This window comes from Anastrepha ludens, chromosome 5 (genome assembly GCF_028408465.1).
Source record: "Anastrepha ludens isolate Willacy chromosome 5, idAnaLude1.1, whole genome shotgun sequence".
Taxonomy (NCBI): Eukaryota; Metazoa; Arthropoda; class Insecta; order Diptera; family Tephritidae; genus Anastrepha; species Anastrepha ludens.
In genome coordinates, this window is record NC_071501.1 from 24,258,435 (window position 1) to 24,402,613 (window position 144,179).

Here is a 144,179-nt window from a genome sequence, read left to right on the forward strand (position 1 = left end):
TGACAATAATTTCCTAAAAAAATTGTATTCTATTCAAAATCAATACCGGCCCTTGAAACTTAACCACCCTTTATTTTAAATGAAACAAAAATCCTACATCGTTTAACTTCGGAACGGTACCGGGATGTATTAAAAATTAGATCCCGAAACAAAAGTTTTCGCTTATATATTTTAAGGGGTAACACCACCGTACACGCGTAAAATAAACACGATTTTTAAAGAATTTTTTTGTACAGAAGGAAAGGGAAAGGAATCACTCTGATTTGGGAAGTTATTACTTATATACTAAAATACAAAACTACAAAGTTTGATCGAAAAATTTTACAAAATGGCGGCATTGGAGACATTTTTGTAATGTGGTTTCTCTTGAAGGAGCTCCGCGGCACGCAGCACAGAGGGTGCAAATTTTAATCTGGAACAAAGAAACATTTTTTTTCTTAATCTAGATAAAAATAGCTAGAGAAACACGTAGGGGATTTAAAAAATATTTATTTTTGTGGAATTAGCAAGCATTTGAAGGAAAAAACTCTATTTTGGTCTAAAAAAACGGGACTTAAATAATTATAACAATCGTTTAAATAAATCTATCGAAAATCCCCTACGCTCTTCTCTTAAGAAGGTTATTCTACAGACGTAGTGAAAAACCTGATTAAAAATATTTAAAATTGTTTGAATTATGCTGCGTGCCAATTTCAGAAAACGTGTTTTGAGAAAAACGCATTTAAAGTATGGAAATTTGGAGAAGTCGTTAGGTAGCAGTCACTAACGCTTGGTTAAAAGCTTAAAATATTTATGAAATAAACTTCGGTAACGTATAAGACTTTTTGTTCTGTATTTTAAAAGGTTCAAAGAATTTTTTAAGCTTATAAAAAAAAAATCAATTTTTTGAAATTTCTACAGTGGTGTTACCCCTTAATTAAAAAAAATCCATACCTGGTTTAATTTCGGGACAGTACCGGGATCCCTGAATTAAAAAATAAAATCGCAAAAAAAAGTATTCGCTAATATATTATTTTTTAAATAAAGAAAATCCATACTTCGTTTCGATAAAAATATAAAAATAAAAGTAAAAATAGGATCCCGAAAATCGCGGAATCAGTAAAAGCCTGAAAATAAACTTGCTGACTTTTCCTTATGCTTTTGCACAAAGTCAAGCATAAACGATATCGTCGCAGTATTCATAGCCTTCGCTTTGGCCAACTATTCCCCACGCAGCTTACAGAGTATGCATGTCTTAATTGGCAATATATTCAAGAGGGAATAACCAAAAAGGCATTTAGTAACTAATTTACATAAAAAAGCACTAAGCTCATTGAGGGTACATTTTATGCTCATGCAAAGTATTTAATATAATAAAGAGGGGAAAATTCTATTAAAATCAGTTTAATGCGATTTGAGAAATGTGAAGAGGATAGTATTGTAGAAGAAGATAGATAAAGAGAAACAGAGAAGTAGAGAGAGAGAGAGAGTGCAATGCATATTCAACAAAAGTAAATAGTAAAGGAAGGTCGAAAAAGTAGAAATTACTATGAATATTTAAAAAGCGACCCTTTTGCGGTCCAACATCACCAACCAACTGCTACAACTACACTTACAGCTTATGACCGCTGGCCCGCCGCTGGTCAGCATTAGCGATGTCTGCGTGGTTGCCGCCGTTGAGCCAGACGGATGGTTGAGTAGCGGTGAGGGCATCCTCGCAGCACCGCAGGAGGCGCCGGCCGTGGCGGCGGTCAAAGGCACTTGTTGCCCCGGCATGTTGAGGCCTATCACATTAACGCCATTCATGCTGCCTGCGTGATCCAAGCATACAATACAAATACGGCCACACACACACGCGCACACACATATAAAAACGTTATAAATAAGTATGTATGTAGTAGTATACAACAACACGCAACAACAACAATTATACAATATTTTTTATAAGCATATGGCAAAAGAAAAAGAAACAAGAAAACGGAAAAATAAAAGTGGCAATTTTGAAATTACACGTACAAACATAGAACTAGAATACATAAGTACATATTTATACACAAATACATAAGGGAGTAAGTATGTATATTTGTGTAGTGACCAAAAAATATTCGACTTTTAATGATCTGTTTTGAATTTATTGAAATTTGAATTATCTGACTTTTATGAACTGAGAACGAAATTACTTTTTTTTAGTTGTGAGATATTTTGGCGAAAGCAAGCCAGGGGCTCAATTTAGCGCTCAAAATATTCTGGGAAGGATGTAGACATAAAGAATATGATATAAAATATCTGCTATTAATAGGCATAAGATTTGTTGTAGCCTTTCTCTACTCTTCACTGAACTTAATTTTTCCTATATAATCTAATCTGTTAAAGCTCAAAGAATTCGAAGGTACGTCACACTCTGCGTATAGGTAATGATAGAACTGTAAAAGAGATCTACGAAACAAATCCACAAGGCGATAGAAGAAGAGGTAGGCTGAAAAAAATATGACTGATGTCAAAAGAAAAGCTAAAGACGGAGTGGCGTAAAGGCGAATTGTAACGAAAGCAATGGTTCATACCAAACTGTGATGCTATGATGATGATTGGCAACTGTAGCAGGGTGTTCGGCAATGGCGAGTGTAGCTTTTTTAGCTTCATACCTGGTGAGCTAAACAGCTTCTTCCGCCTACTTAATACGAGTATAGTGGAGTAGGCGGTTAGATATAATGCCCGGCATCAGACCCAAGAAAGCCGTATTAGCTTCCAAATTACAGCTGTGTATCACAGGCTGAGGTTTGCGCAGTTGGAAAGGCATCAGACCTATCTTGTGTTACTACTATGACCAACTCCAAGCTTCAAGGATCAAATCAGAAGACATACTAAAGGAAAACACGCAAGGTTCTACTATCTGTGGAATGCTCGAAAACAGACTATCTGGTTCCCAAGATAGATCTGCAAAAGTACTATAAAATACGAATACTCGACAGAAAGGATTGGCAAACTAGAGCGCCATATCAGATGATATTTATACTGACGGCTAAAAGATGAACAAGGGCACTGGGTGCAAATTATCTTTAAACTGTTCCTTTAGACTTCCAGACCGGTGTAGCGTCTTCCAAGCTAAGATCTACGCTATAGACAAAGCAGCAAAGACGATAAGACTAATGTCGTTCCCACGACAGTCGGTTCTACGTTAACGGAACGACACGGACTCATATCCGGCCAAGGACTGTCACTTTAGCAGCATTCCCCATATATGTATGGGGAATGTTTTATGCTGCTACACCAACAACAATACTGACATAAGACTAATGGACTTACCTCCGGCAAACCATACCATTTTTGTTGATAGTCAAGCAGCGATGAAGACCTCAGCGCTGATTAATTCAAAATGTGTTAAAGAATGCAGCAGGTCGCTATCGCTTATTCCTCAAAACCACACCACTTTTGTTGGGTCCCCGGCCACTCTGGAGTGAGAGAAAAGGCTCTGAGCTTGACTTGCGGCGAGTGGTAGAGGACTTTAGCATTCCTCTAAACGAACTGTACATTGTGATTGACTTGAGCGTATTCAATGAAACCAATATAAGGTGGTCTCTAACTACTAACTGCAGCGCTATGGCGTGAAGATGAAGAAGAATTTCAGTCGGTACAGCACCTCCTCTGTGAATGTCCGGCACTTCAAAGAAGCCGTACCAAATATCTTGGCGATTATTTCTTTGAAGGGAAATTTACAAAGTGTCTCACTAGTCAGTTACCTTCTTAAAAAGGTATAAGTGGTTTAAGGAACTAATTAGGGGATGGAAATCAAATGCAGGTGTCGTAATGGACCTTAGGCCTACCGTGTACCTTATCTTAGACTCTAAGGTTAACTTTTATATCGATAGTCAGGCAGCCGTTAAAGCAATTACATCGTTTAGTAAAGGGTTTTCCAATAAGAGGTGTTATTCCCGTAAAAGATCAATGGTTTCGTTTCTTGTGTGGCACGTAGCGTCGTCTTGTTGAAAATAAACGTTGTCCAGATCAATACCATCCAATTACGGCCATAAAAAATCATTGGACATCTTTCGATAGCGCAATCTATTCACCGTAACTGTTGCTCCAGCTTCATTTTCGAAAAAGTAAGGACCAATGACTCCGCCGGACCATAAACCGCACCAAACAGTCACACCTTGGGGATAGAGAGGCTTTTCAACAATAACTCTTGGATTTTCTGAGCCCCAGATCCGACAATTTTGCTTGTTGACGAAGCCACCGAAGTGGAAATGGCCCACATCACTCAAGATGATTTTTCGATGGAATTCCGACGAGATTATATGATAGAACTCTTATAGTCGAGCTGACGGGACATAGCCCAGTAACGGCATATGCTTACAAGATAGAAATCTCGGACAGCAATGAATGGAGTTCTCAGACAAGAGGTTCAATTTTAGATTATGAGTAAAATATATTCCTTTAACTAATTTAAGGCTAAACCTTGAATATTTTATCAGTTATAGGGTGTTGCAACAAGGGAGTTTTTTTATGATATTAGTAAAAAATATTCCTCTAACTAATTTAAGGCTAAAACTTGAACATATTATCAGTTAAAGGGTGTTCCAACAAGGGGGTAAATTATATGATATGATTAAAAAATATTCCTCTAACTAATTTGACGATAACACTTGAATATATTATCAATATAGGGTGTTCCGATAAGAAGGTTAATTTTGTGATATGCGTAAAACATATTCCTTTAACTAATTTGTGCTAACACTTGAATATATCATATTATCAGATATAGGGTGTTCCAATAAGAGGGTTAAAAATTATTTATGAGTGAAAAATATTCCTCTAACTAATTTGAGGCTAGCACTTGAATGTATTATTAGATATAGGGTGTTCCAATAAGAGGGTTAATTTTTGATTATTGATAAAAAATATTCTTCTAACTAATTTGAGGCTAGCACTTGAATGTATTATTAGATATAGGGTGTTCCAATAAGAGGGCTAATTTTTGATTATTGATAAAAAATATTCCTCTAACTAATTTGAGGCTGACACTTGAGTAGATATAGGGTGTTCCAATAAGAGGGTTAATTTATATGATGAGTAAAAAATATTCCTCTAATTAATTTAAGGCTAACACTTGAATATATTACCAGTTATAGGGTGTCCCAACAAAAGGGCTAATTTTATATTATAAGTAAAAAAATTCTTCGTTACAATTATACTTAAATTCTTATTTTATCAAAGGGTTTATTAGTTCTCTAATTACTTTTCTTTTTCTGTAAAACTTACTAGATTAAGGCTTGCGCTCGAGTATGCCAATTAGAGGGTGTTTCAATAAGAGGTATTGTTTTAGATGATCAAATACTAAAAATGCTCTGATACCCGGATATTCCAAGATTTATAATAAATAAATACTAATGTATAGGATGCTTAAAAAGGGTTTGATATATTTACTAATTTTTATTTTTATTTTAACCTAATAAAAATATTTCAAGTGCTTCAACAAAAGGTTTCATTTTATGTAATTGCAAAAAAAAATGATGTTCTATACTCTGGCGGGGTAAATATTCAAATAAGTTACCATTGCACAGGGTGACTCAAAAAGTAGTCTTATTTTTTATTTTTTTTTTAACTAAGCTGGGTTAAGGCTGCGCTGGAATATAATATATTACCAATCAGAGGGTGTTTCGAGAGGTTTCATTTTAAATTATTTTAAACACTTGCACTTCAGTAGTCCGGATATTTTTATTAGCAATGCATATGATTTCTCAAAACAATATTTTATGTTTTCAATTACAAAGTAGTGAATATTTTAAAATAAAATATCTTGTTGAAACACCCTCTATTAGAAATTACAGCAATATCGAATATTTTATTTGGTCACTACGTTACGGCGATGATATTGGCACAACATTTTTCTGAGAAAATTAAAATTAAAAAATATAAGTCCACGTGTAGGTGCGTGGGCAGGTGTGGGAAAGGATGAGCGCGTATGTAAAGCATGTGAAGAAATTTGTATCTTAGTAAGTTTGTGTGTGACTATGCACGTGGCCGCATACGAGTAACTGTAAGCTTATAAGTAAATTTGTAATGTATACCTGTAGGCATGTATGTGTATTAGTGTGTAATGTGAATGCGAGTGGGATGGGTGTATGTGTGAATTTGACAAGATTAGCTGCTTTTTTGTGAACATTTCTTTTTTACACTCTCTACAGCTTCTAATGGGCTAAACGGCACATAAGCATGAACATCTTAAGCCGCCGCTCACTAATGTCGCACACGTGTCGTGTTACGGCAGCTTTGCAGTTACAAATTGGCAGGGCATAATGCCCACTAAGTAACGGTATCAAAATAAAAAGCGAAAAGGGTAGGTGGAACAACTGGCAATTGATACCCAAATTTCATTTAATTAAACTTACCGATTTTGGCACCACCGAAGGGATCCTTGAACATCGTTGTCGGCGCCGTAGGTGGGCCATGTAGGCTGGAGGCGCTCATCAAGTGCCCACTGTGTCCGCCATGGTGGCCATGTGGCAGTGAAGTTGTCTGTTTGATGGCATTCGCACGGCCACGTGTGGGCGGACCCTGTTCACGTTTGCGACGCGGCTGTTCCACGGGCAATACACGCCGACGCTTCTTTGGCAGTTTCGAACGTGCCTGGAAGGAAGAAGAGAGAGAGAGAGAGGGAGAGAACGAGAAGAGGAAATAAGCAGAAAATTTTAAATTACAAGCAAACATCTACACGTAAAACTAATCAATGAAAGGGTAATGTTTGCATAAAAAGCATTTTTAATGCGCTGCCAAATGCTGTGAGTGCGCACAGGAAAGTTGGGTAGTGCAAGTAATTTGAGAAAAAGTTGATATTGCCCTATATTCATCCGTTGCTTGCGAACTTATTAAAATCAAGCAAACTGGAAGTTGAAGCTAACGCGAAAATATATGAAAGTGATAAATTTGCGGCGAAAGTGGAACGCGAGACGAGATTGCTGAAGGTAAAGGTCAAAAACCTCAAATTAATTTGATAAATATTAAAAAAAAAGTTATAATCGAAGGTGAGTGAAAACAGAGAAAAACTTTGTTTTCAAACTTTGTACGCTTGTCTTCATTATTTTATAATTGATGCCTAGAATTCTATGTGAGAATGTTCGGGGGCAAATCAGATGGCGCAAGTAGCGTTTTTTATTGGTATTTGCCCTGGTATTCACTTTTTTCAACAGCTTAGTTTACGCTTTTAGAGCCTACATTTGATTTGGAGTATATGGGCGACGAGAAGAGCTCAAATGCAGATCAATCTGAAAGTTCAATTTCATCGACTTTAGCGAGTAGTAGGACACATTCATCGCAAAAAGCCGATAAAGCACATCAAAAAGTGGGCTACATTGGGTTTGATTGGCTGTACTTCAGCCTCAGAGTTCATCCGGTGATCAAGAGCACCTTTATCATTATCACCATCATCAGCTACACAGTCTTTGGCAGACCATAACTTCCGTAGCAGCATTCCTTCATTTAAATCGACCATTTTCTTGTGCAAGTACAGCATTCAGACAACATTAACTCCAGTATACTGCCCTCGGGTTCCCTTTTTAAATTTCTTTAAATCTCTCTTCCGACCTCCGAAGAAATCTGAGTAGATCTCGTTGAGCCAAGGAACCAAGATGGTCGCATCTTAACACATCAGTACTAAAGATCTCAAGCCTGATTAGAGTGAAGGCCGGGCAGGCGAACAAAAAATAGCCCGCCGTCTTATCCTCCTCTCTACATATTGGCAGAGTGCACTGTCTGAGATACGTGCCTTTTCCGATGCTTCGCCTATAGAAAGTGGCCCGTAATCGACCAACCAGCTACCTACAGTCCATTCTACTTAATGACAAGAGGATATGCGACAGTCGACACTTGATCAATAGTCTGCTCCTTCCAATGAGCAACGCTCATTGTACTTAGCTCAGATCACAGGTAGACTATCTTTCCTATCTCTATTCTTTCTATCCGGGTATAGTACAATGGTCTACTGACTGAGTGCTTGGACTTATCCAACCCCCCACAAATCTAATCTAATCTAATCTGTACTTAGATCATTTACGACAGATTCCGGTCATCTTTTCCGCGGTCTTCCTTTGCTTCTTTTTCCCACCGGGGTTCTGTTTTTTTTCTCTATTTTTTGGCGTTATGTTAATATGTCCCAGTCATCTTACTACTTATTTACCGCAGTTTATTTTTTGACAAGTATATCGAGCTCTTCGTTATATCTTCTCATAATCTGAGTCTCCACATCCAAATTCGTCTATTACCTCATGTAGTAGTCTGCTTGTTTGACTCCACAAGATATCTTGAACTCCCTGGCTGCTTCGCCATTGATAACTTCCTTTGAATTTGTATTGACTAATGTCACGATAATCAAATTTATGATTTTGTTTGGGATTCCAAAACATCTTTCCTTCGGTGTCTGCATAAACTAACGAAGGCTTCTTACGCTCAATAAAGATGCAGCTCAGCACCACTATAGCGCCCATAAACCATACCCATTCTTTGGCAAATATAAGGAGACCCTCCAGCAAACCTGAACCCAAACCGTCCAGCTTTTCAAAGAATTTATTCCCAAAATGTACTCCCCGAAGCGCGAGTCATTCACACAGGCTGAATTATTTGTAATTATTTTTCCTCTCTACAGATCTTACAAAATACGTCAATTGGAACTCTGAACCTTGTGACAATATACCGAATAGTGCTCCGCATCGTTAGTGTTTCCGTGAAAGGATATTTTACCTATACATTTACGGAAACAGCCACGATCAGTGCTCTCTTCTAACTTTATCGAATCTTGATAAAATAAGACGCGATACTTTGCCAGTACTCAAATAATTGTGTCTGCCGTTATTGCCTGTTCTACCATTTTCCACAATTTTTTAATACAGGAAACATAGAGAGGTTTGTGAAATAGTTCAAGTACCACTCTTGCCCTCCTCAAGTAGCACTAAAGCGCCGTTTTGATACCATTTTAAGATCTCCAACAGGCAGATATGTTGATGTTATGACGAAGACTGATAATGTTATGGACTTAGATTAACGCACCGCTCCAGGCTATCGAAGAAAAGAGCACCCAATGACCTTAACTATCGAGCTGCTACACCCGGACATTTACAGATAAAGTACTCAATAGTCTCTTTCTCTGAAAGGTTCCCAAATCTTATGCAAGGTGGGTTAAAAGGTAAACCTACCTCTTTCGAAATTGAATGACGTGGAGTCCTCGGAACTTTCTGAGTCCTCCATCTATTGTACTGTGACCAAAGGGTTTTCAAAATAGCACATGAGGAAATGAAGCTCCATCTTTATTGTGCTTTCCTGAGAAATAAGTGGGATCTTGAATGGTTGTACCTCCCGAACTCTTATCTCAAATACAGTCCTTACGCAGCGATCTGCTTCCTTGTTTCGCTAAACTCTACTATGACCTGAGATTGAGCACAGATTGGCGCTGTGCTGTCGAAAATATTGTAGATTAAGACTAAATTTTTGTGTAAGTAATGGCGTCTTAACAATGGCTGGACTTTATCCACCTTAAATTCAGCAACTTTGCTTGTGAGTTGCGTCAAACATAAGCCTCGTCGCAAATTTTTTTTTCTTGAGAGAGAAGGTTCCGAAGCAATATTGGTTTCGGCCAGTTCAAGATTTCATAAGACTTAAAGTCTTGGGCGAGCTGGATTTTATAAGCTGATAAACTAAGGTCTTGTTTGTAAAATCAGACCTACAAATTCGGACCTACCATCTATCTCATTCCATTTCGGAACTTTGCTACCCTATAAACCCAAGATTCGTGCGACGAAACATCGTCACGAACCCTCTGGTATTGAGTGCATTGGACTCCACTGTTGGAATTTTTAAACCTTACAAATACAATTTTAACCTTAAAAGTAATTTATTACAACTCCCCCTTTGCTTACCTGGGTGTGTGAGTAAAACATCGAAAAATTGCTAACGATAACCGGCACCGGAAGTGCTATCGTCAATACGCCGGCGAGTGCACAGAGTGCGCCCACAAACATGCCCGGATATGTTTTAGGTGCCACATCGCCGTAACCAACAGTAGTCATAGTGACAATTGCCCACCACAAGCCAAGTGGAATGCTTTTGAATTGATTCTCCGGGTTGTCCTGAAAGAGAAAGAGGATAACCAAAAATAATCTTGTATTAATCACTCCACTTCCTTTACGAGTTAAAGAATGCAATGCAAGTCTTTCAAAAGCGCTTCTCCTTACCTGCAATTTTTCCGCGTAATAAGCCAAACTGGCGAAAAATACTATGCCGAGCACCAGAAAGAAGACCAGCAATGTTAGCTCTTTAGCCGAGGCCTTAAAGGTGTGTATAAGTATACGCAACCCAGGCGAGTGCCGCGTCAGCTTGAAGAGACGCATAATGCGTACTATCGAGAATGCCTCCAACAGCCCCGTGTATTCGCCCATGCGTTGCATGACGTCCGTATAGAAGCTGAGTGTGGCGGTGAAGTCGATTATATTTACTGGTGATTTGATAAACTGCCAAATATTCGGTGAAACCTACGGGAGAATGGAGATACTTAGCAGAGCCGCAAAGAGACAAAGCTCATCTGCTCATAATAAACAGAGATCACTTACAATGAGCCTGATGAGCACTTCAATGAAGAACCACACATTGCACACCAACTCCACGTAGAAAAATGCCTCATGCGGTTGCCCATAGGATTCATGCCAGCCATGCGCATGATGATCAACGCCACCGAGCAACTTGCGTTCGATCAAATCTTTCACATTACCGCTGAGTATCGAACGTTTCAGCCGATTGCGATTCGAAGTGCCGCCCTTTAGCGAAAATGTGGCTATCGGTTGACTGCTGCTCGAATTCCCCGGTACCGTATAGTTGGTAACTTTGAAGGTGTGTGCGAGCGTGTGATTGATACCCATTACATTGGAAATGCCAATACCAGCACCGACACTGTTCCCATGCAACGGCTGCGTGACGCCGCCCACAGCGCCGCTGCGTGTACCCGGCGTCGCCGTCACTGTGGTGGCTATATGGGCGCTCGGCGGCACCTGTGGCATGTTGTGTTGATGAGGTATACTTGGTATATTCACTGGTGGTGTATGCGGTGCAGCCGACGGACTTGGTCCGTGATCGGTGTGAGTGGCGGGAAAGTCCACACGAAAACCCGGATGGGTTTTCAGGCAGAACGATATCACAGAAACGAATATAAAGAAAACTGACATACTAGCTACGATCTGCGGTGAAGGGGTGAAAGCAAAAACAATGAAAAGAAGTAAATTTACCAACGCACAAAAATTTAACTCACTTTAGCACCCGTCGAGCTGGAGGGTTCATCAAAGAGTGCCCACACTTTCGGTTTGATGCGCTGCCAACAACTGAGACGTCCATTGATGAGCGCATCCTCGAAACCGAATAGGCGTGCAATTTGTTCTTCCGAGGGTTTCTCATTTTCAATATCTAATTTATCTAAAATGGCTAAAGTATTCTAAAAAAACAAAAATAGAAGTGCGACTAAAATGATTGCATTCAGTGGGAACATCGTTGTTTTTGCTCTTACCTGCGTGTCACGGTGTATGCTGTAGGTGGACCAACAGCAAGGCTCTACTTGATTTGAATCTAGCCCCCAAAATTCAAGTTCCTCTTCGAACAGTGGTCCACACACATCCGTGGGGTAGTGTAGTTTGCCGGTTCTGTGAATAGAGAAATGTCGAAGGGAGATAAAATAATAGAATTTCATTGAAAGATTTAATTTTAATTTAATTTAAGGTTGTCAATTTTTCGGGGTACTTAAGCAGGTTCGTAGAACTTGAGATGTGAGTAGCCTTCGTTCTGTAGAAAGTGGCGAAAAAAGTATATAAAACTGAGGCGCATAACTATAGAGTAGTTAAGCAAGTAAAGCGCTTATGTGATACTCGCTTAAATGAGCCTCAATTCAAAGAAAAGTTTTATAAGTTTTTGCGAATTTAGCAGAGTTTTACTAAGAATTCATACTGAACTGGGATATGCATAATAATCATTAAGTGATTAGGCGGTTGAACAGGTTATTTAGGCGGTTAGGTTTATAAAACGTAAAAAAGTTTTTTTTTTTTGAAATTACAAAAAAATTATTTTTAACAATTTATTTATTTTTTAATATTTTTTCAATTATTTGTTATGAATTCGGTAGCCTGATATATTAAATATTTTTTTTTTATTAAATTTATTTTTAAAAATTAATTTTTTTAATTATTTGTTACGAATTCAAAAATCTGAAATATTAATATAAATTATTTTTTTCATATTAAAAAAAATAAATAAAAAAAGTTTTAAATAATAAATAAATTATTAAAAGTTTTTTTTAAAAATTTATTTATTATTTAAATTTTTTTTTTAATTATTTGTTATGAATTCAATAGCCTGAAATATTAAATTGTTTTTTTTTTTTTTTAAACTAAAAAAAATGAAAAAGTTGTTTTTATTAATTTATTTATTCTTATCATTCTTTTTAATTCTTTGTTATGATTTCAATAGCCCGGAATATTAAATATATTACTTTTTTTGAAATTAAAAAAATATAAAGGAAAGTTATTTTTAATAATTTATTTATTCTTTATTATTTTTTTTTAATTATTTGTTATGAATTCAATAACCAGAAATATTAAATTTTTCTCTTTAATTAAACAAAATAAAAAATGTTTTTTAAAATAATTTCTTTATTGTTTAATATTTCTTAATTATTTTTTATGAATTCAATAGCCTTATTATAATAATATAATATTAAATAATAATAATAATAATAACAATAATATAATAATAAATTATTTTTTTGATATTAAAAAAAAAATTTATAAAAAAAGTTTTTTTTTATTAATTTATTTATTATTTAAAATTTTTTTTTTTTGATTATTTGTTATGAATTCAATAGCTTGAAATAATAGATAATTTTTTTTGAAATAAAAAAAAAAATTTAAGTTATTTATAATAATTCTTTTATCATTTTTTTAATTATTTTTATGAATTCAATAACCAGAAATATTAAATTTTTCTTTTTAATTAAAAAAAAATAAAAAATGTTTTTTACAATAATTTCTTTATTGTTTAATATTTTTTAAATTATTTTTTATGAATTCAATAGCCCTAAATAATAAATGATTTATTTTGATATTAAAAAAAATAAATAAAACAAGTTCGTTTTTATTAATTTATTTATTATTTAAATTTTTTTTTTAATTATTTGTTATGAATTCAATAGCTTGAAATATTAAATAATTTTTTTGAAATAAAAAAAAATTTTTTAAGTTATTTATAACAATTTATTTATCATTTTTTTAATTATTTGTTATGAATTCAATAACCAGAAATATTAAATTTTTCTTTTTAATTAAAAAAGAGCTTGTCTGTAAAGTCGGTTTACTGACGATAGTTTAACGTGACAACGTCATAAGAAAATACTGATGTAAGGGTTGCAATTTTCAAAACAAAATTTTAATTGTATTTGTTTGATAGATATTTTGTATGGATATAGAGGAGGAGGTAAATGGAATCGCAATGGAATAGGTCAAGTTATATTTACAAAAACGTGAAAAATGACGAAACATTTATCAAATTCATGAAAGACATCATCAATTTCGATTGTGCGTCAGACGTTAATAAGTCAACAACACTAAGAGGCAACATCATCGATCCTTTTTCAAGTCACTTTACACTCGAAACACCTGCTTTCATTTCCTACTTTTTCTATCATCGTCCTATTCTCAACAGAGAAATGGTTCATTACCATGCACACAGGAAGAAGGCATATGCAAATACAAGTATGTGAATTTATATACAAATTCGCATATACATACATATACATACATATATATGCTCACTCAAGTAGGACAGAGCCAGATGTCGAACGTTGCCGAACGCGGGGGCCGATTGTGCTTTTTGTCGTTCGTTCCGCGCTTTGCAGTTCATTCAAGGCAACAACAATGAGCAAGGTAACGACGAATGAGCAACGTAACGGCAAATGAGCAAGGTAACGACGAATGAGCACGGTAACGACACATTTTTTCGTGCGTGCAGCCGGCTAAATCGAATTATAAGACGTTATCACGTCAAAAAAAAGTAAGAAATGTTTTTTAATTATTAATTATTTAATTATTTTTTATGAATTCAAATAATTTGTTATTTAGGGCTAATAAATAATTATTTTTTTTATAATAAAAAAAATAAAAAAAAGGTTTTTATTTTAATAATTTATTTATTATTTAAAAGTTTTAATTATTTGTTATGAATTCAATAGCTTGAAACATTAAATAATTTTTTTGAAATAAAAAAAAATTTAAGTTATATATAATAGGTCTATTTATAAGTTCGTGCGGTTTTACAACAGATGGCGTAACTTGATTATTATTCCATCGATCCACATTTCCAAACATTCATTGGAGAGCTACTGTCGTAAGGCACAAACGTCAGTATAAGTTTTTTATTTGAAGCGTAAACAACAATATTTTTACCACACTTGAAAATGTCGAATTTCGTGCCAAATAATGTGTTTTTGCGGGGAATTCTTCTTCATTATTTTAATATGAAGAAAAAAGCAGCCGAAAGTCATCGTATCTTGGTGGAAGTTTATGGTGAGCATGCTCTATCTGAGCGAACGTGCCAGAAGTGGTTTGCACGCTTTAAAAGTGGTGATTTTGGCTTGGAAGACGAAGAACGCGAGGGTGCGCCGCCAAAGTTCATGGATACCGAATTGGAGGAATTGCTCGATCAAGATCCGGCTCAAACGCAAGAAGAGGTTGCAAAAACTTTGGGAGTTGATCAATCAACCATTTCCAAACGTTTAAAAGCCATGGGAATGATCCGAAAGGTAGGCCATTGGGTGCCGTATGAATTGAAGCCAAGAGACGTTGAACGCCGTTTTATGGCATGCGAACAACTGCTTCAACGGCACAAAAGAAAGGGTTTTTTGCATCGAATTGTGACTGGCGATGAAAAGTGGGTCCATTACGACAATCCAAAACGTCGGGCAACGTATGGATACCCTGGCCATGCTTCAACATCGACGTCGGCGCAGAATATTCATGGCCTGAAGGTTATGCTGTGTATCTGGTGGGACCAGCTGGGTGTTGTGTATTATGAGCTACTGAAACCGAATGAAACGATTACGGGGGATGTCTACCGACGACAATTGATGCGTTTGAGCCGAGCACTGCGAGAAAAACGGCCGCAATACGCCGATAGACACGACAAAGTTATTTTGCAACATGACAATGCTCGGCCACATGTTGCACAAGTGGTCAAAACATACTTAGAAACGCTCAAATGGGATGTCCTACCCCACCCGCCGTACAGTCCAGACCTTGCGCCATCCGATTACTATCTCTTCCGATCGATGCAACATGGCCTGGCTGACCAGCACTTCCGTAATTACGATGAAGTCAAAAAATGGATCGATTCGTGGATTGCGGCAAAACCGACCGAATTTTTCACAAAGGGAATCCGTGAATTGCCAGAAAGATGGGAAAAAGTAGTAGTAAGCGATGGACAATATTTTGAATATTAAATTTGTAACCATTTTACGTCAATAAAGTTTCAAATTTCGAAAAAAAACCGCACGAACTTATTCATAGTCCATTAATAATTTATTTATCATTTTTTTAATTATTTGTTATGAATTCAATAGCCTGAAATATTAAATTGTTGTTTTTTTTTAAACTAAAAAAAATATAAAAAATTGTTTTTAATAATTTATTTATTCTTTATATTTTTTTTAAATAAAACAAAAAAACTAAAAAAACAAAAAAAAAATTGTTTACTTTAAAAAATTTTTAAAAAAGTTATTTTTAATAACTTATTTATTATTTTTTTAATTATTTGTTACGAATTCAATAATCCGAAATATTAAATTATTTTTTTGATATTAAAAAAAAGAAAAAAAAAAGAAAAAATGGTTTTTATGATAATTTATTTATTATTTTTTAATTATTTGTTATGAATTCAATAGCCTAAAACAGGTTTTGAACTTCCAGTTTTGTTAACAGGGAAAATGGTGATGAAATGGCAGTTCCATTCTGTTCGAGTCGAGCAGCTAAACTCCTGGGTGTTTTCCCAGCTAGCGCGACACTGTAAGGAAATCGACGTCGATATTCGCGCTGCGCCAACACCACCGACCGATTGTTGGTAGGGCTCCATTACATGTCTGCAGCTATCCAATTCACAACTGCGAAATATGTCTGAAGTATGACGCCAATTTAATTAAATTGTATGCCATCCTGTATATATTCGCCATACTGCACACTAAGTTTCTAGTTTTCTTATCAACTTAATTGTTTTCAGAGACTAAATTTTTAATAAATATTTTTAAATACTTATCCTCACCCCATTAGCCATTAATATGGCTATGCGCCGAAAGAAGATACATTCAATTACTCAAAAATTATTATTGATTTTTGTCGAACGATACTATCGAATTGAAGCACAAATTCATTGACGTTATGCGGTACCTCCGCTGCGCATTATCTGTATCGGACCATAAAATACACTTAAACGTGTACCCGTGTACAGGAATCAGACTTCAGCTAAGAAAAAAATTAAGTGCTTAGAAACGTAAACGACATAAACTGGGTAAAGGTAAGAGTAAACAAAAAATTAAGTCAACTCACCTGAATACCGAAATGAAATTTAGTTCAGCGCAACAAAGCTGTATCATCCCTGTAGTAAGTTGAAGAGTCGCCAGAGTGGAACGAAACTTGACGTTTTTGATATGGAACCAATATGCGCTCACGAGCAAATAAATGATTCAAATTGTAAACCTTACTTGTTACGGTAATTCTCAAACACCGAAGGAATTTTGGACCAGTTTGAGACCATACCTCAGTAAGCACGTAGGGAACAGACTCTGTCAACAAGCACATCAGAACTTTTGGAGCTATGATATAGGAATCGGAAACATGCAGAGGCTCGGTATATTGTGGTCTACAGGTACGGCAACTCATGAAAAAATAATTTTCATTTAAGCTGCGAACGAAACAGAAGCCATAGAGCTTTAGGATAAATGTATTCAACTTGTGAAGCGCAGATGACTAGGAACACAGGTCGAAGTTGAGTGAAATTGAAAGATCAGTGGTGACTGGATCAAAGCTGGCAGCATTTGATGAATAGTGAATGGAAACAGTTTTTACCCTACGAGCCATTAAATTGAAGGATTGCCATATAAGCTGTGGATACAGATCGATCTAAATGGAAGCAGTAGGAGTTTAATGGAATCAAATCTAATAGTTCGAATTACGTCAGTCTGGAGCATTTGGTCAAGGATTTCTATGCAGTAACAGAGTAGGGCCGCTTCAGTTAAGATCCTGGCAAAGTACAGTAATAGAAATATGAAGTATTCCAATGTATTGGCGCGCACACCCATTTGGGCGTTTGGACGAGCTTCTCCTCTTATTGGTGGCGTGCGTCTTGATGTTGTTCCACAAATGGATAGACCTACAGTTTCAAGCCGACTCCGAATGGCAGATAGTTTTTATGAGGGCTTTTTTCATGCCAGAAATACAGTCGGAGATATGCCATTGCTTGCCGAGGTGTTTCACCTAGATTCGAACCTACGTTCTCTCTGAATTCTGAGTGGTAGTCACGCACCAACCAATTCGGCTACGACGCGCCTAATACCCGATTTAAAAAAGTAGGTAGAAAGAAAGCACGGTAAAGTTAACTATGACCTCACGCAGTTATTGTCCGGACACAGGACCTTTCGCAAGTATTTGTGACGTATATGGGAAAGTTAACCTCCACAGGGTGAGTAAGTGAAAGTGTCTTTCTAAGGACGCGAAGCAATGCGGAAGCAGTCCCGAGGTGGGGAGAAAAATCCAAGAGGAGGGATGTTTTTAGTGGAAGCAGCCCACTCGTTGTAACGATGGTTGCTATATGGCGCGAAGGCATTTTTAACCCAACCTCACCGCCACAAAAAAATGTCTCGACGATGACGAATGGATTCAGAGACGGTCTTGGCTCCATGAGCAATTAAACTAAAGAAAAACGACATATGAAAAACTAGCCAACTATGAAGATCTATGCACGTTAGTCGAGTTGATCAGGGACTTCTATGCAAAAAAATTCGTATGCAGTATCCGGCCAGAAAGAAACGATACACGGAACCAATAACGGATTGCAAATGAGATAAAGAAGAGAAATGAAACAGAACCAGTTTTTACTTTTGGGCTCGGCAGACATTAGACAAGCATAGCTTCGGCAAGGAAACTGTAGAGCGCTCGAAATGGTGGTTTTTCCTAGCAGACTTTCCTTAAATAAAACTTTTAGAGATTAGTTTAGATAACTGATGTTAACATTAAAGGCTGGGTAATGAAAATAAAGGTTACAAAGCAATGCCCTTCTTCATCTATGTTAACGGAGGGTAGTTTCGAAACTGATATTAGTGACATAGAAGAGAAGAAAGTAAATAATAAGGGAGCAACTAACATCATTCATTTCGATTCCTGAATTAACTGTTAGCGATATTGAAGAGACCGAAGTGGCTAATAAGGTAACAATCACAATCTTTGAATTCGATTTCTGGACTTACGAGTATCAATACTGAAAATAATTATATAGAAAATGCGATAACCATTGAGGATTTGAGGCTGAGCACCAATCAATTTCTACAAAACTACTGATGAAAACGGGTGAAGCGGTAGGAAAAGACCTTTAGGTCAAGCGAAGTGAAAGCTCAGTACCCATATTTAATAGGAAGAGCTCAAAATATGATCCTAGAGTCCGAAAATCTGTAGCAGAAATAGCCTCTGATAAGTTACTAGTACCCCTCCGCCGATGGATGAGTACCTCCCTATGCTGTCTGCGCAAACAAGTCTGCCGAGATGAACAAGAGAAGTTGTCGGTGCAACAATTTTTCTGTTCGAGAAGTAATCTTAATTCTACTCGGTTGGGAATCTACTTAATTTTTCGGTATGACAACTGCGTTAATCTGCATTAAATCATCTCACTTTATAAAGGCTAATGGCTTGGAATCGGAGACGCGTGGAATAGTTCATAAGATTAAGAAAGCAACAACTTTCGTTAGTAGTGGAGTCTTAACTTAGCACAATCAAAGAGAAACCCAAGCGTTAAGTTGTATTAGTCAGGTCGCTTGTCTAAGACAAGACACTTGGTGGGCCTAAGGCCCGTGGTGATACCTGCATTTGATTTCGATCCCTATTCTCTCAGCTGAAGCGTTGAAACTCAACATAATTTCAATGCTCTGCTGAAGTAACTCTTTGGAAGGCAATGGGATGGATCGAAGGTAGGTCATTTCACCTTAGTTATTTCACCCAGAGGTAACATGGGTTCTTGGTCATTGTGAGATTTAAGGTAACTGCAGGACCGATGAACTAGCGAGGCTTGGCACTAAACTCTCATCAGTCAGTACACAGACAATGGTATAGGTGTACCCTTACGGTTATGTAAGCTGCAGCTGCATGCAGGAGCAGCGAGTAAAAGTTGACGTAATAAAACCAGCTGTAAAATCGCCCGACAATTGTGGCCGACTGTCAATGCTAAATGCACAGAATCTCTGGTAAGGCAAAATAAGCATAGCCTTAGCACACTGATTTCAGTTATAACAGGACACTGCCTAATAGGCAGAGGCGCCCAGAGGATGGGTGCGCAAGCACATGACTTCTGCAGATGAGGAAGACAAAAACACGATCTCGCACCTTCTGCGCCATTTTTCTGCTCTAACCAGATCTATTATTTTAGGTAAGGAATTTTTTAATGAATTGGAAGATCTCGTTACTGTGTAAATCAGGGGCCTTCTAAACATTTTTGAAAACCTCACTTGGATTTTAGTAGATTACTATTCGAGGGAAACATTTTGAGGCTAATCTGCGGTGCAGTCAAAGACTCCGGTGAGTGGCGTATAAGATGGAATCATGAACTGAACCAACTTATAAGTGGAGAAAATGTTGTGCGGTTTATCAAAACTCAAGCCATACCATCAGAATGGGCCCCACAAGAGCTCCACGAAATAAAATTGACGCAAAAACATTTGCAACGGAAGCAAGAGGCAGACCACGATCAAGATGGATTGACGAACTAGAGGACGTCATGGGGAAACTCATGGTCAACAAATGGAAGGAATAAGCCAAAGATCGGGGCAAATGGAGACATTGTGTGCAGCAGGCCAAAGCTCACACAAAACTATAACGCCAAATGATGATAATGAAGGACAAGCTCCCCACGCGGCATCACAATGGGATATGAGTCTGAGTATGTCCCACAGTGAACAACCACTTCAACCTAACCTAACCTCGCTGCCTATGTCCTCTACTGTTCTGGGTTAGCCAATTAACATACATAAATGAGACCTAAAATGGGTAGCTCCTATCGCCGAAACCATGCACCAACTGTACCGTTCAGCTCTTATTTGGAACCACTCTGAAAACTGAGATGCAATGAATTACTATTGCAGATATGTACCTATATCATACTCATCCTTCCATTTTTATAAATATACCTTTAAAGATTCGGGATATACCCATACACACAAGCATACATACATATGGTATGTGAATATGCCGTCAAAGAGGATGTAAGTAATATAAATAATTCGTCTCTCATACGCGACAGGCATGATAAAGACATTAATGCACAGCAGGTGGTTGAAGCTTAGCAAACTAATTTAGCGAACACAAAAAAAAAAGGAAAAAATCATGAAAAAACAGAACGCATGTGTATGTGAAAATACATATGTGCAAATGTATATGTTGGAAAAGTATAATTGAGAAGAATGAGACGAGCGGCGGGGCCCACCGGCGTTTTAAGAAAATCCGTAAAATGCGGTAATCCGCTTTCACTAAAGCGTGATAAAATGAAATTATTAATGCTATAAAAGAAATTGTTTTCCGTCAGTTGGCAGTCGACAACCGACAGCGAGGAAAAGTGTGGCTTACTACCACATACGTAAGCACATGCCCACATACAAACGAGTACGCGTATGCATCTATCGAAGGACGCACAGTCATGAGCTTTGTGTCTATGCATTTACTGGTAGGTAACAACAATAAGAACAACAGTGAAAACAGAATATGTGTGGAACTAAAATCGCAACCTGCAGGAAAGTCGACTTGCAAGCTGTTGGACTTTCACTAACTTTAAACCCGTTACTAACCAGTTCTAGCTCATTTGCAAGGAAATTTGACAACATTGCGTAAGTAATGGAGTAATCAAGAGGGCCCTCAAAGAAATTTGACGAATATTTTTCTGACCGATGAGTCCAAAAATGAAATAAGTTCTGGAGTCGGAAATTCTGAAAGTAGCAGAATGAATAATTGAGACAAGATGGAGCAGGAAACAGACTGGAGTGTTTTGAGACAGTCAGGCACACACGCGGTAAAGATTGGGTTACCATTTAACCCCCATTGGCAGAAGCTGTGGGGACCTTTCAGAGAAGCAGACTGTTGAGCACTTTCTCTGTAAATGCCCGGTTTTGGTAGCTAGACGATTAAGGCCACTGAATGCTTCTTTCTTCGACAGCCTGGGACAGTGCGCAAACCAAATCCCCTCAATCTTCTCCATTATATCAACAGCTCTGGCTGATTGTAGATATCTGCCTGTTGGAGGTCTCATAACCCTATAAAAACGGCGCTTTAATGCTACTTGTGGAGTGTCAGATTGGCACTTCAACCTTTTCACCTACCTACCTACCAGGCTGCACTAAAGGCTCTGGAGAACGCAAAGCAAACCTCAAAGATTGTTCAATAGTTGCACTTAAACGGGGCAGTGCTATGTTTATGGGAATGAAATTGCCAATGAATTGGCCAACTGTGGATGGATCAGCTGTTACCCCACAGGGACCAGATCCAATAATCGAAATTATTTCTGCAGGAATCGTGAATTGGATAAGCTATTACGTATGCAATATACATAAAGCGGGACGGTCTAATCTAGAACGCTGCGGAACTGTAAATTTTTTTGTGAAAAGCCCAAACAGGAAACTGTCGAGCTTTCTTCTAAAACTTGGAAAAAAGACGTTCGCCGAACATCAAGGTATTATTACAGGACACAACCCAATCAATGAGGAACCGATTTACCTGCCTTGCCAAGAGGAGACGGATAGCACTGAACATTTTCTCTGTGAGTGTGCTGTCTTCGCCTGAGCAAGGCTACGAATTTCGGGTTCTAATGTCATGACAATGAGTAATATTCGTTCTCCCAAACTGAAGGATCTTTTCAGATTTGCCAAAGAATCTGGAAAGTTCTCACAGGACTAGCTATCTCTATCTCTGTCTCTCTGTCTCTCTGTCTCTCTGTCTCTGTCTCTGTCTCTGTTTCCGTCTCTGTCTCTGTCTCTGTCTGCATGCACTGATGTTTAGCTTTTCAGAGGAAACTACTCCGCAAACCTGTTCAATGAGCTTAGACTCGTCAGTAAATATATTGACTCTGTTTTCATCATCTTCCGTAGCACTGCCCCAGTCCTCTTTAGAAGGGAATATTGTGATAAAGAGTTTATTGAAATTAAGCTCTACACTATTGCAAAAATCTCAGTGGCTGAAATAGTGGAAATCTTTTTTAATATAGTCGAATGATACCAACTCTCGTAAAGAACTGATAAATTTTACACGGCGGTATCCTAGGAAGTATCAATCGCATTCCTCTATAGATCTCTTCGATAGTTCGGAATTAGTAGTAAATTTGGCAAGTGGTAATTGGTACGCTCTGCATCCCTTTTTCAGTTTCAGACCAGTTTTAAATTCAATGAATTATATCTATAAGAAGAAGTAGAGGAAAAACAAAGAAGATCGTACTGGGATAATAAATGATAGGAAATTTTATTCTAAGCTGATTTAAGGATTGCAGGAAATTGAATAAGAGTAATGCATGGAAATATTATCCAATGGAATTTTAAGGTTATGTATGAAGAAGATGAAGCGCTTGAGTAAACATATTTTACCAGAGGAGGAAGTAAACTCAAAAAAGAAGGACAAATACCAAAATTTATTGAGAAAGTTGGGCTCAGATAAATACTCTGAATCCATAAAGCGGTCATAATGTAGGGATTTCCAATAACAGGTGTTATTGGTGAATGGATTGCGCTATCGAGAGATGATAACGGATTTTTTATGGCCGGAATTGGATGGTATTGATCTGGACAACGTTTATTTTTTAACAAGACGACGCTACGTGCCACACAAGTAACGAAACCATTGATCTTTTACGGGAAAAGTTTCCGGACCGTGTCATCTCTCGAAGAGGTGATCACAATTGGCCACCTAGATCTTGTGATTTAACACATTGTGACTTTTTTCTTTGGGGCCACGTGAAAGAGAAGGTCTACGCCAACAGCCCAGGATCGATTCAAGACCGACCTCAAAGAAGGACTTCGTGAAGCTATCGAGGACATAGGGTAGCCACTTTGCAATTCGGTTATGGAAAATTTCATGACAACGATATTGTCCTGTAAGTGTGGTCGTGGTGGTCATTTGGCTGATGTTATTTTCCACTATTAAAGGCATACCTTCCTCTTTATAATGAAATACACATCCGATCATTTATATTAAAAAATAGCATTTTTTTTGTTTTTTTTTTTTTGGAAATCAAAATAACACCTCTGTTTGGAAAACCCTATAGATCTTCAAGGTCATAGTGCTAAATTTCCTCCTAATAATAACCAGCATCTATGGCAAATAAGGCTTTGTGATAAGATAGAACACTGACGCACCATTCAGGTTTCAGAAAAAGAATTTTTTGCATTACATATTTAAGTTATTTGACCTCAGTTTACTAATCTGTGGAATAATATTTATAGATTTAATAGCTTAAATCCTTCTGGCGATCTTCTGAGGTTAAGAAAATCTCGAACTTCGTGGGTGTTCTCACAGGGCACCATCCGCGAGGTGTGCATACGGTGAGACTTGGAAATATTTCGAGTCCCCTTTTCTTCAGCTGTATAGAGGATGAGTGCGAATCGTCTCAGCACCACCTTTTCCTTAGCTGCCCTGCCTTCGCGGGGCTAATATTTAAGTATCTCGGCTCTTACTTCTTTGTTACGCCTGCTGATATACAGTTTCGGGCAAAACTCTCCGTACAACCCCGTTTTTTCTTAATTTCTCCCAATCTAAAGCATTTAAAAGAAATGTAATGATGCTGTTTTGTTTTAAGTCTAATTATTTAACAAATGTAAAACAAAAAAATTATTTTCAGTATTCACTCTAAAAATTATTCACGAAAAACCAAAAACAGGCACTTCCAAAAGTGTACATACGAACTTAGAAAATAACAATTATCTAGGAAAACTGATTAAATTTGTGGAAATTAATATTTTGTTGGGCTACCACCAGCATCGATGGCTGCTTGCAAACGTTTGGGCATTGAAGCTGCTAAGTTTTCAAGCTCCTTCACCGAGATATTCTGCCACCGAGATATTTATCCGCAACTGTAGCTGGCCTTGACATTTAAAATCTAATGAACTTCATTAGCATCATAAGGCGGTCAACGCAACCATAGTGCCTCGAAATTACCGAAAATGTGCTACTTCGAAAATGTGCAATTTCTTTAACTAGTTCAGGTCTTCAGTATCCCTGCAGGGATCCGATATATAAGCACACAATTGCTTGCGTAGGTGCATTCGCGCACGTTGCACTAACACAGAGATCAAAAATGTTTGAAAACACAAACAAATAAATTGAGGGAGACTCAATTTTCTGCAAGAATTGATATCGTACGTAAAATGAGCTCACAGCTGGGAGGAAAGACGCATGAAATTGCATTGCATTTTCGCCGCCAGACTATGACACCGAAGCATGAGTGACATAGCACGTGCTTAATCGCGTCAATGCCAACATAAAAAAGAAGAAAAAAAAAACACCAACAACAATAAAGTATTGCTCACAGCGCACTTTGTTGTGATGTGGTTTGATGACGAAAACAATACAGTAAATCTTACTTCTGCCGCATTTTTGCGAAAATTTATGAAATATAACTTTAACCCAGTGGCGACTTTTATTTCTTTTGCGGATATTGCCATTTCCGCGGTGTCTTCGTTGTGGGAGATACTTATACATAGAAATCGACTGAACCTGAGATATTGAAGTTAAACAAAAAAAAAAAAAACAAAATAACTAATTCTAAAAGGAGAGATGAGACAAATTTTCGGTAGCTTCTGGATTGGTGCTTCTCAACATGCGAATATTTGCTGGTGCGGCAAGAAGGGAATGGATTTTGGTGTCAGAGAACGGAACGCGGAAGCACTACTTTAATCGAAAGATAAAAAAACAGTACTACGCTAAACCTAGTCCATTTGTCTCAGCTATGTGTACAATAGGCCGGGTAGATTTGTGGGGAGGCAAAAAAATCGCCCATTGCTCTGTGAAAATCATATTCTAGGGATCAAAATAAGAAACTTTGCCGAAGGAACCATACCTCTAAAACGAATTCTGATGTCCCCCAATTTGGGTCGAACTTTTTAGTTTCTTTTCTCATGTAAAGGCCAAAAATGGTGATATTTTGAAATGATTGTATGTGTGTCATTGGCGTGGGTGGATCGGCCGTCCGCAGTTAGTGGGGGTCGGTCATACATTTGGACTCGATTGGAGCACTCTAAATGGGTCAAAGTGGAATTTTTCGTTCGACCCAAATAGGGGTCAGAATTCGTTTTAGAGGTATGGTTCCTTCGGCAACGTTTCTTATTTTGATCCCTAGAATACGATTTTTACCGGGCAATGAGCGATTTTTAAATCGACCCGCCCTAGTGTACATTAACGACGAAGCCATATATCGACGGTTCGAACACTAAGCTCTGCATTTGGTGGAATGAATGGAGTTTTATCTGGAAATCAGGTAAACCATTACCAGGCATACCAAGAGTGACTCGTTCTTGAAAAAAGTGAAAACTAAATTAAAATAAAAAGAGGCAAGAGCTGCGATTTTCACTACGGACGAAAATATCGGACAAAGAATTTGTCATAAATTTTGTGCTTTGAACGAGATTTCGTGTGCCGAATCATTGAAAATGTTGCGGAAAGCCTATGGCGAGTGTGCTTTAACAAAAGCACGGGTCTATGAGTGGCATAAGACTTTTGCAGAGCGCCGGGAAATCGTGAAAGAGTAGCCCCGATCTGGTCGCTCATCAACGTCTTCAACGGATGAAAACGTCGACAAAGTCAAGGAAATGGTGCTGGAAAACCATCATTTAAGTTTATGGGAGGTAGCTCGTGATCTTAGCGTGCCTCAGGAATCAGGTCGCAACATTTTACACCATCAATTGGGCATGAGACGCGTGGCTGCTCGACTCGTTCCAAGACAGTTGAATTTCTTGCAAAAAATTCATCGGAATAAGGTGGCTGAAGGCATGCTTGAGAAAATGAAGCGCATCATAAAAGGTGATAAGAAGTGGGTATATGAGTTTGACATGCAAACCAGTCAACAGATGGCTCATGTGGCTAAATGAGGCTATCCACATGACCCGAAACCCAAAAAATCACGTCATAGTTGGTCAAAAGTGAAAGTCATGCTACTTATTTTCTTTGATTGTCGTGGTGTTGTGTACCTCAAATTCCTTCCAAATGGTTCTACGGTAAACGGCCCAGTTTGTGGAAAGAAAGCCCATGGATCTTGCACCATCTTAACGCACCGTCTCACAAGGCTCATATTGTGAAGACTCTTTTGACCAAAAACTCGACAAATATCAACGAACAACCACCGTATTCACTGGACTTAGCCCCCTATGACTTTTTGGTTTTCCCAAAACTTAAATTGGCACGCCGCGAACGCCGCTTTGAGTCGATAGAGGGCATTAAGGAGAATTCACTGAAGGAGCTGAACAAGATCCCTTCAAACGAGTTTAAAAGGTGATTCGATGACTGGACTAATCGTTAGCATATGTGTTGTGCTTGGAATGGAACCTATTTTGAAGGCGACAAAATAAATTTTGATGATTAAACAATTATTTTGCGTTTTATTGAACAATTTCCGGTAATTTTTTGACAGAAAGTGCTACTGGTCGCATTGAACCGTACAGCAGAAATTAGAGGGTCAACTCACGCATTCTTTTGAAGAAGGAGCAACCGCACGGCCTATTTAAGAAATGCCGATTTTCTGTACCTGGTTTTGGGAAACTTGAAATTATGCTAAATATTTGGTTAAGATGACCCAAATTTATGTACGAAAATTTGCAGATGGGCCCGGTAGACAAATAGTGAAAATGATAGTTAGTGTATTTCAAGGAACTTATTTCATTAAAATTTCATGACTCGTTATTGCAAATCCAAAAGTCTTATAAATCGAATAAAATGTTTAAAATTTAGATGGAAATTTGATGAATTTTTATAAGTTTCGTATGCGAAGCCCTTATCAGGGAGGTATAATCGAAGGAGGTTAAGGCAACTCATAGCCCTCGCTACGGATAAACTGAGAATACTCACGGGCATTTTCACACGCCACTATAGATTTCGAGGTCAACTGCCTTGAATTGGGATATGGTTCACTATCTCCTGACATTTGTACGACCAGTCTCCGGCATCTCCAGTACGCCTTCTTCTCGAGTGTGACGCTATATCGCTACGGAAGTTGATACATCTCGGCCAATTGCAGCCAAAAGAAACGCAAGTTCGCCCCATCCAACTCTATTTTGGGTTTATAAGTATTAGGGGAACTGAATTTGGATAAGGTACTGTGATGAGTGGAGGGCGCAAAAGACCATGAAGTTGAAGTGCAAATCTCATTTTCCTTCATTCATTCATCCAAGTTTGGTATGAAGTTCGAAAGCTGGATTCATATTGCTTTATTTAAAGTATGAACAATAATTTTTTAAAGAGGTAAAAAAAATATTAACCAAAGTTACCATTGACTCAGATGTTCATCAAAATCCCAAAAAGTTCGATATTCTTGTTGAGCTCAGTTCTGAGATCTCAATGCCGTGGGACATGATTTTACCGGTGATCAGTTTTACGAAACGTTTCAAGACTAAAGCCATCAAGATAAAACGGAATATGATAGCAAGGTATACTGGCGGATCTCTCACTGAGAAAGATGTAGAGGCAGGGGTCTACGAACCGAGGAAAAGACACTTGGAAGCATTAGATAAAGTAGAACAAGATAGCATTGCACTGGGATGGTTTTCTCACCAAGGAAGGTGCAGGGGTGCATGCGGACCGAGGAAAATATGGAACAAGATAATATGGGACATAGACAGATCTCTCACCGAGCAAGGTGCCGTGGCAAGAGAAGATACCCGGAAAGGCGCTAGGCAAGAATAAAAATACTTTTCAAAAATTGAAGTACTTACTTTCAATCGAAAGTTGCTCTAACTCTAACGCTGCAAGCAAGGCTCTCAATTCTTGTTACAACAAAACTGACTCTAGAATGTCTCTATAAGCCGAATATCTTAAGCCCATCTTAAGCCCACCGCGGTTCCATCGCATATAGGAGTTACTGAGAAAAAATACACTGCTGATCATAACTGAGAGCTACCCGAGCCTTTCCTTGCTATGGAATAACACACGATTTAGGAGAAGCTTAAGAGTGAAGAGTTAGCGCCAAGGAAGATTTGCTGACACTAAACTATGAGGCTACGCCAGACGGAATATTTACTGGGGAGTACAACCAAAAAAGGTTTAAAAAACCCATGAACCTCCCCAAGGAAGAATGTTCACGTTCATTCTCACAGGCCACTGCAGACTGCATAGTCATCTGCACATAATCGGGATATGGTCTACTGACTACTCCCGTTCCTGAAACCAATCCCAGAAGACTCTAATGCACCTTCTTGTGGAATGCAGCGCTATAGTGTGGAGGAGGTTGCGACATCTCGGCCATTTGCAGCCAGAAGAAAGGCACATACGCTCAATCCCACCCACCTCTACCCCGAGTTTAATAAGGGAACTGGGTCTAGATGTGGTATTGTGATTAGTAAAGGGTACAAAATACCCAGAGGTCGAAGTGCAAACCTCTTAAAAAAATCATAAAAATGCATAATACTCGTATTTTTCCGAGCCCAACTTTCTCAATAAATTTTAGTATTTGCCCTATTTGATTGAGTTCATCCACCAATCAACTTTATACTGCACAAATTTTAGACCGCAATCTTTTAGTGAAAAAGCTGACGAGTGGTAAAAATCAATTTTCTTATAAATTTCACGTGATACAGATCTGTGGATACCAATCAGTGCCGTAAGTTTGCACCTAACCCAGGGAATTTACTAGAACGTTGATACATTTTTCGACTACATTAGCGTTGCCAGACTTATTAATGATATCAACTGACTGCATCACAGCACCAGTTTGAGCCTGTTTCGTAATTTCCTTGCGTTGTTTGGCGAGTTCGCTTTATACGGACAATTATTAAAAAGAATAGTGCCCAGCCCAAGCGATTCGAGAGATAGAGCCAGCTAACATCAACAAGTTATTGGATATAAATTTAAAGGGATACTCTACTGATATTCCTCGCGAACAGACATATTAATGAAATTGTAATATAGTTCATAAATAAAACCAATGTCTGCTCTTTCTCATGAAGCCATATTGTACGAAAAAACAAAAAATATTTAAAAAGAGCAAAACGAAATGGGGAATAACCAGCGAAAATTTACCAATCATTTATGTGATTTACTTTTGTAATAAAGTGTTATAATTTCACAAAAACAATTTCAACTGCGCAATGAATAAGCACCTAATGACTTTGCGTTTGGAAACGAGCAATAAAATTTTGAGACGCCTACGAAGAGATGCTTCAACTCTAGGTAATACAAAAAAAAAAGGTAACTGATCACAACTACTTATAAAACCAACAATCACACCTACATACTCGTACACACACACATGCACGCGGATATTGAATCTCATTACATTTGCTGACAGCAAAATTAATTGATTAATCATAGGTTAATTTGTTGCTGAGAGCAAAGTATTCACACGCTTTGAACAGGTAATCAATCAGCAGGCCAACAAAGTGTTACACTGATGAATGACACCAAAGGGGAAATACCTGAAATCAGCCAAATAAAAATTGTAACTGCAGAAAGTTGCAAAGCGGATTCCACAGCTGGTCAACGACGAGTGATGGCTTTTCTCCCATAAACTGAGGGAGTTTCACAATTTCATAATGGTTTAATAGTAAGTAGTGGGACGCCGAACATACTCGTACTTACATATACATGTAGCCAAATACTAGAGTGGGTCAAATGGTATGTAAAACCTAAGGATAACTTCTAGTAAAATCGTTGAAGGGTCGGTAGTTCAAAAATTGTTGAAATTTCACTCTGGCAGTCTCTAAGTGACACTAAAGCGGACCGTAGTTCAAAGTCAGATTTATTTATTTATTCAATCTTTCATCAATTAAAGTACAATTCAAATAAATTACTAATACTAAAGCTTAAATATGATATATGGTAAACAATACTGTGAGATACATTAGTCACAATTCAAAAAGTGTATCTTCAGATTAAGTTTTGATTTGAAAGTCTCTCGTGAGTTAGAGAATAAATCTAAATTTTTTGCATAATTGGTTAGACTGTCTTATACAACGTGCAAGCGGATCATTTCGACTAAAATTGGTCTTGTGATAAGGTAAAGCTGAGTCTTAGGTTATGAGTGGGGCAATTAAAAAGTATTAGCTCCAGCAAGAAGTGACATTTGATGTGGCTCGTAACTATGTCCTTTATAAACATTACCGATGAAATTTTTCTGGCATTTCTAAAGTTGGCAATGCTAACAAAAGACATCTACTTTTATATGCAGGCAAACTGCAAGGCCAACGAAGTGAATGAATAGCAAATCAAGTGAAACGTTTTTGAACCTTCTCAATTATTAAAGATGAATCCATATAGAATGGATCCTAAATAATACTGCAATACTCGAGGTTTGATCTCACAAGAGAAAAATACAAATTCCTCAGCGTAAAAATATCCGGTAACTCCTTTGAATTCCTTATTACAAAGCCAAGCATAGATCTAGACTTGGCAATCATGAAGTCTATATGTTTAGAAATCGGCATTTTCGATGTAAATATGACCCCCAAGTCTTTTTTTTCATAAATTTTTTTGAAGGCGGTAGTGCCCAACTTGTAATCGAAATCAATCGTAACTTTGCGTCTACTGAATGGCATGTGCTGGCATTTACCAGCATTAAGAGGTAAGGAGTTATCATCACACCAAGCTTCCAATCTTGTTAAGTCTCTTTGACATCAGACAACGTGATGTCTCGAAAACGACTGGAATGTCATTAACAAACATTAAGAACAATAGTGCCCCAAGATGGCCACCTTGAAGTATGCCTGAGGCAACTTTGAGGGCATCAGATTTTATGTTATTTATACGAACGAATTGAGTTCTATCTGTTAGATAAGATGCAAGCCACTTGAGTAAGCTAGCATGAAGACCAATTGAACCCAGCTTTTTAAGTAGGATACTATGGCTGACGCGATCGAACGCTTTCGAAAAATCGGTGAATATGTCATCGCAATGTCGGCCTGTTTCCAATTGGTTTAAGACATAATTTGCAAATAACCCTAAATTCGTAACAGTAGATCTATCCTTAACAAAGCCGTGCTGATAAGGCGATATGAGATCTGAAATGTGAAAGAAAATCAAATCATTCACTAGCTTTTCAAAGAATTTAGGTATGCAAGAGATTTTGCAGATAGGGCGATAATTTTGGACTTCCGACTTGTTTCCAGACTTATATATCGGCATGCTAAACGATTTTTTCCAATTATGCAAAAACTCACCATAAGCTAGTGATTTATTCAGAGATAATTGTTAATGGTTTAGCTAACGATGTAGCACAGTTTTTTTAATAACATAGGAGGGAAGCCATCTTCTCCAGGAGTTGGGTCATTTGCCAAGGCTGAATGGCTCCTGAGCACATCAGTAGATGAGAGCTGGAAACCTTTATTTGTTCGTGAGCTGTTAAAAGAGGTTTCTTCTATTCCGTTATCGGATTGGCAAACATAAGCAGATCAAAAAAAATCTGCAAAAGGTTACTAATTTTTTGAATGTCCGACAACGCTTCCCCCAAATAATGCATTTTATCCGGAATTCCAGTGGTTTTTTTTTACAGTTAATGAACTGCCAAAAAGATTTACAATTTTCTTTGATACCACTCTCTACTTTAGAAATGTAGTTCTGATATAAAAATTTGTTCAGAACATCGAATTCTTTTTGCAACCGATTGTACGCTTCATAAAGTTTTGCGTTATTTTTAGATTTGCGGTATAGTTTGATTTGCTTTGGTTTTTTTTTTTTTTGCTAAGATTAATGAGCCTAGAATTGTACCAGGCCGGTTTGGACTGATTTTTTGCAGACACTATAGGAACGGCGGCCGCCGTAGCCGACTGGATTGGTGCGTGATTACCATTCAGAATTCACAGAGAAAAAGTTGGTTCGAATCTCGGTGAAACAACAAAATTAAGAAAAACATTTTTCTAATAGCGGTCGCCCCTCGGCAGAGAATGGCAAACCTCCGAGAGTATTTCTGCCATGAAAAAGCTCCTCATAAAATATCTGCCGTTCGGAGTCGGCTTGAAACTCCATTTGTGGAACAACATCAAGACGCACACCACAAAAAGGAGGAGGAGCTCGGCCAAACACTCAAAAAGAGTGTATGCACCAATTATATATATATATTATATAACCAAATAGCGTCTTGAACGAAAGTTCCAACACACGGGCAACGCACATAAACTTAGACACTGCTTTACTTGTTTGCTATAGTTTTATAGACGGGCACACCCTAATAAGCAGTTACACATATATATATACGATACTTATGTACATCCGTTCAAATGTCGACACAATTTATCATCTTAAAAATAATTCTTACCTGTAGTAGTTAAGTATTTGTGTAAACACACCCGGATGGCGATCGAAGAAATATTCATTCAATACCGGATCATAGTTGGCCAGCGCTTCGGTTAGGCGGGACAGGCGTGTGGCGGGTATCTTTTTCAAAGTCGCCTTATAAGTTTCATATCTGTAAGCAATCACAAGCAGAAATGGAAAGCAATGCATGAAAAGAAGTGTCAACACAAAAGTAATAAATACGAAGCAACATAACAAAATTCAGATATGCAGAGAGTCCCTTTGAATAATTAATAATTACAAAAAGTAAGTAAGCAAAAGTATGCAGGCCTGTAAATTCTATAAACAAACATACAAGCAAGTATATGTTTATGTTTTTGTATATGAGCAAAATGCATGACTGTGGGTATGGAAAGCCACATGAGCAGTTCTCTGTGCCCGCAGTACCCGTCTTTGCCTTTGAAAAAGCCTTGACACATAATTTCATTAAAAGCAAAGTGTTTGAGTATCGCTCCACTTTGGCTAACAGCAAGTCGACACATTGAGCAGCTGTGGCCTTGTGGCATGTGGCATGTGGCACTAATGTACGAATATTTAGAGCGTGAACACTGATGGGCTATAAGGTATATATGTATGTAAGTGCAAAACATATGCATATAAAAGTATTTGTTTATAGGACTAACGGCTTACATATTTACATATGTAAGAAAGCATGCATACAGTAGTCGAAGAAAAAGTTCGTAAATCAAAAAGCTGTCTGGTTTTTTTTAAAGCGAGTGTTTTGATTATTTTGTTTCTTTTCAGTTATTACCTACACATGTGAGTGAAATAGTTTGAAAAACAGATATTTTGGAAGAAATATTCTACATCTCGATCAAGGGAACGTTTCACTCGTCTGCCGTCCTGATCTAAAATGTGGGTATGAGTTCTCGAAGTCTAACCGGGAAAATAAACTAAAAATGTTGCTAGGCCAAGTACAGATTATGCTTTTTAAGTAAATGAAAAGAATTTTTTTTTTAGTTCAATTCTGATTCCTTCTTTTTATTTATAGTATGTAAAAAATGTTAGATTTTTAGTTTGTTTGTATGCGCAGCAGTAGATATGTAGGAATTTCTCAAGAACGAAAAATTCGCGTGAAATCGTAGTCAAAACCCATATTTTTTGCCAATTTTTTTTTTTTTTTAATTCAACAAGTTTAAAAAAATTTCCTCTGACTTTCGAACTTTTAGTCAGATTTTTTTTAATTCAACAAATTTCTATTCAATTTTCGAACTTTTTATATTAGTATTTTTTTCCTTTTTAATTCAACAAATTTTCATCTAATTTTCAAACTTTTTAGTCAGATTTTTTTTTTTATGCAACGAACTTAAGAAAATTCAAAAAAATTTCATCTAAATTTCAGATTTTTCAGTCACAAGTTTTTTTTTTGGTAAATTTAACAAATTTTATTTTCAAAATTTTCACACAATTTTCTAATTTTTTAGTTCGACTTTTTTTAATAAGAAATTTAAAAAATTCAACAAATTTTCATCTAAGTTTTGAACTTTTTAGTCAGACTTTTTTTTGTAAATGCAACAAATTTTACAAAATTCAAAAAAAAATTCATCTAAATTTCGAACTTTTTAGTCAGACTTTTTTTGTAAATTCAACAAATTTTAAAATATTAAAAAAAATTTTAATATAATTTTCGAATTTTTTGTTAAATTTTTTTTAAACACAAATTTAAAAAACTTCAACAAATTTTCATCTAAGTTTTGAACTTTTTAATCAGATTTTGTTTTAAATGCAACAAATTTTAAAAAATTTACATTTAAATTTCGAACTTTTTAGTCACACTTTTTTTTGTAAATGCAACAAATTTCAAAATATTACGCAAATTTGCATCTAATTTTCGAACATTTTACGCATATTTCTTTAGTTATATTTCTTTTTTATCAAAAAAATTTTAAAAATTTAAATACATTTTCATTTTCGAACTTTTTGCAAGATTTTTTTTTTGAAAATTCAACAAGTTTTCAAAAATTCAAAAAACAATTTCAACCAAATTTCGAACATTTTAGTTAGCTTTTTTTCGTAAATTCAACAAATTTTAAAAAATTAAAAAAAAAATTTAATCCAATTTTCAAACTTTTTAGTCAGATTTTCTTACAAACAACAACAAATTCAACAAATTTTTATATATATATTTTGAACTTTTTAGTCAAATTTTTTTTTAAGTTAAAAATTTTTTTAAAAACTGAAAAACAAATTTCATGTAATTTTCGAACTTATAGTCTGACATTTTTTTATTTAGATTTTTTTCATCAAACAAATTTTAAAAATTCAACAAATTTTCATTAAAATTTCTAAATTTGTAGTTAGCTTTTTTTTCTAATTCAAAAAATTTTAATTAAGTTACATTTTTTTTATCAAAAAAATTTCAAAAATTGTAGTACATTTTTATTTAGATTTCGAACTTTTTGCAAGATTTTTTTTGTTGAAAATTTAAAAAAATTCAAAAAACATTTTCATCCAAATTTCGAACATTTTAGTCAGCTTTTTTTTGTAAATTCAACAAATTTTAAAAAATTAAAAAAAAAAAGTTTTAATAATAGGACTATGAATAAGTTCGTGCGGTTTTTTTTCGAAATTTGAAACTTTATTGACGTAAAATGGTTACAAATTTAATATTCAAAATATTGTCCATCGCTTACTATTACTTTTTCCCATCTTTCTGGCAATTCACGGATTCCCTTTGTGAAAAATTCGGTCGGTTTTGCCGCAATCCACGAATCGATCCATTTTTTGACTTCATCGTAATTACGGAAGTGCTGGTCAGCCAGGCCATGTTGCATCGATCGGAAGAGATAGTAATCGGATGGCGCAAGGTCTGGACTATACGGCGGGTGGGGTAGGACATCCCATTTGAGCGTTTCTAAGTATGTTTTGACCACTTGTGCAACATGTGGCCGAGCATTGTCATGTTGCAAAATAACTTTGTCGTGTCTATCGGCGTATTGCGGCCGTTTTTCTCGCAGTGCTCGGCTCAAACGCATCAATTGTCGTCGGTAGACATCCCCCGTAATCGTTTCATTCGGTTTCAGTAGCTCATAATACACAACACCCAGCTGGTCCCACCAGATACACAGCATAACCTTCAGGCCATGAATATTCTGCGCCGACGTCGATGTTGAAGCATGGCCAGGGTATCCATACGTTGCCCGACGTTTTGGATTGTCGTAATGGACCCACTTTTCATCGCCAGTCACAATTCGATGCAAAAAACCCTTTCTTTTGTGCCGTTGAAGCAGTTGTTCGCATGCCATAAAACGGCGTTCAACGTCTCTTGGCTTCAATTCATACGGCACCCAATGGCCTACCTTTCGGATCATTCCCATGGCTTTTAAACGTTTGGAAATGGTTGATTGATTAACTCCCAAAGTTTTTGCAACCTCTTCTTGCGTTTGAGCCGGATCTTGATCGAGCAATTCCTCCAATTCGGTATCCATGAACTTTGGCGGCGCACCCTCGCGTTCTTCGTCTTCCAAGCCAAAATCACCACTTTTAAAGCGTGCAAACCACTTCTGGCACGTTCGCTCAGATAGAGCATGCTCACCATAAACTTCCACCAAGATACGATGACTTTTGGCTGCTTTTTTCTTCATATTAAAATAATGAAGAAGAATTCCCCGCAAAAACACATTATTTGGCACGAAATTCGACATTTTCAAGTGTGGTAAAAATATTGTTGTTTACGCTTCAAATAAAAAACTTATACTGACGTTTGTGCCTTACGACAGTAGCTCTCCAATGAATGTTTGGAAATGTGGATCGATGGAATAATAATCAAGTTACGCCATCTGTTGTAAAACCGCACGAACTTATTCATAGTCCTTATTCATAGTCCTATAATATTCGAACGTTTTAGTCAGATTTTCTTAGTTAGATTTTTTTCATCAAAAAAAATTTTAAAAAATTCAACAAATATTCATTAAAAATTCAAAATTTGTAGTTAGATTTTCTTCTTTTAATTCAAAAAATTTTAATTAAATTCCGATCTTTAATTCAGATTTTTTTTTTGGTAATTCAACAACAATTTAATAAATTTTCATTAAAATTTCGAAGTTTTTAGTCAGATTTTATATAAATTCAACATATTTTCATTTAAATTTTGAAGTTTTTAGTAACATTTTTTTTTGTAAATTTAACAAATTTTAAAAATTTAATAAAGTTTTCATCTAATTTTCGAATTTTTAGTCAGATTTTTTTATTAAAAACAGTTTTAAAAAATTCAACACAGTTTCATAAATTTCCAAAATTTTTAGTAATTTTTTTTAATTCACCAAATTTTCATCTAAATTTCGAACTTTTTGACAGATTTTTTTTTGTTTGTAAATTCAAGAAAATTTTAAAAAAATATTGTAAAAAAATTTTCACCACATTTTCCAACTTTTGAGTCAAATTTTTTTAGTTAGATATTTTTAATGAAAAAATTTAAAAAAATGTTTAAAATTCAACAAAGTCTCATTTAAATTTCAAAATTTTTAATCCCATTTTTATTTTTAATTTAACAAATTCTTATTTAAATTTTAAAATTTTTAGGCAGATTTTTTTTAATTCAACAAATTTTCATCTAAATTTCGAACTTTTTGTTAGATTTTCTACGCAGAATTTTTCTAAAAATTCTCGGTACCCAGTTGTATAGCCCATAAATTTTTAGTTCAACAAAGTGCAAGTTGTAAGTGCCTCGGAGTTCGCGTTGATTTTTTATAATTTTTTTGGTTCAACAGTGTTTTCATTTTCTTCCACACATCGATCGCTCGAAATTTATATGAAAAAAATGCAAAAAAAATTGTCAGAAAACAGCGCATGTTTTGAGCTACTTCGAGCTTATACTTTATTGCAGCAAAATTCAATAAACTATAAAACTGCGCACTCAGGGGTTTTCCAAAAATTCCTTTTAAAACGTTCGAAAGCAGGTTTTATAAATTTTGTTTAATGTTTTTTTTTTTCAATATAAGGTCCCTGAGCGATTAAATTCTACGGCTTCTAAAAACTCTTCCAGCGTCAGATTTAAAAAGTCACACACAAACGATTCACCCTGTCTCAAACCTCGTTTGGTGCAGCTGCTGGTTTTGTTCAACGCTATTTTGCACAGCCTTAACAGTTTTACGGGGATGCCAAATTCCGGCAAGGCGGGAATTAGGCAATTACTTTTTGGTGCTCTCGATGGAGGCTTCAAAATCGGAGACACACACCGTAGTGAGTTCTCTTCGGATGCCGTTTTACAGAGACTGCAACGAAATTTTGTATTGGCTCTTTATTCAGGATTCATTTACCGGTCGATGGTGCAAAAGTACTGAGGCTTCAGACTAATCAACTCAGTTTCTATGAAACCGAATATCACGAGAACCACAGATAACAGAACATCCATGACACGCCTAGTAGGATCATACACCCAAAATATCTAACAGAATACGCCACTAGCTGCTGAGTTATGTAGGTTTGGGTAGGCAGCGCAGGCCGATCTGCAAAAAAAGATCTCACTCAGACCTCTAGGGTTTGTTATGCTGCCAGCGCTAAGTATTTGGACTAATCCCGCTTTGGACTAGTCCCAACTGAGTTATGACTCCGATCGGGAAACTTTTGCGGCAGACCTTATGCCATATGTTTGCATGCATGTCAGTTACTGTGTCCATTAGCACACGGTCTGTTGCCCGAATTCCTGCATGCGCGCACATTTGGCAAAGCCTGAATGAAACAGACACGACGGAGCTTTTTCGGGTGAAATTGCATTAAATGCAAATGTAAAGAAACCTTGTCATGTGGTTAAGCTGAAACGCAAATCGTATTAAAAACAATAAAATCCAGTCAACCGATGCGCAGTATCTGCAACCAGCAGACGAACATAAAACCACACATACACGCACGCACACATTCAAGCGAGCATGGAATTTAATTTTGAACTTCGCTTGTCACAACCAAAATGCACAAACTGATATGATCTGCGGTTAGACTACATGAATATTAGATTTTTCAATGGTTTTCAGTGCATTTGTGTGTGTGTAAAGCCAATTGCATATGCACGCCGTGGGACTACTTGGCGTATACGTGACAATAAATGACAATAAATAATATCAGCCTTACAAACGGACACTCGAAATTATTAATTTCAAATAATTGCATTCAAACATATGTACATACATACAAGCACTCATACTAGCATAAATAATAAATAAGCAGTGCACCTGGTATTTGAGTGCTGTAATGCCTAATTTACCGAATTAATTAATCAACAACTCACAGTCGACTGTGCAAATAAAAAAATTCTATAAATTCTATTAACACATTCGCCTATATTTAAAATAAATAGTTAATATTTTTAATTTAAAGCCGCTAGCGTGCGCTATTTACAGCGGTGTTAAAAATGGATATTTGCAAAACACTAAGCGAAAACAAAAGCAAAATAAAAATAAAAAAACCAAAATAAAAACAAACAAATAAAAATAAAAAACAAAAGCAAATCACCTCCAAAGCATAGCACTCACTCTAGTTCATGTATCGACATGCATACACACATGCGCTCATAGCGAACCCGGTATTCTTCGAGAGTAATGCAGTGCATGTAATCGCGCTTCGAGCGCCGAGACATAGCGGAGCATTCGTGTGCATTGAGTTGTATGCACACTTTGTGCTGAGCCACGCCAGCAACAATAGCCAGCTGAACTGAGCGGCACATTAAAGCGGCATTCCATTACTCGGCAGCTGTCTGCTGAGCTGTAAAGATGTGATGGTGGCACGTGCTTCAGGCTACACCTCACATCTGGCACCTGCACCACGATTTTCTCTAAGCTCGTTCTCACACCTTTCACTGCTGACACTTAAGTAACGATTCGGCTACCCAGCAAACAATTTGTACAATTTTTTTTCATTATTTATTTAGTTATTTATAGCCTTAATAATTATTTCACAAAAATTTCACGAGAGCACTCTCCGGTTACTGGAAATGTCGGCGCAAGGTTTGAGCAGTAGATTTGTATTTGTAGGTGGCGCAAAATTAATCATTCAATTGCGATTTTGATAAATTTTTCACTTAATAAAAATGAGCTTTACGCGCTCCATTGCTTGTCTATTTGTATACTGCAGCTGTCTGGTTCACATGTGTCAAATAAAGAGTGCTCAATTTAGAGGTACCGTGCTTTAAAGGAGAGAAGAAATAAAACAACGCAAATTTAAATTGATTGGGAAATCCTTATTATTTTTGTGTAGCACCATTCATGACATTTATTTTTTAAAGATAATTCCATTAAAATGTTAGCCGCAACTGCACCGTACTTCGGTCATCCGTAAACACCAATTTTGAATGACTCGCTGGAGGATTTTGGTTAGAATCTCGTGAGTAACTTTCGTAATGTTGGCTTCCAATTCTTCAATCAAAGCTGGTTTATCCAGAAATCATTAAGACTTTAAACACCCTCACAAATGAAAGTCCAAAGGTGTGATATTACATGTCGACGTAGTAAATCTATTATTTCACGGGCAGTATGGCAACTAGCACCGTCTTTTTGAAACCAAATATTGCGTAGATCACGGGCTTGAATTTTCGACATAAAAAAGTCATTTATCATGGTCCAATAGCGTCCGGGGCCAATGAGTTGCGAAGTATAGTAACATTTTAAAATAAACCTGATCTGGGTGCCAGGCCATAGAAGTGTAGAAGCAGATGAGCTTCCAAGGAAAGCTAATGTATTAATGTCGATTCTCTTTCGTACAAAATCGATTGGGAGGCATGCAAGTAGACTGGGGGTACCACATAATGACTTTTGTCGATGTTGTTCTGTGCGAGCTATATAGAAAAAGGCTTTCTCCACGCTTAAATTCACCTTTCTTGTTAGCGTTGGAGAGGTCTCCTGGACGATGCTACGATTACTAAGATGTCGGTCATTTCAATTATTTCTGTGGTTTTATCGACATTTTGTTTAATATTAAAAATGTCTGAACGGAATCGACGAAACTAAAATTGTACGTAGTTTGATGTTACAGTATCAGCACCATAAACACCACAGGGGGAACGATATGAAGTGTTACCAACTTAATTTTTTGACCGTTTGAGGCAAAAGGTGGTCATATCGAGCTAAAGTGAATATATGTTAAAATTGTAATCATTTTTGAACAATTTTGTCCTTGAAATCAATAAAAACTAATTTCACACAAAAAAGTGATGGTGTTTTGAATAGGTAGCGTTCACCTTGTATTCATATTTTTAGCGGCCCGGCTTGCATTTTCGTCTTTCTCAAAGAAAAACTGTAAAATCGATTGAATTTTCTTTTTGTTGACTTCCATGGTTAACACCCTGTAACTCACAACTGCATGGTTCAAACAAAAAACAGGAAAATAATTTTTTTAGCATGAAATGTCTCAATGAGTATGAATTTTGAACTGCTCGATCAATATTTTACGAAATATCGAGATTCTCACTTGTGAACTTGACAGCTGCAGTATGCAAAGAGACAAGCAAAATAACATTTCTGCAGTATAATGACAATCAGAAAGCAAGTCTCTGTTAAAACTATGATTTCATAGACAGACGAAGAAGAAAGAAACAACAAATGTAGCATTCTGATAATACAGTAAAAAATCTGCCGTATTTTATAAGTTAATAACAGCTTCGGTACAGCAGTTTCGTAGGTGCGGCGGTTTCGCCTCTTCTTTTTGAAAATTCTTAAATGGACGTACTTTTATGTTCTCTTGCCAAAGAGAAGTGTCGAAGATCTTATTATAATTTTTTTCAGACACATCGCAAAAGTCACTCTTATCGATCGCTTCGATCGTTGTGGACATATTGAATTATGCTTTCAGCGGTCACTTTGTGGTTGAAATATGACAAATGTATCCACTTCATAGCTACAATTACATCCAGCTACAATTATACTGTGGCATTGCAGCCAACAACAGTGTTTTCCGATTTACGTTTTGGTCTTCTGTTCTTAGCACCAACGGTTATAAGCATTTTATTATTAACCGACCGGTGCTGCGAATCAGCAAGAGAAAACTGTAGTTCTTCTACCTTCTTAATTAAGTTTCTCTTGTCGCTTTGTAAAGACCTAATTACAGGTATCATTTTCTCCTGTGCATATCTAAGAGATTTAAGTTCGTCGAAAACAGCTTGCAGGTTGATTTCTTGCTTGTTGCTGGTGGATGCGGTCTCACGGGTACCGAAGTAGCTGGAAGCGGTCCCAGAAATATTTGCATTAGAGTTGTCAACATCTTTTGGCGGAGAAACCATAGAACCGAAGGGACAGTAGAACCGAAACCCCGGCGCGCTTTTGTGCATTGTTTACAGCAATACTGCTTATTTGTTCTCAGCAGGTACTCAATGTCAGCTGGCAATAAATTTTCGCAAGCGAGATGAAAAAATTCGTTGGACTTAACATACAAAATTTTTTTGTTGGGCTGCCCACGGTCAACCTTTTAACCGCATATGCATGGCATTGTGGATAAAACAGCGTCCAAGTAAAACGATAAGCTAAATCGAGTCACTGTCACGCGAACGATTACGTATATTACCAATAAAAACTAGTTAACGCGGGAGGTTCGAAAAACTCGTTCGTTACCGTTGTTGTTGTTGAAGTGGTTGAGTATTTCCACTGAAATAATCCCTGTTTTTGTGTTTTAAGTCAAATCCATTTAGTGAGGTCCAAGAATATCAGCAAATTCCTTATCTCGATGTCTGAGATCTCATTAATTTGCTGCAAGAAAGGCTTACCAAAGGAGCGGACTCATGCCCTAGCTAGCCCTGGACATTCACATAAGTAGTGGAAAAGACTTTCCTTCGCTCCTTCCGCTTGACAGCTTATGCAGATAGGATTGAAGGGTAGGTTGAGACTGGCTGCATGATCCCCTACTTTCCAATGGGCTGTAAGGGTTGCGGTGATGCGTGAGATGTTTGGCCGACAGCTTCCTAACAGATCATTCGCCTTTTGGATTTTGTATGACGGCCATGTGTTTTTTGTTGTAATACATGTAGTTAGTTGCTTCCATATTCTTTCGGCTAAAGCATGATAGTGTGAAGCAATGGATGCTTTTACTTTTAATGTGTTGAGTGGGGTGAATACTGCCACCGCCTCTGCTACTTAAGCCTAGTGTCGAACCTTTTCTTGCTAGCTCATCCGCTATCTCATTACCCCGTATGTTCCTGTGACCGGTAACCCATATCCGAGTGATTTCAAGCCAATGACTAAGCATTTCCAGCTCCTTTCTACACTGTAAGACTAGTTTTAATGAAATGGAGTTGGAGTCTAGGGCCTTTATAGCTGCTTCACTGTCTGAGAAGATAGCTAGCTACTCTTGCACCAACTTCCTTGTAGAGTTTTAGTGATTTGCATGCTTCTCTGATCGTTAACAGTTCTGCCTGGAACACGCTGGCATAGTCAGGAAGACGAATTGACTGAGATAGGTTGAGCGGCTCCGAATGGAAGCCAGCTCCCACACCACAGTTCATCTTAGAACCATCGGTACGTTACCGTACAACGTTTATTCTATTCTATACTTATTATTAAAAAAAAAATTGATGATTAATTTTGTGCCACCTTGTATATTTAATACTCGTAGTATACCCACATATACATCGAAGTAACTATGTCCGTCAAACTGCATGGGATTGCTTTTTTCTGCATTACTTGCAATTCAGAAAAACATATTTATGATCTGAATGCATATGTACACACATACACACATATGCACTTATATGTACGCAAGTGCATAAACAAAAAGTTGCAAGTGCGCTCTTGAAATCATTTCAAAAGTGCTTGCCCTTAGAAATGCACATGAATTTATATTTATGTACTGCAGCTGACAACTGATTGTTGTTTTTCATTTTTATTTCTATACTTTTGTACTTCACTGTTTTTTTATTTTTTCATTTTGCTTTTTTTTTTGTTCAAATGATTCGACATATGTTTGCATACACAATTACGGAGAAGCAAGGAGGTACACGTAGTTTCATAGTATTGTATGTGTGTATGTATGTATGTGTGGCTTTGCATGTTGCTCTCATGCATTACAATGCGTTTTGCCTGCATTGACTTTCTTGCTTTGGAACAGTTTTGAATAGCTGACATTAGTTTGTAAATTTGAGTGGACTGAGCGAAGGTCGGATTTTCTGTTATTTGTTTTGTTTTTTTTTTTTTTTTTTCTTTTGACTACTTCCTAAATGGAGAGATTCTTGATGTCTTTGTATTTTTGCTTTATCGACATGTTTGTTCACATTTTGCTTATCTGTTTAATACGAGTAAGTCAGCAAAGCTGATGAAAGGTCATCAATGCAAGTAGATAATCAAGTAAATTCTTATGGGGATCGAACACCCTATGGAATTCTTAAAATAAAATTTGAAGTCTTAATTTAGTTAAATGAAAGATGATGGACAATTTGATCAAAATTTTTCGACTAGTTTTTGCTTGCAATATTAGAGAAAAGGGTTCATTTATTAATTGATAGCCTTGGCACGCCCTTAGCTTAGATAAAACTATGGTGGTTACCCCCTCCATAAGGTTAGGTTAGGTTGCGGCTGTTGCTATTTCATAAAGGTATAGAGGGGGTCCATTGTGGGCTGGAGGCCCATTGTGACTTCATTAGTTTGGACTGAAGTTCCCCCTCTTGCTTCTAATGTGATGAAACCACTTCGTGCTTTCGAATAAACGGTCAAATAACAGATGGGTCGAAAAGTCTCGGGTATAATAAATAAAACACGTTTTTTTTGTTCGAATGCCGAAGGTCATCCCCCAAATTCAACCACAATCCGCCTCAGACGAAGAGCTTCAGTTGCCTCGAGAGACCCGCGTCATCTTGGCACAATTCCGTTTACGATATTGTAGTAGGTTAAACCGAAACCTATCCAGAATTAACCTCGACATACTCAACATATATCCGGCTTTGGTGCTTAGATGATTCCACCTCGTCCTTCAAAACAGCTGCCGCAGAAAGGATTTGCAGCAATACCAAGTCTCACCGCATGGATACCTAACGGAAAATGTCCGCTAAAGACATCCTTAAAACTCGAAAGCTTCGACTTTCTTACTCTTATAACCCACTCATATAGCATCTCTCTCCCTTTGGAACCAACTCGACGAAACAGCATATTTCTTAGGCCTACAGTTAGATGAGATAGACGATGATGACCACTAACTACATCGCACCAGCACGGCTTGAAGAACTACCACAAGAACAGCAAGTAAATATTAGATAAGATTTTACGTCCAAAAGCACTCACCCTTCGTCAGATAATAGCCAACCTTCAAGTTCGTTTCTGCCCTAATTTGCATAAAATAATTTTCTTTATCAGCAAATAAATTATATTGGATTAGAATTGTGGGTGGTTTGACCAGTTCAAGCACTTAGTCAGGAAGACCATTGTACTACACTCGGATAGATTACTGTGAAAGGAATCGAGATGCAAGATAGATACAGTATAGATGGTAAGACGGAAAAATTGATTTGAGGTCACACGTCCGCAAATCTTTTGGATGCATTGATGAATCTTAAGAGCTCCGAAAGAGGAAGTGTATGAACTTTATCCGTACTCAGTAAATCGTACTCCAATAGCCGAAATCTGATTCTAGAAAACGGCGTACAGCTCAGAGCAAATGATCTGCAGTGTACTCACTCTCAAGACAGGACAGGACAGGATTGGGTCGCCAATTATTCCCATGGTAGACATATGCTGGCCACAGGCTTTGTGTCTGTGATTACACCCACCAATACTCTCAGGCTCTTCCTACTAAGTTTTAGGAGAGAGATCGCAAATTTCCTGTTTGGTTCTTTCACAAAGCACTTGACTACTCTGCAGCAACCCAAGTCAGATCAACATTTTCTATGGGTGGACCTCATGAAGTCGTCAATTCATAATAGAATCGATGCAAAATTGACACCTAGAGTGAATTCAAAGCCTAGTGGTATGCATGCAAAAGCCTTCATTCGCCAGTTCGTCAGCCAACTCGTCGCCTATAATAGCACATAATAGGTTTTCTGGGCTTAACCATTGACCTCTATGTAGGATCAAAACATCTTACTTCCTGCCGCAGTTAAAGTAAGACACCCAACTGTTTGCTGACAACAGAGTGAACAGATCCGACAACTGGCGGCATAACTGACAGTGGCCAGTGTTTTATTCGTTCCGCAGACTCTGTTTAACTTGCACCCGTACGTCACCTTCATCGCTTCCTTTCAAATCTGAAGGTTTTATTAGCAAATAATAATAAAATACTTGATTGGTGCCAAATGAATCGATAGCGAAAAATGGCGGGATCGAATTTCTAACATCAAAACTGTGTCCAAATAAAGGGTGGATAAGTTTCAAGGGCCGATGTTGCTTTTAAATAAAGTACAATTTTTTTAGCAAATTGTTCTAATTCCTCTTTATTATGATACTATTGGTGTGGCTCAACTACGCATAAAACAAAATATTCGCCAAATAGCCGCCACGGCCTCGGCGGCACACCTCCATCCGATGGTCCAAATTTTCGATGACGCTGAGGCATAATTGAGGTTCTATGCTGTTAATGTGCCGAATTAACTCATCCTTTAGCTCTCGAATTGTTGCTGGCTTATCGGCGTACACCTTTTCTTTCAAATAACCCCAAAGAAAGAAGTCCAACGGTGTTAAATCACATGATCTTGGCGCCCAATTGACATCGCCGCGACGTGAGATTATTCGGCCATCAAATTTTTCGCGCAAAAGAGCCATTGTTTCGTTTGCTGTTTGACAAGTGGCGCCGTCCTGTTGAAACCACATATCGTCCACATCCATATCTTCCAATTCGGGCCATAAAAAGTTTGTTATCATCTCACGATAGCGAACACTATTCACAGTAACCACCTGACCGGCCTCATTTTGGAAAAAATACGGCCCAAAGATGCCATCGGCCCATAAGCCGCACCAAACAGTCACTCTTTGCGGGTGCATTGGTTTCTCGGCAATCACTCTTGGATTATCATTTGCCCAAATGCGGCAATTCTGTTTATTGACGAATCCATTGAGGTGAAAATGTGCCTCCTCACTGTATCACGAAGTGCGCGATATGCATTTTTTAACGCGTTGCTCGATTATGTATATTTCCATCGTTCAAATTGAATTAGTCTAAAATTGAATAATGTGAAATAAAATGCAAAAAAATTCGTAACGTTTAGGTGTGATTTACATTCAACATCGGCCTTTCAAACTTAACCACCCTTTAGAACAAAATCGAACAAAGTGAGTGATTACTGGTGGTATGAAAATTGACTGACGTACAACAACAATGCATTAAAGATTGTATAACAAGTACAATACTGATGGCGTAATCGTTTTAACACAAAGCAAGTAAAATATCACTGAAATGGCACAATTTAGTTAAATGGAAGTTCCGTAAAAAGTAAAAAAAATATATTTTAACTTCAACTTTGTTACCAAACTTTTTAGACCACTCAATAATGAAACTCATTATGCAGTGGTTGCACTCTTTTTTTCAATTTTTTTGCAACCCTCAGCACTTACGCGCAGTTTACACCTCACAAGCCGTTTTTCCCTGCCCGCTAAACCATTTTCACGACTAAATTTTTCCTTTTTCAATCCAAAGGTTTTTGTACTACAATTCAATACTCACTAATTACCAGCAACCGTTAAGCTCCGTTCACTTGCCTTGTATTCTCAACTACAACCTACAACTCTGAAACACGAGACGCTGTGCGCTGTTTGTATGTGTGCAGATATGTTTGTGTGTGTGTTCGTGCCGACAAAAGTTTATTCTTCCACGCAACTTTTTCATTTTCATTTGTTCTCACTTTGTTTCCTTTTTCCCTCTTCTTCTCCTTCACTTCCTCTTCGCTTTGCTTGTACGCCGCACATTGAACTTTCTACAACTCATTTAATCAGCCACGTTCGCATTTCGCGCCCTCAAAGCAACACCGTCATTAATTGTGATTACGGTTACGCCGCATTCTAGCCACCCGTCGAGTCTATCAGCCATTAGCCCACCCTGCCCCCTCCAATAAGCGAGCTATCATAGAAACAAAGCTGCCACTAACACCAGCTACTAACGTTTTGTGAAATTGTTGCAAGGCACTCATGGCGGCTGTGGCGGGAAAACTGTTGCACTAAGTAGCGACTCACTTTCGATGGGGCAGCAGTTAGCCATTTTAGTTAATTTGTTGGCTCATTCAGCGACGTTAAAAAGGTTACAAAGCGAAATGTTGCAGGAATACTGGGGGAGATGTTTGGAATGTCCGCTCGTTAATAAGCTGCTATCGATTTTTTCTCCACTTAGCTGCTGCTGCGCTTCTATTGTTGTTGTTGTCGCTACTGTTCCTGCTCATGTTAACGACTTAACGTCTGTTATTGTTGGCCCGCCTCCCCATCAGCAGGTCAAGCAAAATGTAACCTCCGGACTTGGATGTCCATAAACACGAAAAGCCCGTTAAAGTTGGAAGGGGGAAAATAGCTCTGGCTCATTTCTGTACGTGTGAGCATCTTTATTGCTTATAAAATGAGAATATAAAATGAGAAGTTTGTTGTTTTACGAAATAAAATTCTCTTATCCTGTGCTCGTTAAATATTTAAAGTTCAATCTGTTCGCAAGAAAAGTGGGGGATGCTGTGCGTCGGTGCAAGAATGAAATACAAAGAAAGGAGCATAAAAATATAGAAGAAACATTGTGAGCCATTAGAATAAGTTTATTGCCAAAGCTTAATCAAATTAATTTTTGCTATCGAAACCCTACCTACGTCTGGCTATGCTCAAATATTCTAGATAGTAATGTGCTAAAATCAGGAAAACCTCTTAAGTTTGCAAAACTTCGCTCTTTGCTGTTCCAATTTTCCATTTGCAAAGTCTGAACGCCCTACATTTGATGCCCTCATTAAAGAAATTTATTTAACTTCTTAATTAAAGGTTGCCGGCCGCTACAGCTAAAGCTTCTGCAAATGTATTTCGCTTGAAAACAATTTTAAATATTTGTTTTAAAGGTAAAATTTAAAAGGGAAATTAATTTATTTTAAGTTATTTATTATTTGAAATTAATATAGTTTAAATTTAAAATTAAAGTAATGGTTAATGGTTATTGGTAATAAAGGGTTAAGGTATGGGCCATTAGCACTGCGACCATATTGATCTATAGTGCACCCTATGCTGTCTATTGACTGTTAAGCATGCTTATGAATTGTACCAGCTCCTTCTGAGGGATTGATTGTAGGTCTTCATCTAATCATTATAAGCATGAACTTGTTTAAGGGGGAGCCTGGTTTATAAGGTCAAAAAAATCAATTTTTTTTCTTCGTTTTAAGCGATTCCTAATATATTTCAGAATATTCACACAAAGTTACAGAGCCTAAATCTCAATATTTCCGTAGATACAAAGCTAAAGGTAGGCGAGCTTTAGGTAGATACGCTGTGACCGGACAGCTATACTCGTAGTACAAACTTTATCTTCTTTTCTCGACTTTTCATTTTTATGATTTCTTTGAATTGGCGTACATGAATGAAAAAATACTAATGAACCTTTTGAAATTAATCATAGCTTGTTTCCTTCAGTATTAAATTCTCTTCTATTTGAACTAACAAAATAGATAAAAAAAAATTTTCAAGATTTTTATACCAAGTTGAAGTGAATTTTTTTTATAGAAAGGTATTCTTTTCTTTGAAACCTCCAAAAAGTTGAAATTTTGGAATTTCTCTCAGTTTTCTTAGTTCATCTAAAATAAAAAATCATGATAATTAGAAATCCATTTGAATTTTTTGCTTTAGATAATACGAGTAATTACAAGCTGTATCTTTTACGCTAGTTGGAAACTCCAGCGTTGCAGCGCTCTACTAATTTCTATGTTAAACGAATTTTTCAACTTATTTTAACCAGTACAAAAATTTTTTTATACTTTTTAAATGTTCATTAAAAGATAGAAAAAACTTTGCAGAGCTAAATTAATTTTTTCCTTAAAAAAAAATATCGCAAAGAGATGCACTTTTTAGACCTCATAAACCAGGCTCCCCCCTTAAAAACCTTTTCCTTCTATGCGCCAACCCCGGACATTCGATGATGAGATGTTCTATAGACTCCTCATCTTCGCAGCAAAATCTGCAGGTGCTGGTGTTAGTTATGCCTAATTTATGTAAGTGTTTGTTGCAGGTGAAGTGACCCGTTAGGGGGTCTGTGAGAGTGCGAATGCTCTTTTTGTTTAACGTGAGGGCCTTTAGCTCTTTTAGCATTGAAACTTAAGAGCTTTTTGGAGTGTCTAAGATCCTTTACGTTGTTCCAATGCTCATTCATTAGAGTTTTGGCCCAGTACTTTTTGTTTTAGGCTGTTTTTGTTAAATCCAAACATGGGACTAGGTCCGTTGTTGCCTTTTCGTTGCCGTCGTATCCCTCATGTCCTGGTACCCAAATTAATGAGACATTGTTTTTGGATGCCAGGTTATTGAGTGCCTTGTGGCATTCTAAGAGAGTTTTTGAGTTGTAGGTATAGCTATCTAAAGCTTTTAGAACTGATTGACTGTCCGAGAGTATTCTAATCTTTACTCTCTTGTGGTTTCTAAGTTGCATGATGTTTGCTGCTTCCATTATTGCGTTTAATTCCGCTTGGAAGATGGTGGTGTCCCTGATGAGAGTGAATGATTAAAGTAAGTTAATTTCATTTTTTTTTTTAATTAATTTATTTTAAATTTAAAAATTAAAAAAAATGAAATTTATTTATTTAAAAAAATTTTAAAAAAATTAAACTACTTTATTTTAATTTTAAATTTAATTTTAAATTTAAAATAAATTTTCAATTTAAAATAAATTATTTTCAATTTTCTAAAAAATAGTCTACCCTTATTCCACCATTTGTCTGGTCTTAACACCTTTCGCTCGCTTTCCATATTAAAATATCTTACTTACTAAATTATTTCTAGCACATGTGGCAACTCTATTCAAATATACGGCTAGATTAAAACTCCTTTCACCAGCCTTAGTTCGATACCTATAACTTAACACATAATTTACCTATCACACTCAATTAATTTAAATTTTAAAGAAAGGTGGCAACCTTGCTTATGCATATTTTTTGATTAAACAGCGTTCAAATAGCTGTGGTTTAATGCATTGTAATATTTTGTAATATAATAACTTATTGCGCACATTTTAACCAATAATGTAGTTGGCAACCCTATTTAAAAATATTTCTAAATTAAAGTCTTCTCGAATGCCTTTGATTTCCTAGCAATATATTAACATTTTATTTGATTACGACATTTAAAACTTTTAATTTTTAACATTGGTGGCAACCTTGTTGAAAAATATTTCTGCACTAAAGTACACTTAAATTGTTCTGATTTGTTACACACAACGTAAAATTTTAATGCGCTCTTTGCACGTATTTAATTAAGTTTAATAAAATATATGCGTGGCAACTCTGTGGAAAAATATTTCTATATAAAGATTGTGCCGAAATTCCTTCAATTCAAACTAATTTAATGAGATTTATTTTTAACAACCATATTTAATTAATTTGAATTTTTATGATAAGTGGCAACCTTTCTAAAATTTAAATTAATATAAATTATAATATATTTCTCCTCCTTATATTTATACTGACTTCTTTTATTTGTACTAATATTGCAATATATTTTTACCAACCACATTTAATTAATTTGAACATTTTCAATTTTTTTGGATACGTGGCACCCTTTTTTACAAATATATATACTTTATTTAGTTAATTTAAATTTTTAGGCGAAATGCTCACATCGTTAAATTTTGATTAGTTTACTGCACATAATTTATTAAATTTAATAAAATATTTCGGTGGCAACTCTGTGCAGAAATATTTCTTAATAAAGACTCCTTTCATTTGACACTAATATTCCAATTTATTTATACTCGTAAATACCATATTTACTTAATTTCAAGTTTTATGTTGCCAAATATTTTTAGCTCGCATATTTAAAAAATCCTAATTTTTATGATAACAGACAACCTCTCTTTCAAGTGAGCCTCATTAGACCGCGTTCATTAAGGGAGACTTTTCTTCTTCAACTTTTCGAATTCTCTTTTGATGTTTCCATCGTGTTTACACATCTTACAAATATTAGTTTTTAGTCTACAGTCATCAACAACATTGAGAAGAACGAGAACACAAATGGTGGAAACAGAGATCAAGCTTTACAAGTAAAAAGTTGAAGCAACAAATGTTTCCCTGTGTGAACGCGATCTTCCAAACAAATGTTTGCTTAGGTAGCCCTTTGCCAGTGTTACCAACGTACATATGTTTATTTAAACCTTGGCGAATCGAAGTGATATATTCTCTACAGCTTTTTAGATCTCTTTTGCACTAACGTCGCTGAGTGCTACATGCCAATCACCGATGAGTAAAGACACGGCTCATGACACTAGACTCGCGACTCCACATCTTTGTTTCGATACTCACTGCGGAAGTATAGCGAAGGGGTGAAAGTCTCTCTTCAGTAGCTGCTTGTAAGCCTCAGAGTGTACTTTTGTTACGAAAAACATTCTTATAGAAAAAATCTATGTCGTTTGGGTACACGTACGAGTCCGCTTGACTGTAGGTGCCTCCGCTGGTAACTCCGCTTGAAAAACACAAATCACAGTCCAAATTGAATGCAAGACTTGACCAAAAAACTTTGGAAATACGTAGGCGCCAATATAATATATATTTTTATCAACATCGTTTTGATATTTGCTACAGTAAATTGTGTGAGTCCTTTTTTTTCTTTGAGAGCCTATTTCTGTTATATAGCGGCTTCCACTAGCATTACCAGCTTAGTTAACCTTTTCATCTTTGTGTACAAGTAAAATATTAAAGTTTTCTATGTGGTGCAGCTGGAAATAGATGTGGAAGAGGATGTTATTTTATGCATTCCAATAAATAAATCGCATTGGAATTGAATTCACTTGGTATCCAATCCAATCAGTTTCAGTTCGTTAGGTAAAGGGAAAACAATTCGAGTCCATTTTTGAATTCGAGAAAAATAATATAAATTAAAGGAGCATACACCAAATCAGAGGAGGCTGAACAACACAGTTACTGCTTTTAATCTAATCAAATTCTACCAACGTGCAGCTCAATACAAAGTAAAGATAAATTCCACTGTTGGCAAAGAATAATCAAAACCAAAGGTTTACGGTTTGTTTGTTGGTTTTTGCTAAATAACCCAGAAAATAGCGGCTTAGTGTAGCAGACCACGCAGAATATAAAGAATATAAGAATATATATGGACACATGCTCACAACATGTAGATATGTATTTATATATATATATCTTATTTATATTTACATGGGTATACATACTAGGTGTGCTCAAAAAGTATCGCAAATTTTGTGTTTTTTCAAAAATTATTTTTTTTTTCTTTAATATCTATTTTGTCCCCTTCAAAACAATCCCCATGAGATATTAAGCACTTGGGCCAACGTTTTTTCCAATCTTCGAAGCACTTCAAAAATCATTTTTTTTTTATCTTGTTCAGATCCTCCTTCGATGCCGTCTTTATCTCGTCAATCGTAGCGTCTTCAGTTTCGGGAACAAGAAAAAGTCACAAGGGGCCAGATCTGGGGAATACGGTGGCTGTGGCATCATCAGTGTGTTGTTTTAGGCCAAAAAGCTTAATCGTTAAGCTAAGCGTTATCGGCTTTATCGTTGTGTAAGAGCCAATTTTTGTTCTTCCACAAATCCGGGTGTTTCTCGCAGATTGCTTAACGCAAATTGCGCATAACTTGCAGGTAATATTCCTTATTGACCGTTTTACTCTGTGGCAGAACTCAGATGCACAACACCCCTGCCCAACTTTTACATTCAACCGAACTTGGCGCGCTTTTTTCGGTCTTGGTTCGTTCGGGAGCTTCCATTGAGATGATTGAGCTTTGGGTTCCACGTCATAACCATAAACCCACGATTCGTCACCAGTTATGACTCGCTGGCGCAAATTTGGGTTGTCGCGGACAGAGTACAACATCTCACGCATGTAATGTTCATGCGATGCTGCTTTTAGTCGAACTTGAGCAGAAATTGGTACGAATTTCGCGGCGACCCTTCTCATGCCCAAATCATTGAACACAATCGAATGGTACGAGCCAATCGATATGTCTAGGTCCCCAGCAACTTCTCTAACGGTGATTCGACGATTGGCCAATACCATTTTCTTCACTTCATCAATTTTTTCTGTTGGTCTGTTGCTGAAGTGCTCGGGCGTCCGGCACCCTTTTCGTCGTTCACATCTTCTCGGCCTTCTGAGAATATTTTGCACCACCGATAAAAGTTGCTTTGCTCCAAATTAGCTTATCCGTATGACACAGTCAATGTTCGGAATGCATCCGCGCACTTAATTTCGTTTTTCACACAAAATTTGATACAGGTTTTTTGATCCATCTTTTTGAATAGGTAAAAATCGAAGACGTACCGAAACACGTACAAGCAAAGCAGCTGTCAACAATTAACTGAACATTCAAAATGGCCGAACTCGTCAGCATGAGTGAGTGACATGAGTACCAACATATCGCCACAAAAAAAGTGAAATTCGAATATACATAACCTGCGAAAATTGAAAATTCGCGATACTTTTTGAACATACCTCGTAACCTAACCAGTGCATATGCCGATGACATCGCGATAACCGCGCGAAATAACTGGCGAACTTTTTCTCAACATCGAGAAAAGAAAGGCGAAAAGGCGGAGAGAAAACATAATAATTGACACTTAGCACAATTCAAAGCAGGATTGCGGAAGAAAACAGAGCAAACTTTTAAAATCTAAACTTCTTGCGAGGAATTGCAAACTTCGTCTGTACCGGTCAATACTGCAATTACTGCTGCACTCGCTAATCTTGGGATAGAACCGGGCTTGGTAGGCTTCATTGGCAAAATGCTAACAAGCAGAATCATTGAAGCGAAACTAGGAAAATCGGTGCTCAGGAGATTGGTAAGTAGAGGTACACCGCAAGGTGGAGTTCTCTCACCGTTTTTATGAAACGCAGTTGTAAATAAACTTCTGTTAATACTGGATTCGGTGGGCTGTACGGTGATAGCTTATGCCGATGATGTTGTTATCGCTGTGTCCGGTAAATACAAAATGCTCTAGATATACTTTCAAGGTGGGCAGAAAAGTGTGGTCTAGGAGACAACCCAGACTAAACACAACTCATATTGTTCACTAGGAAACATAGAATCCCTCTGCTAAATCCAATTATGCTCTAGGGGAAAGCTCTTGTGATTTCGGAAGAAACCAAGTACTTGGGACTAAACATAGATAGGAAACTGACATGGAAGTCAAACATCTTAGAAATAGTCAGGAAAGCGAACCTAGCTTATGCCTGTAAGAGAGCTTTAGGTAAGACCTGGGGAATCAAACCCAGGTTGCTCATTGGCTTTACACTGCTGTCGTCAGACCCATTCTTCTATATGGAAATGGTGTCCTTATTGAATAAGGTGCAGAGATCAGCGGAACTAGCAATATATGGCGTCATGAAAACCACGCCATCCATGGCTTTGGACATCATACTACATCTGCCACTCCTAGATCTCTTCTGCAAATACTCAGCGGCCTGCTCCGCTTTAAGGCTCAAAGCGAGCTCACAATGGTGGAGTGTCACACATGGACATTCAACCATTTTAGACTCCTACACGGATATACCCAGTGACTGTGATTATCACCCTCCCATTCTCTGCTTCGAAAGGAATTTCCTAATGAAAATTCCTTCTAGACTGGAATGGTTTGAAGAATAGCCAACACCCAACACACCCGTTAAGATCTACACGGACGGGTCTAAAATGGATACCGGTGTAGGATCAGGGTTATTTTGCGAAGAGCTTTCTATTAGTGAATCCTCTAAACTACCGGATCACTTTAGTGTTTTTCAAGCGGAAATAAACGCTATTCATGAAGCCTTAAAATGGCTAAAGGTAAACAGAATATCATCAACGGATATCTGCATTCTATCAGACAGCCAAGCTGCCCTGTGAGCTCGGGATGCCTTACGTTGTCGCCAATCTCTAAATGAGATGGCCAAGCAATATCGTAGAATCTTATGCTGGGTGCCACAGAGATATACCAGGGAACTGTAGGGCAGACCAACTTGCAAGAGAAGGTACCTGTATACCAGACATACTATAAGCAATTTTATGGAGATACCTCTCGCAACTTGTAAGCTTCTCATTAAGGACGCATTAATTAGTTCTGCAAATCAAAGATGGATTGGCGTTAACACCTGTAAAATTGTTAGGCAAACATAGCCTAGGCTAAATTTATGTCTATCCAAGAGTATTATAAAACTGAGTAGACTTCAAATCAGGACCTTAGTAGGGGCCCTCACAGGAAATTGTCTCATAGGAAATCATGCAAGGAGATTAGGCGTTTAAACGCATGATTCCTGTCGTAGCTGCAAAAATGAGGAGGAGTTGGAAACAATTCAACACCTTTTTTGCACATGCCGAGCTCTAACTAGAAGCAGGAACCGATTTTTAAAATCCTACTTCTTAACGAATTTAGACAATCTATACACTTTAGGTATCAACAACCTTTTACGCTTTGTCAAAAGCTCAGGATGGTTCAATATGGAGAGGGAAATGTAGCCCAGCCCCCGCGGTTCAGAACGGACCCATTTCATGGTCTAAGTGGCATCGTTGTCTCTATGTGCGATGCGGCTGACAAACCTAACCTAACCTAACCTACCAAGCGGTTTTTAAGTTACAGTGGTCACCAGTTCAAAAAACATAGTTTCGAGAAAAACACATTTAAAGTTTTGCGAATGTTCTGGAGCGCCCGAGTGCCCTTTGTTAATTGTTGAATAACTCGAAAAGTATTTGTCGGATTCACTTCAAATTTTCACGCAATATTTTTAAGATATTATGATTTAAGAAAATGTAAACGAAAATCCATTTTTTTGAAAATTCTAACCATCCCTAACCCCTCAAGAAATTTTCGATGGCACTCGCTAAACGAACTTTTTTCACAGAATAACCGTCTAAAACTCATCAATCCTGCCACTTTTGCTCTACTCGCAAAAAACGCTTAGAATAATAAATATTATTCCTAACTGCTAATAGAGTTGATGTCTTAACTAATTTCTCTCGTCAGAAGAAGGTTCCCTCTTGATAATCGAGGCGCTTTACTCTGGCGAGTGCCTATTTCCTTCTCCCTGTAGTGACGGGTACCGAAGACTATGAGGTGATGATGGCTTGCATAAGAATATAGCCATCACATTAATTCGTGCTTGCAATGACGGAGGACGATGCTACTCCATTTATGATATAACTCGACTCGGCTCCTACGAATGGTGATAGAAGGCCAGAGGGCCCGCGAATAGAAAAGAAGGGATTAGTCATAAATAAATTAGGAAGCAAACGATTTTCCACCCTCTTGTGAACGAACTTTTGTCATAAACAAATCTAGACATTACAAAAAAGTGAACATTCATGAGACGAGTAAAAATAGCATTATTTTTTTCATTTTGATTATTTTTACATTTAAAAATAAATAATAATTTTATTAAAAAAGTTCATCGGAAAAATATTCACATACGATGAAAAAGGGGATTTATCCATTCAGGTTGCGTTAGTTGTTTTTTTTGTTTTTAATATTTTAAAGTGAAATATTGCTACTGAGAGTGCTCGTATGCGTGGTCCGTTCAAGCTGTGAAGGGAAAACTATGCGCTAAACAAAGTTTTGTATCAGATGCGAAATAAAATAAACACACGCATACAAGCATACGAATACATTCATACTTTTGTACGAGTGAAGAAATGGTTCGGTTGCACAGTTTCACTTTAGGCTCTTCGCCTCTGGACACGGGAGGGCCTGCAGCGGCAGTGATAGCAGGGCGCACACAAATACATATTCGAGACAAAATAGACAACACTTGCGCGGTGGAATACCCAAGCAACCAAAGGCTGAAAATACTTTTTTTCTAAATTGTGCTATCCAACGACCTTTTATCTTTAAAACTTTAAGAGACTGGTTTGGCTCTTGAAAGACGACTTGTTTGAAGTCTTAAAGAGTGCAGGACTGGCCTTAATCAAATTATTTTTACATTGAGCAGGTCGCCGTAGCCGAATGGGTAGGTGCGTGGCTACCATTCGGAAGTGCAAAGGTTTATTCTCCGTGCATGGACATTGAATATTAGAAAACGTTTTTTGAGGGGCGACCCTCGCCAGGCAATGGCAAACTACTGAGCGCTTTTCTGAAATGAAAAAGCACCTCATAAAAACCATTTGCTGTTAGGAGTCGGCTTAAACTTTGGATCTCTTCATTTGTGGAACAACATCAAGACGCACACCATAAATAGCAGGAGAAGCAAAACATCTAGTAGAAGTATACGCCCCAATTTTTTTATTATAAGACTTCCATGACTTACCGGACCAGCTATCTCACAAGTTGAGAAGAAAAAAGAGGACTACTAGTAGCAGGTGAGCTCATACCGTTTTAACTTTGGCCACTCATTGAACAAAAAAGGCGGAACTTACTGAGATTGTCGAAAAATAGCATACGGCCTTGCGACATGGCTAAGTGGTAGAGCGGTTTCTGCACGAACTATAGTGGTGAAAGAAATGTAGAATCCATTCATGACTTCCTGCGCTTCGGAGGGAACTCCTTAGATTTCAAGGTACTCATTTCTTCGAGGAACTCATTCACTGGCAGTTCTGGCTTCTGTGTCGATCGACAGAGATATTTAAACCAGCACGTCTAACCTGGATTCTAAGGTAGACTTTAGGAAACTCTCCAAAAAACTCGGAACTTACTGAGACTGTCAAAAACTAGCATACAGAACTGGAATATTCTCTAAATGGCACATCATTTGTGCAGGACCTGTAGAGATGACGGAAACGTACAGTCCATTGGTGACTTCCTGCACTTCGAAGCAAACGCCGTAGATATCAAAACACCCATTCTATATCAAAAAAAGTCAGGCTAGCCTAGTTTGTAGCGCCGACTTCACACTTTAAGATGCCTAATACTACCAATTAGGCGGCCGCCGTAGCCGAATGGGTTGATGGGTGACTACCATTCGGAATTCACAGAGAGAACGTCGGTTCGAATCTCGGCGAAAACACCAAAATTAAAAAAAAAAAATTTCTAATAGCGGTCCCCCATCGGCAGGCAATGGCAAATCTTCGAGTGTATTCCTGCCATGGAAAAGCTCCTCATAAAAATATCTGCGCTCGGATTCGGCTTGAAACTGTAGGTCCCTCCATTTGTGGAACAACATCAAGATACACACCACAAATCGGAGGAGGAGCTCGGCCAAAAACCCAAAAAGAGTATACGCGCCAATTATATATATATAATACTACCAATTTACTAGTCATTGAAGCATTGCGGGAAACTTCTTGGCAGATGTGACAAGTAACCATCGAGGTGATTTCCCATTGTCCTTTTTTCGAGTCCATTCTACAACAGCTGCTTAGCCACGGAAGCACTCGAAGAAACTTCTACGGATTTGGATTCCCTTAAAAACCTATGGACAGCTCCTCGGAAGGTGGTGTTCGCGTCGATTCAGCGAGATCAACGAGAGATCTTTTCGTCCACGAAAGCACTCGAGCGAATTTTTAAGGCTAACAAAGTTTCAGCTCACTAATTTTGTGGATGTTTTATTCAAGCATTTCACATTAGGTACCCATGCCGTAAGACTTGGTATTACGTCGAACCCATTCTGCATCAGCTGCTTGGCCACGGAAGCACTCGAAGAAACTTCTACGGATTTGGATTCCCTTAAAAACCTATGGACAGCTCCTCGGAAGGTGGTGTTCGCGTCAATTCAACGAGCATTGGCTAAGTGTGATGTCGCGAGATCTTTTCGTCCACGAAAGCACTCGAGCAAATTTTTAAGGCTAACAAAGTTTCAGCTAATTAATTTTGTGGATGTCTTATGCAGGTATTGCCCGTTAGCTATCCATGCGGTAACGCTCCATATTTCTTGGACCCCGTTCAGCAGCAGCTGCTTGGCCACGGAAGAACCTGAGGGAACTTTTAAGGCTAATAAAGCCTCAGCTCTCTAATTTTGTGGGTGTTCCTTCAGACATTGTCCGTTAGGTATCCATCCACGCGGGAACTCTTGATATTACTTCAGGCCCTTGCTGTGTGAGCTGCTTGGAAAATGAGATAGAATCATATCAGCACCTTCTCCTTAGCTGGACTCAAGTTTAGATATCACACGACTTATGAATTTATCCAGCAATTAACCGCTAAGTAGTCATCTTCGATATTCTCTACGGCCTTCATATAAAACCCACTTCCTCTATCTCTTCTTTCCTGAATTTCTCGTTTTAAACCAATGGGCACCTAGCGTCACCTTAGAACCAAACGTATTCTTAGAATAGAGCAAATTATCTATTACAGTTTTCTGTAGGTGGTGGGTTTCCTTTGATAAATTTTTTTTTGCAGACTTTAATACTTCAAATCCTTTTTTCTGAAGTGTATTTTCGAAAGCTAATTTTGTTGAAGCTTTTTGGTCATTAAGATTTCCGCAGTCTCGTAGGTCTAATTATAAGTCCATTAATAATTTAACTTGCAGAATATTTCCGAATAGCCCTCGAGGGGCATTTAACATTCTGTAGGTGTAGTTTGGTTTACTGGTTAAGTGCATTACTGCGTACATTGGTGATCTTACACGAGCTCTACACTTACTCACATACGCTCAGATTACACAGAAACCATAAATGCTGCATGGAAAGGCATACAAGCCGCCATAAAGGACACCGTATCCTGGCAGACAGCTTTTCCATTACTAGGATTGTTTGTGTTTGTTTTAATTTGTTTCGCCGCGATTCCCCTCCCTAGTCACAGTTTTTAAAAACAACACTGTTGCCGTCACATTGGCTCTCCCAGGCTCATCTGTTTCTACGCTTTCCAAACAATTTCGCATGAAAAGCGACCGGAAATGAATGAATGTAATGAATACCAGGAAATTGAAGGCGCGCGCACTCTGTAGCAGAAAAGTTTATTAAAAGGCCAAAAATTTAATGAAGCGTAACGTCAGTCAATCATCTAGCGCAAATGGAACACAGGAGAACCTACGCAGGCAGACGACTAGAGCAGGCAAGTCCAAGCCAGCCACTTCCCAGGACATGATAATGCAGTGAGGGTAGCGAGCATATGGCGCGAGATGAGGACGGAAATAAACTGGAGCACAGCAGTTTGAAAGCAAATATAAAAAAAAATAAAAATAAAAAAATAAAGAGAAAAAGAAAAAGAAAAAATAAAAAGAAAAAATAAAAAATAAAAAGAAATAAAAATAAATAAACCAAAAATAGGTTGAAAAATAAATTAAAAAAAGGAAAAATGCATAAATTAAGTAAAATGATTTTGCGTAAAGCACTTTTTGTGCCGCGCGCCTCAGTCGCTCATTAGCTGGAATGCGAAAATTTAAAAATTCACAGCAGCGCTTTAACAATTAAAGCATATTTTGTGCTGTATATAAAAAAATAGTATTTTCTGCCAAAAATGGTTTTTTTTTACTCACATGAAAACTCCTTCAAGATTCCGCAGTCAACTGCCAAAAAATGCCACAATCAAAGAGATTTTTAACTATTGCCTATCATCCTTTTCATTAGCCACTTTAGCTTAGCAATAAAGCCAACTATTTTTCAGAGATTCAGAAAACAACAAAGCAATTGTAGCGGGGCATAACATTGAAGGTGGCAGAGTAGACAAAAGCTTAATAATGGCATCGTGACATGGCAGTAAAAATCAGAGAAACAAAAATGGAACGATGCCACAAACAGACAATGAAAGAATTGAAGAAAAATAGAAATCTCGCAGGCATAAAAAAACCAAGACATCTTGCAATACGACGACAAATACGGCACAAACGGGCACATACATACATATCTTTATGTAGCACACACAACCACTGAGACACTGAGCAAAATTTGCAAGCGCTTGCAGGAAAACGAATTTAGTGCTGAGTATTTGAGGTCAGAGTAAATTTCGCAGGAAACCTAAAAACTTAAAAAACTTAAAAAAAATCGAAAATTGATTTCATTGCGTACTGGCAATTTAGAAATCTGATTTATCAACGAAATCTAAATGTGCTTCCATAAAGCTCTCGATATACGGCAATTCGAATTTAGTTTTTCTTCTTTTCATTCGGTCTTTAAACAAATTCTGAATGCGACTTGAATTTCATAACGAATCCTGAAGGCCGTTTCATAGCGATTCCGGAATTCTATTAGATAAAGATTTTTGAAGGAACTCGATTTTTTAACGAAGTCTGAAAGCGATTTTGTGAAGATTTTGAGAATCAAGTTTTTCTTGATTTTTATATGATGGACTTGCATATGATTTTATAAGTTTTAGAATTCGATTTCCTAATAAAGTATGCAAATTATACCTTCACGAACCCAAACACGATCTCGAATTCTAAATGCGATTTCATATTGAATGTTGAAAAGTCTGAATGTTGATTTTGGAACTCAACTTCTTAACGCGATCTGAGAAGAACTCGATTTTGTTAAGACTTTGGACCTCCTTTTGGTAGTAAACAAATCTCAACATGATTCTGAAATTTGATTTCAAAAGTTTCTAAATTCAATTTCATAATGAAATATATCGGTATATACCTATGAAATGAGAATTTCAGCTATTAGTCCGTAGATGACGCTAGGAGTATTTTTAAACCTTCCCAAATGACTTGTTTTTTTCGTCTGTTTCATTGTCAAAATGTGTCAAATTTCAGTTCATTGTTTGTTACGTTTCATACAACAATGCATTTTTGCGGCTCTTAAAAATGTCGAATTTCGTGCCTTCAAACTGCGATTTGCGGACATCGTTGATTTTCTGTTATCAATTGAAGAAAAACGCTTCTCAAGCTCATCAAATGCTTATAGAAGCTTATGGTGGGCATGCTCTAAGTAGAGCACAGTGCTTCAGGTGGTTTAAAAAATTCCAAAGTGGTGATTTTGGCATGACCGTGCCGGCAACCGAAAAGTTTGAGGACGCCGAACTCCAAGCATTGTTGGATGAAGATGATGGTCAAACGCAAGAAATGATGGCAGAGCAGTTAGGAGTGACCCAAGAAACCATTTCCAAACGTTTGAAAGACATGGGCATGATTTTAAAGGTCGGAAGATGGGTGCGGCATGAACTGAGTTGATGACAATGCACCGCTACAGCGAACAAGAGCGACCCGGGAATCGGTGGAGACGTACGATTGGGAACCGCTAGTGCTTACGGCTTACTCACCAGACTTGGCGCCGCCTTCCGATTGTCATTTGTTTGCATCGATGGGCCACGCGCTTTCCGAGCAGTGCTTTAATTCTCACAAAGAAGCCAAAAATGGCTCGATGATTGGTTTGCAGCCAAAGACGGCCAATTTTTTTGGCGCGGCATCCACAAATTGCCTGAGAGATGGGAAAAATGTGTTGCTAGCGATGACTACTATTTTGAAAACTAAATTTGTAATCATTTTATGTTAATAAACTTTTGAAATTAAAGAAAATTCTCATTTCATAGGTATATACCGTACAGATGATACCTTTACGAACCCAAATTCGATCGCCAAACGAATTCTGCTTGGACCAGATGTAGTTTCACCCCTTTAGGTGGGTAGTTTTATAATGCGTTGGAAGATCTCGGTACCATAGAAATCAACAGTTTCTAAAATTTTTGAAAAACTCACACTGGTGCTAGGAGATATAAAAACACGTCCCTCCCGCGACATCACTATGCACTTCCCATTGTGTACAACCGCTACAGTCCCAACTAACCCAACCATAATAAGACATACGGTATGAATGTGATTCCAAAATGGCTTTAGAACTCATTTTCGTTATTCCTTCTGGAAAAATTAAGCATTTCAAACTCCCAATAATTTCTGGAATAAATTTGATTCTCAAGTAGTGTTTCATTAAAATTTCGAAATTCATATTCGATCTGTGACAAAACTGCGAACGACTGTAAAGTTTAAAGAAACAAAAAATGTTTCATACATTTCCGTAGTAAGATTGAAATGTGAAGTCGTCGCGATTTTATAACGAGGTTTAAGTTTTATTCAATAGATTTCGATAATGAAATTCGCTACAAACTTGGAAAGACATTTTGCATCGAAGTTAATTCAAATTTTGTAGGAAAATCAAGTTCCATTTAGTAATGATGTTGAAATCCTACTTCCAAACATATCCTGAACGGGATTTCATACAATTCAGAATTTATAAGTAGGTTCTTAAAGATCTTCGAACGTGATTTGATAAATACTTCGAAATTTAATTTCATAAACAAAAATTTTGCTTTTCAATGTTTATAAACTTAGCAGTGGATATGTAAACAAAATGTTTCAAGAACCAGCTGTAAAGCCCAACAATCAAAGGGTTTCCTCATTTCTTGGACGCATATTAAAAATATTCCTCGTCTGCGAAGCGCCCTTGCAGCGAAGGGATTGGTTACCTAAGTGATATAGTGACGAGGGTTTCGCTTTGAACACTGCCGAGCACCACCAAATCGCTGATGCGCTGGCTCCGGAAAAAGGCAAAAACTAGCCGCTTGGGTTTCCAAGTCTCGTTCCCATCAATTACCCGGTTAGCATAGTCGGCGCTATACAAATGTTATCAGTCGCAGACACTGTCCTAAAGAATGCATAGCCAAACTTAGGATGTTGCAAATGTTTGTAATACAAATTTCAGTTAACCTTGAACTTGGTAAAACCAATACTACCTAAGGGAAATGTGCTACAAACTTGTATTCTGATTGAAGCCGTTATGCTGATTATCCCATCGAATGATTGTTAGTGAAGCGAGCTTCTAGGCACTGTCTTTTTTTATCAGCTCTATTAGGACCCTTATTACATTCTCTTCCATAACTTCAAAAGAGTCAAATTTGACCTGAAGACTTCTGCTAAAGAAATCGATAGAAGTCGGACGCCGCAAGAAGCGACGAGTGAAGTGGATGGTAGCGCACTGGAATGATGTACTTGCCTAAAAACCCATACAGATAATGCAAGATAAGGAACTAATTGACTTGCAGCGGTCACAGTAGCCAAATGGGTTGCTGCATTACTACTGCAAAATGCTAGAAAAAGTTTTTTCTAATAACGGTCGTCCGACGGCAGGAAATGGCAAACCTCCGAGTGTATTTCTGTGATGAAAAATCTCCTCATATAAAACTATTTGCCGTGTGGAGTCGCCTTAAAATTGTACGCCCGTTCATTTATGGAACAACTTGAAGACGCACACCAGAGGTAGAAGGAGAAGCTCAGCCAAACACCGAATAAGAGTCTAAGCGCCAATTATATATATACAGGGTTTGATTGAAAAGTAATGAGCCTTCCCGCGCGGAGCGTCTGCCAAGCGATCAACCGAATCGGCTGGTGGGCGAAAATGATCGTTGGGGCTTCCCCTTCCACTAGAAACCGGTCCCAGGTCGCTGGCAACAGCGGTGCAGTCAACATCGCTCCGCGCGAGAAAGCTGTTTTAAAAGTGTGTTAGGATTTTGCAGTGTCGAAAATGCGGCGATCGTTGGAGCAACGTTAGCGTAAAGCTAAACACAACGAGTACCGAAACCATTGGGCTACTCAAGGAGGCTTACGGGGTCCAATCTCTGTCCAGTGCCCAGGTAAAACGGTGGCACAAGGCGTTCAAGGAAGGCCGGGAGGACGTCGAAGACGAACAGCGATCTGGAAGGCCTTCGACAACGCAAACAGACGAAGATGTGAACCGGGTTTGTGATTTTTTGAACAATGACCGTCGTGCTAGTCTACCTGAGATCAGTGAAGAGTTAAATTTCACTTATTACAATACAATATGCGGGAAATCGAGACCGGAAAACTTGAAATGCGCAAAGTGTGGTTCCAAAGGTTTTGACTGATGAACAAAAGCAATTGCGTGTGGAAAAGAGTCGTGAAGTATTGGAAAGTGAAGAACAGGATAATGCTTTAGACAATTGTATCACAGGAGATGAAACCTGGTGCTTTGAGTACGATCCTGAAGGCAAGAGAGAGAGTGCGGAACTGTGACAGCCGGATTGAACACGACTACGGCGGATGAGTTTAAAACATGTTTCCTGCAGTGGAAGGACCGCTACCAGCGGTGTATTGACGCTCAAGGGTCCTATTTTGAAGAATATTAGTTGTATAAGCCAAAAGGTTTAATAGAACCGCTTAAAAGAAATAAGGCTCATTACTTTTCAATCAAACCCTGTATATATTGATAAACTTAACATTTTTCCAGCACCTTTCGCAAAAATCAATTTTGATGCCAATGAATGTCAAAGCTTGAGTCTCTTTTCTTAATTGCCCCATCTAGTAAGATTAAACTAGAATTTATATGACATTCTAGTATCAGAGTGGGTTAACACATGTGAAAGCAATATCACAAATCCCTTGATAGATTTTTAATGCAATCACTCGAAGGCTCAGCATTGCCTGCCGAACAGCGAGCGATGTGAGAAAAAATTCTTCAATTTTTTTTTTTAATTTTTCAAAATTTTTGTGTGAGAAATTCATACTGAACCCACAATTTTCGCATATTGCGCTCCGTAAGAATTATCTACAGGTACAACGACGCAGCATAAACTGTAAAAAATTCCGCTCAATTATTTTTGCAAACCTTCTACGAGATAGGCATTGCAAATCTTCTGTGCAAACTCGCAATACACTCACTAGATTACTTTACGAACTCATAAACAAATATTCGCATTTTGAACACTATTTGGCAACTTTAGCCTACAGGGCCATACACAAATGTTGTTGGTATACATATGTAGGTACTATAGCCTGCATAAAAGCCAAATCAAAACCACTTTTGTGCGCCTCAGAAAAAACTCAAATTCGGCATTTCTATTTCTTCGCCTGACTGGGCGGAGATCAAGCTGAGCAGCATGCGCTAGTAACCGCGGAGATTGCATCCAGCCATACCTACAAAACACAAACATACATACACACACATTCTTCTGCCTATTCTTGTATCGCTTTAGCGGGCGTGATAGGCAGAGACGATGGGCTGTTGACGAGGCGTGCTGCGTAACTACTAGGAAAACACAGAGAATACGCCACAACACAAACGTTTTAATGATAATAATCACGGACTAAATTACGATGAATCAGCGAATTCCAAGTGATATTTCCCACAATATGGCACAAACTCGAGTATATACATTCATATAATAGAGGCTTCATAAAAAACGCGTAACGTTGTATGAAATATGGCAAACGAGCAGTTGGTGACTTTATGACTATGAAGTTTCATGAAAAAATAACAGAGTGGTTTTAAAAAAATTCAGATTTTATTGTTGGAAGCTCATTCAATCGAATTGTGTGTATGCCTTCAAGTGAAATTGCACAAAGAATTGGAGAACAAGCAAGTAAAAAGCTGCAATTTTTCAGTGGAGTGATGCGTGAATTTTTATCGTATTCATTTATATAAATATATATTTGATGGACTTTTTTACGCATATCATTTTGTGGGCTTTCTTAGGCATGTTAGAATAATACTAAGCTGTTTTGAATGAAGCGTGAGACGTATTGAAAAAATCATTTTTGTTTTTTGCAATCAATCACTTCTCAAACGTGTCCCCATTATATCTATACAGGAGGTGGTGCAAACTCCTAATGGAAGATTTGTAATTTTTGCAATCATATTTGACACTTGAAAACTAGACAGCTGCAGTATACACACAGAAAAGCAATGAAGTGCGTAAAGTTCCAAATAAAGGTTTTCAGCACACAAAATAACTTTTTGTTTATTTAATAAAAAAGTTATTCAAAAACAAAATTGGATAGTGAATGTTTTATGTGTGTAAAAGAAAAGCAGTCCGCACGTGCTAAGGTTCATCAGATTGGAGGTACCTTTTCCAATAGGGGTTTCTTTTACAGATAGCGCGAGACTACTGTCAAACTAAATACGTAATTTTCTCCAGCTTTCATTAACATTTCATCATGGAAAGACGGCATTGGAAAACAGAGAGTACTTCGATCCACTGATTCTCTCCATGCCTCTTGACTCCATGCTATCAAGAGTCGTACTTGACAAGAGTTACAGTGTGGTGCTACCAGAGGCTCAGTTGTGGGAAGACTCAGAAAATGTGTGCAGCAAACACTGTTTTCGCATTTTTACGAATGGCTCCAGGACCAAGCACGGCTGCGGCTCTGGAGTCTACGAGGAATCCAGAGGGACAAAACTGCACTTTGCTCTTGGAATGTTTGAAGCGGAGATATATGCTGTTCAGGAAGCGATGAACTTTGTAAATGGAGAGACAGATCTATATGTATCTGCAGCGACAGCCAAGCTATGCTCATGACTCTAGACAGTCCCCCAACCACATCAGGGGTAGTCGAGTCCTGTAAATTTAGGCTGAACTATATCGGTAGACATAATAGCCTGATGCTGACTTGGGTCCCGGGACCCGTGGGTATCGTGGGTAATGCGACCTCTGACTCCTTAGCTACGATGGGCTCTGAGGCCAACTGCTTTGGCCCCGAGCCCGTTCTGCCACTCCCTTTCGCAGCCATCAAAGCCATGGTTATCAAATGGGTTACTACAACCCACTAGCGAGATTGACAGGCTGAAAGGAGGGATCGTCTGCCCATATTTCTTCAAAGACGAGGCAGGCGCCAATGAAGCACGATAAACGAGCCACAACTTTTTGATGCCGAAAATTCAAACTCGTGATCTCCACAACATTTGCTTCCAACAAAACGGCGCTACTTTCCGTACAGTCCGTGAAACAATGGATTTACTGCGTCATCGTTTCAGTGAGCAATTTATCTGTCGATATCACTTTGGACTCTTATTTGTGGGGGTATGGATGCTTTGTGGATATATGGACACACCGTCCAATAAACTAAACTGTCCTTTTGTCTTTTGCACCTGTCAAACGATTCACCACGGTAAAATAGTTCCCCGTCGAATGTAGCTTCCGAACGTAAAATAGGATCTAGAATTGCTAATCAGGAGTGTATCAATAATGTCTTCAGTATTTCCCAGAAATCGATGCACATTTCGCTTTTGCAAAGACAAAAGGAGAGCTACTTAAACTATATCACTCGCAAGATATGGATTAGTACGAACATCTATTTCGCTTTCTTGGAACTGAATACCGTGCTGACTTATAAAATGGATTATTAGAGATTTTAGAGATCTTCAAATATAATCCGTCGCGATTCAGGGGGGCGGGGGAGAGAATGGTGGGTTGGGGTACAATTTTCCCAAAATCACTTTCCCAAAAAAATTTTTTCCCAAATTTTTTTTTCCCAAAAAATAATTTTCCCAATGCCATTTTTCCCAAAATAAAAATTTCCCAATAAATTTTCCCATAAAATATTTTTTCCCAAATTTTTTTTTCCCAAAAAATAATTTTCCCAATGCCATTTTTCCCAAACTAAAAATTTCCCAATAAATTTTCCCATAAAATATTTTTCCCAAAATATCGTTCGTCTGTAAAATATCGCATATACATTTGCAATGAATGGGCGAGTACATTTTTTATTATTTGAAACAAGATTTCAGTTTATTTATGAATTTGTATGTATACAATCACATGCGAATATAGTATCCTAGAGTTTTCAAGTATGTGACAATATCATTGTTATCAACATATTCGTGATATTTCGAAACAATGTTAAATATTCTCTGTTCATGTTTCAACCTCTTGGAATATTTATTTTTCTTAACTTGCTGTCCTGATTGCAATTGTCGCATCATTATTTCTGTGTCCGATTGCTCTTTCTGCAACTCGGAAAGAAAAATGTAGAAGCTGGGGTGATCTTTCCCTATAACAACTTGAAGCCTGTTGTGCCATCCTTCGGATATATTATTCGTTCTCGCAGTTTGTTGAATGACTGCATCATATTGACACCACAAATCTGGAGCATAGCGAGGATGCACCTGTTTACGTCGGCCTTTTGCAGGTTTTCCTCGGACGTACGTAGCGTCAAAGTATTTTGAAATTGGTCGCATTTCCTCCGGTATTTCATTTTTTAAGGTTTCGAATTCTCGGGCGATGTTTTGATGTGGGACGAAAGCAAGGGCACATATCATATGAGTGGCTACTTTGACCGATCGATCTTCAGGATCGCAATACATTTTCTGAAGTCCTTCACTTTGGATATGGCGGTACATGTTTTGACAGAGGTGGAAAAAACAGCAGCGTACCTTGTCTTCGCCCATTACGATTTTTACAGCATTGATGATAGCCAACTCAAAATCTGTCATCACTTTAATCGGAAGAGAAATATCGATACCTAGACGTTCTGCCTCTTGCAAAACAACCGAGAATACTTTTTCGTATACTTTCTGCTCTTTGTTTTCTAATAATGCGTAGACAAAAGGTAAACCAATAGTTTGTGGTTTTCCTCTTGAATCCGGTTGTGTAACTGCTCCGAGAATTGCGAAAACTTGGAAAAATATACTTGGCGCAGTTTTAAATGTTCCGTCGGCAAACCACAATATGCTCCTGAATAATTGCCTTAAATTTTCAGGCGTCGCGAACACGAGTATTCTCCCAAATTCTGAGTCTTCATCATTTTCATAGGAGTCGTAAATTAGAAATTTATCTCCATTCAATGAATTTTGATAAAAGCCTGGAATATCCTGCAATTCTCTCAGCGTTCGCGGGTTCGAGGGAATATCTTTTAATCTTTCACGACTAAGACTTTTTCGGGAATTAATTCTGTTTGGCATTTCCGCTAATACCGCTAAAAGAGAGAGTTATCATATTTTGTAATTATGAATCGAATGCAATTTCGTTTTTTTGTTTTTACCTGGTGAAACGATTCGCAATTCAGTTCGTAATATTTGAGCTGGAGGAGCTTCAGGATTTTCTGTAGCTTTACGTTTGATCCTATTCATGACTCTTAACGCTTCGACTTCTTCGGGGTTTGGTGCATGAAGGATGTGTTTCGATTCATCAAGTCCCTTCAGAACTCTGATATTGTGTGGTCCTCCGTATGTTGTCACTCTAGCATTACACTCAGGTTTTCTTCGGCAATTCCAATACGCAGTTTCTCCTATTCTACCTGAGTGTTTGTAGTACAAATATCCGTTAATGTGCAAAAGAAATGATTTTTTGCATTCAATTAATTCCGCCATAATTAGAAATTTTGACTTTAGGCAGCAAATTTTAGCTCATGAAATTTTGACACGAAAAGAATGACGTGAAAAAACTTGTTTATATGAGTGAAGTTGGATGCATTCGTTACCTTGTCTTTTTATCCGAATTGAAAAATGTATATTGAAAAACTTTTTCGAATCTTTTTCGATTACTTAAGTATAAGATTTTTGATTATTATATACACTCATATTGTCGGAATCGTCGAAAAATGTCAAATAGTAGAATAATAAAAATTAATTTCAGTAGTATTTGTTCGGGAAAGCTATCTATTGGAAAAAAGTTATTTTGGGAAAACATGCATTCGGGAAAAAACAATAAAGCGGGAAAAAATATTTTTGGGAAAAAAAATATTGGGAAAATTATTTTTTGGGAAAAAAAAATTTGGGAAAAAATTTTTTTGGGAAAGTGATTTTGGGAAAAATGACCCCCCACGAGAATATGGTGGCATACCTGAAATGGCACCAGCTCAGGAAACAATTCCATTTAATATAGACTGGGCATTCTAGATTGAAATACGAAGCAGACTCGTGGAATTAGGAACCGGTGACTTGATTTGATCAAGCGTTCCAGTGAGATGAAGACTGGTGATCTGGTAGTCAGAATAAGGATCATCTTGATCTTTAACGATATTGATATCGTCGGCCTGAACAACCACCCCTTATGTTCAGGGTACTCCAGTATGGAGAAGAAAACAGAAATGTGGGTATTGCGGTAAACGAGAGTAAAACAAAGTACCTGCTCTGAACACACAAAGACTCCTCGCGTCTGGGACAACACGTCACTGTTAGCTTCTGCGAATTTTGAAGTGGTCAAGGACTTTGTTTATCTGGGTACCAGTGTTAACCCAGGAAGGAGTCAGCCTAGAGATTGAACGAAGTATAACTCTTGCCAACAGGTGTTACTTTGGGCTCAGTAGGCAAATGAGAAATAGAGCACACTCGCGGGAAAAGAATAATCACGCCGCTTTTTGGGCGTTGACGACAACTGATGAGAGAGCACTGAGCACGTACGAGAGAAAAATTCTCCGAAAAATCTTTAGTCCTCTTCGCGTGAGCAAAAATTAGTTCCATATCTGATAGAACTATATGAAATGTATGAGCTATACCGAGATGTGGACGTAGTGAAGCATATAAAAATAAAGCGGCGAACGAAAGTGCTCCGGCCCCTTCGAGAGGGAACCCTCTGGTGGACGACGAAGAAGAGTAAGACCTTATCTCTGTTGGAGGGGCATAATCTGGCAGCACTCGGTGTCCCCAACTGGCGCCGCCAGGAAGCAGTCAGTAAGTAAGTATATTTCTGCTTAGGTAGAGCTCCTAGGGACCGTTGGTTGCTTTCAACTCGCATTAAACAATGAGCCCCAAAAAAGTTGATCTATGCTATCTATGTATCCAAAAGGCCGGAACAAATCTTAGGATGAATACATCCATTGCCGGATTTGTACCTAACCGAAGTTGAGTTTGGATGGAGCTTAAGCAGGTAAATGCACCTAGCAGCAGACTTCTTCAAATTCCACGATGAGCTAACAATAAATCGGATCAAAAGATTACAAAAAAAGCATGCGACAGTATCTACCATCCTACATATTAATGCTTAACACAAAGTTGCTTGCGCTTAAAATCGTGGTCAGATCACTAAAATAGCATTGTATTCTTTGTTCGGGTAAAAGACTAATCATACGCACTAGCATCATCATCATTTAATCATCAACACCTTACGAGTCAATTTACGGGTCATCTCATACTCAGTGGCTTAACTTAAGAAGAAATTGAGAAGGTATGGTGATGAAGTTGGTGTTTTGTGACAAGCCCGAACAGAAAACTGTCGAACTTTTCTTTAAAACTTGGAAGAAAAGACGTTCGGTTGATGGACGATACTATTGCGGGATACAACTCATGGGATCAGCATATGATCATAGAGGACCCGATTTGCCTGTCTTACTTAAAAGAGGCGGATAGCACTGACCACTATCTCTGTATGTGTCCTGCCTTTGCTAGAGCAAGGCTACGAAGTTTGGGTTCCGATGTCATGAGAATTAGTAATACTCGTTCTCTCAATCTGGAGGATATTTTCAGGAATATGGAATCAAAGAATCTGGAAAATTTTCACAGGATTAGCTATCTCAGTCTCTATTATGTCCTGTCTCTTTCTCTCTGTCACTTCTCTCCTTTCTACCTTGACTACCTACCATTTTACTTTCCAGCGCTTTGAATACAATGAGTTTTTTAGCCTGAGCCGATGCCGATGACATAGCTACAGTAATTACAGGAAAGTACCTGGACACCATCAGCAATTTGATGAACAACACTCTCAAAACGATACACCAATGGGCATCTCGCGCAGGGCTAGGGATAAACGCGGGAAAACGGACATGGCAATTTTTACCAGGAAGTACAAAGTTCCGGCGTGGAACCTCCCGAAGCTAGGCAACAACGAACTACTTCTCAAAGATTATGCGAGGTACCTCGGAGTAATACTGGACTGCAAATTGCTGTGGAAGCACAACGTTGAGGAGAGGGTAAAAAAAGGCCAGTAATGCGTTGTACGCATGTAAAAGAATGCTGGGCGTTGCTTGGGGTCTATCACCCTCTCTGATGCATTGGTGCTACACAGCAGTAGTCAGACCGATATGGCTGTATGGAACCTTAGTATGGTGGACTGCGACAAGAAAACTGGCATACTTAATGCCACTGGAAAGGATTCAACGAATCGCTACTCTGTGCATAACAGGAGCGATAAAGACCACTCCAACGGCGGCGCTGGAAATGATACTCACCATGGCACCTATTGACCTCATGGCGGAAAACCTGTCAGCGAAATCCGCGAGGAGGCTAATGGCTGCGGTGGTAGTCCTTGGTGCAGAACCTTCAGTCGCAGCTCAATAGGAAAGTGGAGCTCAGGTGGCACGGACTACATGACTCCGTACTTTAATTGGGAGAGAAGGCTTCGCACTACCTACAATTGAAGAGGAGGGATGGCACAAAGGCATGAAGTCTGGCCATAGAACTTTTCACATCTATACAGACGGCTCGAAAACTCCAGACGTAGTGGGAGCGGGTATTTACTGCTCAAAACTAGGAATAAGGCAGCCTATCAAGCTGCCAGACCACAGCAGTATTTTCTAAGCGGAAGTTTTTGCTGTGGGGAAAGCCGCGGAGTTAGCCTACACTAGAACTAGAAAGAACTCAATAATTAATATATACGTGGATAGTCACGCAGCAATAAAAGCAATAAGCTCATATTGTATTAAGTCCAAAAATAGTCGACGGAGCAGGGAGGTCATAGAAAGGCTATCCGGAAACAATAGGCTGCATATCTACTGGGTACTTGGTCACAAATGCATTATGGAGAACGAAATAGTAGATGAGATAACAAAAAGTGCTGTAAGGCTACCATTTGAACAAGAGAACGACATACCAAAACCGCTAAACACAATATACAACGAAATGGACGACCACATGAAAAGGCAAGTGGAAGCTAGGTGGACTAATGTGACCACATGCAAATCAGCAAAAATTATGTGTAGAATTACGACAAAAAACTGACTCAATTCGTACTTACGCTCTCGCGAAAGGAATGCAGAACTATCATAGGTATGCTAGCAGGTCAAAATCTATTGGCTGCACATGCGTACAAGATAGGGACTGCTAACACGGGCAAATGCAGAAAATGAGGAGATGTATTGAGGAGACTTTAGAACACCTTCTGTGCGTTTGTCCGGCATTATTAGAAACGCGACTAAGATGGGGCTCCCAGGCTGTTTGAGGGTCTGGAAGACGTCGCAAAAGCGGAGCTCCCAACCCCACTTAGATTCGCCAAAAGCGCTGACATCCTACATGATGTCTACTTTAGGTATTCATAGAGGTCGGTCTCCATCTGGTATCGCTAGGGACCAAAAGGTCTATGCGTGGCTTATTGCCAACCAGGTTAACCTAACCTTAGCCTGAGCGTTTTAGGATTTACCAATCTCTCGGTGCTTCTTGGCTCGCCTTTTTCAAATTGCAATTTAATTTCAAGAAGGTATTACGGAATTATGCTGATACGAAATATGACGAGGCAGACGGCCTGGGCATGCCGCTACACACCCCAAGCAGAGAGGCAACCAACGCAACCTCTATCTCAACCGACTTGGTCAGCTGTTGGACTCAGCGTAGTAAATAGCATCTGTCAAATATATAAAAAAAAAAGAGCTCGGCTCGCTCCTTTACAAAAAATAAAATACCACAACTCATAAGCATAAAAAACTACTCATGCGACTTCCGCGCAGTGAAAGCTTAATTACTCGTAAACCAATGGAAACCATTTTTAAATCATTCAACACAGGGAATTGTTCCCAAAAGGAAGTGAAATCCATTTTCCGATTAAACAGGTAAACAAATAAAAATATTTAACACCATCAACAGGCTTATTAGCAAAAGCAATTTCAACTGTTGGCGATTTCGATGTGAAGCGTAAACAAACTGAGCTATAAAATATAACTTTAAACAAAACAAAACCGAAAGAGGATAAACAAAATAGTTATAAAATGTTGCGAACACAAGCAGTAATATTATATTTAGTAGCGCTCAGGTTGGCTGTGTGAGTATGTGTGTGTTCCGGTGTGTAAGAGCAGCTCGGCGAGCATGCAACGGAAGGCTCGGCGAAGCCAACAAAAAAAATAATATAACGTAGTGCAAAGTGATGCAAAACACTAAAAGTCAGTCAAACGTGTAAGCCGATAACACAAAAAATGCAGGGCTGCCGTTAAAAGGTGAACAACGTTAAAGTTGTGCAGGTGTGTGTCCAGCGACCACCCCCTCGTAAGTAAGTACGTTTTGACTGAGGTGCGTCAGTACTTGCATGAATAAAAAAGGCAGCAGTAAATGTTTAAAACGTGAATGCGGAATGGAACAAAAAAGTAAGGAACAAAATAAAAATAGAAAAAAGTAGAAAAACAGTGAAATGAAAACTTGAAATCAGACAAAAAAGCATTTGCGGTTTTGCGGTTCTGTGCGCTGAGCTCAGGGATGCCACTAGCAAATGCGCACAATTGCATGTGTGAAGGTGCATACAATATGTTTACTCCTATACATACACGAAATGTCCAGGTACCCTGTAGGGTATGTCTCCGGGGCTGCTGTACTTCGAGCACAATCACCACCAGTAGGCATCTTTTCTCATTTCTATGCAGGTTAAGCGAACCCCCAAATAAAAATGCTCTTGTGGAAAGGAAACCTTCCATTGTACCATTAAACGCAGCAGAGAGAAAGAAAAAAGGGAAGCCACAAGAAGAGTATTAATAAGCACGATTGAGAATGGAGCTTAGCGTGCTGATAAAAACAATTTTTCACTGGTGGATCTAATCCTGAAGTGAGTCAAAAAAGTGAAAACTCAGAGGTATATAACTTAGCTTCACGAAAGCAGAACAGCTGAAAAATAGAATTTGAGTTTATTCCACGCAATAAATTACATTCTGTTTTCAACGCATCGACTCCCATTAGGTGACAATCGCTTAAGAGTGTTCGAGAGAAAGGTTCTCCGGAAGATTTTTGGGCCTTTTCACGGTAGCGACGGCCAGTATCGCAGGATGGAACGATAAGCTGTATGAGCTTTACGACGACATAGACATAGCGCAGCGAATAAAGATCTAGGGGCTACGTTGGCTGGGTCATGTCGTCCGAATGGATACAAACGCTCCGATTCTGAAAGTATTCGATAAGGTACCATCTCGATAAGGTACCAGCTGGTGGTAGCAAAAGAAGTGGAAAACCTCATCCACGTTGGAAAGATCAGGCGGAGAAGGACATGGCTTCACTAAGTGTTTCCAACTGGCGCCTGTTAGCACAAGAAAAAAACGACTGGCACACTTTGTAAAACTGGGCCAAAATCGCTTAAACGGCTATCGCGCCAATTATAAAGAAAGGAAGACAACCGATAAGGAATCCCACCCCTAACGTGACTTGCTGCTTAGATGACTTTGAAAGGGGTATCCGAGTGCAGTACGACGGACTTAAAACCTTCTACATCCTCATACGAAGTTCTCGAGAATTTTCCGTTGTGAATAAGTGACAATAATCGGCGTAAAGCAATAACTCGTCAGTCTATTCTCTAACCCATCCAAGTAAATTTAAATTTTACACGTCAATGGTTTATGGAAGCTCAAGCATCTCCCACCGCATGCTCCTCTCTCGGAGCGAGTGCTTGATTTGTCACATTGGAACTGATACCGCGGTAATCCAACAGCTTTTCACTAGCTTCAATTCAATCTCATTCCGATCACATTGCAAAATGTAAAAATCTAACGATTGAGATTCGTTCAGTTCAACAGTTTGCGGACTTCACACTGTTCAAGTTTTTTCCGGCAGGGTATCCATGTTTTCCGCTTTGTCACCCTGAGCGATCAATGTCGGTTGACGCTGAATTTAACAGCAACAATTGTGTATTTAAAAGCATTTTCCGTCACTTGCCAGTACCACCACATCAATACAGTCAATTGCTCTGCAACCAACCGACAGGACAAATGCTCAACCACAGACTTTTTTTCTGCCACAATGCGAATGCATACTTTGGGAATTCGGTGGACACTAATGGCTCGAAGAAATGAAAGAAAAAAATGATAACAGATTGGCGTTAAAGTGAAGATATATGGTTGGCTCGCTACATTTTCAAATCCCAAATAGAATTACTGAAACTTGGTCTTCATTAACCAAAGAAAAGGACTTCCTTTCTTTATGTTTGCCGCAGCTACTGCAAGAGGATTCTTTTCATATATTTCCTTCTATTACGTGATTTTTAAAGCAGACGCCTAACAGCCACCGAAAAGCGTATTTATTTCAGTGCATTTGCTGAAGTAACACAAGGAGTCAGCATCTTAAGTTTATTTTAATGTTTGTCTATAAATTGTGAGAGATCAGCAACATGTTAATGGTTGACAAAGTCTACAAAATAGTAGCAGTAAGTTAATGAACGTACCTGAGTGGGTATCTCGCGGCAAGGATTTCGAGATATGTAAATCTAAGCTAGCAAACACCCGTCATGTGCTGCACCGCCGTCAACGCAAAGTCTGCGCGAAGGAGTAGTGAGCAACACAAAAACAAAACAAAAGATAAAGAAATAAGAGAGCATACATTTTCCAGGTTTGCTTTGACTGTTTTTTTACCCTTATCAACAACAAACAAACAACAAATAATAATTTTTTGAAAAAATTTTTGTTGTTTTCCAAATAATAACAATAGAAAACAACGGATAAAATCGATTAATGCAGAGTGAGAGTAAACATCTCAAAGTTTTTTAGTTAATAAACAGTCCTGCAGTCGGTTGAGTTACAGTCTATGACAGAAAACAAGGAACCGCGATTATTCATGAAGTATAAAATATATATTGTATATTTAAAATTTTTTTACATGAAAGTATGTACAAAACTATATCACAATGGGCCTGCGAAAGGTATAAGTGGGTCTTAACGACAACCACCCTACCTACCTATGTACAAAACTACGAGTCGCAATTACTCAATACGTCGTGTAGTCTCCATCGTTGTCGATTATAGCCTGGCATCTTCTTTATACTTTGGACCAGCTTTTCTGCGTAGCTCGTCGACAAACAGGACTAGATTTTGCGAACTTGACGCACGAGTTGCTTTAAATCATGGGCTGGCCTTCCGGCAAGAACCGTTTTCATAGATTCCCATACATTTTCAATGGGGTGTCCAGTCGGGAAGGACAGTCCAATACTGTGACGCCATTTTCTTGTTTTGTTGCTTCTTAATGTGTTTTTCTGAGAGCAGTGGTTTTGATGATGGTGGGACGGTAGGATATGTTCGCCTCCTTCAGTCGACGTTCGATGGTGTTGATACTCACATCTATTCCCTTTTTAGCAAGAACTGATCATGATTGGCGTAGTCACAAAGAAGGGTCTCGCTTAAAAAGTTGGACGATCACTTTATCCTGGTTTTTTGTCGTCACTCGCTTCAAGCCGCGCTCGGAAAAGTCATCAACATTTTTGTGCACCTTATACCGCTGATTCCACATCACAACAAACTTTTTTGATTTTTTAATAACTTTTGCAGTCGCGGCGTAAGATAATTTCGGCTCTTTCGAATGTATGCATTAAAATACCGCCTCAAAAGGCTTCGCGTACTTCTCACTCATTTTTATTTGGTTGCATTTACGAGAAAGTTTCGAACGACACTAACCTGAGTTAGCACTGGCGTCGTAGCCCTTGAGTGGGACTATTATGCAGCAAAAAGTAGAACGAAATATATCTTTTTTTTTCTTCTTTTCAACGGATGAAAACGTCGACAAAGTCAAGGAAATGGTGCTGGAAACCCCTCATTTCAGTCTGAAGAAGATAGCTCGAGACCTTAGCGCGTCTCACGAATCAATTCGCAGCATTTTACACCATCAATTGGACCTGAGACGCGTGGCTGCTCGACTCGTTCCAAGAGATTTGAATTTCTTTCAAAAAATTCGTCGAAAGAAGGTGGCTGAAGACCTGCTTGAGCACGTGAATTCGGACCCAACGTTTATCCAGCGCATCATAACAGGTGATGACATATGGGTATATGATTTGACATGCAGACCAGTCAACAGGCGGCTGATGTGGCTAAATGCCGCTATCCACATGAGCCGAAACTCAAAAAAGCACATCAAAGTCGGTCAAAAGTGAAAGTCGTGCTACTCATTTTCTTTGATTATCATGGTGTGGTGCACTCGGAATTCGTTCCAAATGGTTCTACGGTAAATAAAGGAAATTATTTGGTAGTTATGCAACGTTTGAGAGAGAATGTACGTATGAGCGTAGGAAACGACCCAATTTGTGCAAAGAAAACTCATGGATCTTGTACCATGATAACGCACCGTCTCACAAGGCTCATATTGTGAACACTTTTTTGACCAAAAACCCGACAAATATCATCGAACAACCACCGGATTCACTGAATTTAACCCGCTGCAACTTTTTTCTTTTTCAAAAACCCAAATTGCCACTCTGCGGAAGTCGCTTTGAGTTGATAGAAGCCATTAAGGATAATTCGCTGAAAGAGCTGAAGAAGAACTCTTCGAACGCGTTTAAAAAGTGTTTTGATGTATTTGTGTTGTGCTTCGAATGGAGCCTATTTTGGTGATTTATTTTGCGTTTTATTGAACAATTCCCGGTAATTTTTTGAAAGAATTTAGGTAGGTAGGTAGGTATAGTGATTGTCGGTTGACACACCTAGGCCTGCTGTAGGCCCATTGTGATACCACCAGGGCTGTCCCCTTTCCTCACTCTACATACATTGTCCTCATTGACCCAACCTGTGGCTTTAATATATCTAACAAGACTTGTTATTTTTATATTGACTACTTCTGCCAATATCGTTACAGCTTCTGCAATAGTCGTTATAGGACGCTCTCAGTCTACTGGCATGCCTGCCAATCAGGCAATGCCCTGTTAGGACCCCAAGCAGATTTCCCACGTCCTTCCTCTTAAGTTTCAACAGCCGGTTTGTGCGCCCCTATATTCTATTCTGGCCACGTCATTCTTACTTGTTGTACAGGTCAGGGACTGAATCCATGGCACGTTAGTAGCTTACAAGTTGTTAGAGGTACAGGTATGTTCGCTTTATCTGGTTGGGTCGGTAATGTGGTACCCAATCTCGCTAGTTCATCTGCTTTGCAATTGCCTTCTATGGCTCTATGACCCCAAACCCAGAGCAGGTTTATTAAAAAGTAATGTGATAGTTCTGTCAAAACGTCGATACATTCTTTTACTGTCTTCGAGTTAATATTAGGCGATTTTAAAGCTTTCAGGGCCGATTGGCTATCTGAATATATGTTTATATCTCTTGTGGTGAGGACAATTTTATTTAGTGCAGGCCTTCCCTGACAGCCAAAATTTCCGCTTGAAATACACTGCAGTGATCCGGTAACCTGAATGAGATGTTGGCATTCATTCCTTCAGAATGAAGACCTCCGCCTATTAGATCATTTAGCTTGGAACCATCAGTATAGATGCTGACTCCATTTCTGTTGTCTATTACCCCATTGTCTCAATCTTCTCTCGTTGCGAAAGTTGTGGTAAAGGATGTGTTTAAATACAACTCTACTGAGCTACAAAAGTCTGTCGTTAGATGTAGGAAGGGGTATTCCTCTAGTATTCTTATTCATGGTTTCACGATGTCCGCAAATCGTAGTTCGAAGGCACGAAATTCGACATTTTTAAGAGCGACAAAAATGGACTGTTGTATGAGACGTAGCAAACAATGCACTGAATATTGTTGATAGATGACAGATGAAAAAAACAAGACATTTGGGAAGGTTTAAAAATACTCCTAGCGACATATATGGACTAATAGCTGAAATCTCATTTCATAGGTATATACATATGTTAGGCACTGGGTGCTCCACCTAATGCTTAGGATTTGAACTATCAGTTTTTTGTTTTTGGTTTCCCAAGTAACTTTGGTACAGCAAGAACAAAAAAATTTTTAGAAGCTAAGGCTTTAATGTCTGAGGAAAAGTGATAAAAAGTTAATCATTTTATACCTGCACTTCAGCCACCTAAACACCTTATTTAAATTTTTGAAGTGAAAACTTCTTTAGAATCGTTGGGAGTGATTTGAGACTCGATGAAACGAAAAAGCGACACTAAAAAGAGACATACATACAAATCTTATAGTATATAGCCTGCGAGAGAATGAGATAGAACACAGTTATACAGCGTTCCCTATTCTCCGTCTCCTCTTTGTGCGGTGCTTCGTAGCCTCCCCACTCTTGGCTACGAAGCGTTATATGTTGATATACGTATATGTGTGTGGCTGCGTACTGCTGAGCCAAGCTAGTATAGTGAGTATTGTAGTATATATACTGCACTGCCTATTACTTGCTTTGGTGTTTAGTTCAAGCGTCATACGTATGTATGTTTGTATGTCTGCTAGTACGTATGTGTGCGCGCCTGTTTGTTTTACGGAAGGTTTCACTTCTATCGCGTCTAACCGTTAGACTGGTTTTTTTTTAATTTTCGTGATTTTTTTTAAGTCGCAAAACTGAGTAGAATATTGATTAAAATTTTGTACCTGTATTTTAACTAATATAGACTTCCTTTTTTTGGTTTTTGCTTAAAGTCGCGAAACTAAGTAAACTATCGGTGACAGATTTATGATGCCGTGTAGAAAAAATGTCTGCTTTAAAAATAGAGGAAGTTCCATAGAGCTCTCATTTGGAAAAAGTTAAGAAAAACTAAAACAAAATTGCTACGTCCCCATTGAAAAGCCACATTTACTCGAATAGCTCCCTAATTGCTCTCCTTTTCGGTGCTGAGCACAATTAATTCTTCGCCACAATAGCGCACAACAAAGTACGTATAAGCGTATGTGTACAAGAAGTGGCGAATAAAAGGAAAAAAAAGCCAAAAATACTCGTAAAGCAGAAACAAAGCAAGTAAAATCGCCCACCACTCACCTTATGCCACCCACGTTGAGTATAATCCGATTTTCGCCATCCATGTTGCAAAGCGTAATCTGGCAGCAGCAGCATGCACCTTAAACGGCACACACTACACTATGCGACTCCGCACCACTGCACCTGACTTGCGCCACACAATCGCCTAGCAGCTTCACGAACGAGCTACATTCAGCTAAATTGCCCTTTTTATTACGTATACGCCAGAGCGGCCACAAAGTGAGATATCAACACAAAGAAATACAAAACCGAAATAGCGAGAAACGAAAAGCGGAAAACGAAAAGAATGCGAAAAATTACCGAAAGTAAAAGAAACGCAAACACTTTATTTGTGACAAATATTTCCTTCGCACTATTTCACCAATTCACTGTTGACCACTTTAACGCTTTTCCTTTTACCATTGACTTTGACGTTATGCTTGCGCAATTCCGGTCTGCTTGCTGATTTTTTACTTTGCACTAACTACGCCACTATGCTTTTTCCCACATCACACTTTTTCTCATTAACTATTATTGCAGCATAATTTTTCTTGCTTTCCGGAATGATTTATACGAAATTTTTTTCTTTCCCTTCTTTTTTTTTTGCTTTTGTTCGCTTCACTTTGGAAATTATTGCATTCTTTGTTTAAAATTTACAATACTTTTTATTTACTTTCATTTGCACTCCTTACAAGATTCACGTTCACGTTATGAGTGTAGGTACGTACGTGCAAATGCGTAGCAGGAAAATAATTAAATTGCTCCACAATTCACACAACTGCAAGAAATGCCATCATTCTTTTAGCACTTTTCCTTTATTTTATTTTTTTCCGTATTTTTTTTTTTCTTACTCTCTCTCTTTAATTTTTCTTGCAAAACGATTTTTTTTTATTTTTTATTTTTTTTTTTGCCCTGTAGTCATGTAATTGCTTTGAGTGCCTCCGTCGTTCGTTGGCTGCTCCTGTGCGCACCTCCTCTGTTGCTCCTTTGTTTAATGTCGCTTACTGCGCGCTACAGCCCATGACTATTGTTCATATGTATTCACCAGCTGTACACTTACATACATATATATGTACATATAGAACATTGCATATAAATCTCTATAAGACAGCCGTGATCCTCAGCCACGTCGTCGCGCCATTCATACTTAAGTAGTCGGCGCTGCATTTAATTATGCGCGTAAATGTGTGACGTTGAAGGCTTTGTGCCCGATGGCAATGGGTGCACACGAACACACCCACATACCTGTATGTATGTATAAATACATAAATTATAGGCACTGCACTTGTAGCTGGTCTTTAGTTAACATGACTGCCAGCCGGCCGGCCACTTCGTCGCCTAGACTCAAATGAATCGATGATTCCTGCATTTTGCACAAGTCAAGTTAAGGTGTCCATGTAATTGCTGTTAGTTGTTGTTGCGTGTTGTTGCCTGCAAGCAAAAAAGTACAAAAAAAATATTGTGAAAGTGCAAAATAAATGGCCAAATTAAATTTGTAGTCATTAAGTTTTTCATGACAGCGGTAAAGGTGCTTGGTTGCAAGGAGCGTAAGAAAGACAAAAAAAACAAAATAGAAAAAAATATGCATAGTGTAGCATCTAAAAGAATTTAATTACAAACACTCAAAGACTGTAATTTTTCTTGCAGCAACTAGAATGAATCACGCAATTTGCTTGCAGTTGTAAGTATTTTGCGCTTTGCTAACTACAAAAGTGTTAGTGAGGGCGTTAAAAAAAAACAGTAGCGCACATAAAAATGAGGAGAAGAAGTAGATTTTGTTTAAGGATGGAAGTTGATGCTTTCCATTTCAATTCAACCGGGCTATTCGGGTCATGTTCTGCGATTTCGATGTAACTCAAATATGTTGCTCTCTGGTCAAAATAATGAGACACGTATTTTTTTGTTCGCCCGAAAAAAATTTTTTTCAAGAGTTATCGGCAATTTTGTTTTTCGGCTCAAACTCGATTTTTTTTAATTACATAAGAAAAATCTTTTTTTAAATGCCCATAACTTAGTCAAAAGTGAACCGATTTTAATAATTCTGCTTCAAAATGATCGTAATTACTTACACGAGCGACTTCATGTAGAAACAATTGCAAAAAAGTAGTTGAAAATTTTTTATTTAGCAAAAAAGAAAAAAAATTGAAATTTTTTCGAAATTCAATATTTTAAAAAGTGTATTTTTTTTTTTTAACTTTTTCCAAATCAAAAGGACATCTCAAACTTTAATTGAGCTGAATGCCTAGTAGCTAAAATGCGTTGTTTTTGAGTAATGAATTTTTGAGTAAAAAACCTGTTTCGCACTTTTTGTTTTTTGCAAAATAAAAAATTTTCAACTACCTTTTTGCAACTGTTTCTACATGAAATCGCTCGTGTAAGTAATGACGATCATTTTGAACCCAAAATTATTAAAATCGGTTGATTTTTGACTAAGTTATGAGCATTTAAAAAAAAAAATTTTTTATATAATTAAAAAAAAATCGATTTTGAGCCGAAAAACAAAATTGCCGATAAAGCTTGAAAAAAAATTTTTTCGGGCGAACAAAAAATACGTGTCTCATTATTTTGACCAGAGAGCAACATATTTGAGTTACATCGAAATCGAAGAACATGACCCGAATAGCCCGGTTGAATTGAAATGGAAAGCATCAGTTACGGAAAGCTACCGCAACCGACTGGTTTTGAGCATGGCTACCATTGGGTATGGCCTGAATTCTAAGCGCCCTGTGGACATCAAATGATCGGGATAGTGATTCCTAACAGCGGTCACCCCTCGACATGGAAAAGTCAAACCTCCGAGTGTATTTCTGCCTTGAAGAAGCTACTAATAGAAACCCATTTGCCATTCGAAGGCTGCGTAATATTGTAGGCCCCCCTATTTGTGGAAAAGAATCAAGCCGCAAATGACAAATTGGAGGAGCAGCTCTGCTTAATATCTAACAAAGGATTTGCGCACCAATTATACTTATTTATACACCTTGATCACCAAGTTCCCCGAGTATATTCAAAAATTCAAATACAATTTTGTGCCTCATAAGTGATATTGTCACTTTTGAAGTACTCCCCATCTACTGCATTGCACTTATGCCAGCGTTCGATTCAACTTTCGAAACCTTTCTGGGACTCTAATTTCGGTTTCGCCCTCAGAACCATCTTCGAATTTTCCATTACTTCCTTTTAGTTATTAAAACGCACTCCCCGTAGTAATTTTTTGACCCAGTCAAACAAAATAAATCGCAGTGAGCCGTAGTAATTTTTTAACTCAGTGAAACAAAATAAATCGCAGAGAGCCATATCTGGCTACCTCGTTGGCCAAAACTTCACGGATACTGATGGCACTGTGCGATGGTGCGTTGTTATGGTACAAAATTCATGAGTTTTTCCCCCTGAACTTCTTTCTTTTATGGCGAATTACTTCACTTCAAATGTTTCATACGGCCCAGATAATAGTTCTTATTAACTATCTGACCTTCTGACAAAAATTCGTGCTACACAATACCATTGTAATCCATAAAAGCCAAGAGAATCCCTTTCTTTTTTAACTGGGAACGACGTAGTTTTGGTTTTTGTGGTCTTGGTTCGATTCGGAGCTCTCCATTCACTTCCCTGATGTCTGGATTGTATGCCGAACTCATAAGCACATGTCTCACCTCCAGTTGATGATGCGTTTGGGGAATGTTGGGTCGGATTCAGCCTTGGGAATCATGTCAATGACGATAACAACGCGGTCCCTTTTTTGCATGAAATGCAGGTCCTTGATTCTAATTACAATATTCTAAACGAACCCATAAGCAATGCTCAAGTCCTCCAGTTCTCTGATGGTTAATTTGCAGTTACTGATCAACTTTTTCTTCACTTTATTGACGTTTTCATCAGTTTTCGACGTTCGTCATCCTCGATTAGATGACAACCTCTTCTGAAGCGTCCATACCCCCCGTAAACGAATGTTTCCCAACATTTATATATTTTTCGCATCATTAATTCCATTGTTAACGCAAAATTTAATACAAACTCATTTTGGCAAATTCAAATCCACTGTTTTCAGATGTGGAAACAAAAAAAGCAAAACGGTTGACTTTGAGCGTAACCTAGTGGTTCTTCCGGAAACTTTGTGACCACGGTGGTATGTACGAAATGTGTTCAAAAATATCGCGAATTTTGAGTTTTTTCAAAAATTATTTATTTATTCATTAAATCCGGGCGTTTCTGGCGGATTGCTTCGCGCATAACTTGCAGGTAATACTCCTTATTGACCGTTTTACCCTGTGGCCAGAACTCATGATGCGCAATGCCCCTGCAATCGAAGAAAACGGTAAGCGAAACTTTTACATTCAACCGAGCTTGGCGCACTTTTTTCGTTTTTCGGTCTTGGTTCGTGAAGCAGCTTCCATTGAGCTAATTGAGCTTTTGTTTCCACGTCATAACCATAAACCCACGATTCATCACCAGTTATGACCCTCTGGAGCAAATTTAGGCCGTCGCGGGTCGCGGACAGAGTCCAACATCTCATTAGCAATGTTCATGCGATGCTGCTTTTGGTCGAAATTGAGCAGTTTTGGTACGAATTTTGCGGCGTCCTGTCTCATGCCCAAATCATTGAAAAAAATCGAATGGTACGAGCCAATCGATGTGTCTAGGTCCTCAGCAACTTCTCTAATGGTGATTCGACGATTGGCCAATACCATTTTCGTCACTTTATCAATTTTTTCGTCTGTTGTTGAAGTGCTCGGGCGTCCGGCACGCTTTTCGTCGTTCACATCTTCTCGGCCTTCTGAGAACATTTTGTACCACCGATAAACGTTGCTTTGGTCCAAATTAGCTTATCCGTATGACACAGTCAACATTAGAAATGCATCCGCGCACTGAAATTCGTTTTTCACATAAAATTTGATACAGGTTTTTTGATCCATCTTTTTGAATAGGTAAAATTCGAAGACGAGCCGAAACACGTGCAAGCAAAGCAGCTGTCAACAATTAAGTGAACGTTCGAAATGGCCGAACTCGTCGGCATGAGTGAGAGACATGAGTACCAGCATATCGCCACAAAAAAATCGAAATTCGAAATTCGCGATTCTTTTTGAACACACCTCGTATAAGTTTCAAGTGTCTTAGCCCGGTTTCAACAAAACTTTAATCGCACTTTTATTATCCATCTTGAGCCAAATGCAACGCGACCTCTGATTTAGTCCATTAGTCAAGTCCACAATTGAAGACTTTCAATGGATTTGAGCACCTCCTCAGACTTTTTGTTTCATATCACCATAGATTTAGAGTCGCATCATCGAGGTGTACGAGTGTTTGTCTTGCGGGAGCTGAACATTTGCAAAGAATGCTCTAAAGTTTAATCTTTCAGTTCGTAAAAATGTCAGTTCGTACTGATTTCCAATATTTCTTTTAGTATCCCAAAAGAATTCGTAAGCCTTCTCTATCAAGGTTTAAAAGCCTATTCGATGCTCTTCTGAAAGCTCTGACGCTTCTCTCAAACCACAAACTGGTTAGCCCGTCTCTGGCCCGGGTTCTTCATGCAATGTCGTTGATCGCACTAAACCTCCTTTCATCCAGTACTGTTAACGCCAAAGTTTTAAATATTTCTGTTCCCGACATTCATATTTAATAGATCTATCCCCTTTTGCTTGAAATGATTGAAAAAGCTGTTTAAAATAGCGGTCGCGCCTCGGCAGGTAATGGCAATCCTCCGAGTGTATTTCTGCCATAAAAAGCTCCTCAAAAAATACCATCGGCTACTCGGAGACGACGTAAAACTGTAGGTCATCTAACGATAAGCCCAAGCGACATGCTGTTTCGACGAGGTAGAGTGAGTTTAAAGTGCCACGATTCTGAATTGGTAGGAGTTCAACCAAATACCATATTCTTAACGCAACTCTGCCAAGATGGTTTGAGTCTCACGAGGCAACTGAAGCTTTTCATCCGCGATGGATGGTGGTTAGACGCCGACGACGGCATTCGGAAGCGGGAGTGTGAAAAAGTGGTAAGAGATTCCTGATTCAAGCCGTTTAAATCTGTCTATTAATTGATGGCTTCCGTAGGTGTTGTGTAAAGTCCTGGATCTCACCAGTTTAGTCGAAGAGATGCAGCAACCTTGTCAACTGTAGGGCTTGATTGTAAAAAAAGCCTTTAACGACCTGTTTGTGAACTCCGCCACAAGTGGTGTAATATAAATATCCAAACATAGACATATTCCTGTGAACTGTAATCTGGAAGCTGTAACGCTGATAAAGAGACAAGAAAAAGAGCCGATTTGAGTACAGACGCTCCTTTGTGCTTCAGCATCTCTTCGAAGGGAGCTACTGAATGCAGTAAGTCCTTGAACATACTAGGTTATTCAACAAGTTCACAGTTCGATTAGAAAAACACAATTTTATGGTTTGAAATACACTTCATTATTCAGTATAGTCGCCAAGAACATCAATTCATTTGTTCCAATGAGATTTCAATTAATGAATTCCATCCCTTAATCTGGAAGCGCTGCAAAATACGTTTCCACAGCTGTTATCATCTCATCCTTTGATAAGACACGCTTTCCATGCATGAATTTTTCTAGGTCTGAAAACAAATGGAAGTCGCTAGGGGTCAAATCTGGTGGATGTTCCAACAATTCGAGCTCTCATTCATGGATTTTAGTCATTGTCAAAATGCTCTTGTGGTACGGTGCATTGTCCTGATGAAAAAGATTTTGTTTCTTTTTCAAACTGGGTCTTTTTCACGAATTTTTTATTCAACTGGTCTAAAAGGTTACAAACATATTCAGAATTTATTGCTTCACCAGTTTTCAAGTAATCCACAAACAAAATTCCTTTCGCATCCAAACAACTGTTGCTTACACTTTCTTGGCTCGCTTCGAAGCCAAATAACCAGGTTTACAGCACCCTTTGGCCCGTTGCTTTGATTTAAGATAGACCCAAGTCTCATCTATAGTGATAAATCGATGCAAAAAATCCTCTTTATTCTTTCGAAAACGCTCAAAATGGTGCTGAGAAAGTCGCTTCAATCCAAATGTTGCTTTAGTCAAACTATTGCTTACATTGCCCAATGAGAGGCCTAGGACTTCTACTAAATCTCTTTCAGTCACTCGATGATTTTCCAATATGATATCCAGAATTTTTTCTACGATTTCTGGTGTTGTTGCTGTTTTTGGACGACCTTGACATGGCTCATCTTCAAAGATTGTACGACCCAATTTCCAGCTGTTATAATTGATGGCGAAAAGTCCATGTACACTTTCGATATTCGTTCATAAATTTTCTTTGCTTTTAAACCTGCCAAAAATAAAATTTAAATCACTGCAAAACTTATTGAGTAACCTAACCAGGACAACCATGCACACGGACGGACGATCGGATGGATAGACAGGGCTAAATAGACTCCTCTCATAATTCTAAATATATCTAAAACTAACTCGATTCAAGAGTTTCATTATCTTCGTCCACCTGTCACATGCATAAAATAAGAGGTATGCCAATTAAGTCAATAATAAGCAAGACAAGCCACATCACCAAGATGCTATAGCATAGCACCTGATTCCACTTAGCCGGTTCCCAAAAATTCAAACAAGGTTTTCCTAACAGGTTTGTCAATGCTCTAATCCGACAACTATTGCGACAACGGAAGCAGATACATTTGGTTTTCATAGATATAATTTTCAAATTACTGGTGTGAAATAGTTAAATAAGGAAAGTAAAACCTACTAGTTTTTAACTGGTCCATTTAGTACTAGTTTCGAACTATCGTTAAAGCAATGTAGTCGAGAGTAATTGGCACTTCCTAGGACATTGCCATGTACTTATAACATTTACTAGTGCGAATAGTTAAATAAGGGATGTGCGGTAAACTAGTTTTCAATTGTTCCATTTAGTACCAGTTTCGAACTACTATTAAAGTAGTGTACTCGGGAGTAATTAGCACTGCCTAAGGCATTGTCATGTACTAATAACATAGTGAAATAGTTAAATAAGGGATGTAAGGTAAATTAGTTTTCAATTGCTCCATTTAGTACTAGTTTCGAACTAACGTTAAAGTAATGTATTCGCAAGTAACTGGCACTTGTTAGGACATTGCTTTACTTACTTATAATATTTACCAGCTTCTTATATGAAAAAGAAAAGTGAACTAGTCTTAGTTCTACACCTAAATTCACTAGAAGCGCACCAGTGCGGTGCTACTGCATTCCCTGCAAGAGATATCTGAGTGCGCTTGTGCTTACAAATATTTTCCTTACACCTACTCGTATGTGCAAATATTGTGCATTTTGCTGGCAAACTTTTAAGTTTACTTACATTTATATGTGTTTGTAGGTATTTGGCATATGTGTGAGTGCACCGTTGCTCATCTGAAATGCTGTACAATCACTTTAACTTTGTTGACCAGTTACATCAACATTTTGGTCTTACGAGTATTTATCGACTTAACTTTTGACAGATTTGCTGCCAATATCGTTGACCATACCCAAACACAGCCTTACGAAAGGGACATGTGCATATGTATGCCAACCGCATCAAGTGGCATGTGGCCAGAAAACAATAACAACTAAATGGCAATGGATGTAAGAAACTTAATTTCAATCGTAAATCGTAGTCATAAAGCACTCAATCTTCACTCGATTGCCATTGTCCGAAGTTTTTTTTGTTGTTGTTTTATTTTTGCTCATTCTTTATCTTCCTGCCACCGAAAGGGACTCATGCACAAATGTGTGCATATGTATTTGTAAAAATTTAATGAATGTCTACTTGTGAATGGGACGCAGAGGGATCAAGTATGAGTAAAAAGGCAATGGAAGGCTGGTTTATTTTCCCGCATACATCCTGCAAAAAATGCCATTAGTCCAACATTAATCGTGAAGGAGCATACGATTTATGCCACTTGGGATATCATTTTATGGAATTAACTGTTCTATTTTGGTTTAGTCTGTCTTATGCACAGTCTAATTGTATGCTTTTGATACCCGCATGGGTATAAAGTGAGACTAGTCGCTTTTTACACCCTATGGGTATAGTCGCCTTTTAAGTCCCATGAAATTTCGTGCATTCTTTGCACTCGTATGGGGAAAATATGCAACCCGTCAAGAGAAAAAATTCTTGAATTCAACAAATTTTTGTGAGTCACTTGAGATTTACACTTTATTTGCTAAAATTTAATGAGCTATAAAACTGCCTACACATTTTTTTTCTTTAATTCCGATTAATAATTTTGAAATTTTTATGAAAATTGGTCGAAATTTTATAAATTTTGCATAAAGTTTGAGACTTGGATAATTATTGTTTTTCTATAAAATGAACTATACTTTTATAAAAAAGGTGTTTTTAATAAAAAATAAATAGTTAAGACTTGTCAATATGTGGTTGCTTTTGTAATAACTATAGATTTCATTAAATTTTTTGCCCAACTACCTCACAGAAATAAGTACGCAAGGGTATTTTCAAATGAAAAACTATAAAGAAGCAGGAGAAAGGTCCAACAAATAATTTTAATATATATTTAGGAAAAATAGGAACAAAAAATTATACAACAAAAATTCAACTTTACTAAATTTATTAAATTGAAAAAGAAATTAAAATAACTTCATATGAAATAAGTTTATGTGCATTGGCCTTTATTTGCACTTTTTTTTAACGTTTCTAAAACTTTCGATTTTCTAACAATCAATATGTTTTTCATTTTGAGAAAGTACATCATTTATACGCTTAGGCTTAGATTCTGTCAAGTTTTGAAAAGTGGAATCGCCTATCTTATCCCACTCTTCCACTAAAGCACCTTTCAGGTCTTTGATTGCCTCAAACTACCGACCATTTTTATAAATACGGGTCAACCATATTCCCCAGAGGTCCTCAATTGGTTTAAAATCGGGACTTAGTGCTGGCCAATGCAGAACTGAAATTTTTCTTGACGATAGGAAGGCCTTAGTTAAACAAGCCGTATGAATTGGGGCGTTGTCTTGCTGGAAAGCCCAGTCGTCTCCGTATAGGTTTCCCGCAAACTCAATGAGAACATCCTCTAATATTTCAATATAGAATTCTGCGTTCGTTCTTGTCTGAATAAAACAAATTCACAGTTTCGTAAGAGTCCATCAATAAACAAACACAAGTAAGGGGAACTACTTGTTTGTGAAGAAGAAGAGTAGGCGAAGGCAATGGAAACAACCAAAAACAAGAAATTCTACGCACACACACACATATTTTCTACCTACGGCGTCTTCTGCACAAAAACGTATTGTAAAAAACTGCATTTGAAGGCTTTATATTCATTTGTGTCCGAAAAAAGTATGATTTTTTTTAATTTTCTTTTTTTTTGTTTTTTGCTAGTCAGTTGCTTTATTTGACAAAAATAGAAACAAAGCATTAATACATCATGTTTCGACTTGACTTTAGCAAAATTTCCAAAAAAAATTATTAATGTAAAAGTTGTCGCTGTTTGTGTGGAGTCCGTTTCTCCAGAATTCCCTGTCCCGGTGATCATCACAAGTCCTTGGAGGTTCATCTAAAATCAATCGGACAAGAAAAAATTGTTGCTTTAATAGTGAATCTTGTGCCTGATCGAAGCCTCTTTTCAAAATTAACAATATGGCGGTCTCAGGAGATATTTTTCAGATTTTCGAAAAAAAAAAACCGACAGTTAATTGTTTAAAAGAAATCCTTCGATCAGGCACGAGTTTTATATGTTTTTCAAAAGAAGTTTACATTTTATTTAAATCTACAAAGCGGATATGTTACAGTAATCACCAGTTTAATTAAAAAATGCTTAGAGCGTAGTACACATAACAGAAGTGAAACGTTCAAGGCAGACAAAGAAAGAGGGAAAGACTCGAGAGAGAATGAAAGAGAGAGAGAAAGAAAGAATATATACCTAAATAAATTCACAACATTTGCAGAGAATACAAATAGACAAAATGTGCAAAAAACGGAGAAGGGTCGACCGGTGTAGGTAAACGCCGGACACAAACCGTGGCAACAATGCACACTACTCCGAACGTTTATCACCCACACAAGCGCAGCGATTCCAGGACCGCAGCAACGGCACAAATTACCGCAAGGCAATACCAATAAATCCGACGCCGGAATGGATAGCACTTTATAGTACACACAAGCACTGGCCAGGAAACGGAAATAACCGCAAAAAAGTAGGCACCAAAAACAAACGCCAAAAAATTGGGACCAAAAAACGCCCCAAACAGTAGGCACCAAGGAAATTTAACGCCAAAAAGTAGGCACCAAAAATATATTTCTGACAACTTTGCACCAACAAACAAGCGCCAAAAAGTAGGCAGTGTTATTTCTCACCAGAAATTAGCAACCACAAGGAAAAACTTAGGAAAAATAGCCTAAAGTATATTTCAGATATATATGTATGAGATATAGCTCTCTCTCTCCTTTTCTTCTACGTTATATCTTTTATCTTTCTCGCGAAACGAAAATGCCCAAAACGTTGCACGGCCTTGAAATCTTACTCTCCATTCTCGCTCGTCCATCGACGCCTGAGAAGTTTCACTTCAAAAACATAGTTTTGGGAAAAACGCATATAAAGTTTTGCCATCGATTAATGTAGAGCCCGAGCGCCCTTTGTTAATTGTTGAATAACTCAAAAAGGTTTTGTCGGATTCACTTCAAATTTTCGCATAATATTTTTAAAAAAATCCAAATAAAATAAAATTTTTTGAAAATTCTGACTAGTTATAATCTCACATCCCCCATTTTCTGAAATACCCATTCACTGAAGTTTCACAAGCATGTAATTCCTCCTACGTTTGCTTGTTTTGTATTGTCAATTGAGCTGACGTTATAGTAAAGTAACTGTTTTTTAATGGCACCACCTCCAGTACTCAATTCGCCTTGGTTAATGACCAAACTTTGAATTTTATACTTTTATTTCATTTATTTTATTCATTGTGGTTTTGAAATCATAGACTTGAGGTACAAAATTATCTAAAGATAATACATAGAGATAAGACTTAAAAGGAATTTGATTCCAGCCTAAATTAAAACAGAGATCTAGTAAGGGGGAAATTCATTGCTTCTCTTCTAACTTCTCACATTTGTTTAAGTATCCTAACAGTTTGTTCAAGGAAAGGGAACGTGGGTTGACTCAAGGTGAAGGCTGGATAGCGGCAGAGAAAATGCTCTACTCGTCCTCCAAACAAGATGTGTGGTACACAGTGGACCGTCGATGATGTATTATTGGAAGTTGAGCTGCGCATAAATCATTTAATTTAATTTATTAAAGTTGTAACCACATAACTGTACATACAAACCGCGCCAAAACGTTAGCACATCAACAATGTAATAAACACATCAACATCAACATCAACAAATAAAATTTAGTTTTTTTTTCATAAATATTTCATTCCAATTCCATGGGTTTTAATAAGAATTTCGTACATTTCTTATATGAAGAAAAGGCGCAATGCCTTCAAGCAAAAAATTATAACAAATCAACGGGCTTTGTTAGCTACTTCAAGCGTGCGTTTTATTCTAATAAAATTTATTCATTCAAATTTATTATTTAAATATCTAAACTCTTTCTAGAGACTCTAATTAATTATCGTGGAAATGAGATGAAAATTCGTTTAAATTTTTCAGTTTTTTGTTTTGCATAAGTTTCAAACTTATTATTAAGGTAGTAGTCTGGTAACTTACACGTTTTTTGAGGCCATGTTTGGGACATTTTTTGGAAGGGAAAATAAAATTCAATCGGTTTGATTTTCTGATATGTTTTTAAAGGTATCAGTAGGTGTACAAAAAAAAATTTTTTTTTTTAATATTTTGATACTATTTTTGTACACTGCAGCAAGCGGCAAAAAAAAAGAGGTACAGTGGCTGGCCGGCGTGATTTCGTCACTTGTGGTCATCTGAAACAGAAAAAACAAATAGCTTATTAATCAGTGTGCTTGTCGTTCTGGCGGGTAGTAAGATCAAATGATTTTGACATAAATTAACAAAATGGCGGACTTCGTAAGAAAATTGCCTGTTTTTAAAGTGGAAATCGGACTAAAAAATGGAAAGTTAGGGACGAAATAAATTAAATCTGCTACCCGTCAGAATTATTGATGTGTGGAAAACCATATCTAAATTTCAGCTCAATTCGTTAGATAAAAAATTTGTTTTCACGACGGCCATCCGGAAAAACGTTGTTTTGAGAAAAACTCGTTTAAAGTTTTAGCGGCTTAGCGCGCACAAGTACGAGCCGCTCTCATGTATGTGCCATAATTTCGTCAATATTTCGAATTTCGGTCTAAAATTTGTACAGTATATTACCAATATATCGCACTTTCAAAATATGTAAAAAACCGAAATTCGAAATTTTCAAAATAAGTTACCAGGCTACTACCTTAAAAAATAATGCACATTCAAAACAAATAGAAAAGAAGTCAGAACTGATCAAAATAATGATGTGCTATCATTTTTCACAGGCTATAAAGATGCAATTATAGATAAAATTTAATTTATTTAATGATTTTCTGATCAAAAATTCACGTAATTAAATTTACCGCTTTAAGTGTCACTTCATAACAGAAACAATAACAGCATCACTTCAATAGTAATTAAGTGGGATTTAAATTTATTTTAATCACAAAGTTGATTTTTATTGAAGCCTACAAAAAAATATGGTATATTATGAACTGCGAAAAAATTCCTGATTTACAATGAAATTGTCCACTTATTAGTTTGTGACATACCAATCGAAATAAAGTACAAAAAAAGAGTGGAGAATCTATCGAGAAAAAAAAACTGTTAATTACAACAACCAAAACGATTGAAAGGAAACTACTGCAGGCAATTAATAACACTAAAGAACTACCAGCAGAGAAGGTACGTATAAAGGAAAAGATTGTAATTAGTTTCAATTGCTTTTTGGCTGATGAATTTTCTAGTCGGGCTTTGCACCTTTTTCCTTTGTCTGTGCTTTGTGCAAGGTGCCATCGTTTCATGCACACAAAAAATGAGAGAATCAATGGAATTTTCGTGCAGTTCATAGACTCTTTGAAGATGATTTTGATGAAAGTGAATTGCGTATATTTTTTGCGGACTTGCTGCCTCGTACATTACAATTGGCATATTTTGAGTTTAATTTATTTTTTTTTTTGGTTTTAGCTATTGTGATTCGGTACCGCTGAAGCAGCCGTTATCTTCTCTGTTGCACAATGCGTTTCTGTGAACCTTCCTCCGTCGGAATGTAACGGAAATAACATTCAGATATACAGTAAATTTAGCAATAAAAAAAATTCCATTTGTTCCATTAATTTTCAACTCAACAGAAATACGCAGCCGAAAGTTGAGTTGAAAGAGAAAAAGCAATTAGCAAAAATACATCAATGGACTCAACAAAAAATTCTTACTCTGAAAAGGAAGATTTTTACTATTATCTAGAAATTTTGTTCAAAATTCTTTTCAAATTAACTTACGAAGAAATGCGGAAAAGAAAGTTTATTGCGTTTTTTAGATGCTAAGCGGGTCATCAGCTGCTAAAATTAGAACGAGACTGAGTCCTACTTACATAACCTTTATGAACTTTTTGCAGCAGCCAAAACTCAAAACCTCGAGGAATTGTGAAACGAGAAACTGTAGAATAATCGACCAGCTACCGTTTTCTCCTAAAGCATCAACAAGGTGCAATTTTGTTTGCCTCTTTTCATAATTTGGTCTCAAGTTAATCTAAATTCAGTGAAACAACTCATATTAAAGAAAATGGCCGCCGTAGCCGAATGGGTTGGGGCGTGACTATCATTCGGAATTCAGAGAGAACGGTGAAACCAAAATTAATAAAAAAGCTTTTTTTAGTAGTGTTCGCCCCTTGGAAGGCAATGGCTAACCTCCGAGTGTATTTCTACCATGAAAAAGCTCCTCCTAAAAAATATCTGCCGTTCGGAGCCGGCTTGAAACTGTAAGTCCCTACATTTCTTGAACAACATCAAGACGCACGCCCCAAATAGGAGTAAGAGCTCGGTCAAACACCCTGAAAGGGTGTACGCGTCAATTATATGTATATATATACATATATTTTTTTTTCTATACATCTTTAAAAGTCTATAATAACATTTAATTTCACCCATTTTTGTTGAACATTTTAACCAAATTTTTTTTTTCTGTATGAGTCATTTGGACACTTATTTTGAAAAATGTGAGAAATAGTAAGTCGTGGCGTCGATGGAGCGCTGAAATCTTCTATAATATAAAAATGAATCGCAAAATGTGTTGGTAAGCGCATAACTCAACAACGCATGAACCAATCTTAACAATTATTTTTTTAAAATGTTCCCAGAAGTCCAAGGATGGTTTTTACGGCGAGAAAAATTCGAATAATTTCCGGGGCAAACCCTAAAACCCTAAATCGTGAGCCCGACCAAATTCAAAAGTCAGAATATGTAAGAGCTATAGATTTGATGGGCCTTGCAATATTTTTTCTTTTGTTTTAGTTTCACAACGAGTTAAGGAATCATTTCATTTACAAATAATAAATAAAAATAGTTAAGTAAATTCTAAGAATACTCATGCAGGGCTGAACAAACCCAAACATATTTTAAGAATAACAAAAGACAAACATATTTTAAGAAGAACAACAGATAAACATATTTTAAGATACCAAAAGGTTCGTGGAAGCGAAGATACTTAGGTCACCCAAGCTGACCCTTTTCTTTAATTCTCCTGAACACAACCGTCACCATAATGATAGGGCGCTGTGTGAGGGTCAGCAGAGTAAAACGTCTTAAGGTCGAAATATAAGCTGCCATATTCAAAATCTATTTGACAGAATGAAGTCTGTCGGGTCCGCTAGTATTCCATAAAAATATCTGAAGACAAATTTCGGTACAGGTTTTCTATGAAAACAGTGTGCATTAACAGACAAGAGTACCTTTGTCATTAATTAAAAAAAATAAATAAAAAAATTTAAACAAATTAATTGTATTAAATTAAAAAACACTTAAAAATTCAAAAAAGAATAAAAAACAAAAGTTTAAGTCAAAACAAATAAATTTAATTAAATAAAAAATAATAATTAAAAAAACAAACTAAATAAAAACTTAAAAAAAAATGTTTACAAAATCTAAAGTACCTACAGCATTAATTAAAACAAAAAATCAAATTTAAAATAAAATCAAATAATAAAACAAATAATTTGAATTAAATCAAAATAATTTTAAAAACAAAAAAAATTAAATAAGTACCTACAAAAGTTAATTACAAAAAAAAAATAAAGAAATTCAAAACAAATAAATTGATTTAATTAAAAAACGTACCTACAAAAAAATTTTAAATTAAAAAAGTACCTACACAATCAAAACAAATAATTAAATTTAAAAAAATTTAAAAACAAAAAAAAACAAAAGGGCCTACACGATTCGAAAAAGAATTAAATTTATTTCTTTCTTCCAAATAAATTGAAATATAGTAAAAAATTAAGAGAACAAACAAACTAATAAAGAAAAAAGTACCTACACCATTAATTTAAAAAACAAAAATTTTAAATCACATTAAATAGACTGACTGAAATTAGAAAAAAAATTAAAATAAAAAAATTTTAAAATACAAAAGTACTTACAAAAGTTAATTAAAAAGAAAAATATAAAAAAATCAAAGCAAATAAATTGATTTAATAAAAAAAAATTTTTAAACTTAAAAAAAGTACCTGCACCACGAATTAAAAAAAATTTAAATCAAAACAAAAAAACAAAAATTAATTAAATTAGAAAAACATTAAAAAACTAAAAAAAATTAAATACAAAAGCAACTTTACCATTAATTAATTGAAAAAAGATTTTACTGAAATCAAATTAATTGAATTAAATTTAAAAAAAATTACAAAAAAAACAAAAGTACACCATTTATTAAAAAAAAAAAACAATTTAATTTTTTTTAATTTTAATTTTTATTTTCAATTAAAAATTTTTAAGTTTACATTTTTTTGGTATTTTTTAATTAACGGTGTAGGTATTTTTGTCCTTTTTTAATTTAATTCCATTTAAGTAGTACATCTTCTTCAAATTCCTGAAATTCCTTAAAATTTAAACTATTAAACTTATAGACTGAAACGTAGTATAAAGAGTGAAAAAGGGAGAAGTATGGGGGCAAAGAAAAGTTTTTTTCTAACACCTTTGCACCTAACGTACTCACTATCTTCTCCAATATGTTATAAAATGTGCATTAGGGTAGAGTAGATTTTTTTTTTTCTTAAATAATCGCTTTAGGCAATCAAAGAAAATGCTCGAATTTTCTTCAGAAGTAGGTGTTTCTCACTTTTTCTGAAGAAAATACATTCATAATCCGCTTACAGTACAACTTTATAATCAATTGTGTTTTTAAGAACTCTACAGTAGCACTGCAACTCTACTTTTAAATATTTACTTCTTGCTAAAATTATGAGCAAACTTTCTCTGAAGATGATCCATTATTTTAAACAATATATGCGATAGAATAGGCTTGGTCCCCGGCTCATTATCTAGCTGGCAGCTCTAGTTAACAATAATCTAAAGCCATTTTTTTAATTTTTTATGTTTTGGAACTTAACCAAATTCCACACGTCAAGTTCAGCCCACCATTGTGCATGGTGCGCCTGTACGTATGCGCAACCTACCCTTTTTTGTCCAAACACAGGCATAAATGGCCACACACAAAGCGGGCGGCATAAGAAATCTCTGAAATCTATAGACTCTGCGACAGACAGGACTCCCTTGCGAGTAACTACACTTGGGCTAATAACGATATGTAAACCAGCAGGGGCACATACATACATAGTTTTTGTTTGTACAGATTGGCAGTTTACCCAGTGGTGCCATAAAAACGTCAACTTCACTTTGCGCTTACGTAAAAAAAAAACAGGCACGGAGCAAAAGTTAGTGGCTAGAAAAAAGAAGGTAGTAAAATAGTTGTAAGATAATAGTGAAGTTTATATAGTGTGTGTGCAAGTGTGTATGTATGTGTGAATATATGCACTTGTATGCGAGCAAGCGACCAGCCTTCGCAGGCAAATACAAGAAGGAATGCCAATGTGTCACACGAATATGTATGTATGTATTGCATGTAAAGATAGGTGTATATGCATTAAAATTTATGTATGCGAATGGAAATGCTAGCAGAGAATTCACATGATTGATTCTGCAGTGTCACACTTTTTGTGTCAGACTCCCTTTCGCTTATCCATTTCACCGTGTCAGCTGTTGTTGTTTTGCCATTTTGTCATTTTGATAGGCAGTTCAAAGTTGTTTGTTTTTTTATTTACTTTCTCTTTTTCTCATCTTCCTTATGTTTCCCCCCCTTTTTTCGTTTATTCCGATGAAATTTGCAGCCTCATCGTCAGAAAAAAGTAAGTTCATCTGCCATTGTTTCGACTCAAAAACACTTAGCCGTAGTTGAGTTTTATGATCAAGCAAATTTTCGAGTAAATTTCTTAAATGTAGCTCGTTAGCATAACATTTTTTCCCATTATTTCATGACATTATAATATAAAAAATGTGTACAAGTGACAGCCGGTGGGAAAACAATTTAATCAACAAAGTTATGCCACTGTAGGAATATATTTAATATGGAATGAGTTAAAAAAGAATAAAACAAGGTATGAGTAGAATATAGATTAGGAGTGGGAGCGCTTATTAGTGGATTAAGTTACATAATAAAGCTGCTCCAAAATCTTGGCGCAACTAAAGCATATCCGCCAATTTTTGTACCTCGATACACGGATTATAGCTATGTAAGCACAAGAAACGAGGCTAGGAAGTAAATATAGAAATCAAACTGTGAAGTCTTGAAAATCAAACATTTCGCGCTCATAAGAAAGTTACACAGTCTACTATATCCACCCCTGACAGCTTCACTAACCTGCATATGTACTGAGAGAGCGAAGATATCTGAATTGAAGTTACGCAAAAGCAAAACAGCTGAGATATAGATGCCGAAATGATTCCACTTTATCGCACTCAGACCAAAAAACTTGATGTTGCATTGAAGCTCACTGAATGGGTTCTGGTCTACTTGGTCTCGGAGTAAATGATAGTAGGAACTAAATGCCATATTGAAGACATAGTTCGCAGATGACGCTACTTAGAGCAACTAGCAGTTAAAGAAAGTTTAAAATATTGCTGAGGCTGCAGTAAAGCAACTCCTGCATGGAATTGTACCTAAACGCCCGTTTCTTCAATAAAGCTGGATATCTAAAAAGGGAACGCATTAGAGGTTTTCATGCTTATTTTCATTTCTGTCGGTTCTACAGTAATCATTGAAAGCTATTCTTAATAGGCCAATGAACTTTAAAAATGGTGCTGAGCACAACCAACATGAGCACTCTGACATCTTTCAAAAACCAAATCAGATTGACTAATCAATGTAGAAATCTTTTCAGTATTATTGCTGTAGCAGCAAGTAATGCAAGCCCGGTCAGTATAGTGTAATTCACCTGTCGTCTTTGTCTGCCTCATCGAAAGGAAGGCACAGGAAACATGCTGCTTCGACAGGTTTGGTCCAGAGGGAGATAGATTTTAAAGGACATTTGGAAAAGTGGTTAGAGTCGTACGGTGTGCCTTCACTTGCCGGACATATCTTTGGTATGTCGGTATCAATTCTGGGTAGGTCGAAGTTTAACCTGCTACAATATCCAAGACGCAATTGTGCCAGTGTTACGCGGGTCTCACTGGGAAGCTGGTTGTTCTCCGATTACGGCATTCGGTCGACCGGAGCTTAAGAAGGTGGTAACAGTCTCTGTCTAAACACTGTCTGGTCCAGTAGATGTCTGTTAGTTGTGTCCTGGATCTCGTCGGCGTAGTTTAGTAGGAGTCTCCCGACGTGCCTGGGTGGTAGCTCTGGCTCAAGCAGGTGTCTGCAAGGTTGAAACATGCAGTAGCACCAGGAACTGCTTGCTGAGCAGTTTGTTGTGCTCCATAACAGGAAGCATCTGTACCTCATTGTGAAGATGTTGAATGAGGGACATCAGGAAGCAACCCGTCTGAAGCTTTATCCACTGCGTGTCACTGGTTCCAGGCGACCAGACAGACGCAGCATAGTTTAGAACCGGCCGGCCAATTGCCTTAAATGTCAATAGCAACATTTCGTTGTATTTGCTCTAAGTGCTGGCGGCAAGCGATTTGAGTACCTTGTTGCGATTTTGGACTTTAGTAGCAATTGTGGTTGTGTGCGCAGAGAAGGAGAGCAAACCGTCAAAGGTAGCACCCGAAATTTTGGGGTTGTTTACCGCCTCCACCTTTTAAGCTTCCTAGACTTAACAACCAGTGTCTTACACTTTCATCGGAAGTCAAGTATCTTGGTGTAATACTTGACCCCAAGCTCCACTCCAAGCTGCACATAGAAAATGGGGTTAAAAAGGCCAATATAGTCTTCTATGCCTGTAAATCTATGTTCGGCAAAAAATGGGGTCTCAAGCCACGTGTCGTACTTCGGATGTACAACTTAGTGGTTCTGCCAATTTTGACATACGGTTGCCTAGTTTGGTGGGTAGCTCTTCAGAAGGGCTACAACTCCACTAAACTAGAGAGAGTGCAGAGAACTGCATGTGTGGGCATCTCTGGGGCCTGTAGAGCATGCCCCACCGCTGCGCTCAACGTTATTCTCCACTTAATTCTTGTGGATCTGCAGGTTAAATACATTGCTGCTCAGAGTGCTATTAGGCTGAAGGAGTTTGGCCTTTGGAAACAACTTCCTGTAGGACATAGCAACATCTTGAAGCAGATCTCCCCTTCCTTCTCTGATATTCGCACCGACCTCTCCATCCGCAAACTGTGCTTTGAGGGTTGTGCTAGGGCTATCTTTCCGAGCAGGCAAGACTGGAAAAAGGGGAGAGTTGGTGCGGATATAGATGCCTCTGTTTTCACTGACGGATCCAAAATGGAGTCTGGAGTGGGAGTGGGGGTCTACTCTAAATCAGCCAGCATCTCGGTCTCCTTTAAACTGCCGGAGACAAGCAGCGCCTTTCAAGCAGAGGTCTTCGCGATCCTGCAGGCATGCAAAATGCTTCGGGATCGCTGTTGGGAGGGAGACATTAATATTTTTTCCGATAGCCAAGCTGCAATCAAGGCACTGTCGTCGCCATATTGCAGCTCTCTTCTCGTGAACTCCTGCAAGGAGGAACTTAAACGTCTCGGACGTGCAGGAAACATTTCCGTCATCTGGGTTCCTGGGCACAGGAATATAGAGGGAAATGAAATTGCCGATGAGCTTGCCAGGAAGTGGGCGGCAGAACCGGATCCAGCTGCCCCCTTCTCAGACATCGGTATCCCCTTGGCCGTCGTTAAAGGGAAACTACACAACTTCTTTCTAAAGAAAGCGCAAGACAGATGGAGGTTTGTCTCATCGTGTGCCATTTCAAAAGCACTGTGGCCTCAATACGATTTAAACAGAACGCTTAAGGTAATGGGAACCTCCCGCCATTCAATTTCCAAACTCATTGCGGTGATCACGGGTCACTGGGTGATCGGCACTCATGCGGAGAAGCTTGGAGTTCCGTACAACCCCCATTGCAGAAGCTGTGGGGATCCTGCAGAGGAAGAGACTGTGGAACACTTTCTCTGCAAATGTCCGACTCTGGCAGCTAGGCGCTTGAGATTCCTCAGCGTCCCCTTTGGGAATGACTTGATGAAATTCTCCAGCCTAGATCCCTTTTCTCTCCTCCGCTATATTAACAGCACTGGATGGCTGTAGACGGTTTTATCTCCTCCTTAAATCCTATCACAGGTAGTGGTCCACATTATGGTATCAAAACGGCACGTAAGTGCTACTTGTAGTGTACCTGGGATACTCTTGCCATCTTACCTACCTACCTACCGTCGGAATTGGTGTGTCGTCGACTTTTACCTTAAGGGACAGTTTGGCCTCCTCTGTCCAGGTGGTAAAGAGGGTTGCCGTGGACTTTGTGGGGGAAAGTTGGAGACTCCTCGCAGTGAAAAAGCGAGAAAGGTCGGTGAGGTAGTTGTTGCACAGGCCATCGATGTCATTGCCTGGCGCCATTCTCGTACAGTCGTCAGCGTATGAAACCAGAGAGGAGGTGGCTGAGAGAGTTTCGGGATGTAGAGGTTGAACAGCAAGGGTGAAAGGACACCACCCTGCGGAGCACCTTGCTTGATCTTCCTCTGTTTAGATGTTTGGTCACGAAAAATCACTGAGGAGTGACGACCGCTCAGATAGTTGGCGGACCACCTCCTCAGCTCTGACGGGAGTGTCGAATGATAAATATCATCTAGTAGCGTGGAATAGTTGACAGTGTCGAAAGCCTTCATCAAGTCCAACACTACTAGGATAATCCTCTCGCAGGGACCGTTTTGGTAAAGCCCGCGGTTAATCTGGGCATTTATGATGGTGAGTGCAGTGGTGGTGCTATGCACTGGTCGGAAACCTTACTGATGTGGGGATGGGGCCAGGTGTTTCGTGAAGAGTGGGAGTAGGAGGGCTTCAAGTGTTTTCACTACTAGAGAAAGGAAAGTTATCGGCCGATAGATTCCCTTGGCTGGTGGGTTTCCCAGGTTTCAGTAGTGGGACCACTCTCCCTGCTTTCCAGGGATAATGTCAGGGATAATGGGAGTGGCCATTGAAGATTAAAGACCCTTGTGAGAAGTCCTACTCCCAATGGTCCCAGGTGCTTCAGCATCAGTGTGTTCAGTCCGTCAGGGCCAATGGCTTTGGCTTTTCAGTATTGTTTACAAGCAGCCCTCCACAAATTTAATTTGTATTCCCGAACGTTGAAACAGCGCACAGCGTGTAATGAGCGGAAATATGTTTTTTTTTTGTCAGAACCCCATCTTTGAGGTCTTGAATCGACAATGGGCTGTTGGCGTAGACCATCTCTTTCACGTGGTCTCAAAGAAAAAAGTTACAAAGTGTTAAATCACAAGATGGCCAATTGTGATAACACGGTCTAGAAACTTTTCCCGTAAAAGATCAATGGTTTCGTTGCTTGTGTGACACGTAGTGCCTTCTTGTTGAAAATAAATTCTGTCCAGATCAATTCCAACCAATTCCGGCCATAAAAAATTGTTCAAAATAACACCTGTGCTCAAAATAACACCTGCTATTGGAAACCCCTTAATATAATATACTCATAATTGGGGCTTTTAACCTTTATTGGATATTGGAGGCATGCGCCTTGATGTTGTTCCCAAAATAGAGTGACCTGCAGTTTTATGTCGCCTACAAATGGCAAATAGTTTTTTATGAGGAGCAGAGAATGAGGATGCCACGACTACATACTTTTACAGTTTGTCTCTTTAAAATAAATTCAAAATCCTATTGTTTCTGCCATCACCAGTTATTTCATTTCAAGAGGCAATGAAGAAGTTTGTTATAACGTTGACGTTTAGGTGTGGTTGACATTCAACACCGGCCCTTGAAACTTAACCACCCTTTAGATAAGGAACTATTTGCATTTGGTGGTCTTTGAAGGTGTCCTGCCGGGGCCGCGGCGGTCATTTGGCCGATATTTTATTCTATACGTAATTGAGCCATTCCAATATTATCATTATAAAGAGAAATGACAATAATTTCCTAAAAAAAATTGTATTTTATTCAAAATCAACACCGGCCTTTGAAACTTAACCACCATTTATAAAACATATAATTTTTTTATTTTAGTTTTTTAAACTCAAGCCGATAGCCCTCTCTGTTGATTTTCTTATTTATTTGATTATTTATATTTTCGACAATCGATCAAGTTCACAGGCTAACTCAAGTTATTGAAAATGCCTTCAATATTATAACATTTTAAAATCCTATCTATCCGATCGCTTCTTTCGAATTAAATACGACGACACGTATTCTGACCTGGGGCCCATCCTTTCTCTAGTTTTCACATCAGATTTGCCTACCAATCAGAACTGCGTCATACCAACGTTTGCAGACGATACCGCTATCTTGTCAGTTGGAAATGCACAAATTGAGTCAATTGCAAATCTTCCAAAACATTTAAACAGAATCTATGAGTGGACAGTTACATATTGATTTCACGTGCAATAAAATAAGATATCTTCCACTATATATCATAACACGGCTAAATGCCTTTGACACCTAACTCAGATGGAGATCTCACGTAAAGAGGAAAAGGGAAGAACTCGATACTAAATTCAAAAACATGTATTGGCTTATGGGTAAAAGATCCGTTTTATCAATGTACAATAAAGTACTTCTCTACAAGCAAATACTAAAACCAATTTGAACGTATGGGATATACAATAACTATGGGATTGCTCAAGCTCCAGCAACATACTTCAAATTCAAATGTTCCAGAATGAAATTCTGCGATGCGCTACTAACGCCAGGCGATCTTGAACGCGTTCTCGGCATAGAACCAGTTGCCGAGGTAATTAAAAAAAAATGCCCTATCTCATATAAATAGGCTATCTCATCATGTCAACAGCGAGGCCTCAGACCTCACCGACCAACATAAATGGTTTGTAAGGCTGAAACGCAAAACGCCGCACCACCTCGTGCAGTAAACAACTCCTTTGCAAGTTTTTTGCAAAGCACCATCATATTAATTGAATTATACAAAAACCGAAGAAAATTGTTCGTTAGTTTAGTTTTGTTAACTAGTTACAATAAAAATGAATAAAAAAAAAAAAATATATAGGTATATATGTATGTTAGGTATATTTTTCGAACATAATTTTTTAACTTTTTTATAGCAAATTTTTAATTCATTCAACTCAAAAACGTTTTTATTGTTAATTAAATAGGAAAACACAGTTTAAGCGATATTTTATATAGGTATGTATATAAATTGGCGGCCGCCGTAGCCGAATGGGTTGTTGCGTGATTACCATTCGGAATTCACAGAGAGGTCGTTGGTTCGAATCTCGGTGAAAGCAAAATTAATAAAAACATTTTTCTAATAGCGGTCGCCCCTCGGCAGGCAATGGCAAACCTCCGAATGTATTTCTGCCATGAAAAAGCTCCTCATAAAAATATCTGCAGTTCGGAGTCGGCTTGAAACTGTAGGTCCCTCCATTTGTGGAACAACATCAAGACGCACACCACAAATAGGAGGAGGATAAAAATTAATAAAATTGTATACTGGGAAGCTTTTTCAAGGCGTACACCTCAAATAGGAGGAAGAGCTCGGACAAACATGTAGTAGAAGTGTACGCGCAAATATTTATTTTAATTTTTTTTTTTTTTCAATTTAATACTGAACTTAATCGCCGCCACACATGAGTAATTTTTTTGAACATTTATTTGCATGGAAAAACACGAATATAAGTCAGGCCACGTTTAGATAAAATCATTTCAAAAATACTCAACTTGAATGACTTCAAAATGCCTTTCACAAGCTAGAATTTTCCAAAATGGACAAGTTTTTTATTAAAATAACATCAAGATTTGCATTTCTTTGAGATAACTCGATTTCAAAAACAAAAAAAATTTAGGTAGTGCCATACTTTGATCAACTATATCGAAAATTAGTCCCATTTGACTTCTGAAATCATTTGCTATTTCGGTTCTGTTATCACTTAAAAGCTGCTTCAACATTCAAAACATTTCAACGTCGCAGAAAGATGCGATAGCCCGTATCTTTGAAATGATATCAATAGAGTTTTGACAAGTGTGACGAATACATATCTCTCTTTTCTTCCTTTGTATGTGAACATTACGAAAGAGGCAGATTAATTTATCGAAATGCTTTTGCTTACTCATTCACTGTTACAAATAAACAAATACATATACAATATTTGCTCAGTAGTATTGAGCGGAGTACTGATAAAATTAATTGTTTCAAAGCAAGCAAGTCCATAATTTCCAATTTTTTGCATAGTCACTCAATGCATATAAAGTAAATAAAAGGGAGGAACAACAAAAGCAAAAGCGTGGCAATAAATTTACTGACAAAGTGAAAGTACTCCTCGTGGCCTTAATTGAGGAGTTCACGAAGTTCCATTATCAAATGCCGATCACTTTTAGAAGGAAGCTGCAAAGAATGACCTAAACGGTTTATAGAAGTTTCATGCCTACCGATTGTGGTGTGGCTTGGTGTTGTCCCATAAATGGCACGACCACAGATAGTCTAACGTAGAGTACAGGGTAAAGAAAGCGAATAAAGCACTTTACACGTGTAACAGAGTGTTAGGTAAAAAATGGGGTATCCAACCAACACTAACCAATTGGTCCTACACAGCCATTGTAAGGCTAATACTAATATATGCGGCACTAGTCTGGTGGCCTGCAACAAAAAAGAAATACAACCAAACCAAGCTGAACAAGATACAAAGAACAGCGTGTATCTTAAGTACAGGAGCAGTCCTACTGAAGCGCTCAATGTACTAACTCACCTGCTACCATTAGACTTACACATTAAAACAAACGCTACTTGCAGCGCGGCTGCTCAGAGACATAGAACGCTGGACAACAAAGTCGTGCGGTCACAGTAAGATTCTCCTACAAGGACCCTCGCTGCTCAAAAACAGATCAGACTACACTGTCCCCGACCTTAACTTCAAGAAAGGGTTTACGGTACATTTTCCACCGAGAGCCGAATGGAGCAAAGGGAAGGTGATTGGAAGATACGCTATCGAAGCATGAAGCATGCAAATCACTAAAATTCTACAAGGGAGTTGGTGCAAGAGTAGCTATCTTCTCAGACAGTCAAGCAGCTATAAAGGCCTTGGACTCCAACTCCATTTCATCCAAACTAGTCTTACAGTGTAGAAAGGAGCTGGAAATGCTTAGTCATTGGCTTGAAATCACTCTGATAAGGGTTCCCGGTCACAGGAACATACGAAATAATGAGATAGCGGATGAGCGTAGACTTAGTAGAGGCGGTGACAGTATTCACCCCACTCAACACATTAAAAGTAAAAGCATCCATTGCTTCACACTATCATGCTTTAGCCGAAAGAATATGAAAGCAACTAACTACATGTACTACAACAAAAAACACATGGCCGTCATACAAAATCCAAAAGACGAATGATCTGTTAGGATGCTGTCGGCCAAACATCTCACGCGTCACCGCAAACCTTACAGGCCAATGGAAAGAAGGGGATCATGCAGCTAGACTCAACCTACCCTTCAATCCTATCTGCAGAAGCTGTCAAGCGGAAGGAGCGAAGGAAAGTCTTTTCCACTACTTATGTGAATGTCCAGGGCTAGCTAAGGCACGAATCCGCTCCTTTGGTAAGCCTTTCTTGCAGCAAATTAATGAGATAAAGAATTTGCTGCTATACTTGGACCTCACTAAATGGATCTGACTTAGAACAAAAAAACACAAAAAAAACACAAAAAAAAAACCAAACATCATTATACGAGGACGGTGGTATTAAAACGGTGCTGGGCACTAATTAGGACTATTTCAGTGGAAATACTCAACCACTTTAACAACAACAGATAGTTTGTATGAGCACCTTTTTCATTTCCGAAATTCACTAAAGCTTTGCTAGAACTTGCCTTTGGAAAATATACGAAAATATTTGGTGTTACATTCGCGATGACAGTTCACTCGCAGGGCATGGCTTCCACAAAAGAGTTGTTGCTTGCATAAGTATCAACAATGATTTCAGTTCTTTCGAAGAAAACGCGGCTCAAACGTTATGCCAACGGCTACAAAATACGCTAGAGCAACATCTGTTTCTTCTGAGGCTAAAGAAGTCGCAGCTCTCGCATTGAGAGTGGTCTTTGCCGGACATTTGCCCATTAGGGATTTGAGATTTGAGATTGCTTCAAGTCCTTTCTGCAGAAGCTGCCTGGAGAATGAGGTGGAATCAACACAGCCCCATCTTCTCAGCGGCTCTGCTCTTATCGAGCAAACACTTAGACATCTCACCTGTCACTTTTTTGCTACACCTGCAGATACTGCGGGTTTAAATATCACACACCTGGTGAATTTCATCAGTGAAGCGGTTAAGGCAATGTAATTAGCCACCGTTTGGTCATCATCCTCCAACATACGTTAGACACTTACAAATCTATCGGCGTAGGAGTTATAGAATGGATTCCAATATAAATTCAAGTTTTGGACGGCCTACGGATTATAAAGCTATTTTCTGGTATAAGATCCTTAAAGCCTTCCAGGTAGCAGTTTAGGAGTTGATGGTGCAGAACCAACTGCTAACTACGCTCTGTGAGATGCTATGTTTTGTCAGTTTTCTTGTACGACATGGCAACTTGGCCGATGAAAATTTCTTATATGAATCGCTTAGAAACATTCAAAATGTGGGTACAAAGAAAACTACTGAAGTATTTCGAAGAGAAAGCAACGAAAGAGAGCACCTAAGATACAATAAATAGCCTACTTGGGTCATTTATGCCGAAATTATAAGTGTAATTATATTACCGAAGAAGGATTAATCAACTGAATTGAAGTTCAAAATATTGGTCCACTTTTGGAGTTAGCCACACACAGCGATACTTTTTCAAATGTTCTAAAAAATGTCTAGATTTGCATTTATATGGTTTTCATCTAAAATCCACCTAACTGGAAAGCAACTACACAGGGATAAAGAGGCAAAGCGAATGGGTCTGGTGGTGAACGAGGACAAAACGAAGTACCTCATCTCTTCAAACAAACAGTCGGCGCACTCGCGTATCGGCACCCACGTCACTGTTGACAGTTATAATTTCGAGGTTGTAAAAGACTTCGTTTATTTAGGAACCAGCATTAACATCGATAACAATGCCAGCCTAGAAATCCAACGCAGAATCTCTCTTGCCAACAAGTGCTACTTTGGACTAAGTAGGCAACTGAGCACTAAAATTCTCTCTCGACGAACAAAACTAACACTCTACAAGACTCTCATCATGCCTGTCCTAACGTATGGCGCAGAAGCGTGGACGATGACAACATCCGATGAAGCGACGCTTGGAGTGTTTGAGAGAAAGATTCTGCTTAAGATTTTTGGACCTTTGCACGTTGGCAACGGCGAATATCGCAGGCGATGGAACGATGAGCTGTATGAGCTTCACGATGACATAAACATAGCGCATCGAATAAAGATTCAGCGGCTTCGTTGGCGGGGTCATGTCGTCCGAATGGATACTCGATGCGGTACCAGCTGGTGGTAGCAGAGGAAGAGGAAGGCCTCCTCTGCGTTGGAAAGATCAGGTGGAGAAGGACTTGGCTTGACTTGGTGTGTCCAACTGGCGCCGTTTAGCACGAGAAAGAAACGACTGGCGCGCTTTGTTAAACTCGGCCAAAATCGCGTAAGCAATTATCGCGCCTATTAAGAAGAAGAATAGTTTGAAGTAATTCTTTTTTTATTTTGCGACATAGTCTCCTTTTTCCCTATACACCTCGTCAAATGCTGCGTGAAGCCTGCAAAATAGTCATTCGTTTCTTTAATCAACTCCTCGTTTGAATAAAATCTTTTTCCTGCCAGCCATTTCTTCTAATTGGGGAATAAATTGTAGTGCGAAGGATCCGAGGGAGTCAAGTTTCGAGAATAGAGGCATGTGAAACGAATTGGATTCATATTTCCATTAATTTTGCGACCACAACTGCTGAGACATGAACTGGTGGGTTATCGCGAAGGAAAAGGATAAACCACTCGACTCGACAAAGAAATATACCGATCTGGCTGAAACTTGGTGTGTGTTCTGCCAAGAGGTTCGACTAACTAAAGAAAATCTCGATACGTGCCAATAGTGCCACCTCTCATGCTTTGCGCGGACTTTTCAAAGGACCGGTGCACATGTTTCGAACGTCAGAAAAAAATTGCAAAACTCATCACGATTTTTGAGACACTTCAGACTTGCATTTTGTTGTATCTAAAATCAATGGGCTATAAAATTGAATACTCGAAATTTTTATAAAAATGCTTAATAAAAAAATGCAATATTTATTAAAAAAATATCAATTTTTCGAAACTTTAAAAGCATTTTTGGAGCATATAAAAGGTGGCGCAAAATTAATCATCGATCTCTATTTCTGAATAAGTTTTTTACCAACTGCAGCTGTCTAGTACACAAGATCAAATAAGCTTGACGTACAACGCCATTTGCAAAAATTATAGGTTTTCAGATAGGATGATTAAATTTGCGCCACCTCGTATATGCGCTTTCTATACTATGGGTCAATTGGGGTCTAAATCGCGTTTATTCGGAATCAATCCAGGGCAATTCAGAACTAGTTCGCGGCTAGTAGGGACTAGTTCGGCACCAGTTCAGGACTAGTTCAGGCCTAATTCAGTATCTATTCAGTATTAGTTTGAGCCACCTTATAATTGGAATTTAATGACACATTGTTGCCGTCCAACAAAAGTTTTTTTTTACCTACATTGCATCATCTTTTATGTATCACAAATGTATGCATGCTTGGCTATATTATTTTAGCGCCGTCTAACCACTGGTTTTTGCAAATGGGTCTCAGTGCGAAGTAAGCGTATTTCAATCAAAGCAAAAAACAATAAAAAAATTTTTTTTTTAAATGACCAAAGGGGACCTAACCTTACCTCATCTCATCCAACTTAATCTAACTTCTAATAGCCTTTCTCAACCCAATCTATCACAACCTAACCGAATACGCATACACAGTATAATACATTTTAAAGCTTTCTGACTACAATAGAAACTGATCGAAAATCGATTTCCATTTGAGTGCTTGCTGGGCTATTCGCCACAATCGCAACTCATTTCGTGCACGTGCCTTGTAAGTCACGAACGTGCGTGTAAAACTAGCTGGAAGTACATAGTTATAAGTGCATATATACATACATATATATATGTACATATACTTAATGTCGCGCACATGACCTGCATTGATGAGCATGGAACTTATCTGGCGGTTATCTTGAGGTTATTCTGTATGGCAGCAGTCATCGCCGATGTGTTATGTCAAATTATGAAGTCGAACATTTCAAAATCTCCAATTTGCAAGTAACGTTAATATTTATAATGATGTCGTGCTGTCAGTAAGCGCACTGTAAGAGGAGGTGCAGGAAGAGAGACTTATGCCGGTATTCAGTACGCAGTCTCCAGTCGCAAGGTTATCTGGTGCTGGGACGTCACCGAAAACTTTTGCCAGCTCGTTGGGCTCTTCATAACATCTGGCGGAGTGAAAAGTTATAAAGAGGGGAAGAATGTTATAGTAGGAGTATGCCCCACATACCACTGGTGTGACGGCACCTTTGATGAAGTTTCTGACAGTTTCGATTTTAACCTCATCTGCATAAAAAAAAATCCAGTCGCAAATATAGACCTTCAGTTGCACTTCAGCAAGCAACCCCTACTCAGTACCCTTCTCAAGAACCAGTTTCTATTTAGCAGGTCACAACAACAAAACTATGAAGAAAGAGATTTTTGCATTTGATTTTATATAAGACGAACGTGAAACGTGAACGTTCCGGAGTACAATTTTTTGTAAAGCTGAATACGAAGAATTTAGTCTATTTTCCAGAAATGCCATTAAAAAATCTCTGGCCACTTTATAAGGCACGGAAGACCCATTACTTCCGTCAGAAAATACTTTCAGTGCTACTGGAACTTTAAAGAAGAATTAAAATCGCCTGATAGCTGCACTCGGAAATCTAGAACTCCATTTGATCCTCAGGTTAGTTAAATTTTCATACACGCAAAGATACACGCCACTAAATATTTCAGTCATTTTATAATGTCACAACCCTATAAGTCCTTTCATGCCTATACTTCCCGTACTATTCTTCCTATACTTCCTTCGCTCATACCCCGGCTGAATGAAGATGATAATTTCTCTGCAATGACTCAGCCTAGTTTTTCGAAAAATATTTGCTATATTTCCAAGTTAGTAGTGGAGCATAGAATGGGATAGGATAAATGGCTGTCCACGCGAGGGGCAGAATAAAAATGCATTCATTGTGATACTCGTACTATAGGGAAAAAATATCATATAGTGGGGTGGAAAATGCAAGAAGAGGATTTGGATTAGAATGTCTCGACCAACAGTGGCTAATTACGTTTGTATTGGGTTGGGAAATAAGTTGCTCTATTTTTTTTTATTTTACAACGATTTGTTTGCTATTTGACAAAGGGTAAGTATTCATTCGATAGACATCTTTCTGCTCAACAAAACTATATTAATTGTATATTATTTTTGAGTTATTTAATTTTTTATTAATTTTTAGGCCTAGAAATGGAATACCCAGGAGGCAGAAATCACTATTTTCGACACCTGCTCTTCTTTGCTTTTCATCGAGGTCAAAAAACTGCCAAAGCAGCACGGGACATTTGCGACGTGTATCCAGAAGGTGTCATAGGCGAGTCTACAGCACGAAAATGGTTTGCAAAGTTCAAAAATGGCAAATGGCGACTTTGACGGCGACGACACGTCCCGCAGCGGAAGGCCGTCTGAATTCGATGTAGAACGACTCAAATCATTTTTGAAGAAGAACGGCCGCCTAACCAGTCGTGAGTTGGCGCACAAAAATTAACTGCGATCATAAAATGATTCTCAATCACCGTCATTCAAAGGGATTTACCGAAAAGTTGGGAGCCTGTGCGAAAACCCAAAGAAAGTTGCCTTCAAATTACAATACTTTTTAGCATCTCGTCCACCATCGAGGAACACGCACTCATAAACACCGCTTTTTGTACCGAATCGCCAGAGGAGATGAGAAATGGTGTCTATACATCAAAATGAAGCAAAAGAAGGGGTGGGTGGCTCCAGAAGATACGCCAAAGCCAAGAGTCAAGTCTGAAGATCACGATATGTGATCCCCACCGGGAGGGCATGATGCACTGGGAAATACTTGAAAAAAAAAAATGCAACGGTCAACAAGGAGCTCTACATTGCTCAGCTACACCGCGTGAAAGAGGCTACTTGACCGAAAAGACCTGATCGACATGGTCAAAAACCATACTTCTTCACGACAACGTCAAGCCTCCTGTTGGACAACTCGTCACAGCCGCGCTCTAAGAGCTCGAATGGGAGGTCCTTCAGCAGCCGCGGTATTTCTGAACCTTGCACCGACCGATTACCATCTTTTTCGCTTCCTGTCAAACCATATGAAACATGTTCCTTCGATAACAACGAGGTTCTTAGAAACTGGCTCAACAACTTCTTTCACACCAGACCAGGCGATTTTTGACGGAACGACATCGACAAATTGGTCGAGGGGTAGCGAGAGGCTGCAAACAGCAGTGGCGAATATATCATTGATTAACTTATTGATATAACTGTGTTTTTTTGTTTAAATAAAGGTCTGTGGTAAAAACGATACGAACTTATTTTTATATAGGTTATTACTGTGGGTAAGGCACAAACAAATAATTCCATTGGGATCGAATCTTGAGTTTAAGCTTTATTTTGTGGTCATGTGAGCAAGTCGTAAGCTGCCGTGAATTCATCGTACAGGCTTCGTCTCCAAAATCCTTTAGGTCGACCTCTACGGCGTAAGCCATGTGGATTCCAGTCTAAGGACAATCTCCACTTACGCTCGCCTTTGCCTACCTCGGGTGAGGTTTCACAACCAGTTTTCAGGACACCTAACTCTGGTGAGCAGTTCATTATTTTACACCCAGTTATCGGCACAGGACGACTCTAAAGCAGCGACTTGTGAGGGTCTGAAACTTGCTTATTCTTGCAACGGCCACAGATCATATTTCACAGCCATATAATATACTTAGTTTCGAGGGTATGCACTATTCGAGTTGACTGTGCTTCTAGATCGGTCTCTTATGAAGCACTGGGTAACATATCGGGCATTACGCCGCTGGACATAATGGCTTGCGAACTAGGCATAATATATGACAAAGCCAAAAGTCTAAATAGACGACTTACAGCTAACGAACGCAAAGAAGAAAGGCAGAGCAGCACGGATGAGTGGCAAATCGCTTGGACTTAGCGTCAAAAGGGCGGTGTACACACAAAGTTATCGGTAACGTACAGGAATGGGTCGAGCGAAGTAATGTTGAAACGTATTTCTACCTAATGCAATTCCTGACGGGACATGACTGCTTCAGAGAGTACCTTCATAGATTTGATCATGATGACGCAATGCAGTGCTGGTTCTGCGGTAGTTGCAGTGAAAATGCGGAACATATATTGCTTTCCTCTCCGAGATATGTGTTCGGAAGGCCGACTGTGCAAATGATAGTTAAAGAAAAAGTTACGCCGAGCAGTATAGTTAAGTACATATTGCAATCGAAGTTGGTGTGGGCCAAAATGGAAGACTGGTCCGCGGAGCTATGACAGAAATACTGACAGCGCAGCAGAGAAAAATAATGGCGTGTATATCAATGTGTAAGTGACGAGACATAAATGGTCCAGCTTGACTCTGCGAAGAAATGCCTAATGGCGGTACCACTGCGCAAATTAAAGCTGCAAAGGTCGGAGTTAAGGATTTGAGTACGTAGGTGTACTGTTAGCAAGTAAAGTTAAGTAAGATAATACTGACTGGGCGTGGCCCCAAATGAGGTGCACCTTTAGCATCATCATCATCATCATATTGGCATTACAGGGTTTGATGAGTAATGAGCCTTATTTTTTTAAGCAGTTTTAGTAAACCTTTTGGCTTATACAACTAATATTCTTCAAAATAGGACCCTTGAGCGTCAATACACCGCTGGTAGCGGTCCTTCCACTGCAGGAAACATTTTTTAAACTCATCCGCCGGAATCGCGTTCAATTCGGCTGTCACAGTTTTTTGGATCGCCTCGACGGAGTCGAAACGCCTCCCCTTCAGCTTTATTTTCAGGCGCGGGAACAAGAAGAAATCCGGAGGGGACAGGTCTGGGCTGTAGGGAGGATGGGGAAGCACCGGAACCCCCATCTTGGCCAATGCAGAGGAGCAGAGGAAGGCGATGTGCGCGGGGCATTGTCGTGATGAAGGGTCCAATTGTTGACGATTTCCCGCACATTGTAATAAGTTAAATTTAACTCTTCACTCATCTCACGTAGACTAGCACGACGGTCAATGTTCAAAAATTCACGAACCCGGTTCACATCTTCGTCTGTTTGCGTCGTCGAAGGCCTTCCAGATCGCTATTCGTCTTCGACGTCCTCCCGGCCTTCCTTGAACGACTTGTGCAACCGTTTTACCTGGGTACTGGACAGAGATTGGTCCCCGTAAGCCTGCTTGAGTAGCCCAATGGTTTCGGTACCTGGTTTATTTAGCTTTACGCAAAGTTTGATCGAGTAACGTTCCTCCAACGGTCGCCGCATTTTCGCCACTGCAAAATCCTAACACACTTTTAAAACAGCTGTCACGCGCGGAGCCGAGTTGACTGCACCGCTGTTGCTAGCGAACTGGGACCGGTTTCTAGTGGAAGGGGAAGGGGAAGGTCCGACGATCATTTTCCCCCACCAGCCGATTCGGTTGATCGCTTGGTAGACGCTCCCTGTACAGTCCGTGGTAGACAACTGTCTCCTCTACAATGCATCTCCATTCTTCGCGGCAGCCCGCTTTCGTTGTATGTTGTGAGCTTCTCAGCTTTCATATATCGTACTCTATCTACGTCTTGCAACCATCGTCGCCTTGGCCGGCCTCTCCTTCCTGCTCCTTGAGGATTTGCTTAAAAAACTTTTTCGGACGCTCTTTCGCTGCTCATTCTTAGGAAGTGTCCATACCACCGAAATCTTTGCGTCTTTATAAAATGCGATATATTTCGTACCGCGATTGAAACACTGAAGTTCGTGATTATACCGTATACGGTGTATACTGTCTTCTAACCGTTTTTCTGAGAGTTTTTCTTCCAAATTACATCAGTAAATTCACGTACGTAACTTTAAGCACCCATGTTTAAAGTCGTAGGTGAGAAGCGGTCTTTTTATAGTTTTGTACATTTGTTCCTTTGATATGATGAAGACTTCATAAGTTCGATATGACAAAAGAACCCGTATGCTCTGTCAGCTGCCTGAATAAGGTCTTGTCTTAAGAAAGACCTTTACACCGTGCACCGTTAGCGAGCATCTCTGTAAGCTTCCCCTTTCGGAAAAAGCCATAGAGCACATTTACGTAGTAGTTAAAAACCTTTAGCTTTGGTTTCTTAGTTAGCAGTTTGGCTTACCAAATACTTTTTATACAGGTTGGTAGCTCAGATTATTTTACTTTTGAAGAATTCTGTTACTTGGTTATATCTTTTGTCGTAATCTTTTCTCTTCAATTTGGTATTTTCTTCAGTCTGTTAGCGCTATTTTTACGCTCTGGACTCCTCCTGGTCCACGACTACAGCTTAAGCTTAAGCCGCATCGGCATGAATGCGAATGGTGCTTTTTACTGATTAGTTTGTTGTTGCTGTTTTTTCTTAAGCCAAATATCAATTTCCGCTCGGCAGTTGTTGTTGTTGTTTATGATCTTGTTAACACCTTTGGTCAAGCATCGACTCAAACTAGTCCCAAGTTGAAAAGGAATGAGGGGAGTTTCTTAAAGTGCTGAAGAATTTGGATTATAAAACCGAAATAGGCGTCATGGAAAGTCGGCTGTTATGCCAGATAGCAGGCCGAGAACCAACAAAATGCTAAAAAAGCAACGAGAAATTCAACGCTAAAAAAGTGCGTGGGAAAAATTCTAAAAGGGTGAAGAGGAAAGGAGAAAGTGAATGTTTTTAGACGGCCGCTAAGCGAAGTTGCTGAAATTTTATTAAAATTTTTTTTTACTACTACGCAAAACTTTAAATTGAATTAAACTTCGAAATCTGTTAGGTAACTCAATATTTCAATAAGTCAAGTTTGTAAGTTGAAATTTACCGTTTAAAGTTTTGTTTTTTTATTTAGTTTTTGCACAGCAGTAAATCCTCTCGTAAAATTTCACATTGCCCGTTATCAGTTATCAAAGGACGTAAAATTTTTTCTGCCAATATTAGGCGACACTTTGTTGCGCGCATAACGGTACACACACACACACGCACAAGTGTATGGGGTAGTATATACAAATATTGTATATTTAAAGTAAGTAAAATACAGCCAGTAAAATAAATCTGATGCCACATTCACTTGGGTGGGTGGTCACCTTCTCTTACACGAACCTGCCTTAAATCTGGCACTCCAACCACGTCGCCACTCTACTATTTACTCAACTTTTCAATGCAGCAATTTTGTATAATTTATTTCCAGCAAACTTTTCTTTCAGTTTACTAAATTTCACACTTTAACAAATACCTTGTTTTATTCTCAATTTTCATACTTTTTTGTAGCACCACTTTTCCTTAGCTCTTTCACTTTCCTTTCTTACTTTTGCCTTGCGCTCGACGCGTTCAAAATTATTGCCGTATGCCAGGCATTTTGCTTCGACCCGTGATGTGTTAGTTTCATCAAATTTTTTTCCGGTTTCACTTGTTCACTTGTCACTTGTTACCAAACGGTTGTCGAGGCACTGACTGACTGATGCTGCGCGCGCCTTAAAGCATCCTCCGCCATGCGGCATCATTGCATCCGACCGTCAGCGACGAGCACTTTCAAAAGCTCACCGCCGCTAATATCCAACACTCCTTACTTTGTTGCCCTCGCTGTGACTTTGCGTCAGTTGGATATACGAAAGCTGCCTAAACAAACAAAAGAGCACTCGCAGCGGATAATGTCACGCCTGCCTTCGTCGAACACAGCACACATACACTGGTCCATGCATGTGGTTGTGCGGTGAAAGTGTGGTGAATTTGAATTGTGTTGGGGCACACGGTAAAAAAATCAATAGGATCGAACTTTTTACACTTTGCAACAGAGCCTTTTCCATATCTAAAATCAGGAAGCATTTTTTTCGTCAAAAACATTTCAAAAATCATTTGAGAGAGAGTAGAGTTATACAGGGGAAGTGGGGCAATTCTAATGTATAATATAAAATATGAAATTCACGCGCTTTTCAAAGAAAACGTGGGTTTGAATCTCGGTGAAACACCAAAATGAAGAAAACGTATTTTCTAATAGCGGTCGCCCCGCGGCAGGCAATGGCAAACCTCAGAGTGTATTTCTGCCATGAAAAGGCTCCTCATAAAAAATATCTGCCGTTTGGAGTCAGCTTGAAACCTTAGGTCCCTCCATTTGGGGAACAACATCAAGACGCACGCCACAAATAAGAGGAGGAGCTATTCTACCATTTGAATTTGGTTCGCTCAGCATTTTTATCGCAGTTTCTGGATGGCAAGTCTTACCTAAATCCAAGGTGCATGCATTAAAGGTGGTGGCACTAGACCAACCACATTGTTTGGTACGTTGAACTGTCACGGCAAAATATTGGCAAAGTAGTAAACAAAGACTGAATTCGCCTTGTTTCATTCTGTGCTGATAGCCACATGGACATGGCGAAAGGAAATATACAATTCAGCTGATTTACCGATACCACGTTTAATAGATTCGTCTTGCCTAAAGACTTTTTGTCCACTTCAATTAACTTTAGAGCGCTTGTTGATGGATTTTTCTTCACTCGGCCCGCTAACCACTGACACTCTTTCTATGCGAAAGTTGTATTTGGAGACTCTCGTCCCTTATTTATTGTACAGCACGATTTTCATACATAGGGCATTTAATGATGTGCGAACTGTAGAGGAAATCAAATGTACAACTTCAGCTATTTTGCGATGCGACATTCGGTTTCTGAAATTCTCCAAAACTAACTCAAGCTGCTCCATCGAAAAGTATCTGCCTTCTCTGTTTCTCCATTTTCACAAAATATTATGAAATATTGAAGACTTGACTTTCGCTTTCATCCCTAAGGTTGGGAGAGATGACTACACCAGCCCCACAAGCTTTAGACATATCAGCATGACCTCTTTCAAGCTGAAAAGTCTCGAACGACTAGTGGAGTTGCATATGCGTCAAAAGTCGCTGAAGGTTCACCCACTCTCTCCATTTCAGCATGCCTATCAAAGCGGAAAATCCTGCGAGTTGGCACTGCAAAATCTTGTTGATAAGATAGAGAAGGCCATCGACAGAAGGGTCGACGCTATGGGAATCTTTTTGGATATAGAGGGGACTTTTGAAATGCCACTTTCGACATTATATGCAGCTCTGCCAGCAGACTTGTTGTAGACCGGGTGCTGGTGTATTGGATTCGTTCAAAACTAACCCAAATAATCGTCACGATGCGGACGGAGGAGGATCTGCTATTGTCATACGGGGTTAATAGAGGATGCCCCCTAGGTGATGTGCTGTCTCCATTGCTCTGGTGTATGATGATCGATTCTCTACTCACCTATTTAAATGGTGCTGGTGTCTACAGACAAACATACGCGGACGACGTTGCCTGTTTGATAACGGGCCCTTCGGTTATGAACATCTGTAGAAAAGTGCAGAAAACACTGGATATGATTGACACTTGGTGCTGTGCGAATGGGCTATCGGCAAACCCCACCAAAACTGGTATTGTCCTCTTTACCAGAAGGAGGAAACGTTATGGGCTCGTTCTGCTTAAGCTACAAGGAGTCACAATCCAGCTATCCAAAGAAATCTAATATCTTGGAGTAATCTTCGATAGTAAACTTTTTTGGAAGTCACACGTTGAAACAAAAACATCCAAAGCACTGGCAGCCTTCTGGCAGTGCAAAGGTGTCTTTGGGAAAACGTGGGGTCTATTGGGGACCTATTATAACCTATGCATCAGTGGTCTGGATGAGTAGACTCTCTCTCGTGGGAGTCAGGAGGACCTTATCGAGACTACAACGCCCTATGACCATCTGTTGCACCGGAGCTTTCCCGATACTTCAGGCCCGGCGACTACTTGATGCTTTCATCCAAGAATAGGCCCTGAAGACCATCTGCAGGCTGAAACACAATGGGAACTGGTACGGCCCCTGTTTGGCATTGGGAAACAGAGAAGGCATGGGCTTCGATCCAACGATTCTCTCCATGCCCCTTGACTGCATGCCATCAAGAGTCGTACTTGAAAAGAGATACAGTGTAGTGCTGCCAGAGGCTCAGTTGTGGTCAAACTCTGAAATGAGCCCGGCAATAGGACTGCGACAGGCTCCGCCTCTCGAGTTTACGTGGAATCCAGCGGGACAAAACTGCACTTTGCTCTTGGAATGCATGTATCTGTGTTTCAAGCGGAGGTGTATGCAGTTCAAGAAGCGATGAACTTTGTTGTGGAAAACCGATGGAGGGGCAGCGACAACCAAGCTGCGCTAATGGCCTTAGACAGCCCCAAACCACATCAGTGGTAGCCGAGTCCTGTAAATCTAGGCTGACCTTTGTAGGTAGACATAATAGCCTGATGCTAGCTTGGTACCCGGGACACATGGTTATCGTGGGTAACGAGACCTCTGACTCCTTAGCTAAGATGGGCTCTGAGGACAACTTCTTTGGCCCCGAGCCCGTTTTGCCACTCCCTTCTGCGGCCATCAAAGCCACGGTTAGCAAATGGGTTACTACAACCCACAAGCGAGCTTGGCAGGCTGAGAGAGACTGCAGATGGACTAAACTGATGTTACCTGCCATGTCCGATCGACTGCCGCAAACCCTCCTGTCATTAAGCAGAAGGGAGTGCAGACAGCTGGTTGGACTGGCAACGGGCCACTTTCTGAGGGTGAAGCCCATAGAAAGGGTGGGCATCTCAAACAGTGTACTTTGCCCAGCTGGTGAAGAGGAGGATGAAACAGCGGACCACTTCCTGTGCGTCTGCCCCGCCTTCGCTCGAATCAGGTTTGAGATCTTTGGCACTAATGTGTTAAAAAGCGACCAACTTGGCTCCTTGGCACCACAAGATCTACTCAGATTTCTTCGGAGGTCGGGTAGATTTAAGTAAAATTAAAAGGGAATCCAAGTGTAGTACAATGGACTTAATTAGTGTCTGAGTGCTGCACTTGCTAGTTGTCCCGACAAAAAAAAAAAGAACACTTTATGAAAAAGTCGTATGGGCATCAAATAAGTTCTGAGTGGCTCTATAGAAAAATGCTTCAATATATTCAATCAAATTACAGGAATTTAGAAAAACTGCGTCTGGAAAGCGGGCCTATAAACTTTTAATTGTAGGTGTGTAAAATCAGAAAAAGCCTACATTGAAGTACATTCAATTTAATCGATCTGTTTTCCTGACTTAAGCTTCTCACATACGCGTCATACACACATACATACATGCACATATGCCACCTAAGCGCAAACCTAATAAAATCACCTAATTAGATAAGGTAGATTCAATAATTTTATTCGCTGCTGCCTAAGCACTGGACATACGTACACAAACACACACATACATATTATATTTTGCTAATACAAAAAACCCCAGCTACGTATTGATTTACTTAGGTATGTTTGTAAATAGTTTCTGTGATGTAAAGCATAATGGGAAATTACGCACAAAAAGTTTATCACTAAAATCTATTCCAATTATAGGAATTACTCATAAGGAGCATTTGCCGGCTAATAAGGAGTGTTGACCTCAGAAAAATAGAAGATGCATTGGACGGGGATTTTGCAATTACATATGACGGAATTGCAATAGTAACACTGCGTTACAAAAACGAACTCTTTTTCTATCCTATGAACCAAAACGATTGTACTTTTTCGGAAAAGGGATAAAAAATAAAAATACACGTCTATCGGCGATTTTCATGTACACGTCAGAATTTTTTTCTAAATTTTCGACATAACTTGAAGGAAATTTTTTAATGTAACAATTTTTAATTTTAATATAATAAAATTAATAAAAAAATTCGGGGTTTTATATCTCTGTTGTAATGCGGAGTGAAATACCTTTCTTTTGATACCCACATCCGCATATCTCATGCAATTTTTTTTTTAATTTCGAACAGGTGGCAACCCTATGAAGCATTGTCAGTAGCAACACCTAGGTGAAAAGTCTAGAAATGTGATGCACTATCTGTGTGCCCAATTTCATTCAAATCCGTTAAGCTAATCCTGAGATCGTGTGGCTATACAGATATGCATACACGAATTGCTCGTTTAAAATTATAAAATACAAAAAAAAATTGTGACGTGTGCATGAAAATTGTGTATTTTTATTTTTTATCCCCTTTCCGAAAAAGTATATTTGGTTCGTAGGACAGAATGTGTGTAACGCGGTGTAATAAATTAAAAAAACATAGTTACACTTCCAACCTGGACTTTTATACCTGCAAGAAACCCACAGAAAAAGTACAAATTTTTAATTTTTTTTAAACGTAAGCGAAGTGATCTCATGCAAGGAAATGGATTTAGTTAAGCATCATGCGATGAAAAACCCTGCTTTATTCGTAATCTATCTATCCATAAAGTGTCAGTCATGATGAGAAGATTTATTAATTTGTCTGTATGTCTGTAATTTACAAATATTTTATATAAATATACGATGCACATTATTGAACGTCTTATGCATGAAAATCGTTTGGTAACGAAGGGACGACAGCCAGAAAGCGTAGGGGTTAAGGCGTCGAGTGAAGAAAAACCCAGCAACAAGCGCTCCAAAGTTAACAGAAATGCGCAAATAGGATTTAAGTAAAACTTGTCATCCAGAAATTGCTGGAAAAATTCTGAGCGAACCAAATTCAAATGGTAGAATAGCCCGTAATAAACTTTTCGTAAGTACAAAGAATAGAAGTAGATTAGGTTAGATTATAGTGATAGTCGATCTGCGCGACCAACTCACTCAGACCTTGCAGGTCCGTTGTGATACCACTGTGCTGTACGAGAACGTCATTTATCTTCCTTCGTGGAACCATTTTGTGGCTCTTCTGAAACGTAGAATTGATCCCAGCACCACGCCACACAGCTCTGTAAGAGAATGAAAAAAGTATTTACCTAGACAAACTGCTCTGATTTTAGCTAGGGCTGGACAGTTGCAAAAGAAGTGCTCCACTGTTTCTTCCTCTTCCTCATCTCTGCAACTTTTGCAATATTCATGGGAAAAAACTCCTAGTCTCGAGGAATGCCTGCCAAATACCCAATGACCGGTTAAACAAGCCACGACCTTCGAGATATTATATACTCGGTATACACAATAATAGAAAACAAAAATTACCTGTGGGAGCGGCTGCTTCAACTTCGCTATCCTCCTCGGCGTCATCTTCTCTTTCGGCGTCATCGTCGTCGTCTTTTTCTTCTTCTTTTTGCTGTTATTCCTAGTCGACATTTATCGCTTTCTTCATTTTCAAATTCTTCATTATCTGACGCTTCAGTATCACGAAAATTATGCGTTCTATTGCCTCTTGGAAACCACTCGTCGTCTTCATTGTCCGAAGGATCCGAACTATCGTCATATATCTTGGTAACTATTTCTATTTACTTAATTTTTTTTTTCAGAATTTTTAGAAATTTTTTTTGAAAATATAGTTCATTGTTCTACAAAATCTTTATAAATCCAGGTTTAAAACCTTACGCAAATTAAAAAAAAATTTAACAAATTTTCATCGAAATTTCACATTTTTAAAAATAATTTTCTTAGAAAGACTTCGAGTATACAGTTTTATTGCTGTTTGAATTTTGTGACAATAAACTGCAAATTTCAAGTGCCTCAAAAACCGCGGTGATTTTTCATTTTTTTTTTTTTTTTTGCTGGCGGTATTTAACTAGCAAATGGCAGCCATGGATTGTGAAGTTTGCTGTCAGATGCCTATGCCAAATAAAATACTTTATACCTGGTTTAGGGTAGTTTAGGTTAGCCTGGTTGGCAATAAGCCATGCATAGACCTTTTGGTCCCTAGCGATACCAGATGGAGACCGACCTTTATGAATACCTAAAGTAGACATCATGTAGAAGGGAGCTCCACTTTTGATACGTCCTCCGCTTTGAGACGTCCTCCAGGCATTTTAGTCGCGTGCTTACTAATGCCGGAAAAACTTACGGAAGGTGTTCTAAAATTTCCTCAACATCCTTTCTGCATTTCAAACATCAAAAACGAAAAAAAAACCTGAAAGGACATGGAAGGATTAAAAAAAAAATAATAATTAATCTAAAATAACAGAAGCTGAGCAAATTTCGTAAAGACAAAAAAAAAATTTTTAATTTGTGCCCTTTGTGCTTCTTTTTTTGCCTCTCATAAATATAGATATATATGTAACTTAAATTAATAAAAATAAATTATATTAATATATATTTATTTATGTACGTTGACGGTTACACATTTTTAGGTCCTTTGAGTGATGTTTTCCACAAATGGAGTGACCCTACGCGCTACAACTTTACGCCGCCTCCAAACGGCAGATGGTTTTTATGAGAATTTTTTTCAGTGCAGAAAAACACTTGGAGGTTTGCATTGCCTGCCGAAGGCTGACCACTTAAACATAAAAAGTTCAAGAAATAAATTCGGAGTCAAGCGGAATAGAAATCGAGATCTCATTGAATTCTGTTAGTGCGCTGGCAATGTACAGGACTAATATGGGCAGCTCATAAAGATGTGATATTGGTAGTCACGGTTGTAGTAAAATAATTAAAAAAGCCAATTACCAATAATCATAAAATCTAGTCATCTGTATGAAATCAGGTCAGTTTTTGCGAAAGACTTTTTTTTGATAAGGAAAAGGGGACTAACGCTACTAGGCTATATCGAACAAATTTTACTTATCTGAAATTGATTTATTGGGTGATTGATAGTTGTTTTTGTTTTTTTTTTTTTATAACGACCATAAAAAATGTTATTAGTTTGGATATTACTTGAAAACAATTAAAGAGGAAATTGAAAGTTTCAGTTTCCTCTTTAATATGCACAGATTACTAATAGTCCTTTACCAAATTGAAATCAAATTGGTGTCGTAGGTCCAACACTGCAAATTGAACACGGAATTGAACTCGAGATATCAGTGAATTCTCTAGTGCGGGAATTCTAAATTTAAGTTGAAAGAGGTAGGTAATTGTTGGGTAGAAATCTGGCAGGAATATGAAAGTGAATGCTGCGTAATAGAGATGAGCAATCAATTTCTCCTTTAATTACACTAAAAACAAAAGACAGTGAGAGTACAGACCTTCTACTCTCTAGAGACTTTAGCTAATTAAAATCAAACGGGAATTATAGGAAGGAATAGGATTTGAGAATTTTTACGAGCAGAGAGCATATTTAAGCAACACCTTCAATACAGCTTCAATTCTCTCAATTGCAATAATACAACAAAGTTCGTGTGACTGTTGACTAGTGACTATTGAAGTGAAATAGTAGCAATATTACAACACATTGTGGATATATAGTGCATGTGTAGCTATATCTGTCGAAATCATGTACACACATACAGCCATGGTCATATAAATAGCTCATTTAGACTTTGAAAGCAATGAGTTGAATATGTTTTTAAATAATTATTTTTTATTAGGAAAAAAGCAACATAACAAATAAAAAACTTATTTACTTCCACTTTAAAACAAAAAAATGGTCAAAAAGAATTTCAGTTCTGATTTAATTTATGAGAACGTTGATAACTCACGGAACCTCCAGGGCACATAAATAGCACAACCTAATTTCCAAAATTCCAAATAAAAGCAAAAATAGTAAACAAATCAGATAGTTAAGTAATACTATTGTTTTACCAGATTAGTATTTTGTATTATATCCACCGTTTTCGATTACTTCTTTAAACCGTCGCTCCATGCTTTCTACAAACTTGTGGCATTTTTCCTTTGGAATCGAGTACCAAGCCTCCTTAACTGCGGCCCATAAATCATAAAAATTTGTAAAATTTTTGTTAGCGGTTTTGATCTTAACGTCATGCCACAAATTTTCTCTTCGATTGAGGCTCTGCGCCGGCCAATCCAGTGCATTATTTTTTTCTCTTCTGAGCCATTGCTTCACTGTCCTTACAGTATGCTTTGGATCATTGTCCTGCATAAATATCCAATTTAATGGCATAAACTGAAACACAAATGGATCCCTTTTATTCAGGAGTATATCCAGATACTGAAATCTATCCGTTTTATCAACCACGCGAACAATCGACCCAACACCAGCCAGGAAAAAGCTCCCCAAACCATGATACTTCCGCCGCCATGTTTAATCGCCTTTTTTGTCAGTCTAGGATTTAGCGCTTGATTTTTTGGACGACGTACAATGGTTTTCCCATCTGGTCACATCCTATTTATTTTGGTTTCGTCGGTCCAAAGTACGTTTTTCCAAAACTGAATAGATTTGTCTTTGTGGGCTTTTGCAAAGACAAGTCGGTGTTTGATATATCTCTTTGAGAGGAGTGTTTTTTTTTTTTTGCTTATGCGGCCAAATAGCTGGACTTCGTTAAGTCGTCTTTCTACAAGCTTTCTGGACACCTGTAGACCAGATTTCTGGTTTTTTTCAAGCATTATTTGCCGTGCCGACTTAAAAGGATCTGCTTTGCTCCTGCGTATTATAGCTCTACGCACATGAAGATCTTTCCGTTTTCTGCTTAGATAGGATGAATCTCTCTTAACTAAATTAAGAGCATTATAAACCATTTTCCGGAAGCACATCATCATTTCAGCTATTTCTACATAGCTTTTTCCGTTTTGACTCATACGGTATTTACGAGCTCTTTTCCGGCGTTTTTCAATGTTTTCCACGTCCCATTTATAGTAATTACTTTAAAATTGTATCTATGAAACAAAAAATTATACCAAAAATCGCCGAATCAATATTACAGTTTTACTCTCCGCTTCTTGTGTCCACTTCAAAACAGCAACATGCATAAATAAAATAGCACGCTAAAAATTCCATCGAAAAATTCCTCGTCGGTAAACTCCTCGCATAAATGTAAGCTTAATAACGGTAATAAATATAAACAAACAAATTTATTTGATGAAAACAGAGTTCGTAGTAACAACTTAACTTCACATATAAGGTCCACATTTGTGCTATTTATCTGTCCATGGTTGTATATAGCATATAAAAAAATAATAATCCGTTCTTTTCGAAGGTAGGGTTACATAATTATTAGGTACAACTAAGTTAATAAATATGAGCTTAAAAATTAATAAATAAAAAGTAATAGTGAGAATCAAAATGTAAATTGTTGTCGTTATGTAACAAAGAGAGATAGATTGATTTAGATAATCTCATTCATGAAAATATCAGTTAGTAAGGGAGTAAAATATGTAACGTGCAGAAGAGATGTGGGAATACTCGTACATAGTAAGTAGGAGAGGTTAGGAGAGAATAAGTAAGAACGTGCGTGTTGTTGGTAGTGGGAGTATAGTTATGTGACTATATCCAATGATAAGAATGATAGAAACATGATTGCACCCATCAAGAGTGCGTGGCGTTACGTTTTTCCGAGTTGTGCAGTGTTGCCAACCATTCGCTCTTCGCAATAAATTTAGTGCTTTTTATACCCAAAATGCGAAAATTTTCAAGTTTCGTGTTTGTTTCTTTTTGTTTTAATTTAAAGCTATCGAAACTGTAAGTTAAAAAAAAACTGTATTATTATACAAGAGAAGGTTAAAAAGGTTACTCTGAGAAGATTTTTCTGCTAATGAAAATTTGTTGATTCTTATAAAATTTGATAATTTGAAAGTGTAAATTTAATTTCTGCTCCTTTTAAGGTTATCCAAAAATATTAAATGTCCCTCTCTCAACTATTCTTAAGATTTAAAACATTTTTACTCATTTTAAAAGGCGTTTGAACTTACTGAATGTGGATTAAAACCATAGAGGTGTAATCGTTTCTTCCGGTCATCAATTCTTAGTGGGACATAAGGCATTAAGAGGTGTGTTCATAGTAAAAATAAGCAAAAAAATACCAGAAAATACTGAAGAAACCATAATGATATTTTTATAAAAAAAAGTACCTTATCTAGTTACATAACCTCAAATATAGCAAATAAGTAGTTCCTTAACAAAAGAGTTTCTTTTAACAAAAAAACTCATAAATTAAATTGAACATATCCATAACAAATTTATTTAAAAAAAAAACGCACATTTTAGAGGCAATTTGTCACGCATACAAAGTTATTTAAGTAACTCAACAAAAAGTTGGTATTTTCTTTTCTTTAAATGGCCATTTTAGTGCGTTTTTAAATCCAAAGCTAGGCAACACTGCAGTAGCGAGAGCGAGATTTAACTGCGGAAAGCCGAAGAACACCAGCAATCGCGGGCAATGCGACCAGATAATAAAAAAAAAGTAAAGCTAAATAAAACTGAGTGAATTACTTAACTAATTTTTAAAAAATTTATATTTTACAAAATTATTAACTTTACATTTTAATTAGAAAAGGCTAGAAAAATGTCATGAAGAAAGAACTAAAACTCCGAGACTAAATAACAAAAACAGAAATGCTAAATCAAGTTACGAAAATGGTAATCTGGCCATACTGGTGCTAAAATCACGTAACTCATTGTCAAATTCGCTGAGAGCAAAGTAACAGTACCACGATAGGCGCCATCACATTATTCTTTCCATCATGATCCAATGACACTTGGGAACGTCGCAGCCGAATGGGTTTTTGCGTGACTACCATTCGGAATTCACAGAGAGAACGTGGTGAAACACCAAACTGAAGAAAAAGTTTTTTCTATCATTAAAAAGCTCTTCATAAAAAATATTTGCTGTTCGGAGTCGGCTTGAAACTGTAGGTCCCTCCAAAATTAATCATCGTTTTTTTCTTTTTTTTCAAATAAATTGTTTATTAAATAAAATATAATTATTTTACATATCTTTTGTTAGCTCTACTAACAGACTCTTTCCTCCAATTTGTGGAGTTCATCTTGATGTCATTACAAAAATTAAGAAGCCTACATTTTTATGCGGCCTCTGCACGCCAGATGGTTTTAATGCGAAAATTTTTCATGGCAGATATACACTCGGGGGTGTACCATTGACCATCAAAAGCCAAACGCTATTAAAAATAATACTTGACTGGAATTACATAGCAGAGATATCGCTCATTTGCAGCCAGAGCGCCATAATAGAAAAAATTGAGATAAACGTGCGGAAATCACCACAAGTTCTTCTTTTGAAACTGTTAAAAAAATGCATAGCGATATCAATTTGCGGTTTCTCATTAGATGAAAATATGTCTTCACTTTTACGTAAAGTAAATTGAAGACTTTGAAGCCTTTTTTTTTTGAATTTTTGGATTTTATCATTCTGCAATTGAGCGCCCTGTACTCGTATATCATCATCTTCATTGTTGGAGTTACGTTCCGGGTTGAACCTTTGTCTCGCTTTATAACTTCCCTTAATAATTTCAATCCTTTGCAGACATTCTCCAGTTTTTCAGGACAAAGATCTTGGCGTTGCCATTAACAGTGTCAATACAGCTTTTTCTTGAGCCACTCCTTTTATAAAGCACTAACACTTACTATGGTAGATACTTTTTGCAATTTCGTTTGGGTTCTTCCACAGAACGTGTCTAGCTAACTTAAGACGCTGAAGCTTGATGTAGCAGCGCTGTGGAAGTCGGTTAGCTGAGCTAAACGCGCCGGATGCGGCGTAGGATTTTTCGTCAATTGTTTTAAGGTTTTCTTTATACGCCTTACGCATGTGCCAGGTTCCTGAAGCATAAGTAACGCGAGACCTAATTATTGCTTTAAAGATTTTCAGCTACGGTTGCTTAGAAGGCATCGAGGAGTCCAGAGCCTTGTATAGCGAAAAAAGACCGCTGTGAAAAAAGGCGCTAGGTACACAGATCTACATGAATAAAAGTTTTCAAAGTTAGCTAATAAAAATTACATTTCCCATTTCTATGAAATTTTTAATGGAATCACCGTCTAAAAAGAACTTATTTGCTTTGTTAACCGCCGGTGTGGAATTTTCTGATATGACTAAGAAATACTTCGAATGCCAAGGTAGGAGAATATTTCTGTGTTAACAACAGTTTGAATTAATTTCTGTTATTTTTGCACTAAATAAACAAACTGACTAAACTTGCGAATATTGATTTTATTCAAGTAGGTAAATATTCATATTTGCATTTGAAATTTTTCGCAGGAAATTTTAATTAGAAAGTACAAGTATTTTAATGAAAACTATTTTCATGTGAAAAGTCCCCTATGACACGAGTAAGAACAAATAGCCGCGTGATTTGTTGCAGAATATTCCAACTTAATTATCATTGCCACGTTCGTAACTGTATTCAACTACGCGCCATAGGTACTATTTGTACTTTTATCATTGACTAACCTTCCCCACAGACACAGAGATCAAATGCGACAATGAGGACGCCAATGAAGTGTTGAAAATTATTAATTTGGTACCGAGTTTAATTTCGCATTGCCATGGCTATGCTGATTTTATGATTGATTGCAATGAAGCTCCACGTGTAAATATCGGCTAGAAGAAATACCTAGAAATCGCTTTGGCGGAGAAGACAAACTATTTGATTAATTTGCCGTTTCATTAGACGCAAACATCTTCCGCCATTGCCAGCGCTGCCGAATACTTATCAGAAACTTGTTCGACAAGACAACTGGAAAACGCTATTTACCCATACTAGTAGAATGTAATGACGCAGACGCGCTAAAGCGCACGACACCTACACCTGCTTTTGTTTTTTCTTTGTAATTAAAATTCTGCTATAATGGCGGTGGTGCTAACTGTTTCGTTCGGCTGCTAACTACTCAATCAACGAGGTGCTGAGTGCTGTTACTACTGGTATGTGTTGGACGCAGCTCACTTACGGCTTATCGCTGTTTATCTCATGATATTATGGATATCACTACGATAATCAGCAGCGCGCTCTCGTGCAGCCACGACGACGATCGGTGGACTGCGCTCGAAAAAGCGAACACCCTTATCGGCTGTAAGATTGTGTTAGCGGTTTTTAAGCAGCGCTGCCCGCCATTGTGAACACAGCGCCAATCGTCAAACGCGCTCTCATGCAGCCACGACGCTCTACGACGATCTACTAGTATACGCTGTTATTTAGTGATAGCTCTTAAGCAGCACAGCGAAACAATGCCGGCAACAGCGCTGCCGATCAATGCCAACAGCGACTGTGACTGCGTATGCGCTGCGCGGTTGCTTTATGCCAATCGCGATCGGCATTTGACACAGTAAAACCTCAAACAAAAAAGCAAAACAAAAACAAAAGAAACAAAAAAAACATAAAACACAATCGGCAATCAAGTAGTGGTAGAAAACGCCTAAAAGACGAAAAGCAGCAAACAAGTAGAAAAACAAAAATCGCAGCGATGCACACACAGCGGCTGTTTTGCCTCAAATACAACCAACCTGCTTTAAGCGAAACTTAGTCGCCTGTCAAACGGCCACAAACACGGTTCGCGGGTCAAACGAAATAAAACGAAAGAGAAACAACAACAAGTTATACCAAGTGATACTTTAACGGGCAATACATACATTACGCCAAGCGTGCGGAAAAAGGATCAGTAAGGAAGTGTGCGTATGATTTTGAAATTGTGAAAAAAAAACAAAAGAAACGTGAGACGTGTAAAATTATATAGTAGTATTTCTTGTAACCGCAAAGATTTTAATGGCAATCACGCGCAAATTTCGGAAATTGTGAAATTTTTCGCTAAACAAAACCAAACCAGAACTGGGAGTGCCCGAAGCAGCACTTACATTGAAAGTGTAAGCACATTATAATAATAAATAGTTTATGATCAAAATCAGTTAAAGATAAGCAGAGTCGAATAAAGATAAGATCGGATAAGACTTGCATAAGTTTACAGCCAAAGTACGCTCATGAACACCATAGGTATAGCGGCTCATAAAGATGTGATATTGGTAGTCACGGTTGTAGTAAAATAATTAAAAAAAACAAATATCCAATAATCATAAAATCTAAGCACCTGTGAGAAATCAGGTCAGTTTTCGTGAAAGACTTTATTTGATAAGAAAAAGGGGACTGTGATATATCCAAAAAATGTATTTATCGGTAAAACTTATTTATTGGGTGATTGATAGTTTTTTTTTTTTTTGTTTTTTTTTTACTCACATCCATAGCAAATTTTATTAGCCTGGATATTATGACATGGAAAAAATTGGGTAATTCACGCTTTTTATTTTTTTTTTTCTAATATCCACGGATTACTAACAGAATAATAGTCCTTCAAATCAAATTGGTTAGGTTGGGCTCAATTTACAGTTTTCATTTTTTTTTTTCAATATCTACAGTTTACTAGAATAATATTAGTCTCTTGAAAAAAAAATTAGTTACTAGCGCTAACACTTCTGTTAGGTGTTTGGCCGAGCTCCTCCTCCTCCTATTTGTGCTATGCGTCTGGATGTTGTTGCACAACTGGAAGGACTTACAGGTTTAAGCCGACTCCGAACGGCGAATGTTTTTTATGAGTAGCAGAAATACACGCGCAGGTTTTCTATTGCCTTTCAAGTGACGAACGCTACTAGAAAAAAACTTTTTCTTTTATTTTGGTGTTCCATACACGAAGATTCGAGCCGACGCACTCCGGAATGGTAGACACGCATCAACGCATTCGGCTACGGCGGCCGCTTACCAAATGTAAATCCAATTGATTTCGTAGACCCAATGGTCAACGAGTTGGTCTGCCAGAACGCAGGTGACTTCCTATATTAGGTTACAACGTTAAACTGCAACCTTTCAAATATTTCGTACTCCGATATCAGCTCCTTAATCCACAATAAACAAGGAGCCTTCAGGTTGCAAGGAGAAAGATTCTCATTATAGGTTGAGAGACTTTGATAGGCACATTTCAAGCAGTTATCGTGTCAGCTATCCTTTTCTCAAAAAACATAAAGGAAAACATTCATGAAGACCCAGCCAATGTGGAAAACTCCCATAAAAACTTATACTTAATAATGTCATGAGACATCCTGGTACTTTCCTCGCATAATCGGCAGGCTCTCTCAGTAGATACACGCTTCCGGGGCGCACTGATGCGAATACAGTTGGTTATGACCGAGATGGTAGCCTATGAACAATATTGAGTCGGCCCACTCAACCGGCTTACTTAATGTCGATTGTCTTTCTTCCAAAAGTGTTGCGTTTGAATTATTTTTTGCTATATAATTTTAGCCTATCTACAAAGCATTACCAGCCCGCACTGTGACGAGCCTTGAATCGTCAACCATTAAACGATTTGTATGTTTCACCCTTGACTGTACGCCTCCGCGTAGTTTTTAGTCGGCCTCGGCTTCTACTACCGATCGGGTTTCATTCCATAGCTGAATGCGTAATGTCGTGTGCGTCCTTTCTTAACGTGTGGCCGATCCATCCGCATTTATTGCGCTTAATTCGTTATCTCTACCCTTTTGCTTCGTGATTTCCCATAGTCTTTGATTAGAAATTGTTCACGGCCAGGCATTGATTGACGAAACATCGTTATTTGCCACGTCTCGCTAACGTAAAGGAGCACTGTTTTCACACAAGCGTTAAAAATGTTCAATTTTGTCCTTCGATTGATTTGCATACTAAGGAAAGAGCAGCGTACGCCCACTTTGCCTTGCTCAGACGGTTATTAACATCCGTCGAGGTACCTCCTATCGGCGTAAAAACGTTCCTCAGATACTCGAAGTCCTCCACATCATCAAGAGTGTCGTTATCAATATGGAAAAGTGGCACATTTTGAGCGTTAGACCGCATTTATTTTTTATTTTTTATATTAATTTTTAGGCCACATCCACTGGTGGTGTTTCACAAGCTTTGCATTTCGTTTTGCTTAGTGGACAACAGAACTACGTCGTCCGCGTAAGCTAAGCACCCAAGCTTCTCAGCCACGCTGGCTTGATTTTTTAGCAAGAGTGGCATCAAATGTGTCTACTGCTCGAATAAGTAAGAGGAGCTTAAGAATTTTAGTTACAGCTGGTAAGGTCGATATTTCATGCCATTTGGAGCATTTCTGCTGTTACCTTTTTTAGGAATCTTTACAGCGCTTGATTCTTTCCATTCAGTTGGCTGGTTTTCCTTTTCCCGAATTCATTGAAATAGTGGAAGGAGTATATCAGTCATACGCTGAGGTTGCACTCTAAGAAAGTTCGTCGTGAGTTCCATCAATTTCCGGCGGCTTTGGTTTTGATAATTTAACAGCGGTGCATATTTCGTCTGCATTCAGACAGTCGGAGCTGATGGGCCTGCTTATCGGCCTGCGGCTACTTGTTATAGGAAGCTCAGCATTTTCATCTAAAAGGATACTCAGGATTTATTTGTAATATTTTTGCCACACTTTTACTTCCTCGTTCTTCTGCGTAACTATTATATTTATAACCCCATTCTCATTAATATTTTCGTTGTCAAATTAGTTCATTTGTAATCTTGAACAGGGCTTTGAAGTTGAACTAATCTTTTACATAATGCATCAGTTACACTTTGGGCCGAGTATGCCGTAACCCATCCAGTTCTCTATCCAAATCTTCTACATATATTCGTGTCCAATTCTAAAATAAGTGCAAACCCGCTACAAAATTATATGTCCGATTCTCAAAATGACACACTCAACGAAGGCGAATTGTCTCCCTTCAGCAGCTTTGTTGTTGTTGTTGTAGCAGCAATACAAGCCCTACTGGTCGTCTTCGCCTAACTCATTTAAGGGTAGGCCCAGGAAACATGCTGTTTCGACAGATTGGTGTCATATGGAGAGTAGTGTTAGGTGAGTGGGTTTAGAGAGGAATGTGAAAAGTTGGTTACCGTCGGGCGGGGTGCCTTCACATGCAGGACAAATATTTAGTATGTCGAAGTCAATTCTGGATATGTAGAAGTTTAACCTGCTACAATATCCAGAACGTAAATGTGCTAGTGTTACGTGGATCTCACGGGGAAGCTGGAGCTCTTCATCTGCTGTAGGTGGTTGGACTCCAATTACGCCATTCGGTGGTCGGAAGCTTAAGAAGGAGGTGATGGTCTCTCGATGAATGTCGTTTATTGTCTGTCTAAACACTGTCTGGTCCAGTAGATGTATGTTCGTTTCGTCCTGGAACTCGTCGGCGTAATTGAGGAGGCATCTCCTGACGTGCCTGGGAGGCGGCTCTGGCTCAAGCAAGTGTCTGCAAAGGTGAAACCTGCGGTAGCACCCAAGCAGGAACTGTTTGCTGAGTAGTTTATTATGCTCCTTTACTGGGAGCACCTGTGTCTCGTGGTGAAGGTGTTGAGGAGGGGGCATCAGAAGCCAAACCGTCGCTGCCCAAATAGCAGTGTTTTGGCCTGTCTAGAGCTTTGTCCACTGCACGTCTCTAGTTCCGGACAACCAGACAAGCGCAGCGTAGTTTGTAACCGACCGGCCAATTGCATTAAATGTCGATAGCAACATTTCTTTGTCTTTGATCCAAATGCCGCCGGCAAGCGATTTGGGGATCTTTTTGCGATTTTGGACTTTAGTGGCAATTGTGGTTGTTTGCGCAGGGAAGGAGAGCAAACTGTCAAAGGTTGCATTAAAAACTTTGGAATTATTAGCAATCGGAATTGGCGTGTCATCGACTTTTACCTTGAGTTGCAGTTTGATCTCCTTTGTCCAGGTGGTAAAGAGGGTCGCCGTGGACTTTGTGGGGGAAAGTTGGAGATTCCTCGCAGTGAAAAAGCGAAAAAAGTCGGTGAGGTAGACGTTCACTTTGGCGCACAGGCCATCAATGTCATTGCCCGACGCCATTATCGTGCAGTCATCAGCGTATGAGATCAGGGAGAAGCTTTGTCAAGGGAGTTGGTTACCCGGAAAATCAGCTAACTACTTGAGATGCGAATATTAAGTAAAGCGTGTGTCAGTAGACGCAGTGCTCTTTTCTGAGCAGATAAAACATATGCCTTTTTACAGAGTGGAGTGCCAGTAGTTGCGCACCGTGTAAGGTAACATTTCTTGATAGAAACAAAAACAGCATAAGTCAATCCTGCTAACAGGGTATCCAAAAATGTCTTCGTACCTGATTGCCACAATGCATTCTAGTACTGATTGAATGATGCGTTCTGAGCTAAGCCCGTTCATGTATTTGGCGCCAAGGTATAAACCAGCTAAGATCTAACATTGTGGGCGACTGCGGGTGCTATTAGCATAGATCACTCGGATAAATCATAAGAAGAAGCGCATATTTCAATTCAAGAACCTATTTATCGATTGTGAATGAGCTCAGTTGGAAAGATAAGGTGGGAAGGGATTTCGCTTCTTCGCCGTTTAGCACGAGAAAGAAATTACACGCGCGCTCAGTTAGCACTAGAAAGCACATCCAGTATTCTTCTAAAAAATCAAATTTACGACATATAAAGAACACGTGACAGCAATTCTTATCTGTGAGCTTCATATAATCGATTAACTCCTTAAGGGGGGATTCTACTGTAAAAATCAAATTTTCATGGATTTTGTTTTCATACTTGTATTAATTTAATTAGTAAAAAAAAGTTTAGGGTTACATAAACACAGGTCTTGAGTGTACAAAAAAATTTTTTAAATTTATTTTCATTTCAAAATGGCAGCTGTACAGCCGCTCCCCCGAAACGCCTTTTGAAATCTGCCCACGCTGTCGCGCATTTAAAAAAAATCTGAAATGAAAAAAAACAATTTTTTTTTATTATATATCATTATTTTTAGTTGTTAAGCCTATTACTTGCAAAAAAAAATTTTTTTTTTTTAAATTTTTGAAGTTTTTTAAAAAATCGACATTTTTTTGTTGTCATTTTGTTATTAAAAAAGGGGTTATAAATAATAAATTTTTTCCCACCATAGCTTTAAAAACTAGTAAATATTGTTAAAAATATACTATCAAAGTTTGAGCTTGATATGTTAATTTTTCACGGAGCTGTGATGTGGACAATTTTGAAAACGTGGTTTCGAGAAAAACACGCTTAAACAAGCGCATTATCAAGCGCATATGACCGTAAACCGCTCGAGCGCTCAGTTTATACCTGCTTTGCTAAAACTTTTATAACTTGAAAACTATTCAAGATTTCTTTTTAAGATTTTCATGGAACATTCTGGAGTTGTTTCTGAGTATGTTTCCACAAAAAGTAAAAAATCGATTTTTTTTAAGTTTTACAGTAGAGGCCCCCCTTAAACCAATAAAAGCTCAAAAAAAAATTCATGCAAAAAGGCACTATTGGACTCAACGAAAAATTTTATGGACATACTGTAACATAACTGTAGTTTGATAAGAAAACAATAATCATAAAATCTGGCCGCTGATAATAAATCAGGCAGACTTTCCTAATCATTTAATAATCGATAACGGATTTCGCAAAAATGTATTTGTTTATTAGTCTGGAAAATAATTCATATGAAAACAATTGCTTTTATGTTTTTATAATTTCCATTTAACATTTTTATAATAGCCATTAAAATTGTTTTTGTAAAATGTGCGCGTGACCACAAAACAAAAGCAAACGCCGGTTGGGGTAGGTTAAGTTAGGTTAGCTTAGGTACAGACATACCGTAAGAAGAAGACCATAGTTCAGCTGAGATACAAAATTATCTATTATGAATGAGCGCACTGAGTACCGCAAAGAAGGTATAGAATTTTCATAAATAATCAATATTAAGTCATAACGATAATAGGCCTCTGATCATCAATGAGAACATAAAATAGAAGACATTTAAAAAACCCTGCCCGCAGCAAATCCCTGCGTGTATTTCTATTCAAACCAGCTGGTATGATCCCCTGCAAATCTCTTCATTTGTAGATTAACTTGAAGTCACATAACTCAAATTTGGTTATAAACTAAGAGCAATGACCATGAGGATCCGATTTGCCTGACTTGCTTAGAGAGGCATTTGCTAGAGCAAAGCTACGAATTCTAGTTTCCGATGTCATGAGAGCAAGTAAAATTCGTTCTCCCAAACTGGAGGATAGGAAAACTCTCACAGAACTAACTCCTCTATTCCTCTATTCTATCCTATATTTTTCCTCCTCCTCGACTATATACCTTTTCGCTTTCCAGAGCTTCAAATCCAGTGGGCTTTTTAGCCTGATTGTTAGAAGTTACCAAATCTCTCAATGCTTCTTGGCTCGACAATTACAAGAGTCTGCCAAGGATGCATTGTATAAATAAAAATAATAATAATTGGCGCGAGCACTCCAGTTAGGTGCTTGGCCGAGCTCCATACATAACATAAAGTTGAGTTTCATAGCCTAAAAATTCGTTCGTGCATTCGTTTTATGGAGAAAATGCGCAAGACCGACAAGAACAAAAAAACAATATCAGAATTAATGAGAATTTTGAAAAACGTCAAATTTGTATTTTATTATAATAAATCGAATAGGCTATAAAACAGTTTACCCATTATTTTTTTGTTTGTTTAGGTTCTGATTAAAAAATATGAAATTTCGATGAAAATTTGTCGAATTTTTATAAGTCTTTTAGTAAATTTTAAACTCGAATTTGTATGGTATTTTTATAGAATTAACAATATTTTTTAAAAAAAATGTAAATAAAAAATTTAAATTTAAAATTTAAAAATTCAAAAGCAAATAAAGAAATCACCAAAACTTCTCAATATGTGGCGCCTTAAATTTTTTCTTTATCTTTTTACTAAATTTCCCTGCAACTCTGAAGAGAAAAATCCGCCTTGAGTAGAAAATGTCTACAAAAATCACTGATTTCATCACGTAGACATTTTCAAAACAAAGCCTTAGAATTTTGTTTATAAATACTTCGGCTTCCCGGAAGTAAATTTCGAAGTAATGTGACAAACAAAACTACCAAAGACAGCCGACAGCCGAAATTAATGAGCACCGCACAATAGATGTATGTTTTTGTAGTGATTGTTGTGTTTTTTTTTCGACCTCCTATTTTATTTTTAATTTGCCGATATCTCCACTTAAACATCATCTTGAACCAGCACTGAACAACCAGCAATTAACAAAATAAAAATCACTTTTTAAGCATCCATCAAGTCAAACAATCGAAACCACCAAATTGCTAATGCGAGCCAGCAATTTTGTATACAAAAGCAAAGCTATTTGGTGGAAATCGTTGTGACTTTTAATGTCGGCAAATTCCGGACATATTACATAAGCTTTGTCGGCAACTCGTAACTTGCATACTTATGCACATACACACACACACACACACACACACACATACAAACATAGGTGTGTGTGTGTGCATGGCCAAAAGTCACATAAAACATAAATACCTGCATATCTGAAATTAAATAAACAAGCAAAATCAACACAAAGCAATCTCAAATAATTTGTGTTTTCATTTTTGATCATTTTTTTGCTTTTTGTTTATGATCTGCTACTTTTATTTTTTATGTGCATATTATTATAAGGCTGCCCCGCTTGGTTTGTCAGCTGATTAATTAGTCACGTTAACACAATTGACTGCCAATACCAAGTTGGCGATGGTGCACAGTGGGATGCAGATGGTCAAAAATGGTGGAAATACAAAAATCATGAAAATAACAGAACTGTCAAATCTCCTCGAAAGAATTGCTGTAACTCCCTCAATTTTGCTCTGATTGGCCTGGAACTTTGACATATTACCTTCCAAAAAAATTGCTATAACTCCCTCAGCTGTGCTCTAATTGGCTTGAAATTTCGACACCTAATTGCAGAAGCTTCGCCCTTTCCAAATATGCAAATATGAAATATGAAAATCGGTTGTCAAATAACAGAACTGTCAAATCTCCTCGGAAAAAGTGCTATAACTCCCTCAGCTTTGCTCTGATTGGCTTGAAATTTGGACACGTAATTGCAGAAGCTTCTCCCTGAATTAAGAATGTTTTTTTTTTAATTTGATATGAGAGTTGGTTAAAGAGCTGCGAGTTTTTTATTTAGAATTTTAAAGTTGTTTTTTTTTAATTTTTCCCAGAAACGTTTTTCCAAGAGAAGCACGCACGGTGTTCCAAAACTGCGCGCTTTATTTTTCAGGCTGAGACGTAGGTGAAATTTCGAGTCATAATTTCATCTTCAACTTTTCTGTGCGACTTTCCGTTCAACTTTCAACTTTTCGCGCTGTCAAGTTATGCAACTCTGAAGGGTAAGTTCTCGGACACCGTGAAATTTTGAGTCATACCCCATGATCAAAAAGTACCGGGAAGGAGATGTTGACTGTTTTCTTCGATTACCAAGGCGTAGTGCACCATGAGTACCTTGAAAAGGGGCCAGGTAATCAATAAATAATATTTTTTATCCGTTTTGAACCATTGGAGAGGTGCTGGTCGACGCAAACGGCCGCAAATGTGGGCAAAAAACTCTTGGATTTTGCATGATGAGCCCAAATTGTGCTGGATTATTCGACCAAACATTAAGTAAATTTCATCGTGCAAGCACCATATTCACATGATAGAGCCCATATGCGACTTCTTTTTGTTTCCCCAGTTGAAGTTACCACTTCGTGAAGGGAGATTTCAGTCAATAGAGGAGATCAAAGAGAATGCGACGTAGGAGCTGAAGGCCATCCCTACGTCGGCCTACCAGGGTGCATGGAGCACTGCGTTAAACGTTGGCACGTGTGTGTTGCTCCAGACGTTTCATACTTTGAAGGAGATAAAATAAATTTCCCAGAAATGTAACTCTGTTTTGTGTTATTTAAACATTCCCGGTACTTTCTGATCATAGGTAAATTCGTCTTCAACTTTTCTGCGTGACTTTTTTTTCAACTTTCAACTTTTCTCGCTCCGTACATAGTATTGCGATCAAATTAAAAGTTTACCGATTTATTCATTTAAATCCATTACGCTTCCTGTATTGAGCGTTGCTTCTAGAAAATGATTTTTGTTTTTTTAAATTGCCAACTTTCGAAATAGTTGTAAAACTCAATTGCCGAGTTAACTTTCAGCCACCGATTCGCATTGAGCCTCTTCAATAGAAGTGAATCAAAGATCGAAGTTGGTGTTTGAGAGAATTTAGTGTGAATTTTGTGGCCTTTGCTTTGTCTTCCATTGGCTGAATATTTTGGGCCCTAAACATAGATCCAAATAGCATGAGTAGTTATGATTTATCGCATGGACGCCTCCAGCTCAGATACCATGTCTTTATATTTTTTTTTTTTGTGTGACGCTCTTTTCCAGAAAAATTTGGTATTTTAAGAAACCGAAATGTAGATAAGATGCCTTGGAGGCCTAAATGGTGTTGCCAAATTGTTCTCTTTACGGTAAATGGTTTATATGGAAATACATACACAAATATAAAAAAATGATTTCTGTGAGAGACTTTTTTCATTGGAGAAGTGCAATAAAATTGAAGATATTTCTATACATTTTGAAGCCTTTTGATTTTCTCGGTGGGAAAGTGCCCTACTTCGGTAGCAGATAATTGATTTCCCACTTATCTCTGTTGACAGCCTTTCATGACTCTTCATTTAACCAACAAAAAGTTTGAGAGATTGGTTCCAATGGAGTCACACTTTTGATTTATTTCACAAAAGTAAAGTATGATATGGTAGTTGAAAAAGTCTTTTCGTATTTCAAATCAAACTTCAACTCATTTTTTCTATATTTATAATGAACTTTATTAAAACAAATATGTACCATTTTGGTCGACCACCTTTTGCCATTTTTCTTCTAGAGACATTATTCCATCAGTGTAAAACTTTTGTGGCTTCTCGGCGAAAAACTGCGACAAGTAATTTTCACAGGCTTCTCTTGAAGCCAACTTTACTCCATTCAGGGAGTTCTGCATTGACCGAAACAAATGGTAGTCAGATGGTGCAAGGTCAGGGCTATATGGTGGATGCATCAAAGCTCCCCAGCCAAGCTCTCCCAGTTTTTGCCGAGTCATCAAAGATGTGTGTAGCCTAGCGTTGTCCTGATGGAAGACGACGCCCTTTCTGCTGATCAGTCTGGCCGTTTTTTTTCGATTGCTTGCTTTAATCATATCAGTTGTTGACAGTAAAGTGTAGAATCAATCGTTCGAGCAGGCTGGAGCAGCTCATAGTGGATGATTCCTTTCCAATCCCACCAAACACACAGCATAACCTTTCGAGACGTCAATCCTGGCTTTGCGACCATTTGTTGATCTTCACCACCCTTGCACCATGATCTTTTTCGCACATTATTGTCGTATTTGATCCCCTCTTCGTCTCCTGTTACCATTCGCTTCAGAAATGGTTCGACTTTATTTCGTTTCAGCAAAGAATCGCAGATGTTAATTCGGTCCATTAAATTTTTCACAGACAATTCGTGTGGTACCCAAACATCGAGCTCTTTTTTGTAACCAGCCTTTTTTAAATGGTTCAAAACCGTTTGATGATGAATGTTTAGTGCCTTGGCGATGTCATGGCAACTTATGTGACGGTCCTGGTCAACCGTTTCCATAATTGCATCGACTTTTTCAACGATAGGTCGACCGGAGCGAGGTGCATCTTTCACATCGAAATTTCCAGAACGGAAGCGAGCGAACCATTGTTGTGCTACACGAACTGATACAGCATCGTCTCCGTAAACTTCACAAATTTCATTGGTGTCGTGGCATTCTTCCCTTTTTTATACAAAAATTTCAAAATATAGCGAATTTCTTCATTATTTTCACTCATTT

General features: G+C 38.0%; 2 protein-coding genes across 2 annotated transcripts in view; one reads left to right on the forward strand and one right to left on the reverse strand.

Moving 5' to 3' along the window:
* Positions 1-1,489: 1,489 nt before the first annotated feature.
* LOC128863936 (potassium voltage-gated channel protein Shaw) lies at positions 1,490-119,334 on the reverse strand. Its single transcript, XM_054103364.1, has 11 exons — positions 118,719-119,334; positions 82,158-83,567; positions 32,734-32,883; positions 11,519-11,651; positions 11,267-11,446; positions 10,575-11,195; positions 10,200-10,496; positions 9,885-10,094; positions 6,497-6,606; positions 6,365-6,433; positions 1,490-1,786 (listed from the first exon to the last, which is right to left on the reverse strand). Exons 2-11 carry the CDS (start codon positions 82,199-82,201, stop codon positions 1,537-1,539), a joined length of 2,064 nt encoding a protein of 687 aa, XP_053959339.1. The 5' UTR covers positions 82,202-83,567; positions 118,719-119,334; the 3' UTR covers positions 1,490-1,536.
* A 13,553-nt stretch (positions 119,335-132,887) lies between these two features.
* Positions 132,888-144,179, forward strand: part of LOC128862702 (uncharacterized) — a 51,176-nt gene continuing 39,884 nt past the window's right edge. The window contains exon 1 of the mRNA XM_054101364.1: positions 132,888-133,373. The gene's annotated coding sequence lies outside the window, so the exon portion shown is untranslated. The remainder of the gene's footprint in view (positions 133,374-144,179) is intronic.

Excerpts from the sequence above, each read along its gene's own strand:
- LOC128863936 (XM_054103364.1), bottom strand. The coding sequence starts at position 82,201 with ATGGATGGCGAAAATCGGATTATACTCAACGTGGGTGGCATAAG. Across the intron at positions 10,497-10,574 it reads AAGTGCTCATCAGGCTCATT|GTTTCACCGAATATTTGGCA; the intron begins GTAAGTGATCTC and ends ATTCTCCCGTAG. Across the intron at positions 6,607-9,884 it reads TGTTTTACTCACACACCCAG|GCACGTTCGAAACTGCCAAA; the intron begins GTAAGCAAAGGG and ends TCTTCCTTCCAG.